This window comes from Rhinoderma darwinii, chromosome 1, assembly GCF_050947455.1.
Source record: "Rhinoderma darwinii isolate aRhiDar2 chromosome 1, aRhiDar2.hap1, whole genome shotgun sequence".
Lineage (NCBI taxonomy): Eukaryota > Metazoa > Chordata > Amphibia > Anura > Rhinodermatidae > Rhinoderma > Rhinoderma darwinii.
Window position 1 is genome coordinate 650,727,533 of NC_134687.1, and position 144,179 is coordinate 650,871,711.

A 144,179-nucleotide genomic window follows, 5' to 3' on the forward strand; every position below is an offset into this window, starting at 1 on the left:
TGTGCTTTTCCGCAGCGTGTCCGCCCTGTGTGAACATACCTTTGTAGTGACCATTGTCACTGATTGGGCTGTGCTGGGATCAGTTAGACCCAGAAGCAGCCTCCTCCTACTATCATCTCGGCAATCATGTGACCAGTCACATAACCACCGGGACCAATAGAGGCAGCGACCTCTATTCTATACACAGCACTGATTGAGCTATATATACGTGAGTACAGATAAGACAGAAGTTGTAAAAAACACTTTTGTCTTCTCTCCATGGTTTCTGGTAGTCCCTGACATCCAGCTGCCCAATCGCTCTGGCAGCAAGCTTAATAAATATATACACACAGTGGGCAGTTCTCAACCGGTTAAGCATCATTTTAGGAGTCAATTGAAATTAAAAACACATACATTTTGGTGATTGCCTTTATACTTTGTAATTTATTTGGTTCAACTATTACAAATCCCCTAATAATAACAGCTGAGAAGAAACATCCTCATTATAGTTCTATATTTTAAGGGGTTTTCCAGGGACACTAAATTTTTCGGGCTGGGCAGGGCACGAGCACTGAGGAATAGCATGAACACGAAGAAAATGGGGCGGGCATTGAGACGTAAGCAAAGAATTGAACGGGGCGCACATTAAGAAGTCTGTGGACCAATAGGATGCCTCAAAGCTGGGACATCTGATGTATACCTGGGTTTGAGGCATCCTATTGGTGCACAGCCTCCTCAATGCCAGCCCCATTCATTCTTTGCTTATGTCTCAATGCCAGCACCATTTACTTGGCATTCATGTTATTTCTCAGTGTTCGCCCCGATGGTATCTACAGTGATGATGAGGATTACATATATACAGGGATGATGGGGATTACACATATACAGGAACGATGGGGATTGTAGAAGCGATCTGAGGTGTGGTCACGTGATTCTGTGACCGTGCGAAGAGAAAGCTGGTGGGTGGGATAAAAAACTAACGGGGAATGAAGAACTAGTGGGGAGGGTGAATAGACAAATTGAAAGGGGAATAATAATTACTTAAAAAAAAGCTCTGTGTTGTTACGAGAGGAGACATAGGCTGCTGGTAAGAGTTATATGTCACCCTAGTGCTGGATTTTCCGCTACACCGCTCCTTACTGCTGTATAATATCCTCAATGCTGCTGCAGCTTCTAAGGATGTGCTACAGAGAGATAGTGGACCAGGATGATTCTCTGCTCTGTGTGTGCAGTGTATAGAAGACATGATAGTAGTTGGGCTCCATCCACTACATCAGGGAAAACTGAGAATTAAAGATAGAGCCTGCAGAGGGAAAACTGCTAATAGAATGCCATATACAAATCATATAATGCCAGAAATATGACAGATTATTCTGAGAAGTTGTCCAAAAATTCTGTACGCTTTAAGGGTCTTTAAGACTACATTCACATGAGCGTATCAGATCACTCGTGTGAAAAACGCGTGTGAATCTGGTCCGTTATGCATCAGTGTGCTTTGCGAGGGACATGCGTTATACTCGCACTCGCAAAGCACATCCGTTTTTAAAAATATATATTTTCAATTGAATTAATGTGTAAATCAAGCACAGCACACGGATGTGCATCCATGTGCTGTGCGTGATTTTCACGCACCCATTGACTTCAATGGGCCAGAGGTGAAAAACGCACCAATATAGGACATGCAGTGAGTATTATGCAACGGACACACGCTGCGTGAAAACTCCTGCATGTGTAAATGGCCCCATTGAAATCAATGGGTCAGTGTGCTGTGCGTGATTTTCACGCACAGCACACAAACTAGTTTTACGCTCGTTTGAATGAGCCCTAAGAAGTTTTCATAGTGGGTTTAAAGATGTTTTTGTTTTTTTGTTTTTATATTGGATTCTAAAAAAAACAGATCCATGATTATTAGGAAGCAACTATTTTAACCAGTTTAAATATAAAGATTCAGCAGGTAAAGTAATGGGTTAGGTGCCATTAACAAGTGTCTGGGCACCTCCACTGTATATTTATATCAAGGCAAACTTCATAAATACTTAGAAAACTTGAAGAAAAAGAAGCCATTACGCCACAGGTATAATAAGAAATTACAAATTTTATTGGGACATACAGTGAAGGAAATAAGTATTTGATCCCTTGCTGATTTTGTAAGTTTGCCCACTGTCAAAGTCATGAACAGTCTAGAATTTTTAGGCTAGGTTAATTTTACCAGTGAGAGATAGATTATATAAAAAAAAATAAAAAAAATCACATTGTCAAAATTATATATATTTATTTGCATTGTGCACAGAGAAATAAGTATTTGATCCCTTTGGCAAACAAGACTTAATACTTGGTGGCAAAACCCTTGTTGGCACGCACAGCAGTCAGACATTTTTAGTAGTTGATGATGAGGTTTGCACACATGTTAGATGGAATTTTGGCCCACTCCTCTTTGCAGATCATCTGTAAATCATTAAGATTTCGAGGCTGTCGCTTGGCAACTCGGATCTTCAGCTCCCTCCATAAGTTTTCGATGGGATTAAGGTCTGGAGACTGGCTAGGCCACTCCATGACCTTAATGTGCTTCTTTTTGAGCCACTCCTTTGTTGCCTTGGCTGTATGTTTCGGGTCATTGTCGTGCTGGAAGACCCAGCCACGAGCCATTTTTAATGTCCTGGTGGAGGGAAGGAGGTTGTCACTCAGGATTTGACAGTGCATGGCTCCATCCATTTCCCATTGATGCGGTGAAGTAGTCCTGTGCCCTTAGCAGAGAAACACCCCCAAAACATAATGTTTCCACCTCCATGCTTGACAGTGGGTACGGTGTTCTTTGGGTCATAGGCAGCATTTCTCTTCCTCCAAAAACGGCGAGTTGAGTTAATGCCAAAGAGCTCAATTTTAGTCTCATCTGACCACAGCACCTTCTCCCAATCACTCTCAGAATCATCCAGATGTTCATTTGCAAACTTCAGACGGGCCTGTACATGTGCCTTCTTGAGCAGGGGGACCTTGCGGGCACTGCAGGATTTTAATCCATTATGGCGTAATGTGTTACCAATGGTTTTCTTGGTGACTGTGGTCCCAGCTGCCTTGAGATCATTAACAAGTTCCTCCCGTGTAGTTTTCGGCTGAGCTTTCACCTTCCTCAGGATCAAGGATACCCCACGAGGTGAGATTTTGCATGGAGCCCCAGATCGATGTCGATTGACAGTCATTTTGTATGTCTTCCATTTTCTTACTATTGCACCAACAGTTGTCTCCTTCTCACGCAGTGTCTTAACTTATGGTTTTGTAGCCCATTCCAGCCTTGTGCAGGTCTATGATCTTGTCCCTGACATCCTTAGAAAGTTCTTTGGTCTTGCCCATGTTGTAGAGGTTAGAGTCAGACTGATTAATTGAGTCTGTGGACAGGAGTCTTTTATACAGGTGACCATTTAAGACAGCTGTCTTTAATGCAGGCACCAAGTTGATTTGGAGCGTGTAACTGGTCTGGAGGAGGCTGAACTCTTAATGGTTGGTAGGGGATCAAATACTTATTTCTCTGTGCACAATGCAAATAAATATATATAATTTTGACAATGTGATTTTCTTATGTTTTTTTTATATATAATCTATCTCTCACTGGTAAAATTAACCTAGCCTAAAAATTCTAGACTGTTCATGACTTTGACAGTGGGCAAACGTACAAAATCAGCAAGGGATCAAATACTTATTTCCTCCACTGTACAACACAAAATAACATGTATATAAAATTTAAGGGGATCTAAAAAAGAGCAGTGTGGATGGCTTCACTTGAAATAAGCTCTAAGATATCCTACAGCACAGAGTTCCTAGGCACTGGTGTGCATAACAATGACCAAATACTAAAGGAATAACTTCATGGTATGTGATAGACATAAAGACAGCCTATCAGTAATTATACAAGTGCAGATAAAGGGAAACATGGAGTACATCATAAGTTCATAGGTGCCCAAAATCAGACAGTTGCATAGCAGAAAATGCCATGATAAGAGATAGGTGAAAGAGAAGAGGTCAAAGTCAGGTCAACAGGCCAAAAGGAAGGTGTCCGGTGTCTAAAGCATGTATAGATCCAAAGGATTTTCTTTTAAACACACGTGGTTGTTATGGTACGCTTACCCATCGAGATGGATGTGTAGGTGGCCCCACACTGCGGCCCGAACTAGTAACGCCCCGACGCGCGTTTTGCCAATCTGGCTTCCTCAGGGGATAGTGTATTGTGACATGGCATTGTACAGCTTTATATATAGATGGATAGGTGGTGACAAAGTATATACAGGTGTGTGTTGTCTCCAGTTCCGGTCTACGGCGCATGCGCGGGAGTCCGGATTGAGCCGCGAGATCCCCGCTGTCTGTCGTCACGCCCGTACCGCGCATGCGCACCCCCAAGGACGCGTGTCCATGGAGACAAAGCAGGCGCTGCACGAGCGTGGAGACGAGAGAGAGCCAGGCACGGCTCCCAGACTCATCTGCGCATGCGCAACCCTGGGACGTGTAGGTGTTCAAAATAAGTATAACATAAAGGTCCGTTCTTGTGTCAAATTGTGAGTACGAGACTGATGAGTGTTCTATTACGTCCCCTGTCTAGGAAAATAAAGAGAAAGAAAAGAAAAAAAGAGAGAAAGAAAAACAAGAGAGGAGACAAAAAGGGGGGGGGGGACCAGGAAGAACCAGAAGAAAGAAGAACAGCGAAATGAAGGATAGTAATGTAAGTAAAAGTGCTGAGTAAAAAGTGACAAAGTAAAGATAATTAACAACAAATGAGATTATAACATATGTAGAATATATAATACATGGGTATTGTATTTAAGATCCAGAAATTATAGTAATAAACTGTGCATATATCAAGTATACAAGGTTACCAACCAAGAAAAAAATATAAATATATGTAAAGTGATTATCAAAAAAACTATACGAAACACATGTGGATAGGAAGATCATGATAAACATGAATCAAAGACGTAGGCAGATGAAAATACTGGCGATAAGTGACATACAAAAAGAATACATTAAAAGGTAAATAATGAATGAATATTACATTCATAAAAACGTGATGGAGAAGGAAAAATGATAGGTTACATCTCATTATGTGACAAGTAAAAGACCATTTGTAAAAAACGGACACAAAAGTAGCAGATCTAATAGGTTTCATCTCGTCCAAGGGGTTAGTCATTACATATGGAATATGTTTCAAAGATGTATTCAAAGGACAACAGATTAGGATCACCCAGCCACCTAAATATAACAATGCGACAACAGACAGGTGTTAGTAACAGCTAAAAACACTAAAAATTAAAAGGAATATTCATAAAAGAGAGAATTGACTCAATATATAAGGCAAATGTTCTAACATAGTATAGTGCCTTATATATTGAGTCAATTCTCTCTTTTATGAATATTCCCTTTAATTTTTAGTGTTTTTAGCTGTTACTAACGCCTGTCTTTTGTCGCATTGTTATATTTAGGTGGCTGGGTGATCCTAATCTGTTGTCCTTTGAATACATCTTTGAAACATATTCCATATGTAATGACTAACCCCTTGGACGAGATGAAACCTATTAGATCTGCTACTTTTGTGTCCGTTTTTTCCATTTTTTACAAATGGTCTTTTACTTGTCACATAATGAGATGTAACCTATCATTTTTCCTTCTCCATCACGTTTTTATGAATGTAATATTCATTCATTATTTACCTTTTAATGTATTCTTTTTGTATGTCACTTATCGCCAGTATTTTCATCTGCCTGCGTCTTTGATTCATGTTTATCATGATCTTCCTATCCACATGTGTTTCGTATAGTTTTTTTGATAATCACTTTACATATATTTATATTTTTATTTTTTTCTTGGTTGGTAACCTTGTATACTTGATATATGCACAGTCTATTACTATAATTTCTGGATCTTAAATACAATACCCATGTATTATATATTCTACATTTTTTACTCTTTACATATGTTATAATCTCATTTGTTGTTAATTATCTTTACTTTGTCACTTTTTACTCAGCACTTTTACTTACTTTACTATCCTTTATTCCGCTGTTCTTCTTTCTTCTGGTTCTTCCTGGTTCTCCCCCCCCTTTTTTTTCTCCTCTCTTGTTTTTCTTTCTCTCTTTTTTTCTTTTCTTTCTCTTTTTATTTTCCTGGACAGCTGGATGTAATATAACACTCATCAGTCTCGTACTCACAATTTGACACAAGAACGGACCTTTATGTTATACTTATTTTGAACACCTACACATCCCGGGGTTGCGCATGCGCAGATGAGTCTGGGAGCCGTGCCCGGCTCTCTGTCGTCTCCACGCTCGTGCAGCGCCTGCTTCGTCTCCATGGACACGCGTCCTTGGGAGCGCCCATGCGCGGTACGGGCGTGACGACAGACAGCGGGGATCTCGCGGCTCAATCCGGACTCCCGCGCATGCGCCGTAGACCGGAACTGGAGACAACACACACCTGTATATACTTTGTCACCACCTATCCATCTATATATAAAGCTGTACAATGCCATGTCACAATACACTATCCCCTGAGGAAGCCAGATTGGCGAAACGCGCGTCGGGGCGTTACTAGTTCGGGCCGCAGTGTGGGGCCACCTACACATCCATCTTGATGGGTAAGCTTGCCATAACAACCACGTGGGTTTAAAAGCAGATCCTTTTGATCTATACATGCTTTAGACACCGGACACCTTCCTTTTGGCCTGTTGACCTGACTTTGACCTCTTCTCTTTCACCTATCTCTTATGGCATTTTCTGCTATGCAACTGTCTGATTTTGGGCACCTATGAACTTATACCTATATGATGTACTCCATGTTTCCCTTTATCTGCACTTGCATAATTACTGATAGGTTGTCTTTATGTCTATCACATACCATGAAGTTATTCCTTTAGTATTTGGTCATTGTTATGCACACCAGTGCCTAGGAACTCTTTGCTGTAGGATATCTTAGAGCTTATTTCATGTGAAGCCATCCACACTGCTCTTTTTTAGATCCCCTTAAATTTTATATACATGTTATTTTGTGTTGTATGTCCCAATAAAATTTGTAATGTCGTATTTTAACCAGTTGCGGTCTGCCCATAGTCTATAAACGTCCTAGTTGTCCACACCTATCTCTGCAGTGTTTACCCCTCTATCACTCTTCCACTTCATCATAGTTAACTATATCAATTATTTTATTACACAATATCGTATATTCTGAGAAAAGCAAGACTAAATAAATATAGGTTGTCAGAGGAATAGAACAATTTACTATTAAATGGTCACATGGCTAAAACATGAATGGGGTCACTTCACTAGGTCCAACTTATTAGTACTTGATAGGACCCTCTTTCCCCTTAGAACAGCCTGAATTATTAGTGGAATGATATAACAATGTACCGGAAACCTTTATTACAGAGTCTGATTGATAACTTCACGCTGTCTATTCAACTGCATCCTAAAGATGTTCTATAAAATTGAGATCCGGTGACTGTGCAGCCATTAGGATATACAGACCTCATTATCACGTCCGTGAATTCAGCCTGAGATGTGTTCTTTGTCTCATGACACATTTTGTTAAATGTAGACTGTGGCCAATATTAGATTGTCAATAACCTTATTAAGTTAAGATTGTGTATGTCTTATTAGTATTTAAAGGGCCAAATGTGTTGGTAGAGAACAGGCTTCATTCCTAGACAAGGTTCTGCTTTTCAAAAAAAATGTTTTTTATCAAGTCAAGCTTTATGTAATAAAAGTGGAGGACTGGGTGTAATCCTGAATCCTGGACTTTGTCATGGATTTATTCAAAAGTGCTATACAAAGCGTTGTAAGGCTGGAATCATACATATCATTTTTGAGCTGAAGCCAGGAGTGGATTCAAAAGGCATGGCTTAAACTTCTTGCTTGATCCACTTCTGACTTTGGCTCAAAACACTGCATGTGTGTTTCCAGCCTAATATGAATGTTATACATTTGTCAACTTTTCTATTTTGAAACAAAATAACAAAACACATTTTTAATCCTAACAGAATATCCCAGTAAGAACTCTGAGGGAAACTTCAGGTTATTGCTAAATTATAAAGTAAAAGATGAAGATATCATCCAGCACTCTTCAGTAGAAAATCACAGTAAAGGCCTATCCTATAATTTCACTAATCATGAGGAACATTCTCCTGAGCAATCACAGATTTTTACCACAAGTACAGCTCAGAAAGGGGCTAAAAGGTTTGAATGTGGTAAACACTTCACAAAAATCTCAGGTCTTTTTACAATGAAAAGAATTCACACAGAGCAGAAGCCGTATCCATGTTCATTATGTGAGAAATGTTTTGCCGATAAATCACATTTTGTTAAACATGAGAGAATTCACACAGGGGAGAAGCCATATTTATGTTTAGAATGTGGAAAATGTTTTGCACGAAAATCAAATCTTGTTACACATGAGAGAATTCACACAGGAGAGAAGCCATATTCATGTTCAGAATGTAGGAAATGTTTTGCACGAAAATCAAATCTTGTTACACATGAGAGAATTCACACAGGAGAGAAGCCATATTCATGTTCGGAATGTGGGAAATGTTTTACAGAACAATCAAGTCTTTTTAAACATGAGAGAATTCACACAGGAGAGAAGCCATATTTCTGTTCAGAATGTGGGAAATGTTTTACAGATAAATCAAGTCTTGTTAAACATGAGAGAATTCACACGGGAGAGAAGCCATATTCATGTTCAGAATGTGGGAAATGTTTTACAGAAAAATCAAGTCTTGTTATCCATGAGAGAATTCACACAGGAGAGAAGCCATATTCATGTTCAGAATGTAGTAAATGTTTCACAGCTAAATCAAGTCTTATTGTACATAAGAGAAGTCACACAAGTGAGAAATTCTATTCGTGTTCTGAATGTAGGAAATTTTTTACTACTAAAGGCAAACTTAGGTCTCATCAGAGTAACCATACAGGGGAGAAGTCATTTTGATGTTCTGTATGTGGAAGATGTTTTACAAAGGAATTAAAGTTTGGAACTTCTCAGAGTAGAAACCATAATCTCGTTTAGAATGTGGGAAATGCTATAAGAGAAAAAATATATATTTTAAACACATTCGATTATTCACAGACGTTAAACAGCCAATAAGATTGTTTATTTTTTTTTGGGTGGAATTAGCCTGGATCTGCCAAACACCCAAATTATATTTACCTGATGTCAACTGTTACCGGGATCTGTGAAGGAAAAGTAATGTGGATATAAGGAAGAAAAGAAGAGCCTTGTTTAGGCCATGTTCACATCTGTGTCGAAGGCTCCGTTAGGGGCTTTTGACGCAGAACCAGACTGTTTTGCCAGAGTTTACCAGAGACAATAGCGTGGAATGCTGCGCTATTGTGTCCGGTGAAATCACTGACACCCCCACAGAAAGTCGACAGAACCCATTAAAGTCAATGAGTTCCGTCGGCAACCGGCAGTATCCGTTGTGCAATGGAACCGTTGGTTCCGTCATTCCCTTGTTATGCTCCCCTGACGGAGCAGAACATCGGAACACACCAACGCAGGTGTGAACCCAGCCTTACTTACAAAGCAGAGAAGCTGAATTCTCACCCTGAACCTTGCTTCTTATTACAGTATTCATAAATTCCCCCACACTGCAGGAGAATCCAGACTGACAGTAAGGGCAATGTAAACTTTTTGTTTTTAACACATGAACTTTTTTACTTTTGACTTTCATTAAAAGAGTATAAAAAGATGAAGGAATTGAACAAAAAAAAACGAACAAATTAACTTTGCAGTTGAATAAAATAAAAATTCACAAATCTTTTTTTTCATAGAAGGAAATGTCATAAGTGTATTTATCACTACCTTAAAGACCTAGAATTAGAATCCGGGGCGACGGCTCTGATATCACGCCCATATGTGGTGACAAATGCCCACACGATTTTTCTGATAATTACACAGTATTTACTGACTAAATCGTGTGCCCATTCATCACCTATGCCAGTATGGATGCGGCTGCCTCTCTGCCTGTTCTTACCCTCAGGGTAGATTTCTGAAACTAAATATCCTTTCATGCATCTTAGTGGGGTTATTTCTGCAGCATGCACATGGATTCTGAAATTACTATTCAGATGAGTGGCACAGCCGTAGACGTTCCTGAAACAAAACTGCTATTTGTGAAATGCAATCACACATGCAGTTTAGCTAAAAAAAAAAAAACGTATGAAAAACAGCACCTCAAAGCCAGAAGTGAATCCAGCCAGAAAGAAGAGTGTAAGTCCTTTGGCAAAAAAAAGCTGCATGTGTGATTCCAGCCTTAGAGAGGATCTATGAGGAACGTGTCTCATTTAAACCCCTGACGTTTGGTTTTCCCTTGTTAGTGAAATGTGTGGTGTCACCATGCCGATATCCAGAGCGCTCTGAGGCCTTCAGAAAGGTTATTAATGTCTATGATTCAGGAAAGGAAATATGTCCAGAAAACCATCTACATGGGGAGATTTCCGACAACTGCCAATTGGTCCAGGCCAGTCTGTCTCCGTAAGATTAGCCTGAGAGCAGAACACAAGATGTTGAGAGAAGTTTCTGAGAATCCCAGAATTTCTTTAAAGATCTACTGCAGATTTTGCCACTCTTGATGTCTATCATTGCAAAATTGCTGTGAAAATTAAAACTACACGGAGGTGTGCCAAAAGAAAACCTAAGTTATACAGAAAAACCATCAGGCCAAGACTATAGTTTGCTCGTGAACATCTATCAAAGAAGAATCAAAAAGTTATTTGTCCCCAGTACCAGAAGACCTGTTTAGCATAAATTATAGACCGCATTTCATCAGGAAAAAAACCTGTAATGACTTGAGATCATGGTGGAGGAAATGTTATCGTTTGGGACTTCTTAACTGCATCAGGACCTGGGCAGCTCCTCATCCTAGAATCCACTATGAATTCTACATTGGCAGCGGCTGTTTGAGTGTAATGTAAGACCGTCTGTCAGAAAGCTTTAAGTTCCGCTAAAAGTAGACTTTGGAAAAAGGCAATACCAGTAAACAGACCAAGGAATGGTCAAAAAAACTGAAATTGAGGGTTCTTGAATGGTCAAGTGAAAACCTACTTCTAAATCCCATTATAATGCTGGGGGGGGGGGGGGGGTGTCAAACTGGTTGTGCATTTTTCCCATGAAAGTGTAGGAAACAAATTCTCCCAAGTAAGAAACTAGTAGAACGTAAGGCCTCATTCACATTTGCATATTTTTGGCAGTATTTTACATCAATATTTGTAAGACAAAACTAGGAGTAGGTCCAAAACATGGAAGACATGCAGATCTTTCCATTATACTTTTCTATGTTTATGTTCCGCTTCCAGTTTTGGCTTACAAATACTGATGCAAAATACGGAAGTGTGAATGAGGCCTTATTTTAAAAAAAAACCTGCTGGAGGCTGGTTTTGCCAAAGGGACAGAACCAGGTATTTCAGCCATAGAAGGAGATGGCATATCTGTAAGGTGTTTTTTGTTTTTTTCTTTGTTCAATAAATTATTGCAAATTGAATTTATAATTTTTTTCTATCACCTTTTTATCTTTTTATACTGTATGAATGAAAATTAAATATTGATACACATGTCAGCATATGTAAAATGTTTTATAAATAATACATGGGGTGTCTTTACGTGACTGTAGCCTAAGACATAGACACGGCAGGCTCCATACTCATGTAATTTTTAACGATGAGATAATGATTGTGAGTAAGACTAAAGCAACATTAGGGTTTTACCTTACACATGAGAAAACATAGTTGTGTTGCCATCCACAGAGCAGGTTTTACATGAACTACCGTTCCTATCCTGACACAGCCACGCAATGATCTCCCATCATCTTACACTAAACCTTATGTGTAACGTTGTGTTGTTCGAATTTTATTTTTTAATAAAGTGATTGATTCTCACAATGTTTGTTATTGTTGTTCTCGGCGTTCGTTGAATTGGGTTATATCAATGTTTATAGAAAAGCGGCAAACGGCAATGTGGGAATACAGCAAAATAAAGGAGTATTCCCAACACAGGATGTGCCATAAAAGTCTGGTAGATGCAGGTCCCACCTCTGTTACACGCACCTATGTGGAAAATAGGGGTCTCCTGAACCTGCCTGATGAGTCTGCTGCTGCATCATGGTGTATACAATGGGCATATACTAAATCCATGTTCCTAAAAAAAACTCTTGCTTTAAGACAGCAGATCTAAAACTTTCCGGCTGAGGAAGTCTACAACCATGTCTTCTGATGTTTTTAGATGGGCTGAAGAGAGGGACATTCTTTTCTTGTTTCAGATGACATGAATAGTATTATCAGACCCACAAGTTGTTTCATATTTGCACAGGAATGTAGAGATTGTTAATTTTTTTTTGTCTACAGCCACAAGCAAAAAATAAATAGAAATTCCATACTGTAAATGTAAAGAGAATTGTCCAAAGATATCTTGACGCCACAAAGAATTAGAAAAAGGGCTAAAATCTTCTCATTCAGTTCCACGGGAAAAATAAAAAAAAGTAGTAATGTCTAAAAAATTAACTGAACAGCGCTACATAGGATGAGTACATTCAACTCATTCACAATAAAATCAGTGGGTGTGTGTCTTACCTTTAGCTGTACAACCATGTAGGTACAATGCTATATTAGAGCATGAATGTAATGAGGATGCTGCCGGTACCCCTTGTGTGCAATGCCCACCACGCTGGGACTTTTGGGAATCAGCAGACAACTGGACAGGATTCCATGTCCAAACAAAAGAGGCACCGAAACGTTTCTAAGTTTTAAAGCTTTATAGGATGTCTCAACAATACATTTCCAAGGTGCTTTGAACCCCTTCTTTAGGTCAGAGATATTGACACAACATGGCAATAATCAAACATTCAGGCTGGGTTCACACAGGACAGAAATTTTCCACTTTGGGTTTTTGTCGCAAATCTCTGGTGAATCCACAGAAAAATCCACAAGTGTCTTCTGCTGCGAATTCACCTTGCATTTCTACCCTTCCACATTGAAATAGGTCGAATATGCGACAAATCCGCTGGCCCTTAAGCCTTACAATAGACTGAAATTTCTGTTCTGTAGGTATCACTTTTCTGCACTCATCACAGGCAGGATTACTCTGACAGGTGACACCTATATATAGATAACACAGGCTCCACCATTCATAATAGACTGATCATTCCTGTTCTGTACAGATCACTTCTCAGCAGTCATCTCTGTATCATCATAGGCAGGATTACACTGACAGGTTACATATATATACAGGGTGGGCCATTTATATGGATACACCTAAATAAAATGGGAATGGTTGGTGATATTAACTTCCTGTTTGTGGCACATTAGTATATGGGAGGGGGGAAACTTTTCAAGCTGGGTGTTGACCATGGCGGCCATTTTGAAGTCGGACATTTTGTATCCAACTTTAGTTTTTTCAATGGGAAGAGGGTCATGTGACACATCAAACTTATCGAGAATTTCACAAGAAAAACAATGGTGTGCTTGGTTTTAACGTTACTTTATTCTTTCATGAGTTATTTACAAGTTTCTGACCACTTATAAAATGTGTTCAAAGTGCTGCCCATTGTGTTGGATTGTCAATGCAACCCTCTTCTCCCACTCTTCACACACTGATAGCAACACCGCAGAAGAAATGCTAGCACAGGCTTCCAGTATCCGTAGTTTCAGTTGCTGTACATCTCGTATCTTCACAGCATAGACAATTGCCTTCAGATGACCCCAAAGATAAAAGTCTAAGGGGGTCAGATCGGGAGACCTAGGGGGCCATTCAACTGGCCCACGACGACCAATCCACTTTCTGACCCCCTTAGACTTTTATCTTTGGGGTCATCTGAAGGCAATTGTCTATGCTGTGAATATACGAGATGTGCAGCAACTGAAACTATGGATACTGGAAGCCTGTGCTAGCATTTCTTCTGCGGTGTTGCGATCAGTGTGTGAAGAGTGGGAGAAGAGGGTTGCATTGACAATCCAACCCAATGGGCAGCACTTTGAACACATTTTATAAGTGGTCAGAAACTTGTAAATAACTCATGAAAGAATAAAGTAACGTTAAAACCAAGCACACCATTGTTTTTCTTGTGAAATTCTCGATAAGTTTGATGTGTCACATGACCCTCTTCCCATTGAAAAAACTAAAGTTGGATACAAAATGGCCGACTTCAAAATGGCCGCCATGGTCAGCACCCAGCTTGAAAAGTTTCCCCCCTCCCATATACTAATATGCCACAAACAGGAAGTTAATATCACCAACCATTCCCATTTTATTTAGGTGTATCCATATAAATGGCCCACCCTGTATATTAGAGCATGTATGTAATGAGGATACTGCTGGTACATATTGTGTGCAATGCCCACCTCACTGGGAATTTTGGGTATCAGCAGACAACTGGACGGAATTCCATGTCCAAAAAAAAGCGGCACATGTCTGGCGCAATCCTTGTCTGGATAAAAAAGAACGGAAACTTTTCTACATTTTAAAGCTTTATTTGATGACTCAACAATACTTCACATTTCCGGGTGCTTTGAACCCCTTCTTTAGTTCAGAGACATATACACAACGTGGTAGCCATCAAACATGTAGGCCGGATTCACACATGACATAAATGTTCCACTAGATTTTGGCACAAATCAGTGTTGAATCCACAAAAATATTCACGTGGACTTTGCTGTGGATTTACCTTTTACATTGAAATGGGTGAAATTCTCAATAAATCTGCCACAGAACGTGCATGGTCTGGATTTAAAAATCTGCAGCTTGCTCACGTTTCCATGTGGAAAATGTCTGCAGCATGTGGGGAACATTTGTAAAATCATATCCACTTCCCTGCTACTGTAATCCGCTGTGGATTTTACCTGCGCAAATCCGTCTCATATAGATTTATTCTTAAAGGGAATGTGTCATCAGAAAATGACCTATTGTTTCACTGGATAAATACCAATGGGAATTTTTTTGGGTTAGAACCTAACCTTTAATGTGAGATTTATTTCACTTTTTAGCAATTTAAGATAGTGATACAATTGTATCCATGAAGTTCGTTCACTAGTGCTTGCGCAATTTACATTGACATATGTAATAAATTCGGATAGGACAAGTATGCGTAATGATATTTAAATGGTTAATACCACCACACTCTAGTATTTATATTTTATTTTATTTTAGAATTTTCCTGGTTTTTATTATTTTTATATTTTTATATATTTTTTAAAATTATTATATTTATCCAGTGAAACACATATATTACTCCAGGGAAAAACCACGTATATTTATTATTGCACAGTGAATAAAGAAAATGACCTATTGTTTAAATCATATTTTTATGTTAAGTTAGTATTTTTTTGATTTTTAATGTTTTTTCGGTGTCATTATCTATACTAACAAATAATCCTAAAATCATGTAGTTTTCACGCTGTTGTTAAAGGGAATGTGTTGCCAGCAAAACATGATTTTTTTTTTTTCGTTAAACAATTAGTGTATAGGTGATTAAACATTGTTCTAATTTTTATTTTTTTTTTCACGAGTCAGGAAATATTATAAATTGGATTCAATTGGATTCTAATTTATAATATTTCCCATTGCTGGTCACTAGATGGAGCCATTCCCAAAATTGCAGCATTGCATGTGGTAAAGCAACCACATTGCTTTATGCTGCAAAATTGGGTAAAAAGCCCTCGCTCTAGTGAGCTCTCAGCAGCCCCCCCTCCTTTATCCTGGCTAGTGCCGGGAGAAACGAGGGGTTTGAACGGTCTAACCTCCTACACTGTGTGTCGCCATTTTTTGAGCTAACACACAGTGTAGAAGGTTTACATACAGTAGTAAACACACACTGAACACAAACATACATAGAAATCCCTTCCCTGCTCCAGTCGCCGCCGCTCCCTCCGGTCCATCCGCTCCGTCTGCTGCCGTTGCTCCATGTGCACAAGTCCGGAAGCCGCGACCGGAAATAGTAATCTTACTGTCCGGCCGCGACTTCCGGTCCACAGGAAAATGGCGCCGGACGGCGCGCATTTCAAATTGAACTGTGTGGGAGCGGCGCATGCGCCGTTCCCACACAGCGGCACACATGTTAGTGGATGGAACGGGCCCCGTTCGCAGTCCCTATGGGAATGGAGCTGCCGTATTCCATGTCTGTATGTGTCGTTAATCGACACATACAGAAATGGAAAAAAAAATGGCAGCCCCCATAGGGAAGAAAAAGTGTAAAAATAAGAAAAAGTAACACACAAACACACAAATTAATCCAAACGTTTTTAATAAAGCACTAACATCTTTAACATATTTAAAAAAAAATTGTGGTAACACTGTTCCTTTAAGGGTCATCAATTTAGGCAGGTCATCAACTGGACCTCGTTGTCTTCTTATCTGGTTTCAAAAGTGTGGGAGAGCTTGACGATGCATCGGAGAGAAACTACACACTTGACACCTTTAGTAAGTGCAATTAGATTCTCTAGTTTATTAGCAAACAATACATAGATTATATGTCATTAAAAGGGTTGTTGGCCATGTCTCCCCCTCCAATCACATAAGGGGGGCCATGGCCTTCAGTCTATCCAATCAATATTGACCGTGTCTCCTCCTCCTCTAAATCACAAGGGATTTTGTCCTGGAGTCATCAGAAAAGAACACGTATACATTATATCACATTATATCATCTTATATGACATGTTTTATTATAACTGTAATCATCATATTTTTAGCTATGTAAGCAGATTCATAGTCTGTCTAAGAAAAAGGAAGTATATTTTTAGCTTGCGGTGAGACATCTCAAAAGTTACAGTGTTACATAAGTCATCAATAGATTTAAGATTAGAGAACAAATATATAAAATGGATAATAAAGTCCAGGCTTCCATCTCAGACCCTCCTTTTTCTCATTCTTAAAACCTATTCACTGATCCCCAAGCTACTGTCCTCATCTGCTAGACCGGGTGAGGGGGGCTTCATTACTGCTTCTGCCCCTCCACCTAGGGCTCAGTGACAGGCTGCGTTCTCATAGGATATTGTTCATGGAAGGGTCTGGGCCTATGATGTATCACCTTATTAGTTCTCTTGCATAAAAATGTCATTAGCCATATTAACAAACCAAAACCTATATAGCCAAGAATAAAACAAAAAATTATTTGAAACACAGTTTGAAGTATACCCATCAGCCACCCTGCTTTTCCCTTAAACCAATTGGCTGGGTTTAAGAAAGAAAAGGTATTATCCCACCAGGAGTCTTTGTTAACTTCATGTTCTAATAGCCGCTTTTACCTGAAATCAGCTATTTTTGTTAGGCTAGCTTTGACATGGAGGTTGCCCGCAGGATCAATATAATGACAACAAGCGGGGCCCACAATCTGGCGCATTCCTCCTTGAGAGGCAGTTAAGTAATCAAGCACTTTGGTGTGTATATTAGCTACTACAATCAATTGCTTGGGCATTATATTGGTGCCATTGCGTAAGCTGAGTATCTCAAATATTTGTTGATCCAAATAGTCTGTAGACTCTACTAGTTTATCCCACATCTGCATTATCATAGGGTAGATAAATAGTGTACTCATGACTGCGTTAGCACTTCTCATATGTACAATATGGGGGCGCCCGTCTGCCCTTTTATACAATGTGTGTCTGGGCACGGCCTTAACATATACATTCTCATGTGGTATAATAAAAGTTGCAGGTGTTAGATAGGCTATTGTACATGTAGCCGTGAAGTTACTTGGGAGCCTGATGTTCACATACAATATACATATTTTTCAGTACCACTATGACTGACCCTTTAAACAAACTGGTCACCCACTTAGCCATCATAATACCTTCTAGTTGTAAAGGATCTGCCTGACACAGCTTCTGTGTCAACGCCCGTGGTTACTCACTCTGCACCTGCTCCTAAGTCTGGTCGAGTGAGCCCTTCTTCCACCAATCAGCCTGGGAGGCTGAGGAGTGGGAGAGCCTATCACAGCCTGGCCAGACGGAGCCAGCTCCCGCCCTCTGTCTATTTATACCTTCACTTCCTGCTCCTCCTTTGTCTGTGATTCTTTCAGTCTGTTTCCTGGCTCTGCTGCTGCTGCTTACTACTTGTCTTCTGCTTCATATTGACCCTGGCTTGACTGACTATTCTCCTGCTCTGCGTTTTGTACCTCGTCCACTCCTGGTTTGACTCGGCTCGTTCACTATTCTCCTGCTCTGCGTTTTGTACCTCGTTCACTCCTGGCTTGACTCGGCTCGTTCACTATTCTTGTTGCTCACGGGGTTGCCGTGGGCAACAGCCCCATTTCCCTTAGCTTCTGTGTACCCTTGTCTGTTTGTCTGTCGTGCACTTAGTGAGCGTAGGGACCGTCGCCCAGTTGTACGCCGTCGCTAAGGACGGGCCGTTGCAAGTAGGCAGGGACTGAGTGGCAGGTAGATTAGGGCTCACCTGTCTGTCTCCCTATCCCGCCATTACACTAGTGTTATTTCTAACATATAATTGCAAGGCCTCTAAGTAATTGTACAGTGGTATTTACACAGGGGGGCATCTCACCTAAAGTAGCATAAATTCCCACACACTGAGTATCGATGGAACTGGTTCCATTGCAATCCGTATAATTCATTAATGAGAAGGGTACTCCTTTAGATTTAATCTGAATGCAGCTGCAGGATGAGAAGCTCGGATAATAGGCAAGGTCCACTCGTTCAAATTTAAGGGGTGGGCCGCTCCTGTTAAATAACGTCTAAGGCTCTTCCATCCGAGCAGCTACGGGCAATGGTACGTTTTTTCCTGTTAGGGTGGTAATTACAGTATTATTATAAAATTCCCTTATTTAATCTAAAGTAAATGGATAGCGAGGTATGGCATGCTTTTGACATTGACAGGGCTGTGTGTGCAAATCTAACAATCAGTCGGGTTGATTTGCTCCCTCAGAGCATGATACAAAACCTGGTGATGTTTGATGAACTTATTGTCCCAATCGTCCTTGAGTACATCATTGAGGGTGCCCGCCAGTGGCAACATCATCAAAAGCGGGAGAAGTAGCGACATCTTTGACTTCTGGGTTTACAATCTTTTTGCAGTGACTGGAGTGGATCCAGGTGTCTTTGCCTTCGAGCTTGACTGAAGTTGCAGTGACCAGTTGCATTTGGTAAGGTTCGGTATATCTGGGCTCCAAAGCCTTCTCTGTGTGTCTTTTCAGTACAATCCAATCACCGGGCAGCAGTTGATGGGTACCTTCTAAGGAATTGGGGTCTGGAATAGAAGAATACACTTGTTTATGCAATTCAGTTAAATGCCTGTGTAGTTGGATAACATCGGCTCAAACTGTTGTTGCAACTGAAGTACAAACCCGTCTATGGGACTGACCCAAACAGTACTTCATAGGGGCTGAGTTTCAATTGCCCCCTAGGAGTGGTTCTAACAGAGAACAATGCCCTAGGTAGTCATTCAGTTCATGACAAACCTGAGGACTCCATGACTTTTTGTATTTTTAACTTCAAGGTTCCATTAGTCTTTCTACCTTATCACTACTTTGGGGGTGATATGGTGTACAGAATGCCTGTGTGATGCTGAGGCTAGTGAATATATGCCTTAGTACTTCTCCTGTGAATTGGGTTCCTCTGTCACTCTCAATTACTTCAGGGACCCCATATCGGCATACTACTTCACTGAGTATTTTCTAGCAGTGTTTTTATCTGTGGCTTTGGTTATTGGCCATACCTCAGGTCAGTTTGAAAACAAGTCCATACATACGAGGACCTAATTGTATACATCAGGACATATTCATATACACTAGGACATATACACTCACCTTGGGTAGCTGTATGTAGTCCACCTGCAGTCGCTGTAAGGGGTATTCAGGGCGAGGCATGCGCTTACTGGGTGTTTTTGTAATTTTACCGGGGTTGTGTCAGGCAACCCTCTACATGACGAGCAGATGCGCTCTGGAATCCAGGGGCAAACCAGTGATGTAACACTGTGCTACTCATGGCTCCATTTGAGTTGTGGACTGGGGAATGTGCTAGGGCGCACATCATTGGGAAAATACTACGTGGTAAGCACGTTTTACCCTTTACACGACATGGCTCTCCTTCGCCTCTGACAGCTCCTGAAACAATTTCAGTCCAGGGACCGGCGCTTGGGTCTAGAAGGCACACAGCAATTCCTCCGTGACTGAGCCCACTCCTTGGACTGCTAACACGGGGAGGGTGGCAGCTGCATTTGCTGCTTGGTCCGCCCGTGCATTCCCTTTTGCTTCAGGGGTCTCTAGTCTTTTGTGCGCTTGCACTTTAATTATGGCTAGCTCTGTAGGTAATGCTTTAGCCTCATTTAGTTGTTGTACTGCATCTGCATTTTTGATTGGTTTGCCTGCTGAAGTCAGAAAGCCTCTTGTTCGCCATATTGTGCCATAATCGTGTGCGACTCCAAAGGCGTACCTTGAGTTTGTATTGACATTTACCCTTTTACCTGTGCCAAACTTACATGCTTCTGCGAGTGCCATGAGTTCTGCCTCTTGGGCAGAGCTGCTGGAGGGCAGTGACTTTGGCAGCACTGTCTTACCTTCCTGGACTACTGCATACACGATGGTGAAATGTCCCGTCTGCTCATTCCAGTATCTGGATCCGTCTACAAAATACTAAACATCATAGTTAGTCAAAAGTACATCAGTGACACCTGGTAACCCTTGGGCTTCAAGTTGCATTAAACTGTGACAATCAGGCTCATGTTCCATATCAAACAAAACATTGTCATTTGCAAGTTCATACATTAAGAATCTGACATCCCCCCCTTCCCCATCTTTCGTGATCATACAGACTCTATAATATATGATTGTGATTTGGTTGCTATGGTAACACTGCTGTTTGTCTGCACTATTTGTCATACACACTGTATAATATATGATATAATGTATCTATGTGCTGATCATACAGATTCTATAATGTATGATTGTGATTGGTTGCTATGGTAACACCGCTGTTTGTCTGCACTATTTGTCATACATACTGTATAATATATGATATAATGTATCTATGTGCTGATCATACAGATTCTATAATGTATGATTGTGATTGGTTGCTATGGTAACACCGCTGTTTGTCTGCACTATTTGTCATACATACTGTATAATATATGATATAATGTATCTATGTGCTGATCATACAGATTCTATAATATATGATTGTGATTGGTTGCTATGGTAACACCGCTGCTTGTCTGCACTATTTGTCATACACACTGTATAATATATGATATAATGTATCTATGTGCTGATCATACAGATTCTATAATGTATGCTTGTGATTGGTTGCTATGGTAACAGCGCTGCTTGTCTGCACTATGTGTCATACACTGTATAATATATGATATAATGTATCTATGTGCTGATCATACAGATTATATAATATAAGATTGTGATTGGTTGCTATGGTAACACCGCTGTTTGTCTGCACTATGTGTCATACACACTGTATAATATATGATATAATGTATCTATGTGCCGATCATACAGATTCTATAATATATGACTGTGATTGGTTGCTATGGTAACACCGCTGCTCTATCTGCACTATTTGTCACACACACTGTATAATATATGATTGTGATTGGTCGCTATGGTAACATCGCTGTTGTCTGCACTATTTGTCATACACACTGTATAATATATGATATAATGTATCTATGTGCTGATCATACAGATTCTATAATATATGATTGTGATTGGTTGCTATGGTAACACCGCTGCTTGTCTGCACTATTTGTCATACACTGTATAATATATGATATAATGTATCTATGTGCTGATCATACAGATTCTATAATATGTGATTGTGATTGGTTGCTATGGTAACACGGCTGTTTGTCTGCACTATTTGTCATACACTGTATAATATATGATATAATGTATCTATGTGCTGATCATACAGATTCTATAATATATGACTGTGATTGGTTGCTATGGTAACACCGCTGCTTGTCTGCACTATGTGTCATACACACTGTATAATATATGATATAATGTATCTATGTGCTGATCATACAGATTCTATAATATATGATTGTGATTGGTTGCTATGGTAACACCGCTGTTTGTCTGCACTGTTTGTCATACACACTGTATAATATATGATATAATGTATCTATGTGCTGATCATACAGATTCTATAATATATGATTGTGATTGGTTGCTATGGTAACACCGCTGCTTGTCTGCACTATTTGTCATACACACTGTATAATATATGATATAATGTATCTATGTGCTGATCATACAGATTCTATAATATATGACTGTGATTGGTTGCTATGGTAACACGGCTGCTTGTCTGCACTATGTGTCATACACTGTATAATATATGATATAATGTATCTATGTGCTGATCATACAGATTCTATAATATATGATTGTGATTGGTTGCTATGGTAACACCGCTGTTTGTCTGCACTATTTGTCATACACTGTATAATATATGATATAATGTATCTATGTGCTGATCATACAGATTCTATAATATATGATTGTGATTGGTTGCTATGGTAACACCGCTGTTTGTCTGCACTATGTGTCACACACTGTATAATATATGATATAATGTATCTATGTGCTGATCATACAGATTCTATAATATGAGTGTGATTGGTTGCTATGGTAACACCGCTGCTTCTCTGCACTATTTGTCCTACACACTGTATAATATATGATATAATGTATCTGTGTGCTGATCATACAGATTCTATAATATATGATTGTGATTGGTTGCTATGGTAACACCGCTGCTTGTCTGCACTATGTGTCATACACTGTATAATATATGATATAATGTATCTGTGTGCTGATCATACAGATTCTATAATATATGATTGTGATTGGTTGCTATGGTAACACCGCTGTTTGTCTGCACTATTTGTCATACACTGTATAATATATGATATAATGTATCTATGTGCTGATCATACAGATTCTATAATATATGATTGTGATTGGTTGCTATGGTAACACTGCTGCTTGTCTGCACTATTTGTCATACACACTGTATAATATATCTTATAATGTATCTATGTGCTGATCATACAGATTCTATAATATATGATTGTGATTGGTTGCTATGGTAACACCGCTGTTTGTCTGCACTATTTGTCATACACTGTATAATATATGATATAATGTATCTATGTGCTGATCATACAGATTCTATAATATATGATTGTGATTGGTTGCTATGGTAACACCGCTGCTTGTCTGCACTATTTGTCATACACTGTATAATATATGATATAATGTATCTATGTGCTGATCATACAGATTCTATAATATATGATTGTGATTGGTTGCTATGGTAACACTGCTGCTTGTCTGCACTATTTGTCATACACACTGTATAATATATGATATAATGTATCTATGTGCCGATCATACAGATTCTATAATATATGATTGTGATTGGTTGCTATGGTAACATCGCTGTTGTCTGCACTATGTGTCATACACACTGTATAATATATGATATAATGTATCTATGTGCCGATCATACAGATTCTATAATATATGATTGTGATTGGTTGCTATGGTAACACCGCTGCTTGTCTGCACTATGTGTCATACACTGTATAATATATGATATAATGTATCTATGTGCCGATCATACAGATTCTATAATATATGATTGTGATTGGTTGCTATGGTAACACCGCTGCTTGTCTGCACTATTTGTCATACACTGTATAATATATGATATAATGTATCTATGTGCTGATCATACAGATTCTATAATATATGATAGTGATTGGTTGCTATGGTAACACCGCTGCTTGTCTGCACTATGTGTCATACACACTGTATAATATATGATATAATGTATCTATGTGCTGATCATACAGATTCTATAATATATGATTGTGATTGGTTGCTATGGTAACACCGCTGCTTGTCTGCACTATTTGTCATACATACTGTATAATATATGATATAATGTATCTATGTGCCGATCATACAGATTCTATAATATATGATTGTGATTGGTTGCTATGGTAACACCGCTGCTTGTCTGCGCTATGTGTCATACACTGTATAATATATGATATAATGTATCTATGTGCCGATCATACAGATTCTATAATATATGACTGTGATTGGTTGCTATGGTAACACCGCTGCTTGTCTGCACTATTTGTCATACACTGTATAATATATGATATAATGTATCTATGTGCTGATCATACAGATTCTATAATATATGATTGTGATTGGTTGCTATGGTAACACCGCTGCTTGTCTGCACTATGTGTCATACACACTGTATAATATATGATATAATGTATCTATGTGCTGATCATACAGATTCTATAATATATGACTGTGATTGGTTGCTATGGTAACACCGCTGCTTGTCTGCACTATGTGTCATACACACTGTATAATATATGACATAATGTATCTATGTGCTGATCATACAGATTCTATAATATATGATTGTGATTGGTCGCTATGGTAACACCGCTGTTTGTCTGCACTATTTGTCATACACACTGTATAATATATGATATAATGTATCTATGTGCTGATCATACAGATTCTATAATATATGGCTGTGATTGGTCGCTATGGTAACAGCGCTGCTTGTCTGCACTATTTGTCATACACTGTATAATATATGATATAATGTATCTATGTGCTGATCATACAGATTCTATAATATATGACTGTGATTGGTTGCTATGGTAACACGGCTGTTTGTCTGCACTATTTGTCATACACACTGTATAATATATGATATAATGTATCTATGTGCTGATCATACAGATTCTATAATATATGACTGTGATTGGTTGCTATGGTAACACCGCTGTTTGTCTGCACTATTTGTCATACACACTGTATAATATATGATATAATGTATCTATGTGCTGATCATACAGATTCTATAATATATGACTGTGATTGGTTGCTATGGTAACACCGCTGCTTGTCTGCACTATGTGTCATACACACTGTATAATATATGATATAATATATCTATGTGCTGATCATACAGATTCTATAATATATGATTGTGACATTATTACATATTAATAACATACAGCCCGTTATTCTACGCGGGAAATAATTCAGTAATTGTATAAAAGGCTGTATGTTTATATATGTAATAAACACCCTGTAAAGCTCTTGATGGGCACTATAGGGCCGCAATGTCCGCGACTATATTATATATATATATATATATATATATATATATATATATATATATATATATATATATATAACTTCTATACTACTGTGTCATGCTACAAGTGATGACATGGAGACAAGTGATAAATACGGCTCTGTTCACACCTGTGATGGCACCGGACATGACTTGTAATGGGGTCCGTTGGGTTCCATTGTGGTGTCCATCATTTTATTCTTGATAAATTTGGGGTATTTCATGCTGACCTAGTTCAGTTTACTCCTGGTGTATAAAACGCCAGTCCTAATAAATTCCCCTATGACTTCAGAAGGTGATGATCGAGTTACCTGTATTCTGCCATGGGTCTTCATCTTCTGATCTGAGCAGAAGATACACCGTTCAGCCAGAACGTTAAAACCACTGACAGGTGAAGTGAATAACATTGATGATGTGGTTATAATGGTGCCTGAAAAGGGGGGGGGGGGATATATTAGGAGCAAGTGAACAGAGAGTCCATGAAGTTGTTGTGTTGGAAGCAGGAAAAATGGGCAAGTGTAAGGACCTGAGCAACTTTAGCATGGACTAAATTGTGATGTCTAGACATCTGGGTCAGAGCATCTCCAAAACGTCCGGTCTTGTGGGGTGTTTCAGTATTTAGTACCTACCAAACGTGGTGCAATGAAGAACAACCGGTGAACCAGCGGCAAGACCATGGATGCTCAAGGATTATTAATACACATGGGGAGTGAAGGCTAGCCTGTCTGGTCCAATTCCACACAAGAGCTACTGTCACGGCGCGGGGTGTGGACGCACTGGGCCGTACCGCGTATCGGGGTAGCAGCTGGCCAACAAGGTACAAAACAATGTCTATAGTTCTGAATGGGTACCTGAGGCAATGTAGACAGTGGCAGAAGCACGACTTGACTTTCACAGCAGTTGACGCCGCGGATGCAGCGGGAAGACAAAACTTGGCTTTCACAGCAGGTGACACCGCGGATGCAGCGGAAAGACACAACTTGGCTTTCGCAGCAGGTGACGCCGCGGATGCAGCGGCAAGACACGACTTGACTTTCACAGCAGGTAACGATAGCAAGGGATACAGGGTACAGGCAGAAGGAACTGGTAACACTGGGAACTGGAAAACACTGGGAGACCTTTAGCAAGACAAACTAGGGTATACAACAACGCTCAGGCAAGGGCCCCTTATTATAATCCAGCAGCCATTTGGGCTGATAATTGATGTAAGTCAGCTGGACGTGTACTGGCGCTTTAAGGCCGTGCGGGCGCGCGCGCCCTGCGGGATACAGTCCGAGGACGCGGAAGAGAGTGCCGGCGTCTCCCTGGAGGGAGTACACGTCGAGAAGAGAGGCGTCCATGCTCGGGATCGTCAAGGGGTAAGTCAGAACGACGACCCTCGGCCATGGACGTAACAGCTACTGTAGCACAAATTGCTGAAAAGTTACTGCTGGCTATGATAGAAATGTGTCAGAACACACAGAGCATTGCTGCTTGCTGTGTAAGGAGCTGTGAAGCCATAGAGCAGTCGGAGTGCTAATGCGTACCGCTCTCCACCAACTAAAGCGCTTACACTGGGCACGTAAGCTTCACAACTGGACCATGGAGCAATGGAAGTAGGAGGCCTGGTCGGATGAATCATGTTTTTTTTTTACATCATGTAGACAGCCGGGAGCAGGTGTATCACTTACCTGGGGAAGAGATGGCACCAGGATGGACTATGAGAAGAAGACAAGCCGATGGAGGCAGTGTGATGCTCTGGGCAATGTTCTGCTGGGAAACCTTGGTTCCTGGCATGCGTGTGGATGTTACTTTGACACATCCAGTGGCGGATTAAGTAGATCTTAGGCCCTGGGCTGTTCCACAAACTTGGGCCCCCTTTCCTCCCCGCCACACTGCCGTGCCTATAGTGAACACCACCTTTATGTGCGAGCATTGACAAATGGGTGTTACGATTCCACTTATCAAGAGCTGTGTCCCTACATACTGACAATCTCCAACCATCGCCTACTGTATCACACTGTGTAGGACACATCCTCCTGACAATGGGAATGGTAACACACATTTGTCTATTAGTCCTGGGTACACAAAGACTTTATGTGGAATACAAGGATTTCGTACAACAAACATGTCAGGAGAGGGGACAGATGCTCTATAGATCCAGTGACTCACAAGTGACGTCTTCTCTGATGGAAGTCGTTCTCTTTTCTTCTCCATCGGACACAGACTGTTATGGCAACTTCACCTGATGAGACATATTTTCTCCTCGCTACTGCAGCCATTTCCAGCCTCTATATAAAGGGGTTTTCTGGGGACAGAATGGTTTTCATACTGATGACCTATCGATGTGCCCGGACAACCCCTTTTACTAAGACTAATAAATTAGAATACATACAGACACCAGACCTTCTAAACTATTGCAGTCCCCACACCAGACCCCTCTAAATAAATACAGACCCCAAAACAAGCACCCTAAATAAATAGACCCCAGAACAAGCCCCCTTCACTTCATACAGACCCCAGGCCTGACCTCCTAAACTAATAATGACCGAGACCTGACTCCCTGAACTAATACAGACCCCAGACCAGACCCCCTAAACTAATACACAACCCAGACCCCTAAATACACCACTATAGACCCCTAAACTAATACAGACACCAGACCAGCCCCCTTAATACAGACCCCATAAACTAATACAGATCCCAGACCTGGCTCTCTAAACTAATACAGAACCCAGACCCACTAAATACAGGCCCCTAAATAAAGACCGCTAAACTAATACCGACCCCAGACCAGGTCCCCTAAATACAGACCCCATAAACTAATATAGACCCCAGACCAAACCCCCTAAATATACAGACCCCAGACCAGACCCCTAAATATACACACCCCAGACCAAAACCCCTAAATACAGACCCCAGACCCCTGAATACAGACCCCTTAAAATAGTACAGATCCCCAGACCAGACCTCCTAAATACAGACCCCCAGACCAGACTCACAAAATACAGTCCCCGCACCCCCTAATCTAATACAGACCCCTTAGACTAACACACACAAGACCCCCTAAGTACAGACCGCAGACCCCTTAAACTAATACAGACCCCCTAAATACAGAACCCAGACCTGATCCCCATAACTAATAATGACCCCAGACCTGACTCCCTAATCTAATACAGACACCAGACCAGACCCCCTAAACTAATACACAACCCAGACTCCTAAATACAGACCCCTATATATGGACCCATAAACTAATACACACCAGACCAGGCACCCTAATTACAGACCCTATAAACTAATACAGACCCCCTAAATAGAGAACCCAGGCACATTAAACTAATAGACTCCCAGACCCTCTAAATACAGACCCCAGAACAGACCTCCTAAATACAGACCCCCAGACCAGATCCCCCAAATACAGACCCCCTTAAACTAATACAGACACATATACAAGACCCCTAAATACAGACCCCCTTAATACAGACTCCAGACCCCTTAAACTAATACAGACCCCAGACCATACCCCCTAAATACAGAACCCAGAACAGACCCCCTAAATACAGACCACTGAAACTTATACAGACCCCCTAAATACAGAACCCAGACCCCTTAAACTAATATAGACTCCCATATCCCCTAAATACAGACCCCTTAAACTAATACAGACCTCAGATCAGACCAGACCTCCTAAATACAGACCCCCAGACCAGACCTCCTAAATACAGATAACCAGAGAACCCAAATGCAGACCCCAGACCAGACCCCCTAAATACAGACCCCAGACCCCTTAAACTAATACAGACCCCAGACCACCTAAATACAGACACCAGACCCCCTAAATACCACCAGACCCCCTAATACAGACCCCAGAACCCTTAAACTAATACAAACCCCAGACCAGACCCCAGTCCCCTTAAACTAATACAGAACCCCTAAATACAGACCTCTTAAACTAACAGACCCCAGACCAGACCCCCTAAATACAGAACCAAGACCCCTTAAACTAAGACAGACTCCCAGACCCCCTAAATACAGACCCCTTAAACTAATACAGAGACCAAACCCCCTAAATAGAGACGCCAGACCCCTAAATACAGACCCCCTAAATCCAGAACCCAGACCCCTTAAACTAAGACAGACTCTCAGACCCCCTAAATACAGACCCCTTAAACTAACAGACCCAAGACCCCATAAATACAGACCCCAGACCCCTTAAACTAATACAGACCTACAGACCCCCTAAATACAGACCCCTTAAACTAACAGACCCCAGACCAGCTCCCCTAAATACAGACCCCAGACCCCTTAAACTAATACAGACCCCAGATCAAACCCCCTAAATATACAGACCCCAGACCAGACCCCCTAAATACAGACCCCTGAATACAGACTCATTAAAATAGTACAGACCCCCAGACCAGACCTCCTAAATACAGACCCCCAGACCAAACCCACTAAATACAGTCCCCACACCCCCTAATCTAATATAGCCCCCCAAAATACAGACCCCTTAGACTAACACACACAAGACCCCCTATATACAGACCGCAGACCCCTTAAACTAATACAGACCCCCTAAATACAGAACCCAGACCTGATCCCCTAAACTAATAATGACCCCAGACCTGACTCCCTAATCTAATACAGACACCAGACCAGACCCCCTAAACTAATACACAACCCAGACCCCTAAATACAGACCCATATTTATGGACCCATAAACTAATACAGACACCAGACCAGGCCCCCTAATTAAAGACCCTATAAACTAATACAGACCCCCTAAATAGAGAACCCAGGCGCATTAAACTAATACAGACTCCAAGTCCCCCTAAATACAGACACCAGACCTCCTAAATACAGACCCCCAGACCAGATCCCCCAAATACTGACCCATTAAACTAATACAGACCCATATATAAGACCTCCTAAGTACAGACCCCCTTAATACAGACTCCAGACCCCTCAAACTAATAAAGACCCCAGACCAGACCCCCTAAATACAGACCCCAGAACAGACCCCCTAAATACAGACCCCTTAAACTAATACAGACCCTAGACCTCCTAAATACAGATGACCAGACCCCCTAAATACAGACCCCAGACCAGACCCCCTAAACAAAGACCCCAGATCAGACCCCCTAAATACAGATCCCAGACCCCTTAAACTATTACAGACCCCTAAATACAGACCCCTTAAACTAACAGACCCCTTGACCAGCCCCCTAAATACAGACCCCCAGGCCAATAAGCGTTTTCTACTATTAGAGTGATTCTCTTATAACAATTATAACCCCACATGCTTCATCAATTTATTGTATGTCACCGAACATGATCATGATGATGATGATGATGATGATGATGATCTACTAACCATGATAAGCAGAATGCTAAAGCCTACAACAGGGGAATATATCCAGTTAGTGAGTTACAGTAAATAAAAGAAAGTTTGATTACTTTTGGTTACACTAATGTAGATATCTCCAATGTGATTAAGTCTTGGTGATTATAGAAAGCCTTGAACTTGTACTACATTGTTGGAGTTGAAGAAAGGGAATAATAATAACAATAATAATAATAATAATAATAATAATAATAATAAAATGTTGCCATTATATTCATCCTGTAGGCAACCTATGTGTTAAAGCTAGACTAACAAAAATAGCTGATTTCAGAGAAAAGTAGCTACAAGGAAAAGAGGTTAACAAAGCCTCCTGGTGGAATAAGACCTTTTCTTTCTTAAAATCCAGCTAATTGATTTCAAATAATAGCAGGATGACTGATGATTATACTTCAAACTGTGTTTCAAATTATTTTGTTTTCCATACTTGGCTATATCGGCTTTCATTTGTTAATATGGCTAATGAACTGAAGTGTAAGGTTGTGTAAAAAGACTGTTTTGTTGTGTTTTTTTATGTACCGTATCTAAGTTTTAAATAATTAAAATTATCTGTATACAGTCAGGTTTTAGCGTTACAAAAATAGCAGAAATTTCGTTTCCTTACAGCATTTTGGGGGCCGCTGCTGAATGCAGTGCATGAGCATGTTAGATGGAATGTAAAATGCTGCGGTCTCTCTCTCAATTGAAATATTTAACATGCATGGTCTGTATAAATGATAGATTGCTAAGTTATCAGGTAATAAACTCCCATTGTGTCTCCCTATAATTGCCGGTTTTTCTCTATCCTTCTGTCTCCGAATTGTTACTAATATTTTACATACAGAGGCAAACAATATGCCTGGACGGTGTTTCCCCAGGGTGCAACAAATTGCCCTGATATTGTCATCCGTGCAATGAAAGAGCTGTTGGATAAGTGGTCCACCAAACACTCCACCACTTGTCTATTGCAATATGTTGATGATTTGTGTTGTATCTCTGTTGACATATGTGCTTAGGAAACGGTCTCATTATTGTTGTAATTTTCCCATATAGGTTTCCCATATAGGTTTATCCATGACCACTCAGTCCCACACAACCATCACTATGCCTATGGTTGCAGACAAAGGAGGGGAAAGGGGGAATGCCAGACCCTTAAAGGCATGGTGTTGCCCTAAAAACATGTTTTTTTTTTAAAAATTAAACATTTAGTGTGTGGGTGATTAAACATTGTTCAAATTTTTTTTTTTTTTTTGCACGAGTCCAGGAAATATTATAAATTATTTCTAATTTATAATACTACCCATTTTTGGTCACTAGATGGAGCTGTTCCCAATGTTGCAGCATTGCAACATTGGGTTAAAAGCCCTCGCTCTAGTGAGCTCTCAGCATCCCCCCCTCCTTTATCCTGGCTAGTGCCGGGATAAACGAGGGGTTTGAAAGGTTTAACCTCCTACACTGTGTGTCGCCATTTTTTTAGGTAACCCACAGTGTAGTAGGTTTACATACAGTAGTAAACACACACAAACACTAACATACATTGAAATGTCTTACCTGCTCCTGCCGCCGCGGCTCCCTCCGGCCCGTCCGCTCCCTTTGCTGCCGCTGTTCCATGTGCACAAGTCCGGAAGCCGCGACCGGAAGTAGTAATATTACAGTCCGGCCGCGACTTCCGGTCCACAGGAAAATGGCGCCGGACGGCGCCAATTTCGAATAGGACTGTGTGGGAGCGGCGCATGCGCAGTTCCCACACAGACGCCGTACACGGACGTGAATGGGACGGGAGCCGTTCACAGTCCCTATGGGACTGTGGCTGCCGTACTCCATGTCTGTGTGTGTCGTTAATCGACACACACAGAAATGGAACAAAAAATGGCAGCCCCCATAGGGAAGAAAAAGTGTAAAAATAAGAAACAGTAAAACACAAACACACAAATGAATATAAACGTTTTTATTACAGCACTAACATCTTTAACATATAAAAAAATTATTTGCCATGACACTGTTCCTTTAATGTACAAACTTGCAAATGACAATGTCTTGTTTGATATGGAACATGGGCCTGATTGTCACAGTTTAATGCAACTTGACTCCCAAGGGTTACCAGGTGTCACTGATGTACCTTTGACTAACTATGATGTTCAGTATTTTGTAGACGGATCCAGATACTGGAATGAGCAGACAGGACATATCACCACCATGCAGTAGTCCAGGAAGGTAAGACAGTGCTGCAAATGTCACTGCCCTCAAGCAGCTCTGCCCAAAAGGCAGAACTCATGGCACTCGCAGGAGCATGTAAGTTGGGCACTGGGTGTAAAAGGGTGAACATCTATACAGACTTAAGGTACATCTTTAGAGTCGCACACGATTATGAGACAATATGGCAAGCAAGAGGCTCTCTGACTTCAGCAGACAAACCAATACAACACTGGTTTGCCCCTGGAGTTCAGAATGCAGCTGCTCGACATGTAGAGGGTTGCCAGACATGCGCCAGACACAACCCCGGTAAGATGACAAAAACACCCAGTAAGCACATGCCTCGCCCTGATTACCCCTTCCAGCGACTGCAGGTGGACTACATACAGCTATCCGAGTGAGGTGTATATGAATATGTCCTTGTATGTACTGACGTGTTTTCAAACTGGCCTGAGGCATGGCCAGTAACCAAAGCCACAGCAAAAAACACTGCTAAGAAAATACTCAGTGAAGTAGTATTCTGATATGGGGTCCCTGAAGTATCTGAGAATGACAGAGGAACCCACTTCACAGGAGAAGTACTAGGGCATATACTTACTAGCCTCTGTAACACATAGGCATTCCATACACCATATTACCAGAGAAGGTAAACATCTAGATAAAGGAAGAAAGTCAGCAATACCCCAAAACCTCTGACAAAAAGACAAATTATGTCCTTTTTGGGTATGATCAACTTCTGCAGAAGTTGGATAGCCAATTATGCTGCTATTACAGGACCATTAATGTGTTTGATTTATGGGGAACCCCTTGCAGCCCAGGATTCCATTGAATGGACTCCTGAAGCCGAGGAGGCATTTTTTCTCAGATAAAACAGGTTCTTGTAGGATCTTTAGTGCTTGGACTACCTGATTATTCAAAAACCCCTTTATTCAATCTGTAGATTGTAAAAATGGATACATGACTTCAGTGCTAACACAGGAGTATAGAGGAAAGGATAAACCTCTAGCTTACTACTCATCAGAACTTGACCCAGTAGCTAGAGCCTTACCTCCCCATTGTCGAAGAAACCCCTTTCCAGGTAGCACCTTTTGGGATGGGCGCTCTAATGGGTTCCCTCTGCTTTGTCAGGTGGTATTCCAATATGGTAATTGAAGTATCAGCAGTGCACCGGGAGATCAATAAAGACAATAGCAATCTGTTGTCTCAATCAATATACTCATTTATTATCAAGATACATAAGTTAATATACCCTCAGGGCGTACCCTCTAATCAGAGTGTTACCTTTCATGGAACAACCAATCATAACATTTTACATGTAGACTGAACATACTTCATAGGGTACCTTCCCACTGAGGTCACGTGATCTTTTTAACACCTGCAAATCCTGGCCTACAAACAATAGAAATGTAGGAGGTTTTCATAAGTGTATGTGATGATTTCATATATCTGTGTGAAATACTGAGATGAAGAGAATTAATTACAAATATGATGATTATTTCAGGTCTAGGCGTTCTGCCAGACTTCCATCTACCAGTATATTGAAGGCCACATGAAGAACACAATGAAATAACTTATTTCCTTGTGACTCAAGCAGAACCAGAAAGAGGTAATTACAAAATGGAGAATGCATATCTTCGTAATCCGGCATCCTGCTTGATAATTCATAATGTAATTTAATACAGAGAATATAATCAATTTGACCATCCATCACACCGTGTTCAATCAGTTGTAGCCGCCGCACAAACTATAAGAGCTTCCGCCACATTAGTGTTATTTATGATAGAAAGATGTACCACTTTAAATTCTTCAACCTTGATGCCTACTGCTAAGGATGGTGAACCACATGATTGCCTATCCTCCATAGCAGAAACAGTGGAACCAAGATCAGATCTTAAATATATTCCACTACCAAATAGTGATCTCATACTGTTTGTAGATGGATCTTGTAAGAACAAATATATCCTACCCAGCAACTTATTCAGATATGCAGTCATATTGAGCCATGGGACAAGCCATGTCTCAACAGGGGGGATGGTTGGTAGAAATCATATCTAAAGTGTTCACGGCATATGGATTTACTAACTAGTCTAAAAATTTTGTTTAACCTGTTTAACATGCGCTAAACATAATCCGCAGGGGAATGTAAGACCAAAGAGAGGACAGTTCTCAAGTCCACAATATCCATTCTAACATATTTTGTATGGTTTTAATTGGATTTTAGCTTCCTAAGATATTAGGTATATGTATAGGGATGTTAATTTGAATCTCAGAGTAGGTAAGAAAAAATTTGGTTTGAGACACTTGGCAGATAAAATATATGATATTTGCGAATATTTCTGTGACTAGGAGCTGTTACAGGTAATCAGCTCAGATCAAGGTACAAATCCAGCTGAAAAGAGTAACAAGTGTGACATAAAATGTACCCAGTAACTACATATTACCTATGTGCCCTGTCCAGAGGGACAGAGAAGTTTTTCTTATATAAAAGGTGTTTGATTGTTTGTTTGATTTGATGTATAGGACTTGTCAATGAACTGATGGGACCCAAACCTGAGGGGTGATACCATGAGACTAGTGATAGTATTATTTCATTAGTTGAGACCCTATTGTCTGAGGTTTATAATTATAATGTGTGTAAACATGCCACGGTATTGTGAATAACAACTTGAGGTATTTTATGTGGAGTTATGAGGTGAAGGTCACTGGTTGTTGTCACTCATAAGTAAGAAGTACATGGCAGCAATGAGAGCCCGGAGGTTATGCTACCTGGGTGTCTTTAGGTTTGAGATAGTTGCTGCCCACGACCTGTTATATCTGCAGGGGTAAAAGTTCCTTTAGGGCAGTAAGTGACAGTGCGACACAATTATGACCAATATGTACCATGGCAGGACAAGTTTGGATTATTGCCAATATTAGTAGGTTTAGCAGTAAAGAATGCTCATAATATAGAGAAAGTGGCCGACAGATTGGACACAGTTACAGATTATGTGTTTGATGTTTCGAATGCTGCCCAAGAGGCATTTGCCAAGTAGTTGGCCCAGCCTGTTGCCACTGTATAGACCTTTTTGGCATTATGCAGGACAAGTATGACAGTAGAGCAGGCTAAGAAAATAAAGTCTGTAAGGGGTATAAGCCCTCTTTTAAGTAACTGGCTTGGGTACAAAGTGTCCTCAAATAAACAAAAGGTGGTAAATGTGAAAGTGATTAAAATAATGTTTAAATGAATTCATTTTGTGCAGCAGCTATCTTGTCTGGAGACCCCATCTTGTTCTTATGTAGTGAATAAGAAAGACATTATTCCTAAAAGACAAGTGTATTAATGCTGATTTTGTGTATTATTAAAGTTAGTTATCTTTGACCTTGGTTCTCATGCGAAACTCAAAATATTGCTTAGTGATTATTGATGTATTTTCCAATTGGGTAGAAGTATTCCCCACAGCAAGCCCAGACGTTATCACAGTCGCTAAAGCATTGGTAAAGGAGATAATACCTAGGTTTGGGATACATGAGAAAATATACAGCGACAATGGGATACTAAAAAACAAACTCAAGAAAACAATGGAAGAAACTGGGAAGAATTGGGTATATTGTTTACCATTAGTAGTTTGACACCTTTTGAAATGATGTATGGTAGACCATTTGTAATACCGCATTTAAAACCATTCCCTAAGATGTACGAGGAGTCTGATTTTACACTTGCTGAATAGATGGCAAAAATGTTAACCAACAAGGAAGTTCCTATCTCTAATTGTTTTCCAGGTGACCATGTACCTGAACCTGAACAGCCAGGAAATTGTAGCCTGATCAAAGTTATAAAAAGAAGATACTGGTGTCATCTTCGTTGGGAAGGACCATATCAGCGCTGCTCTCTATCTCATACATGGCAATAGCTGAAGGACCTGTGATGACGTCACCACCACGTGACCGGGGCAGGAGGCTGTCAACATAATATCCTCTCCATACATCTCTGCCCTAAACTCCCGATACCTCCCCACACGTAATCTCCTGTCCACAACCTGTCGCCTCCGTATATCTATGCCCTATTCTCCCAATACCTCCCCATACGTAATCTCATGTTCACAACGTGTCCCCTGCGTACATCTCTGCCCTAATCTCCTGATATCTCCCCACACATAATCTCCGGTCCTTACAAGACCTTCTTTGCTCTCCTTTTATTGGTTCCCCACATCGTCGTCTAGAAGATTTCTCCCGTGCATCCCCCACACTCTGGACCTCTTTCATCCAACACATCAAATCTCCCCCACCATCCAATCCTTCACTAGTAACCTGAGCACCCCCTCTTCAGAAAAGCTTAAACCCTGAAATAACCAGTCGCCACTACTCCACCGGGTGACCAGCTTCTACCCTCACCCACTGCCTCCTTCTCTTGTAGAGACTATACGGGCAGGGTCTCCCTTCTTCTCTAGTAGAGTGCAGTCTACACAGGCAGGGTCTCTCTCCTTCTCTTGTAGAGTGCAGTCTACGCGTGCAAGGTCTCTCTCCTTATCTTGTAGAGTGTAATCTATGCGGGCAGGGTCTCTCCTCTTGTAGAGTGCAGGCTACGCGGGCAGGTTCCCATCTTCTCTTGTAGAGTGAGTCTACGCAGGCAGGGCCTCTCTCCTCTTGTAGAGTGCAGTCTACTCGGTGTAACGTCCCGTGTTCGCTGACCACGAACTCCTTCCATCCAGTCGACGTCCTTCTCTCCAGAGATGTCTGCACCTGCGGCCGTCCTATTCCACAGTGACCACCAGGGTGTGCTTGTGAGCTCAGTCCAGACTTGAGAAGCCAAAGTGCACGCATGTGGGAAATTGAGCTGATTGCTCCCAGAGCACCCTGGGCTATAAAAAGGTCCCAGCCCCATGCCTGAGCGTTGTTTGTCGTATCCTAGTTTGTCTTGCTACTGTCCGAGCTGCCACAGGTACCTTATACGAACTGTGAACTGCAACCTCTTGGCCAGCTGCCAGACCGCCAAGGCTGTACAGCCCAGTGGGTCCACGAACCCAATGTAACACGCGGGCAGGGTCTCTCTCCTTCTCTTGTAGAGTGCAGTCTACGCAGGCAGGGTCTCTCTCCTTCTAGACCAGTCTGTCAATTATTAATATTTATTAGGTCATTATGTACTTAACCCCTTTGGACACGCAGACAATTTTCATTTTTTCCTCCCTCCTTCCAAAAGCCAGAACATTTTTATTTTTCGGGTGACATAGCCGTATGAGAACACATCTTGTGTGGGACGTGATGTCATTTTTAAAGGGGTTTTTCTCATTCCCAATACATTATAGGGATAGTAAAGGGGTTTTCCACGATAGGACAACAGATCATCTATCCACCGGAGAGGTCATCAGTATATGATCGTTAGGGTCCGACACCCAGACCCGCACCGATCAGCTGCTCCGGCTGCTGGATGTTTTGAACGGTTTGCAGTAGCTGGAGCCGGCAGCAAATGTCTCCGACCACTACATAGCGGCTGTTCTGTAGAACTGCAGCTCTGCTCCTATTCACTGTTAGGCTGGGTTCACACGACCATGTTACGTCCGTAATGTACGGAACGTATTTCGGCCGGAAGACCCGGACCGAACACAGTGCAGGGAGCCGGGCTCCTAGCATCATAGTGATGTACGACGCTAGGAGTCCCTGCCTCTGCGTGGAACTACTGTCCCGTACTGTAATCATGATTACAGTATGAGACAGTTGTCCTGCAGCGAGGCAGGGACTCCTAGCATCGTACATCACTATGATGCTAGGAGCCCTGCACTGTGTTCGGTCCGGGTCTTCCGGCCGAACTACGTTCCGTACATTACGGACGTAACATGGTCGTGTGAACCCAGCCTCAGGGTATGTTCACAAAATGTTCAAAATACAGAGCCGTTTTCAAGGGAAAACTGCTCATGATTTTCAGACGTTTTTTAAGCCAGTCGCGATTTTTGCGTAGTTTTTCGTGGCGTTTTTTACGGCCATTTTTGGAGCTGTTTTCAGACAAACAGCAGTGTTACCATAGCAACCAATCACAATCATATTATAGAATCTGTATGATCAGCACATAGATACATTATATCATATATTATACAGTGTGTATGACAAATAGTGCAGACAAGCAGCGGTGTTACCATAGCAACCAATCACAATCATATTATAGAATTTGTATGATCAGCACATATATACATTATATCATATATTATAGAGCACGTATGACAAACAGTGCAGACAAAAGCGGTGTTACCATAGCGACCAATCACAATCCAGAAACGTTGGTTGCTATGGGCAACAGACTTTTTTGTCGGCACTCGTTTACAGGGAGATTCCCCAGAAATAGTGCAATGGAAAAAGTGGACAAGTTACCTGCAGAAACCAATCAGGACGCTGCTTTCATTTTCCAAGAGGCTGAGAAAACATAAGAGATGATTAGTTGTCATGGCGCCCAACGCTTTTCTCCTGCACTTCCCATGAGATATTTACGATGCTCCTGTATGTTACAGCAGTAAATGTGTCTATTTTATCATCATCAATCATCATCCTCATCACCATCATTAATATGGTTGTTATTATTATTATTATTATTATTATTATTATTATAACATACTTGGTCTAGGGTTGGCAAAAATGGGTAGGTGTTACTACAGCAACCAATCAGAATACAGCTTTCATGTCTTACACTGCACTGAAAACATGTAATCTGATTGGTTTCTACAGGCAACACAGACATTTTGTTTCCAACAATTCTCATGGGCCCCAGTGTGACATCACAATGCATCTGGGGTGATTTTTCATGGTTTGTGTTATTTACAGGTCGGCTCTGATCATCGTATTTTGATATTTGCAGAAGAATAGAAGCCGGAATATATTAATTTAGCTTCCCTGAACATTCGTAATACGAAGCCGCCGGCGCAGAAGGAGGAGCTCACACTTTTTTTTTTTTTTTTTATCAACAGACCCCAGGGCAGACTATCCCATTAATACAGATCCCAAACCAAACTACCCTTAACTGCAGACCCCAGACCAGACTATTATCTTACTATAGACCCCAGAGAAGACTCCCCTTAATAAAAACTTCAGACCAGACTACCCCTAAATACAGACCCAAGACAAAAATACTTATAAATACAGACCGCAGACCGGACTACCCCTAAATACAGACCGCAGTCCAGACTCCCCCTAAACAAAGACCACTGACCAGACTCCCCTAAATAAAGACCCCAAATCAGACTCCTCTAAATATAGGCTCCAAATCACACTCCCCCCAGTTCTCTGGCCGGGGATTCCATAGTGTAAAGCCCCTGACATCACTATTATATAACACAGCACAGTTATACAGGACAGCATATCCACAACCACTCACAGCCCTTAGTAACCAGCAGTCAGGGTGATACATATAGAACAGCCGATCTGGGGTCAAGAAGAAAATTTCCCCCTGTTATACTAATTGGCCAAACGTGTCCAGGGTTTTTGTCTTCTTCTGGATCAACAGCTTTAGGTATAGGGATGTCCTTCACATTAATAATATACATATAAAAATACATATAATAAAATGAATCTTCTTCCATATAACAAGTCTCCGGTGTCCTTATTTCTCAGCATGTGGTGCAGTTTAGTATCTAGCGGAGCTTTCAGGGCTTTGTCATATTGTTGTTTCATATATGTATCACTATTAAAAAAAACAATCATCTTTTATCATATCTGCTGCTGGCGCATTGATCGTGGCTGTTATCACATAATATTCAGCAACATAAAGGAGCCTATGAAAGCCTTTATCGCTGTGGGAAGCTGAGAGCGGCTGCACATTTTCCCTGCAGAGACCTATGTGATATTACACAATGTTCATTCACATTAATGGGGTTGTGCAGGAGTAGAAATACATGGCCGCTTTCATTAAAAAAACAGCGCCACACCTGTCCACAGGTTCAGTGTGGTATTGCATTAAAAAAAGGCCTTCACTTTAAGGGAGCTGAGCTGCAATACCAGACACAACCCATGGGCAAGTGTGGCACTATTTCTGGAAGAAAGCAGCCATGTTTTTCTATTTCTGGACAACCACTTTAATAGGTATCCGAGTACAGTAATACATGAATACATCAGGTCTTAGCAGTAACTCTCCACTCTAGCTCATAGAGGTGGGGTCCTGAGCAGGAGTTTTCACTCTATGATGTTCATATATCCTAATAGTAGATGTGAAAAGCGGTTGTCATCATGAGACGTGCCATTAGATAGGCCATTCGTGTAACGCATGGACCCCCCTCTATTGTAGCAGCACTCTCGTATGGTTAATAAATGGGGTTTCTGTGTGGAGGACTCCGCTCTATTTCCTCCGTATACCTTCATAGGGCACATGAATAGAGATGGTCTAAACAAGAAAACCCCTTTATGGGCTAAGAAAAGAACAGAGATAACTGTACATATGTTCATGGTCAGTAGCATACATACAGGAGAGGGGGCCCCATAGCAAAATACCAAAATGGGCCCACCATGATTGGGCCAGGTGCCAACTCATTTTTAGTTACCATATTAAGGAATTTTACGTTCCGGATCCTCATCTCTTGGCCAAAGTGGGGAAAGTCTACAAAGAGTGTCTCCCACTCTGGAGGACCAGGCACATTCATGTATTACACGGACAGTCCATTGTTATCAATGATAACTATGTAATGTTTTATTTACTGCTATGAGACTGCTAGCCGGAGGTCTCAGCAGTAGGACACCCTATGATTAGCTTAAAATCAAAAGGGACCCTGCTACCAAAAAAGGGACTATCCAAAGAAATAAACCCCTTTAAAGCAATTCTCCACTTTGTAACAAGTAGGGAATGTCCAAAGGTCCCGTGATCAATAATCTGATCACACGGTTTCCTCTTGATGAGACCCCCAGTGTTCAGCTGTAATCTGTTGGAGATGTATCCAGTTTGTGTTAATCATTTACAGAAAGTAAAAAAGAATATACTGCTGTTAAAAATAAAAACTCGCAGTTTTGAAGGGGCCGCAGCGCCCGTACCTGTGCTGCTTCCCTTCACTTCTTCTTGTTCACTGTGAATCTTCAACATGCATTTAGCGGTGATTCACAGGTATTGCAGCCTTTTCTCCCATTGAAGTGAATAGTGAATGCATCAGATTTCACTTTACGGAACCAATATTTAGTGGCATAACCATTGTTTCTGAGAACTGCTTGACATCTGTGTTTCATGGAGTCGAGCAACTTCTGGTCCCTCTGAATAGGTTTTCCAGCCCAGGTAGATTGGACGACATTCATCAGTTCTTCTGCATTTTGGGGTTTTGCCTTATAAACCGCATTTTTTATGTCACCCCACAAGTTCTCTATGGGATTGAGGTCAGGGCTGGGCTGGCCACTCCATTACCTCAATCCTATTTGTCTGTAACCAAGATGTTGTTCGCTTACTGCTGTGTTTTGGGTCATTGTCGTGTTGAAACATCCATTTCAAGGGTATTTCTTCTTTGCCATAGGGCAACACGATCTCAAGTATTTTGATATATTCAAACTGACCCATGATCCCTTATATGCAATAAATAGATCCAACACCATGGTATGAGAAACATCGCCATATCATGATTTTTGCACCACCATGCTTTACTGTCTTCACAGCATACTTTGGCTTGAATTCAGTGCTCAGGGTCGTCTGACATACTGTCTAGACTCAAAAAGAACAATTTTGCTTTCATCAGTCCACAAAATGTTGCGCCATTTCTCTTTGGGCCAATCAATGCGTTCCTTAGCAAATTTTAACCTATTCAGGACATCTTATTTTCAACAACGGGAATTTGCAGGGAATTCTTGCTGGTAACTTTGCTTCACTTAATCATCTTCTGATTGTAGCAGTATTCACTGGTAACTTCAGATCTTCATTGATCTTTCTGGAGGTGATCATTAGCTGAGCCTTTGGCATTTTGGCTATTCTTCGATCCATTCGAACAGTAGTTCCCCGCTTTCTTCCGCATCTTTCAGGTTTTGGTTGCTGCTTCAAGGCATTTGAGATCATTTTAGCTGAGCAGCCTATAATTTGCAGCACTACACTATATGTTTTTTCCTCTCCAATCAATTTTTTAATCAAAAGTAGGTTTTTCATCAGAACAATGTATGGAACTACCCATTTTCCCCAGTATTTCTGAAGGAAATGCACTATAACCAACATGTGCAACATTTGCCACCCTCCTACTTTATATAAGGGCCAAAATGGACACCTGTTATTACACAGAAAGGACTTCACTAATTTAACTCCTCACTGCTATTATTTTGAACAAGCCCCTTTCAATTAATGATTCAATTACGCAGAATGAGCGGCATGCATGTCCTAATTGTTGGTCTGTTTTTTTTTTCTACTACTCTACTACACTTACAAGTCAATTATTTGCTATGTAAAAAGATCACTCCTACCAAAACCATTGATTTATCAAGTAAATTAAGTTGGACTGTTATGATTTTTTAATACTACTGTAGGTGACTAATGGACATACGATTTAGCCAGTAAATACCGTGGTATTATCCGAAAAATCGTGTGTGCATTCGCCACCACATGTGAGCGTGAATTCAAGTGCCACCACTGATTCTAATTCTAGGTCTTTGAGGTAATGATAAATAAACTTATGACCTTTCCTTTTATGAAAAAAAATAAATCTGAATTTTTTCAATTGCAAAGTTTATTTGTTAGTTTTTTTTTAATGTTCAATTCCATAATTGTCATCTGTTTAAACGGTTTTAATTAAAGTCAAATATAAAAATGTCCATATTTGTTAAAAACAAAAAGCTTACATTGTCTTTACTGTCCGTCTGGATTCTTCTGCAGTGTGGGGGAATTTAGGAGTACAATAAAAAGAAGCAAGGTTCATGGTGAGAGTTCAGCTTCTCTGCTTTTATAAGTAAACAAGGCTCTTCTTTTCTTCCTTATATCCACAATCCTTTTCCTTTATGGATCCTAGCCATAGTTGACCTCAGGTAAATTGTGTTTTTGGCAGATTCAGGCTAATTTTACCCGAAAAATGAACACTCTAATTAGCTGTTTAAGGTCTGTGAATAACCTGATTTGTTTAAAATCTTTATTTTGCTCTTATAGCATTTCCCACATTCTAAACGAGAATATGCGAATTCTCTGCGGAGTTCGAAAATTAGATTTTTTTGTAAAACATCTTCCACATATAGAACATCAAAATGGCTTCTCCCCTGTGTGGATTCTCTGATGTGCCCTAAAATTGCCTTTAGAAGTAATAAATTTCCCACATTCTAAACATTAATATGGTTTCTCTTCCGTGTGACTTCTCTTATGTCTAACAAGATTTGATTTCCTTGTAAAACATTTCCCACATTCTGAACATGAATACGGTTTCTCTCCCGTGTGACTACTCACATGTTTAACAAGAGTTGATTTATCTGTAAAACATTTCCCACATTCTGAACATGAATATGGTTTTGCTCCTGTGTGAATTATCTTATGTCTAACAACACTTGATTTATCTGTAAAACATTTCCCACATTCTGAACATGAATATGAATTCTCTCCTGTGTGAATTCTCTGATGAATCTTGAGAATAGGTTTAGTAATGAAACATTTTCCACATTCTGAACATAAATACGGCTTCTCCCCTGTGTGACGTCTCAGATGAATCCTAAGTGTAGGTTTAGTAATGAAACATTTCCCACATTCTGAACAGGAATATGGCTTCTCTCCTGTGTGAATTCTCTCATGTCTAATAAGACTTGATTTATCTGTAAAACATTTCCCACATTCTGAACATGAATATGGTTTCTCTCCTGTGTGAATTCTCTCATGTCTAACAAGACTTGATTTATCTATAAAACATTTCCCACATTCTGAACAGGAATATGGTTTCTCTCCTGTGTGAATTCTCTCATGTGTAACAAGATGTGAGATTGTCGAAAAACATTCTCCACATTTTGAACATGAATACGGCTTCTCCCCTGCGTGAATTCTTTTGTGCTTAAAAAGACCTGAGATCTTTGTGAACTGTTTACCACATTGAAAACTTTTACTCCCATTCTGAGCTGTACTTGTGGTAACAATCTGTGATTGGTCAGAAGTTTCCTCATGATTAGGTGAATTATATGATAAATCCATACTGTGAAGCCCTGGATGTACATTAAGGGTAATGAAGTTTTCTCCTGAAGACTGCTGCATGTTATCTTCATCTTCTACTTTATTCCATTTCTTACTGGGATTTTCTGTTAGGATTAAAAATGTATTTGGCTTCAAAACAGAAAAGTTGACAAATTTATAACATTCATATTAGGCTGGAAACTCACATGCAGTGTTTTGAGACAAAGTTAGAAGTGGATTAAGCTGCAAGGAGAAGTTCAAGCCATGCACTGAGTCCACTCCTGGCTTCAGGTCAAAAACTATGGTGTTATTTCGGCCTTATAACCATTTGAATAATACTTTCAAATACATTGATATATTGATTTTTCTTTTGAAAAGCAGAACCTTCTGTGGCACTACCAACACATTTGGCCCTTCAATCAGGGGCATTGCTGGGGTCTTAAAAGATCAGGGGCACAAGACCCGAGACATAAGTTTACCCCCACCAAATTGTTTTAAATTATTTATCTACAAGACCAAGGCCCCTATTGCTACACCACTGGATAGAATTAGATGCATTGTCTCAGTAGACTTTGTCACATATGATAGGCTTAGATATAGGACGTAGGTCGCCGACATTGCGGCTTCAGCACTGGACCCAGGGAAGTTAGGATAATTGTTTTAATAACGTTTTACTATTTTTTTCTGTGTGTTTGTGTTTTTTTACAGGTTTGGTTGTTGGACTACTTCGGATTCGAGGACTACTTCAATGATGGTATTTTTTTATTCTCAATAAAATGGTTAACAAGGATGTGTTTTTTTCTTATTTCAATAAAATATTTTTTCTATGTCTTTAGGTATTTTTTAAAACTATTACTACCGCCTTAGTAATGGCCGCTCACTGATTGACAGTGTCCATAACTAAGGAGGGGCTTAAAATTGGCCAGTGAAAAGGCTAGCCCTAACCCCCACTATTACCCAGTACCCACCGCCACCAGGGGTGCCAGGAAGAGCTGGGTGCGGTCTAGTACCCGAGCATCTGTAGTGGCGGTCGGGAACTGGGGTGGCCGCAGGCTGGTATTATTAGGCTGGGAAAGCCCAAAAACAGTGGGCCTTTACACCCTGGTAATGCTAGCCTGCTGCTATTTTGTAGCTGGCTGGTTATGAAAAATAGGGGGACCCCACATGTTTTTTTTAATTTAACAAGATAATATGTCATAAGACAAAGAAAACATCTCAGGTTGAATTCACAAACATGACAATGAGGTCTGTATATTCGAATGGCTGCACAGTCACTGGATCTCAGTTTTATAGAACATTTTTAGGACGCAGCGGAATATACAAAGTGAGGTTATTAATCAGAATCTCTAATAAAGTTTTCCAGTACATTGTTATATCATTTCACTAAGAATTCAGGCTGCTCTAAGGGGAAAGAGGGTCCTATCAAGTACTAATAAGGTGAACCTAGAGAAGTGGCCTCATTCAAGTTTTAGCAATGTGACAATTTAATAGCAAGTTGTTCTATTCCTCTGCCAACTTATATTTATTTGGTCTTGTTTTCCTCAGAACATATAGGGCTTATCCTATATCCTTATATAGGATATTGTGTAATAAAATAAGTGATATATTTAACTCTGATGGAGTCGGAGAGGCACAGAGGAGAAAACTCTGCTGGATGTTTCAAAACATCGGATAGGTGTGAACCACGATGACGTTTATAGTCTATGAACAGCGTCTAACTGGTTGAAAATATGTCCTTCCTAATAATCATGGATCTGTTTTTTTTTAATCCAATAGAAAAACCCCACATCTTTAAACCCACTTTGAAAACTTCTTAAAAACCATTAAAGTGTGCCAAATTTTTAGATTACTTTTCTGAATAATCTGTCATATGTGTGTACAGGAAGAATAACACTGTTTCTGGCCATTATATGATATGTATATGGCATTCTATTAGCAGTTTTTCCTCTGCAGGCGATCTCTCTAATTCTTAGTTTTTAATGAGCTATTGATTGGAGCCTAACTGCTATCATGTCTTCTATACACTGCACACACAGAGCAGAGAACCAGCCTGGTCTACTATCTCTATGTAGCACACCCTTAGAAGTTGCAGCAGCAGGGAGCATATCATATAGCAGTAAGAGGAAGCGCACCGGAAAATCCAGCACTGGGGTGACACATAACTCTTAAGAGCAACCTATGTCTCATCTCTCTACTCCTGCTCCCCCTCTATTCTTCAAAGACTTCTATATGCAACAGCGTCTTTCATGTTACTCCTGCTCTCCCTATCCTCTCTAATGACTTCTATAAGCTGTTCCATGTGTCTCTCACCTAGTGTCACTAACAAAATTTGAATGGATAAAACAGCTACATTTTAACAGTAAGTAAATTACAAAAGTTGATATATATCAGGTATAGTAATAGATTTGCATAAGTTGTTTGAAAAGTTGGTCTCCATTTAAAGAAGATATGTTCCAAAATAGTTTTTTAGTGTACACTAGTGAAGAGGAAAATTCGATTTTAGCCGCCTGTTTTGCTATGTATTACATTCTTAGGTTACATAGGCAATCAGCCACATTCCAAGGTAGAGGGTAGACTACTCCAATAAGATTGATTAGTTAGAATTCGGACAGGACAAAGTTTGTTTCAATGAGACGAATATGAACCACATGTTTATTATGAGAAGACCACTAGAGATTTACGAGCTGTGCATGCATGTATGTGTCCAATGGGATAAAAGATATTGATGTTAGCCACCAAATCAGGGTAAGGATTTGATGTACAACTCAAAGTCTGAACGTATAAAAAAACATATAGGAGACCTCCCCCTCAGAGCATTTCATCTAAACTACTAGATGTGGTAATGCTCCCTGTTGGTCGTGAATAAATCTTATATTTACAGAAGACCATGTCTCTCGTGGTATTCTACAAAATTTCTTGGTGACCCCGACGTGATCCCAAAAACTCCAACTCTTCTTGGTGGCAGCGGGACCATTGGGAAAATCTCATCAATGCAGGCCTCCGCAAACTTACAGGTAAGCAGACACCTAGCTTTGCTAAAGTCTGTCTGCACCGCTTTTTCAATTAGTCACAACAGTTCAGTAAGTGGAGTGATTAGTATGGGTAAATTCTAATAAAACTCTCAGGAAAAGTAATGTTTATCAAGTAGGAACAAGAAGAATCTACAGTTTAGGTTTGCGTCACTGCTGGCTAGGGTCCTAGTCTAAAGCCCAGAAAAGACCCTATTGGTTTCGGACCAAATTTGAATTCAAACCAAAATAGGAAGGGTCCCCAGTTCAGGTTTAAATCACAATTGGCTGGGTAGTTTTCCTAGTTCAAAAGGCCCAGAAATTCTCTTTTTGGTTTTAGACTAAATTGGGAATATGGGAACCGGGCTCAGGTAGTGTTCTGCGGGCGGTGTGTTGTGAAAGCTTTGTGCGCAAAGGAGCCAAACATTGGGCAGAGTCTTTGTTCTGCTCTTGGGCGGAGTAATGAGCAATGTGGTACTGGCATCCAGTTTGTTAAAGCTTGTGCGTAAAGGGACGTTGGCAGCATCTTTGTAAAAGCCTATGTAAAATTTGTAGTTTGAAAATCTCTGCTGTACAGTGGACTTGGGGAATCCCATTAGGAATTGGTTGGTCTGGTTTTCCTTTTTTGTACTTAACATTCATTGTATTCGCCGAGTGGTTGAAACTCCACGTTTTGGTAAGCAGACAGACCTATATTGTGGTGCCATTAGGCTTTACTGTGAGCACTCTGGAATAGTAGAACCCCTGCGTTGTTACCTCAGCTTGTGTTAAGGTAAGGGGACATTCGCTGCGTAGTGAGGAGTGGCAGTAGGCTTTACTCTGCAAATGGCAAGTGGAGTCACAGAAAATAATCATAGTATTAACCAGTACAAACTAAGATTGATGCCCGGCAGAGCACCAATCATAAGGGATATCATAGGAGAAAAGAAAATCAGGTATTTAAAGTCAGCCTTTGGACATGATCGGATAACAACTAGGAAAGATGCACACGATGGGGCTTTGTTAAATCCCTATAAGACAGATATAACCTGATAGGAGAGATTTTGGGAAGATTACAGCTAGTACTATGGGTAAAGTGGAAAAACCTATTGTATACATTGAGAAAATTCAGAAAATATGGAGAGAGGAGGCAAGACAAAAATGGGATGAGACAGAAGGTGGGCATGTTTTAATTTGCTAAACAATTACTAAAAAGGGTTTTCCCGTAGAATTGCAGCGAAAGTTGAATCAAATAGCTGTATTGGAAAGTAAACCATGGCCAGAAATTCAGGCCCATATAGTACATTTCTGGAGACAGTTAGAGGAAGAGGAGGACAGAGAAAGAAGCAAAAACAGATGACACAGCTGCCTATTGTGGGAGCTGTTCGTGACATCCTCACAAACTAACAATAACTTCACCAATAATAATCTTACAATAAATACACCACATATACCCCACCTTATGGAACCACAATATTGGGGAAATCAAAGAGGTTGATTGCACACAAGGGGATGGGTAGAGGTCCTGGGGTGATAGGTCCACCTAGAACACAGTATTGGAACTGCGGCAGCATGGGCCACTTTTCCGGACACTGCCCAAAACATTTCCGGGCTCCTCCTCGGCAGACTTGTAGCCAGAATCGCACGAGAGGTTATCAACAAGATTTTTAGGGGTGCCCTGAGAAGATATCTGAGTTTTCAGTAGTAACTTCCACTCGTTCGTCCAGACAGGAACCAATGGTTACATTACTAGTGGAAGGTAAACCAGTTAGATTTTTTATTGATACAGGAGAAACATTTACCTCTATAGGCAAAGATGCCCCAATGTTCCCATTGTCAGCCCAAACTATTGAAACTCAAAGCTTCTCTGGGGAATTATCAACTACACCTTTCACCCAACCTGTACAGGTTACATTGGGTTACACTACGGTGACCGAACCAATATTGTTTGTCCCACACACCCCTATCAATCTTTTAGGCAGAGATTTGCTGACAAAACAGAATATGACAATATCTTGTACGGATAATGGTCTCGTATGTGAGGCTAGATCAGGAGCAGGCCAATGTATAATCATGGATCTGGATATTGAACTACATCTGTGTCCGATCTACCCTACAGCTCTATAGAAAGTGTTGGATATATGGATTACAGACAGCAAATATTGTGTGGTTCAGGTAAAAGATCAAGACTCCGTGCAGGAAATTCTGTTTAGACATCTTGATCACGAGATCTCAGTTGATCTCTACCTAGCAATTAAAGTAGCAAAAAAAAGGTATGATCCAGCACTTCATGAAGAAATCTCAAGACTTTATTGTATAAACATTAATAATCCACGCAGCACATAAAGACAAATGGCCAGGATAGGATGTCTATTCAAAATCCCTGCACTTCGCTAACGTTTGTTTGGTACTTACAGCAGAGCAAAGCGTAATCTCGCGAGATCACGCTGTAAATGACAGGTTACAGGGAGACTACACTTTTCTCTGCTGTAAGTACCAAACAAACGTTACCGACGTGCAGGGATTGTGAATAGACATCCCGTCCTGGCTGGAAGAAATGTCTATTCACTGTCTAAACACTTCAGTAACGTTAATAGGTCAGTATAAGGCAGCAAATAGCGAACAACGCAGACTAAATAAATGGAGAGAAGTGCATGACGCCGATTGGTCAGCGTCACACACTCCTCTGTACAACGCCCACTTGGTCTAAAGTAAAAACACGCCCACTTGGGCATTGAATAACTTATTAGCATAAAGCTAAAATCGCTCCTAACGTCTTGAAAATAGATAGTTTTCTAAATAAAAAGCACTGCTGTCACCTACATTATAGCGCCGATCTCCTTATATAGGCAATAGGGCACTTATAATGTGGTGAAAGAGCCTCTTTAAATAGGTAAGATTCTTGTGATCTGTGTAGATGATGATGCGATGAGTAGGCCCCTCCGGCAGGTGTTTCCACTCTTCCAAGGCCAACTTGACAGAGAGCAATTCTCGGTCCCCAATGGAGTACTTGCGTTCGGGGGGAGAAAAATCGCATGATACTGCCTTACCCTTGGTATTATTTTGAAACAGGAGTGCTCCAGCACCAATATAAGAAGAATGAACCGCCAAGGAAAATGTTGAGTCACATCAGGATGATGAAGAACAGAGGCATAAGTGGCGCAGAGGCGCTCTTGAGGTTGAAGAATGCCGACTCTGCCTCAGGGGACCAGTCCTTGGCGTTCATTCCCTTCTTGGTAAGGTCGGAGATAATAAGAATGAGATAAGAGACGAGAAATTTGGGATGAACGGACGATAGACATTAGCGAATCCAAGGAATTTTTGTATAGCTCGGAGACCTCGAGGACGTGGCCACTACAAGATGGACTTCACCTTTTCTGAATCCATTTTAAGACCACGCTCAGAAATAATATACCCTAGGAAGGGCAAGGATATTTTTTCAAATACGCACTTCGCGGGTTTCGCGTATAGGTTATTCCCCCTTCACCGCAACAAGACTTGGCGTACCTGCTTCCGATGCGTCATCAGATCAGGTGAGTAGATCAATATGTTGTCCAGATATACCACCCTACAGACATAGAGAAGATCATGAAAGATGTCATTTACAAATTCTCGGAATGCAGCTGAAGTTTTAAGAAATACTCGTAGTGACCGTCTCGGGTGTTAAATGCAGTTTTCCATTCGTCACCCTTGCGGATACGGATCAGGTTATAGGCTCCACGTAAATCCAGCTTAGTGAACACCTTGGCTCCACAAATCCTGTTAAATAGCTCAGAGATAAGCGGCAAGGGGTACTTGTTTTTGATCATGATTTAGGTAGTCAATGAATGGTCGAAGTGATCCATCCTTTTTCTCCACAAAGAAGAATCCAGCTCCGGCTGGCGAAGAAGACTTCCTGATGAACCCCTTCTCTAGGTTCTCCCTAACATAATCCGACATGGCCTAGGTTTCCGGCAAGGAGAGGAGAGAGGATAAACCCATCCACGAGGGTGAGAGGCTTCAGGAAGCAGCTCGATAGGACAGTCATAAGGACGATGAAGAGGAAGGATCTCTGCCACCTTTTTGCTAAAAACATCTGTGTAACCAGCATATTGTGGAGGTAGTCAAGAGAGACATTGAGGCAGAGGAGAGATGACATGTCAAACCGGAGGCAGACAGCGGTGACGGCATCGGGAATCCCCACTGGAGGACCTTTCCGGAATTCCAATCGAGGACCGGAGCGTGCTAGCGAAGCCATTTCAAAAAAAGCATGGGGGGTTTAATAGCTTTGGTTAGGACATAGAAAGTTATCGACTCAGAATGGAGGACACCTATCTGTAGGATCAGAGGCTTGGTGATAGACAGGATCCGGCAGAGGTTGTACATCCAAGAAAGCGACTGCCAGAGGTTTCTCCAGAGGAACAGTGGCTAAGTGGAGATGGTCTACAGTCCTACTGGATAAAGTTTGCAGCTGCTCCAGAATCCAAGTAGGGAGGCACAGAGTGTGATCCTTCACCGGTTACAATAGACACAGGAATAAAAAGTCTGGGAGAGAACTTAGTTGTAGAGGTAGATTCACCTAGAGTTGGCTCTCCAATCAAGCCTAGGTGCTAGAGATTTCCCGGTTTAAGAGGGCATTGGCGCACGAAATGCCCTTTGTGACCAGAGTATAGACACAACACAGTTGATCATATGCGCTGCCGTTCTTGGTCGGTCAGCCTGCGTCTGTCTACCTGCATAGGATCCTCCAGGGGTACAAAAGAAGAAGGTAGAAGTGGTCTTTGAAACTATGGTGCCGATAGATAAGATCTCTTCTCCCAGCAAACTTCCAAAGTATGCTCTTGGATCCTCATATCGATCCGGGTTGTGAGCATCCTTTATAAGTGCGGCTAGACCCTGACAGAATTTTGCCACTAGTCCCTCAATGCTAGCTCAACTGCCAATTTACAGAAGAGGATAGCGTACTCCCCTACATTAGATTCCCCTTGTCAGAGTCAGTAAAGGGGCTGCTGTAGACGATGTTCGACCCGGCTTATGAAACACTGTGCAGAAGGTTTCTGGAAATCATGGTAAATTAGAAGATTCCGGGCCCTCTCATTCCAAAATGGGTTCTGCTCACGGCAGGGCCTGGCCAGAGAGAAGAGAAATCACAAAAGCAACCTTGGCCTCATCAGGGAGGAAGAGATGAGCCTGTAATTTGAAGTGGATCTTACACTGATTTATGAAGCCTCTACAGGTCTTAGAACCCCATCGTAGCGAGGAGGTAGAGGCAGCGAAATTGCAGACCCAGAACAGGCAGGTGGATTGACAGGAGGTGGAGTAGGAGGAGCAGGAACGGGTGGAGAATCCAAACGGGCAGCTATGGAGTTAACAGCGAGTAGAAGCTGATCCTGTCGTTGTCGGAGTTTACGCATGTCTACTTGCAACAACTGGACCGCAGACTTGGGTTGACCAGCGAGATCCATGGCCTGAGCGTACTGTCACGATCATGGGTATGTGGACCCACTAGGCTGCTCCACCGTGCGAAGTAGTATCTGGCTAAACAAAAAGCCAGTGATAATCTTTTAAGACAAGTGTACCTAGATAGGAGATTTGGCAGACAATTGGTACAGATGGTAAACACGACTCAGAAACTAGACACTAGACTTTTCACTGGAACAAACACAAATACTGGATACGGAAACACAGGATACAACTAAGGGACCATTTGCTAAACGAACATGGGAAAACACAACAACGCTCAGGCAAGGAGGAAGAGGGCAGAGTACTTTTAAATGTCCCGGGTGCATTGAGATTGGATGGGGTTGATTTTCCTGGCAGCAGCCGAGGGTAGTATAGTGTACCGGCGTCTCAGAGGAAGGAATCACCGGCACAAGCTCGCGGGTTTGTGGTCGCAGTTATTGGTGGTTAAGTAATGCCTGCGGTCTGCCACCGCGGCCATTACAATAGTGAATATGTAGGCCTTATAAACTTTATAGGCCCTGTACAGACAAAATTGAAACCAGGCACCATCCTTCCCCGGATTAAACAATATCCTCTATCCAAAGAAGCAGAGGAGGGTATAGCCCCAATTATAAATCTGGAGGAGAGGTGTTATTTACCAGACTAGCAGTCCCTGTAACACCCCTATACTTCACGATGGGGAAATGGAGGACGGTGGAAGATTGGAGACCAATTAATCAGATAGTGGATGATGGATTTCCTGTAGTGCCAAACCCTGCCACGATTCTATCCAACATCCCACCTTCAGCTAAATACTTTTTAGTTATAGATCTCACTGGTGCCTTCTTCAGTATTCTTTTGCATCCGGTTGCATTTACTTTCCGGGGTAAACAATACACTAATACTAGACTTCCCATGTGGTATTGTGAATCTCCATCAGTTTTTAATAGGATTGTACTGATGGATTTTGCTAATTTACCCTTAAAGGGTACTTTGATCCAATATGTCGATGATCTGCTTTTATGTAATGATACCTTGGAAGAGTACAAGAAAAGACAGACTTTTGTTACCAATGAGCTTAGCTGAAAAAGGTCACAAGGTTAGTAAACAAAGGGTTCAATTATGCCGGACAGAAGTATTGTATCGCGGGCAAAAGCTTTCACATGGGGAAATGACCTGAACATCAGAAAGAATTCAAGCTGTACTAGACACCCTTACCACAAACTGTAAAAAGCTTGCAGCAATTTTTAGGCCTCAAAAATTATTGTCGACCTTGGATCTCTGATCATGCCTCTTTAACCGACCCTTTGTCCAAATTGTTACAAAATGCTCTTGCTGCAATCCGACAGTTAGCACGTGCTATTCAATTGCCAACTGTCTTAGCTGTAGTTAAAGAGGCTCTCTCACCAGATTTTGCAACCCCTTTCTCCTATTGCAGCAGATTGGCGCTGCAATGGAGATAAGAGTAACGTTTTGTTTTGTTTTTTAAACGAGCATTTTTGGCCAAGTTATGACCATTTTTATATTTATGTAAATGAGGCTTTCTAAAGTACAACTGGGCGTGTTTAAAGTAAAAGTACAACTGGGCGTGTATTGTGTTCGTTACATCGGGGCGTTTTTACTTCTTTTACTAGCTGGGCGTTGTGTATAGAAGTATCAGCCACTTCTCTAAACAACGCCCAGCTTCTGGCAGTGCAGACACAGCGTGTTCGAGAGATCACGCTGTGACGTCACTCACTTCCTGCCCCAGGTCCTGCATCGTGTCGGACGAGCGAGGACACATCGGCACCAGAGGCTACAGTTGATTCTGCAGCAGCATCAGCGTTTGCAGGTAAGTCGATGTAGCTACTTACCTGCAAACGCTGATGCTGCTGCAGAATCAACTGTAGCCTCTGGTGCCGATGTGTCCTCGCTCGTCCGACACGATGCAGGACCTGGGGCAGGAAGTGAGTGACGTCACAGCGTGATCTCTCGAGAACATGCTGTGTCTGTGCACTGCCAAAAGCTGGGCGTTGTTTAGAGAAGTGGCTGATACTTCTATACACAACGCCCAGCTAGTAAAAGAAGTAAAAACGCCCCGATGTAACGAACACAATACACGCCCAGTTGTACTTTTACTGTAAACACGCCCAGTTGTACTTTAGAAAGCCTCATTTACATAAATATAAAAATGGTCATAACTTGGCCAAAAATGCTCGTTTTAAAAAAAAACAAAAACTTTACTCTTATCTCCATTGCAGCGCCGATCTGCTGCAATAGGAGATAGGGGTTGCAAAATCTGGTGACAGAGCCTCTTTAAGTGCTCTGCACATACAGGGGGGAGAGATAGATCTAGAGCAAATATGCTGGCAGACGACTCTGCAAAGTAAGCAGCTTATATGTTAACGCCATAGCTCTGCAAATGTCATTGAAATCTGATGAAGATCTGTCTATTCAGATGGCGATAGAGGCACCAGTTGCTGAAAAAGAAATATGGAAGGATAGGACAAATAGACAAATTAACTGGAGTGTGTGATGGTATAAATGGTAAAGCAATTTTACCACAAAGTAGATTACAATACTGCTTGACAAAATTACATCTACCCACACGAGAGTAAGCAGTCATTGTACATTGCTATCTCAGACACCGGGTTTGACCCTGATTTAAGTGATTTAAAATGGGAAAACACAACAACGCTGAGGCAAGGAGGAAGAGGGCAGAGTCCTTTTTAAGGTCATTATCTCCATCAGTGCAGTATTTGTCAAACATATTTATCTCAACCTACGCAACAAGTTGTAAGGGCCAAAATTCCTAAGCCCAATGGCCCTTTTCAACATCTGCATATCGATTTTATTGACATGGGAGATATAATACAAACTTGCTGATATGTACTTGTGATAGTGTGCCCATAATTTAGATGGGTAGAGGCTTTTCCATGCATTTGTAAATTAGGAGGGCAAATTCAACCATATGAGATTACAGTAGAAAACGTTACAGTAAACTACACTAATTATCAACAAGCAAGTGAGGTTCCTATGTTAATGTCTGCATTTGGAGCCTCACAAGCTCCTATGTATATGTGTACAAATCAGACTCATCATGGCAATTGTGGGTATACAACCATGTTAGTGGTTATAGGTAATTATTTTTAAATTAATGGGGGGTTTCTTTATGCAAGTGGTTTGACTTGCGCAGGCTGACCGTTAGGAAAACGCCTGTTCCCTTAACACACCATGACTACTGTTCTAGCTTCTGGACGGTACTGTTTTACTTTGAGCCTCTCTCTTTTCTTTGCCTATCAGGTGTGGGGTTTGTATTTATACCTGGCTTCCTCCACCTGGTCTTTGTTTGTGACTTTCCTAGTCTTCTGGTGTTCTGATCAAGCTACTGACTTTCCCTGTACTTCTTGGAAACGGACCTCGGCTTGTCTCTCAGTTACCCCTTGTTTACAGAGTTTGATTATCTGCTCCCGGCTGGTTCTGACCTCTGCTGTACCCGATTTCATCTTGCACTGTTTTGGACTTTTTGTTTACCCACTGGCTGTCTGGTTATCCTGTTAAGGTTTGACTGCATTGCACCTCTTATCCAACACTGAACTCTGCTAAGACAACCTGGGTCCTATGCAGCAAAGACCATCCCATCTTGCGGTCGGCTCCAGCGAAAACCTTAGAGCAGCCTTAGAATGTCGATCAGAGTTGTGACGAATTTGAGGTTGCAGTTTTATTTGCATGCTCTCTCCAGGCAGTCTCCAGCAGCCTTTGGGGAATCGCTCAACTTGCAATTCCATAACACAGACTCACTTGAACTTCATTTCTAACACTAGTTTGGTGAATAGTAATGACAAATATGATGGAGAGAATATGTAACATCATTAACTTGAAGTGAAGATCCAGTAGAGAAAGGTCTCAAAGTCATGACAAAGAGGGAATTCAATGTTTGTTATTATAAGAACGGAAAGGGGCAAAAGTTAGGGAGGAATTCTCATTGTAAATGGTCTGGATATGAACATTATTTGAGTTTAGGAGCTGCTATAGTAATGGATGTGTACTGGCAATGTGGTAGTATGGCATATACCAGACTCCCTGGAGACTGGTCAGGTGTGTGCTCAATAATAACAGTAATCCACCCTTTGTTGGTAATCCCAAAACTTGTGTGGGTTCCAGGTAAAAATGTGTGAACAAAAAGAAGTCCGTATTTTGCACTGGGAAATGTCCCAGATGACCTTAAAAACTTTTCAAGAGCTGAACTTTTCTTTGTAAGTTGGTTGATTCCCAGATTACAAGTAGCAGCAAACATAAAATTGATACAGGAGAACAGGTATGAACTTTAAAAATTGATTAACATTATAGATAAAGCTTTGAATGCCGTCAAGGAAGAACTAAGAGGTCTGAGACGGACAGAGGCCCAGATACGATATGCTCTGGATATGATACTTGTATCCCAAGGAGGAGTCTGCGCAGTGATCGGAGACTCTTGCTGTACATTCACCCAGCTAATATTGACAAGCACAATGGGACTCTTGCTAAGGCTATTGATCACCTTCACTTCTTGGGAAAACAGATGGTTGATGAGACAGGGGTCACAGGTGACTGGTTTTTAGGGTGCTCTTTGAATCTACCTTCTTGGTTTCTGTCATTGCTCAAGACTGCTATGCTTGCGCCTCATTACTATTATGTTGTGTTGGACTGTTGTTATTTTCATGCTACCAGAAATGATTCTTCAAAGCCACTGTGAAGTGGGAACTTTGCTCACTTAACCCCTTAAGGACACAGCCTGTTTTGGCCTTCAGAACACAGCCAATTTTTTCAAATCTGACATGTTTCACTTTATGTGGTAATAACTTCGGAATGCTTTTACCTATCCAAGCGATTCTGAGATTGTTTACTCGTGACACATTGGACTTTATGTTACTGCCAAAATTGGCTCGATACATTAAGTATTTAATTGTGAAAAACACCAAAATTTAGCGAAAGATTGCAAAAATTTGAATATTTCTAAATTTATATGTATCTGCTTGTAAGACAGATAGTAATACCACACAAAATTGTTGCTAATTAACATCACCCATATGTCTACTTTAGATTGGCATTGTTTTTTGAACATCCTTTTATTTTTCTATGACATCACAAGGCTTAGAACTTTAGCAGCAATTTCTCACATTTTCAAGAAAATTTCAAAAGGCCATTTTTACAGGGGCCAGTTCAGTTGGGAAGTGGATTTTAGGGCCTTATATATTAGAAACCCTCGATGACTCACCCCATTTTAAAAACTTCACCCCTCAAAGTATTCAAAACAGCATTTAGAAAGTTTCTTAACCCTTTAGATGTTTCATAGGAATTAAGGCAAAGTAGATGTGAAGTTTTCAAATGTCTTTTTTTTTTTTTGCAGAAATTAATTTTTTATCCATTTTTTTTGTAACACAGAAAGTTTTACCAGAGAAACGCAACTCAATATCTATTGCCCAGATTCTGCAGTTTTTAGAAATACCCTACATGTGGCCCTAGTGCATTTATTGACTGAAGCACAGGCCTCAGAAACAAAGGAGCACCTAGAGGATTTTGGGGCCTCCTTTTTATTAGAAAATATTTTAGGCACCATGTCGGGTCTGAAAGGGTCTTGCGGCGCCAAAACAGTGGAAATCCCCCAAAAGTGACCCCATTTTGGAAACTATAACCCTTGAGGAAATTATCTAGGGGTATAGTGAACATTTTGACACCACAGGTTTTTTAGCAGAAATTATTGGAAGTAGGCCGTGAAAATGAAAATCTACATTCTTTCAAAGAAAATGTAGGTTTAGCTCATTTTTTCTAATTTCCACAAGGACTAAAAAGAGAAAATGCACCACTACTTTTGTAAAGCAATTTCTCCCGAGTAAAACAATACCCCATATGTGATCATAAAAGGCTGTTTGGACACACGGCAGGGCATAGAATCGAAAGAGCGCCATTTGGCTTTTGGAGCTCAAATTTAGCACGTTGCATTTGCAAAGCCCCTAAGGGACCAAAACAGTGAAAACACCAAAAAAGTGACTCCATTTAGGAAACTACACCCCTTGAAGAATCCATCTAGGGGTGTAGTGAGCATTTTGAACCCACAGGGGTTTCATAGATTTTATTAGAATTGGGCAGTGAAGATAAAAAAAAATCCTTTTTTTCCAATAAGACGTAGCTTTAGCTCTAAATTTTTCATTTTCTCAACAAATAAAGGAATAAAAGAACCCCAACATTTGTAAAGCAACTTCTCTGGAGTATGGCAATACCCCATTTGTGGTCATAAACTGCTGTTTGGGCACACGGCAAGGATCAGAACAGAAGGAGCGCCATTTGGCTTTTGGAGCAGAGATTTTGCTGGATTGGTTTCTTGACACCATGTCACTTTTGCAAAGCTCCTAAGGTACCAGTACAGTGGAAACTCTCCAAAAGTGACTCGATATACGAAACTACACCCCTTGAGGAATTCATCTAGGGGTGTAGTGAGCATTTTAACCCCACAGGTGTTTCATAGATTTTATTAGAATTGGGCAGTGAAAATAAAAAAAATCCTTTTTCTTCAATAAGACGTCGTTTTAGCTGAAAATGTTTCATTTTCTCAACAAATAAATGAAAAAAAGCACCCCAACACTTGTAAAGCAACTTCTCCTGTGTACGGCAATACCACATATGTGGTCATAAACTGCTGTTTGGGCACAGAGTAGGGCTCAGAAGAGAAGGAGTGCCATTTGGCTTTTGGAGTACAGATTTTGCTGGATTGGTTTCTGGGCACTATGTCGCATTTGCAAAGTCCCTGTGGGACCAAAACAGTGGATACCCCCCAGAAGTGACACCATTTTGGAAACCACACCCTCAAGGTATTCACCTAGGGGTGTAGTGAGCATATTAACCCCACAGGTGATTGGCAGAAATTAGTGTGCACTCGATGTTGCAGAGTGAAAATGGGATTTTTTCCATAGATATGCCAATATGTGGCGCCCAGCTTGTGCCACTGGAGACACACCCCAAAAATTGTTAAAAGGGTTCTCCCAGGTATGTCGATGCCATATATGTGGAAGTAAACTGCTGTTTGGGCACACTGTAGGGATCAGAAGGGAGGTAGCGCCATTTGGCTTTTGGAGCGTGGATTTTGCTTGTAGTAGTTTTGTTTGGAGTCTTACTGGTGTTTCCGTTTATAATGTGGCGGTACATGTAAGCCGGGCGGAGTATATAAGGGGCATAGTCAGGTGGTATAATAATGGGGTAAAAAAAAACAATAAAATAATCCATAGATGTGTGTTACGCTGTGACACAATCCTTTCTGCACAGGCCGATGTCGCACTAATAAATGGTCTTTACTTATTCCCCTTTTGGTCCACACTCGGGACCTTTGCAGTTTGAGGAATTTTGCTGGGAAGTGTTGTCCTGGTACAATACGGGCACCCTTCTAGCAGATATGTTTGGGCCCTCCCCTTCCTGGTTCCTTAATTTTAGGGGCTTTGATAATTCGCCACTTGAAACAGAATAAACGTTCCCCTCGGGCCGGCACAACTGCATATTTTTATTTCCTGGCTTATTGGAGCCTTAACTAATTTTATTTTTTCATAGACGTAGTGGTATGACGGCTGGTTTTTTTTCGGGATGAGCTGTAGTTTTTATTGGTACCATTTTGGGTACATGCGACTTTTTGATCACTTTTTATTTCAATTTTTGGAAGACAAAGTGACCAAAAAATAGCAATTATGTCAGTATTTTTTAGTTGTTTTTTTTACGGTTTTTTTTTACGTTCACTGTGCGGAATAAATAACATAATATTTTTATAGTTAAGGTCGTTACGGTCGCAGCGATACCAAATATGTATGGCTTTATTATTTTTTTCAATAATGACTTGATAAGGGAAAAAGGGCGATTGTGTTTTATTTTATTACTTGAAACTTTTATTGTATGTATTACAACTTTTATTTTTACTTTTTTTTTTTTACACACTTATTTAGTTCCACTGAGTCCAACTGTTTGTTTGATGTTCTAAAACATTGCACTACCTATGTAGTGCAATGTATTGGAACTGTCAGTTGTTCACTGACAGCAAGCCGATCAGGCTCCGCCTCTGGGCGGGGCCTAATCAGCTTACGTAATGGCAGACAGGAGACCATTGTTAGGTCTCCTGTTGCCATAGTAACAGTCGCCAGCCTTGCCATCGCATGGCAAGGCTGCCGATTTGCTACAAACCTCTAGGATGCAGCGATCACAATGGATCGCTGCATCGAAGGGGTTAATGCCAGGAATCGGAGCTAGCTCCGGTTCCTGGCGATAGATCGGTGTGTCCGCTGTAACATACAGCGGACACCCACTGCTGATGACGCCAGCTCAGCTTCTGAGCCGGAAGCTGAGCCGGCGCCATCTTGCCGATGGTACCGGAAGCCTCCTGGGCGCCGCCGACGACGGGGCATAGGAGGATTCCGTTACTGGCAGACCAGGAGGTAAGTATTAGCCCTCCGATCGCCTTTGCAGCCACCGGCAACCCAGCGATCACGTTGCTGGGGTGACGGTGGTTATAAACTCCTCACATGCTGCGATCTCTATTGAACGCAGCATGTGAGGGGTTAATTGGTCGGATCAGAGGCTAGCTCCGGTCCTGGACGATACCTCAGGGTGCCCGCTGTAACATACAGCTGTCATCCGGCGGTAATGTCGCTTGCTCAGCTCCTGAGCCAGCTCCATCTGTTTCACGTACAGTTACGTGGAATTGCGGTAAAACACCATCTCCCATCACGTAACTGTACGTGAAATTGCGGGAAGGGGTTAATGAGGAGGATATTATCAACTGAACGCAAGTATAATGAAGTTACAATTTGTGTTATGTGTACGTGTCAGTTGGTGTGAGTGTGTTGGGGATTCCAACAACAGGGGGGAATGAAGGGGAAAATTTGATTTTAGTCGACTGTTATGCTGTTCTCAGGTTACATAGGCAATTAGCCACATTCCAAGGTAGGGGGTAGACTACTCCAATAAGAATGATTAGATAGAATTTGGACAGGATCAAGGAGTTTGTTTCAGTGAGACTGATGTGAACCATTTGTTGATCATGAGAAGACCACTAGATGATCACGAGCTGTGCATGTATGTATGTGTCCAATGGGATAAATTTATTGATATTAGACACACAATCGGGGTAAGAATTTGATGTACAAATCAATGGATAAATGTGTAAAAGAAGGAGGGGCCCTCCACCTCTGTGAGCATTTCATTGAAACTGCTATATGTGGTAGTGCTGCCGGCTGATCGTGAATAAACATTTTCTTGAAGACTCGTTTCTCATGAGTGGTATTCTACAACAGGTGTAATGTTTCACAACTACATAATGATTGGGTCCAGTTTTTGCTGTGGGCAGTTTTCTTACAACAATTTGTGTCATGCGTCCACTAACGTCTCTCTATTTTTCTGGAATTATGGTTTTCACCCCAAGGCATCTTCATTTACTGGCAGTGTGGGTTTTGACATTCCATTGCTCAGACTGAGGATTAAGATGTTGAAGTCAGTGTGGAGTAAGGTCCATGAGGCTTTGGGCTCAGCTGCCCTTCGTCCTAAACGCAAGTTTGATCGCCACTGCAGGCCAGATAAGTTCAAAGTGAAAGATAGAGTGTGGTTGTCTACCAAAACCATCCTGTTAAGACAACCATGTGGCAAGTTGGGTCTAGATTTATTTGTCCTTTTAAAACAAATGAATCCAGTTTCCTTTGTGTTGGATTTACAACAAAGCATAAGAATATCCAGGACTTTTTATTGTTCTGTTTTTAAACCTGTGTCTACTTTCAGAAGGACGATCCGTAGAACTCCGCCTGTTTTGGTCCATGTTCAGCCTGAGTGTGTGGTCCAGAGGATCTTTGATACTAAGTGGTGATGTAGACAACTCCATTAGCTTGATGATTGGCGGGGCTATGGCCCAGAGGAAAAGTCCTGGGAATGGCTAGAAACATCCATGCTGATGGATTGATAAGAGCCTTTGATGCAGCCAATCCAGAGAAAACCAGGATTAAGGACTCATCAGCCCTCCTTGAAGGGGGTGGTAATGTTACGATTAGAAGCAGGACCGATGCGAATCAATGATTTCTGTTATCTCTGTGTTTGGGCGTTGTTCGACAATGCCTTTGCTCTGAGTGTGGATTTGGTCATCATTGGGCTTTGCCTGGTTAATCAGGGCAAAATACTTTTCTTGGCCCTATAGATACACTCTTCAGGTCTGATTACTCAGGTGCTGGTTATACTGTTTCTGGCATGTGCAATACTATCCAGATTCTAGTTGGTGACGTTGTTCTTGTCTATGTGTTTGTTAGTACTTTGAGATCTGTTGTTCCTGAGAGATCTAGTTTTTGTATAGTGGGTTCTACGTGTATCCTGGGATCAGTATATCCCTGATTTGTTTTCCTTTCTTGTGCGTTTGGTCTGCTGCCAAGCGGTTGTCTTTCGCTGCAGTGGGATATTATTCAGATAGGATCAATGAGTGCTGTTCATTCTTGTCCACTGTCTATTCATCTGATAACTGCTTTCATGCTATTCGTCTGCCATCCACTCCATTTATGCGTCTCCATCTTCTACTACCTTCAGTTCTGGGTTCCGCTTATCCACTGGTGAGTACTTGCGCCTTTTGTTTTTTTGTCAGCGTTGATGCGTGCTTCGCCCATGTGATTGTGATTGTCTGGTGTTGAGGTCTTGAGCACTACCAGCGGTGTAACAAGCTCTAAGTCAGAACCTTACCCTAAGGCCGGATTCACACGTGTTCAGTCTGGGATATACAGTCCAGAGTGGGCCGAGACTAGCTGCTTTGTCCTCTCCCATACACGGCACACAGAAAGAAGAGAGGATCGGGCTCCTCTCTCTCTCCCACATTCAGAAGCAGCATGGAGAACATTATATAGCAGAACTGAGCAGTATAGCTGTGAATCCAGCATTGGGGTGAGATATAGCATGAATAGAAGCGGCATCTGTGCATCTCTCTCTTTGCAGCAGCTCCTTCCTTCACCCTCTCCATAGACTTCTACGGTTCGTAGCTGTATCCTGATCTGTTAGTGTACAGACTCCTGTGTATGGATTTTATCAGTTAATTCAGAGAAGAAGTCAGAGAGGGATGATTAAAGGAGCCTGATAAGTGGAGGAATTTTTTTTTCTGTAATATGGTCAATGACAAAGTTTCTTATCTTCACTTATACTATTGATTTATGAGGTAAAAATGGAAATGAGAGTTGAATCTGGAGAAACCTATAAAGTCACTTTCTAAATTCATTATTACTTACCTCTGGTAACACCTCCTGGAATTTCCTCCTCCACTCCACTCTTACATGGTTGATCATTCCTCACCCGCTCTTCTTCTGCTTCATCTTTCGCTTTAATATTAGTCAGATCTGCCCCCTGATGTCACATATATAACAATTCAGTACACTACAGCAAAGATTGCAAAGAATCTAACTATCAACATTAGAAACCACAAAAATCTATGACCCCCAGGACCAAAAATCTCCACACTCCCATAGATCTGGTATAGGGCTCAGCTTCATCTACCTGATGATTCTCTGGGACATTGTGATTTTCCTCTGGACAGGCCTGGGAATACAGAGGACTGGGACATCTCTCTGGTGGATTTCTCCTACTGGATCCATCTGTAGGAAACACACAGTAACTGAATACATGACTACTGTATATCTGTCTATATATCAGACGCTTCTTTCTACAATTCCATGTTTATTTTTAGAACGTAAATTATAGTATTTGGGTCCTCACCAACTATGCTTGGGTCCTAGAACTTGGTAGTTCGTAGGCCTGATGTAGTCGATGGGCAAATGAGATCCAATTGCATCGCGGGGGAAAGACGGCTTTTTACTCCGCTATGATATTCAGAATACTCGCTTGAAAGAGGCAGGGCGCATCAGAATGCCCTGCTAGGCAAAAAAATGCCAAGGCGTCACCTGTTTATTAGCCCTTTAAGCACAGAGACATTTTTTGCCATAAGGACCAAGATAATTTTTTTGTCTTTGCCTCCTCACACTCCATCAGCCATAACTTTTTCTTTTTAAGGCTATACAGTAATGCTCACCAGAATCAGTTGTGCAGCAGGCACAACACTAGGATAAGTTAGTTTATGAAACCAAATAGGGTCTGTGACTGCTGCTCCACCCTGGAGGCCTCTAGCATCGGGTACAATTTACCTGAGGAAGAGCTCAGATCGACCTTGAAATGTGTTGCATGCTCATAATAATTATTTTTATACTTTACACAACGCTGACAGCGACAAATCTATTCCTGCTCTCTTCCGGTCGCTCCGGATGTCTTACATAGTTATTTGAAGCCTTGTTGTCTGAGGAATGAGTCGTATATTTTTTTCAGGAATAATTTTCGGTTAAACACATCCTCTCTCTTCCCCAGGTAAGTGATACACACGGACCCGGCCTGATGCGAGTCATCAGACCAGGTCAACTGCTATTGCTCCATGGTCCAGTTCTGATGCTTGTTGCCCATTGTAGGCAGGGCCGGCGTTAGGTGGGGCAAACTAGGAAATTGTCCAGGGCCCCCAACCTCTTAGGGCCCCTTGCCAACTATAGCAGTCACAGCGACTGCTATGGGGCCCGAGGCATGACATGCCAGGTGGCGTTGCTAGCACTCAATTATATCTGCGTCCTCAGGATGCTGATACAATTGAATACTATAGACTGAAGGCCACATTAGGCCTGCAGCCTATAAGGCGCTGCGAAGACTCCCTGCGCAGGCTGGCGTGATGACGTCACTGCGTCACACTGGCCTGCGCAAGTGTCACACCCGGAGGCTTTTTTTTTGGGCGAGGGGGCTGTGTGGCTCTATATACAAGGGGAGGGGAAGCTGTTTGGAACTTTATACAAGGGGGGCTGTGTGGCACTATATACAAAGGCGGGGGGCTGTGTGGCACTTTATACAAGGGACAGGGGCCGTGTGACACTATATACAAGGGAGGGGGTGCTGTGTGACACTATACAGTGGTCTCGGCCGGAAGGAGAAAAAAAAAGGGAAAGTGAACGAATAATCAGGGAAAACATTACCTGTAAGTCACTGAATATAAATGTGCTGTAATCACTTATATCGTCTGCAGAGCTTCTGTGTATAATTGGAATCTACCACTATCTGGTCACTACATGGTGGTAATATTGGTCTTTGTGTGAAGGTTTTTATTCAGTAAACAGTATGGGAGTATTATTCAGTCACTATGTGGTTATGGTGTGGTGGTATTATTCAGTAACAGTATGGGGGTATTATTCAGTCACTATGTGGTTATGGTGTGGCGGTATTATTTGGACCTTATATTGCATTATTATTGGTAATATTGGTCTTATAATAGTGAGTTGTGTTCAGTAACAGTATGCAGGTAATATGTAAAGGGTTTTGTCAGCCAATAATAATGGATGGCCTATTACTGACTTTAAAGAGGCCACAGACGGGTAGGAGGGGGGTGGGTAAGATTCATCCTTTTTGGCTCCAGCTCATCCAGAATGAGCGCATACCCGATCAATTGTTGATTTTTATAGAGGCTCATTCTGAAGGACCGTGCACTTGTGTGGGATACACTCAAGGTGTAATGATGGGGGTAGGGAAACGGACAAGTGAGCCCTAATCTATCCACCACTCTGTCCCTGCCTACTTGCAACGACCCGCCCTAGGCGACGGGGTACAACTGGGCGGCGGTCCCTACGCTCAGTAAGTGCACGAGACAAACAGACAAGGGAACACAAAGCTAAGGGAAATGGGGCAGTTGCCCACGGCAACACCGTGAGCAACAAGAGTGGTGAACGAGCCGAGTAAAAACAGGAGTGCACGAGGTACCAAATGCAGAGCAGGAGAGTAGTCAGTAAGCCGGGGTCAGTATGGAGCAGGATCAAATAGTCAGAAGCTGTAGCTGGGCCAGGAAACCACACAAGAAGAATCACAAGCAAAGGAGGAACAGGAAAGGCAGGTATAAATAGACAGTGGGCGGGAGCTAGCTCCGTCTGGCCAGGCTGCGATAGGCTCTCCCACTCCTAAGCCTGCCATCCTGAGTGGTGGAAGATGGAGTCAGTCTCAGAGACATAGACTCAGGTGCAGACTGATTACCTATGGGCGTACCCACAGAAGTTGTGCCTGGCAGATCCTTTACACAAGGCCTATTTGAGGGGGTGTCTCCGGTCTTCCATATCATATGTTAAATGCTCATCGGCCCTTCAGGAGGAGGACTTAGCTTACAGGTGGAGAGGACATTTGTGCTGGATCCATCACCGTCTAATAGGCATGCATGGTTAGACCTGGGTAGGCAGTATTTACAGCTATTGAAGGATACAATCTCACGTAGTTTGTTTTTTAGCAAGCAATCACATTTTGAGCTAGGTAATCAGTCAGTTAAGATTCTTGCTCATATAGTGAGAAATTGCTCTAGGTCTCCCCCTGTGCTTGGTATTGTCGGGCCCGATGATAGATTATGTACCTCCCCGGGGGACATTCTTGCGCAATTCACAGCATTTTATGATCAACTATATACCTCTCGGGTCGACTATGAGCTGGATGAGTTGGAGGCGTATTTGGATGGAATTGCTTATCCTACTTTGACATCTGAACAGGTGGGGATGTTGGATGCACCTTTCACTGTGGAGAAAATATTGGAAGGAATAGCGTCTATGTCTAAGGGGAAGGCCTCAGGGCCGGACGGGATCCCTCTTGAAGTTTATTCACAGTACGGGGAGTTGCTGGCTCCTCAACTGTTGGCCCTGTTTGAAAATAGCTTTGGGACTTCTGCTCTTCCGGATTCAATGTGTGACGCGACCATAGTTGTATTGTTAAAACCTGGGAAAAAGTCTGAGGAATGTGGTTCCTATAGGCCAATCTCGCTGTTAACAGTGGATTACAAAATATTGACCAAGTTGTTAGCTAACCGGTTATACACGGTGATCAAGGAGGTCATTCATCCAGATCAGTGTGGATTTATTCCAGGCAAATCCACCTCTGAAAATGTACGACGAGTGCAAGTTGATTGGGGGGAGCAACAGGACTGGGGCTTAGCTTCTCTGGATGCTGCCAAGGCTTTTGATTCAGTTGAATGGCCTTATTTACTAGCAGTGCTGCGCAGATTTGGATTTGGGGAGGGTTTCATTAAATGGATATCTCTGATGTATCGGTCTCCTAGAGCACAGGTGTTGGTGAACGGGGTACTGTCCCCTTCCTTCTGCCTCCATAGAGGCACGAGGCAGGGGTGCCCCCTTTCGCCACTACTTTTTGCTTTGGCCAGTGAACCTCTGGCTACTCGAATTAGACAAGATTTTGCGTATATGGGGATTAGAATAGGATCTAGAGAAGACCGTGTAGGTCTTTATGCTGACAACATGGCGCTATTTATGGCTAATCTTAATGCCACTCTCCCTAGGGCTATCTCCATTATCAATGACTTCGGGAGGTATTCTGGTTTATTGATTAATTGGCAAAAGTCGTATTTGATGCCCCTGAGACGGGACGATTGTGGGTGGGGATCTGACTTTTTTGGTTTAAGAGTAACCCCTGACTTCAAATACTTGGGAATTTCTATCGCTAGGGACAGTTCTCGATCATATGAGTTAAATGTTGCACCCTTGTTGACTTATCTTAGGGATAGACTGCAAGTGTGGAAAATTCTGCCTCTGTCGGTGGCAGGCCGCATTAACATACTAAAGATGATTGTTCTGCCCAAGTTTCTGTATGTTCTGGAGCATATGGATGTGATTGTGCCTAAACGCTTTTTCAAGATAGTTAACTCACTGTTTGCGCCGTTTGTATGGGGGGGGGGGGGAGATCTAAACTTAAACTATCTACTCTTCAGAGACCGAAGAATGAAGCAGGAGCTGCGTTACCGGATGTATTTTTGTATTATGTGGTGGGTCAGCTTCGATATCTGGTATCTTGGGTCTCCCCTCCTCCCACCCCCCCCCCCCTGACAACTAATGCTGAGTGTTATTTGGCTCGTGTCCTGGGATTGAAAACCTTGTGGCCGATACTGGAGCCACATGACTTTAGGCACCGTTCTTTGTTACCCTTGCATAGGTTAGCCAGACGTGTATGGAAACAATCTAAAGGACTAGTGGGAATTCAGGGGGCTGTAGCGGAAACTCCATTGTGGGATAATCCGAGCTTCTCCCATCTTTTCGGATTATTGGGGAAGAATTATTGGATTTCTAGAGATGTAAATACCCTGTTACAAATGCTTACAGTAGATAAGTCTGTCATGTCGGTGAGTGAGATTCGAGCGGCTTTTAATATACCTCATGGGGATGCGTTATACTGCATACAACTTCACCATGCTTTGGTCACACAATTTCCACCGAATTCCACTATTTTCTCTAGTTATGACCTGGTGGCACTTTTGGGTGCCCAATCCACGAGAGGATTTGTTTCTCAGATTTAGTCATATTTATTGAATGCTAAATTGCGGCTTGAACCCCTAGCGATCTAAGATAGATGGCGGGAACTAATTCCAAAACTGTCTGATGAGGATTGGAGGGAGGCTCAGAGGTCCCATTTGTTGGTGTCGCCTGCTGCTAATAATAAGCTGGTGCAACTACATATTATACATCAATGTTATTTAACGCCAATTCGATTACAGCGTATGGGATGGATGACATCCTCGCAATGCCACAGATGTGAGGAGGATAGGGCTGATTTTATACAAGAGTAGCAAAGAAATTGGGTCCAGCGCTGTGGGTAAGGTAAAATGGAAACGATTTCCAAGTTTAATGGTCCTGGTTGAAAAGGGGTCCAAATGTAAGGAGTCCTGGTGTGGAGAAAGTGGGGGAGTAATATCCTTGGAGCCTACGCGTTTCGGACGGCTTCAGCGTCCTTAGACTTGGCTGTAGTGTATTTTGAATAGAGCGCGCTGTCTAATTTATACTAGATCCGGTGAGACAGCTGGGTCTTGATTGCGTTCCAGGGTTAGTCGAACTCCTGGAACGCAAACCGGAAGTGATGGTGATTCAGTCGAGATGGGTTCAAAGTACTAGGTATCAGGTAAGTATTGTTATAGTAGGAGATAGATCGTTGGGGTCATTATACTTGTACTGAGTTTACCTGATAATTAGTGTGTTTAATGACAATGTGGGCGTGTGATGGAATCTAGTGCTTAACATTATGTCCGATGAGAAGTATTTTTTTTGCAGGTCTCGCAGTTATATGAGATACACGCCAGCAGTTGGAGGATCGGGGTTCAACACATCCCATCTCGGTGGGAAGATACGTTAGATTCTACGGTTGTGGTGAGTTATTAAAAATATATCTTATATTGCCATGTAAAATCTGGCATGTATGTAGTCATTGTTAGTGGTATAGGACTATCACTATGTATGACTGGTCGCTACTCACGGGAGATAATAGCCTAATTCGCAATAAATTGTATATGTTGGTGCGCTCGATTACACTACCAAGGATTGAAAGTCAGGGAGGGGGAAATATACAAGATCAATACGGGGAAGGAAGAGCAAGGCTAAGTGATGTGTGGGATAATGTACATGACAAATAGCATATGTTATGCATGTACGGAGATGGGGTATTAAAATAAGTATGTTGGAGAGGCTAAATTCTGGAACATAGAAATGTGTATTGCCCTATGGTTAGTTAGGTAGGAAGATTCTTGATGTATGAAGGAGTACAGTATGTATCTTTGCGTGATTGTTAAATTAAGTTAATATTGGAACATCAGCTCCTTTCTCAAGTTTAGGCCATCTGGGGATCTTGTTTTTAATCTGTAGATCCAGTAGGCCTCCCTTAGATGAGTTTTATGTTTTAAATCCCCTCCTCTTTTGGAGGGATGAATCTTCTCTATAGCATAGCAGCGTAGGGTTTTTATTGTTCTGTTGTGGTGTAGTATAAAATGTTTTGACGCATTAGAGACATTGAGGATATTTGCATTCCTCACGTAACTGAGGTGTTCCAAAATTCTAGTTTTCAGTTTCCGTTTGGTGCAACCTACATATTTCAGATGACATTCTGTGCATTCGATTATATAGATAACAGATTCAGTGTTGCAATTGATATAATTTTGGATGGTAAATGTATCTGGTTGGGTAGAATTGCTGAAGGTTTTGGTGGGATAGGCATAGGAGCAAACCTTGCAAGGGTGTTGACCACACCTGTAGAAACCCTTGGTTTCTAACCATGTTGTTTTTGTGTTTTCATTTGATGTAAAGAAGGACGGGGACAGGATGCTGCCTAAGGAAGGAGCTTTTCTAGCCACTATTCTGCATCCTCCAGCCAGGATGGATCGCATGCTGTCATCCTCCATCAGGATCGGTAAGTAGTTGTTGACTAAATTTTTAATTTGTGTGAACTGGTTACTCTGTTGGAGAATCAGTGTGGGCTTGTTGTCAGCCGAATGATTCTTTGGACCATTGTTGATGTTTGTGCTATGGTAACTGAGTAACTGAGTTCTAGGTTTTTTTGTCATGATGTCGCTTGCTCGGTTGAGTGACCATTGGGGGTAGCCTCGTGTTTTTAGTCTTGTTTTGATTTGTTCCTGTTCTATTTCGAACTGGCTAGTGGAGCTGCAGTTTCGTGCATCTCTCCCACTGGTATGGCCTTAATTGTTTGTCTTGAATGGTTGCTTTTGGCATGGAGAATACTGTTTGAGGATGTAGGTTTACGATGAGTTTGGGTAGATATAATTTGGCCTTCTTTGCCATGTAATTCTAAATCCAAGAATACAATGTTGGTGGTATCGTAGTTGTATGTAAATTTAAGATTGCATTGGTTATGGTTCAAGGCTTCTACAAAATTGGGGACGATGTTGATGTCCCCTTTCCAGATAAGCAAAATATCATCGATGTACCTTCCGTACCAATCTATACAGTGGCCATACAAGTTATCACTGGAGAAAATATGAGACTGTTCCCACGATGACATTACCAGGTTTGCTACTGATGGAGAGAACTTAGCTCCCATGGAAACGCCCTTGAGTTGGAGATAATATTTTGCATCAAATTGGAAGTAGTTGTTGGTCATCAGAAACATAAGTACTTCTAGAATATATTTTTGAAAATTTGTTTCATAGATGCTGTGTTTGGACAGATGATATTCAAGGGCGGCATAGGCTACTTTGTGGGGAATTGATGTATACAATGATACAACATCACATGTGAGCCATGTGTAATTCTTTTTCCAACGTTTGTTGTGTAGTAAATTCAGGACATTTTTTGTGTCACTTAGAAAGCCAGATGTTTTTTGCGCCAGTGGTTGCAATAGTGTATCGAGCCATTCAGACAGTCTTTCCAGAATTGACCCAATGCCTGAGACAATGGGTCTCATGGGAGGGGGATTGATTTGTTTATGGGTCTTTGGAAGCGCGTGGATGATGGGAGTAATGGGTTGTTCAATAAAGATGAAGTCCATCTGTTTCTGGTTGATGAAACCTCCCTGTTGTCCATCCTTGAGTAGTTTTTTCATATGATTTTGTATGTTTTCCATGGGGTTCTTGTCCAGTTTTTTGTAAGTTGTTTCATCGGATAACATGTCAATAATGGATTGTTTGTAGTCATGTTTGTTCATTACTGTGACACTGCCTCCTTTGTCTGACATTTTTATAGTTATCTCGTTATTAACATGCAGTGATTGGACTGCTTTTTTGAGACGAGTCGACATGTTAGATTTTTGGGGTTGAAGTTTCAGGCCATCTGCGAGATTTTGTAATTCTTTCTCGATGACGGTTTGGAACCGGTCCATTGACTCCGTTCATGAGCTGATGGGGTAGAACTTCGGATTAGAGGTCACAAAGTTAGAGGCTGTCGTTACTGTTTGGTTAGAGGTATCAGTGCGTAGGTGATCCAAACATGCTAAAGTTGTGAGTTCCTGGAAGGAAAAGTTGGTTTGGATTGGGTGTTGGTCCAGAGATGGTCCTTCAGTGTTGTTGGTTGTGATAGAGGAAGATGTCGCTGTAATGGTGTCCTCAGTGATTCTTCCTGTTGTGAGAAAATGTTTCTTAACAGTCAAATTGCGAATGAATTTGTTTATATCTAATAGTGTGTTGAAGAGATTGAAATTATTTTTGGGGGCAAAGTTGAGGCCCAATGATAGAACTTCATTTTGTTCTATGGTTAATGGAGTAGAAGATAAGTTGGTAACATTAGATTCTAATAGTGCTGGAATTTTCGGGGGCGGAGGCGGCGGTTTTGGTCTTGATTTGTTCGACTTGTGCTTCCTACCGCCCCTCCTTCCTCGTTTTTTGACTGGTAAATTGTATTTTCTGTTCTATGACTGGAATGGGAGCGTGTCCTCATATTCTCGTCTTCCGATAAACCTTCAGCGGAGTCCGCTTCCGTTGAGCTAAAACTTACTCTATTTGGTAGATCTCTATATTGTTTATAATGCTGATTTCGTTTCTTGAGAATGGGTCTTGGTCTTGTGTAATTTCTTTCTCTTTTATTCCAGTTGTATATTTCATTATGTGCATAATCTCTTGTGTCTCGCTGAAACTTGCTTTTTTTTGTTTCTGCTATAGAGTGATCCAGTTTATCGATGGCAGATGACGTCCGGGTGTGGAGAAGAGAGAAGGAAGGTGAGCTGGAGAAAACCTCTAATGATTTCTTGGTGTCTAGTACACGTTAGTATACTTGTTTCTAATTCAATCAATTTTAGTTCTTCCTGCTTGGTGATTAATTTCATCAGGCTGATGGAACACTGTGATAAGGTCTGGTTCCACTCCCTTTGAAAATCCTCTGTATATATGAAGGTGGGCCTTTTTCTCAATCGTAAGCCCCTTGGGATCATGTCCTTGGCAATGTAGTTCTTCAGGGTGGTAAGGTCCCACCAGATTTTAGCTTGTTGTGCTAGATGTTTCTCTAAGGTGTGGAAGAGATCCTCCATGTCCTGATTATTTTCAGTGGGGTTTTCATAGATGCCGAAAACTTTCTCTGCTAGTTCCGTTCGTGTTGACTGGGCTTCATATGCCATATGTGTGGTCTAATGCGTCACGTATGTTCTGAGCAACTCTCCAAGATAAATGTGCAAGTATAGGTGAATTAAAAACAATGCAGAATAGAAGAATAGCCAGCGTATTAATTAAAATAACCGGTATATGGTATCCGTTTCTTGTAAATTTCTTATTTAAGCAGACTTTTGATATAAATACACTTTGATGCACACCATTGGAGTATAGAATGTCATAAATATGACATTTCGATGGGACTCACTGTGGTTTCATATGGAACGTTTGGAAGGTGGGAGCCCGTAAGAGAACACAGCCGAGATTTGTAGTAGAAAAAAAACGTACTAACCGTAGGGCAATACACATTTCTATGTTCCAGAATTTAGCCTCTCCAACATACTTATTTTAATACCCCATCTCCGTACATGCATAACATATGCTATTTGTCATGTACATTATCCCACACATCACTTAGCCTTGCTCTTCCTTCCCCGTATTGATCTTGTATATTTCCCCCTCCCTGACTTTCAATCCTTGGTAGTGTAATCGAGCGCACCAACATATACAATTTATTGCGAATTAGGCTATTATCTCCCGTGAGTAGCGACCAGTCATACATAGTGATAGTCCTATACCACTAACAATTACTACATACATGCCAGATTTTACATGGCAATATAAGATATATTTTTAATAACTCACCACAACCGTAGAATCTAACGTATCTTCCCACCGAGATGGGATGTGTTGAACCCCGATCCTCCAACTGCTGGCGTGTATCTCATATAACTGCGAGACCTGCAAAAACAAATACTTATCATCGGACATAATGTTAAGCACTAGATTCCATCACACGCCCACATTGTCAAACACACTAATTATCAGGTAAACTCAGTACAAGTATAATGACACCAACGATCTATCTCCTACTATAACAATACTTACCTGATACCTAGTACTTTCAACCCATCTCGACTGAATCACCATCACTTCCGGTTTGCGTTCCAGGAGTTCGACTAACCCTGGAACGCAATCAAGACCCAGCTGTCTCACCGGATCTAGTATAAATTAGACCGCGCGCTCTATTCAAAATACACTACAGCCAAGTCTAAGGACGCTGAAGCCGTCCGAAACGTGTAGGCTCCGAGGATATTACTCCCCCACTTTCTCCACACCAGGACTCCTTACATTTGGACCCCTTTTTCATCCAGGACCATTAAACTTGGAAATCGTTTCCATTTTACCTTACCCACAGCGCTGGACCCAATTTCTTTGCTACTCTTGTTTCCTACATCGTGTGCCGACACGAGGATCCGGGCGCTATCAACGACACGTTCCATTGTGTCAGGTGAGCTGGAGGAACCCTCCCCACTTCCTTTTTTTTCTACTGCTGATTTTATACACTTAATGTGGGTCTGTCGGTGGATTCTCAGCTTTTGGGAGGATGTTGTAGCCTTATTAACGTTAGTATAGGGGAGGGAGGTACCTCGTATGCCCGAGGTGTGCTTGCTGGGATTGCTCTCGGAGGAGCAGTGGTCGGTACATGAGAGGATCTTTCTCAAGGAATAACTTTTTATGGCAAGGAATGACGGATAGGAAGTAGACGGTGGCGCAATGGCGTAAATTGATTAATGATAACCTTCCTTTTGAAAAAGTGGTATATAAACATCGTGGACGACCGGCTAAATTAACCTGATATGGGGTGGTTGGTGCTCATCGAATCTCGCTCACTGTACGGTCAAAGGTTTAACATATTCATTGACACATGCCGGGATCGGGAGTGGGTAGGGGGTGCTGGTGGGTGGCACACATTCACATGGCCATGTCTATCTGGACCTTTGGAGCAGGTGGTGGGTTCCTATCTGCGGGCAATTTGTAATGCATTCATCTGCAACATTTCTCTGATTGCCCATTTCATGATATATGTTTTATTTTATTTTTCCATATGGCTATGTGGTCTGCGTACCACTGACATGCCCAGTGTGCATATGTATGCTTGATTGTCATCATTTCTTATTGTATATGGACTGCTAGATGCATGTTATTATCCTGATGTATATGATCATTTTATCCTTAGGATAGGTCATCAATAGCTGATGGGTCGGGTAAGACTACCGGGACCCCTGCCGATCTGCTGTTTTGAAGGGGCCGCAGCGCTTGTACCAGTTCAGCTTTTCCTTCACTTCTTCTTGTTCACTGTGAATCTTCGACATGCATTTAGCGGTGATTCACACGTATTGCAGCCTTTTCTCCCATTGAAGTGAATAGTGAATGTTTCAGATTTCACTTTACTGAACTAATATTTTGTGGCATAACCATTGTTTCTGAGAACTGCTTGACATCTGTGTTGCATGGAGTGGAGCAACTTCTGGCCCCTCTGAACAGGTATTTAAGTCCAGGAAGATTGGACGATATTTGTCAGTTCTTCTGCATTTTTGAGCTTTGCCTCATAAACCGCGTTTTTGATGTCACCCCACAAGTTCTCTATGGGATTGAGGTCAGGGCATTGGGCTGGGCTGGCCACTCCATTACCTCAATCCTGTTTGTATGTAACCAAGATGTTGTTCGCTTACTGGTGTGTTTTGGGTGATTTTCGTGTTGAAACACTAATTTCAAGGGAATTTCTTCTTCGCAATAGCGAACTTGATCTCCTCAAGTATTTTGATATCTTCAAACTGATCCTTGATCCCTTAGGCTGGGTTCACATGAGAATGTTCGGTCCGTAAAATACGGACTGTATGTCGGACGCATTTCCCGGATCGAACACACTCCAGGGAGCCGGGCACCTAGCATCATAGTTATATATGATGCTAGTAGTCCCTGCCTCACTGCAGGAACACTGTCCCGTACTGTAATCATGTTTTCACTGTACACTGGTACACACTTTGCACCTTTGCAGTTTGGTGAATTTTTCTGGGAAAGTGTTGTCCTGGTATAATACGGAAGAAATGTTTGGGCGCTCCCCTTACTAGTTTCCAAATATTAGGGTCTTGATAGTCACCTCTCGAAACAGAAGAAATGTTTCCCCCGGACCTGCATATCTGAATAGGTTTTCATCCCTGGCTTACGGAAGCCATAACGTATGTATTTTTTCATAGACGTAGTGGTATGAGGGCTGTTTACTGGTACCATTTGTCTTTAGGCAAACTGATCAAAAAATAGCAATTCCTTTTTTTTTTTAACTGTTTGTTCACCGTTCTGTATAAATTATATGATAACATTATTCTGCGGGTCAGTACAATTATGGTGATACCAAATTTATATAGTTTTTGTTTTACTACATTTACATAATAAAAAAAAACAAAAACAAAAACAATAAAATAATTTTTCTGGGTCGTCAAATTCTGAGAGCCATAACTTTTTTGCTTTTCCATCGACGGAGCTGTGAGAAGGCTTATTTTTTGCCGGACGAGCTCTAGTCTTTATTGGTAATATTTTTAGGGACTTTTTGATCACTTTTTATTCTATTCTATTTTTTTGTGAGGCAAGGTGATCAAAATTCTCGGTTTTTTTATTTTTTATTATAGCGTTCACCGTGCGATATAGATGACATGTTAACTCTAGTCTGTGGGTCAATATAGAACATTTATATAGTTTTATACAAATTTTTGCACAATAAAATTACTTTTTTGTAAAAAGAATGTATTTTTTGTGTCGCCTTGTTCTCAGAACCATAACTTTTTAATTTTTCAGTCGGAGGAGCTGTATGCGGGCTGTTTTTTGCGGGACGAGCTCTAGTTTTTATAGGTATCATTTTTGAATACATGCGATCTTTCGAGCACTTTTTATTAACTTTTGTATTTAGTCCCACTAGGGGACTTGATGGCCTGTTATTTTAAACGCTATTCTAATATTTTGCAGTACCTATGTAGTGAAATGCATTAAAATGGTTAGTTTTACACAGACAGCAAGCCTACTAGGCTCCGCCTCTGGCATGGCGTAATAGGTCTCCATATAGGGCAGACCTGGAGGTTATTGTAGGCCTTTAGTTGCCATAGCAACCATCTGCCGATTGGCTACAAGCCACTTAAATACCGCGGTTGCTATTGACCACAGCATCTAAGGGGTTATTGATCGGAGCCAGCTCTAGTCCCTGCCGTTCCAGCAGGGTGTCGGATGTAATATACAGGTGAGCCCGCACCACTAGCTTGCCATAATTGTACGACAGTATGTGGCAACTCCCTGCTGCTCATACAGTTAAACATTTGTTAACTGCTTCTTGACATTTGTTGCATCTACAAACATGGTATAATTAATATGTAATATTCTGAAGTTATATTATACTTTTAAGGGTGTTTTCAGATGTTGCGATTGAGGTAAACATGAAACAGAAAAAAAAAACTGAAAAAAACATTTTGCTGTGGTTTTTGATACGGTTGTGATTTTTCCAGGTGAAATTGCAACCACATTGGAAACCAAAGAAAATCGAAGTAAAAACGCTAATGCGTTTTTTAATGTATTTTATTTTTTTTGGTGCAGTTTCAACCGCGATGTCTGTATACACCCTAACACTACATAGATCTATAAAGGCCTTGTTTTTTGTGTGATTCGTTTTTTTAAGGGTAGCATTTAACATTGATACAATAACTTTATTGCATTATTGGTATTCTCGTATTAAAAACAAAGTATGTGCATGTTCTCTACTGTTTACTGCAGTGATTCCCAACCGGGGTGCCATGATAACCCTCCAGGGGTGCCTTAACACTCTTATTCACTGCCACAAGAAGTGGAATCCCCGACGCTCTTGCCGGGGATTCTGCTCTTAGAGGGAGCCCCTGACGTCACTGTCCATATATAGACAGTGACGACAGGGGCTCTTCCTGATGCTCTGGCTGGTGGATTTGACTCCTAGAGGCAGCCCCAAGGGCGCGGTCTACAGGAGTAGGCGGTAGCGCTATCTACAGGGGGTGGCCCTATCTTCAAGGTGTGGCACAGTCTACATGGAAACTATATACAGGGGACACTGTGGCGAAACCTACATGGGCCTTGTGTGTGGCACTATCTACCTGGGAACTGTGGCACTATTTGAGGACTGCCACTAAGGGAGACTGCCTACTGTATGGGGGCAGCTTATAGGGACATTATACTGTATTATGGCAGCTATAGGGCCATTATACTGTATTATGGCAGCTATAGGGCCATTATGCTCTATTATGGCAGCTATAGGCACATTATACTGTTTTGGGGCAACTATAGGAACATTATACTGTAAGGGGCAGCTATAGGAACATTATACTGTATTGGGGCAGCTATAGGAACATTATACTGTATTGGGGCAGCTATAGGGCATTATACTGCATTGGGGCAGCTATAGGGCCATTATGCTGCATTATGGCAGCTATAGGGCCATTATACTGTATTGGGGAAGCTATAGGGTATTATACTGTATTGGAGGAGCTATAGGGCCATTATACTGTATTGGAGGAGCTATAGGGCCATTATACTGCATTGGGGAATCTATAGGGCCATTATACTGCATTGGGGAAGCTATAGGGCCATTATACTGCATTGGGGAAGCTATAGGGCCATTATGCTGTATTGGGGCAGCTATGGAGGCATTATACTGTATTGGGGCAGCTAGTTTACATTTTTATTTGTGCCAGTGAGGCAGCTATAAAGCCATTATGCTGTAAGGGGCATTATACTGTATGGGGCAGCTATAGGGGCATTATACTGTACGGGGCAGCTATAGGGGCATTATACTGTAAGGGGCAGCTATAGGGGCATTATACTGTATTGGGGCAGCTATAGGGGCATTCTACTGTAAGGGGCAAATATAGGGGCATTATACTGTATTGGGTCAGCTATAGGGCATTATACTGTATTGGGGCAGCTATAGGGCATTATACTGTATTGGGGCAGCTATAGGGCCATTATGCTGTATTGGGGCAGCTATAGGGCCATTATGCTGTATTGGGGCAGCTATGGGGCCATTATGCTGTATTGGGGCAGCTATGGGGCCATTATGCTGTATTGGGGCAGCTATAGGGCCATTATGCTGTATTGGGGCAGCTATAGGGCCATTATGCTGTATTGGGGCAGCTATAGGGCCATTATGCTGTATTGGGGCAGCTATAGGGCCATTATGCTGTATTGGGGCAGCTATAGGGCCATTATGCTGTATTGGGGCACCTATAGGGCCATTATGCTGTATTGGGGCACCTATAGGGCCATTATGCTGTATTGGGGCACCAATAGGGCATTATACTGTATTGGGGCAGCTATAGGGCATTATACTGTATTGGGGCAGCTATAGGGCATTATACTGTATTGGGGCAGCTATAGGGCCATTATACTGTATTGGGGCATTATACTGTACAGGGCAGCTATAGGGCATTATATACTCTATTGGGGGCAGCTATAGGGCCATTATGCTGTATTGGGGCAGCTATAGGGCATTATACTGTAAAGTATATACTGTAAAGCTCCAAAAGTTGTACATTACAGCCCACACATTTTAGAGCACCCCAAGTAAACCCATCTATAGGTGTGGTGCCCATACTCTGTTTCGTAGCCCGCACTTCACGGCAACAAACGGGATCGGAGAAATCTCGGATCCCCCTCGTTAAAAACCCCTTAGATGGCGTGGTCAATAGCGACCGCAGCATCTAAACCGTTAGAAAGAGGGGAGAGCACTTTGCCCCCTCCCACGCGATTGTGAGGTGCCAATGGTTGTCATGGCAGCCTAGGGAGACTAAAAAATAAAAAGGAAAACACAGTCAACCCCTTAAAGAGAACCTGTCATCTGCCCAAAAAACGGCAGCTAACAGCTCAAATTGCAGGTGCCTCACAGATTGACGCTTTTTATTTTTTTCTTCGTGCCCATACGTCATGGTGCAGGTGGAGAATTAAAGAGCGGGCTCACGCGCTGAGCCCACTCCATACGATGCGGGTGTCAACTGAGAATTACAGCTGACACCTGGGACTAACGGCCACGAACAGCGATCGCTGAAAAATTTATGTAACTATTTTAAACACTTTTATAAAATAAAACTACAGCGCTGGAATCGGAAGGATGCCAGGAATAAGGGGAGGTATATAGTTAAAGAAACAAAACCTTGACAGGTCCTCCTTAAGAAACCTCCCAATTCACTTTCTAGATTCATTATTACTGACCTGTGGTAACACCTCCTGGAATTTCCTCCTCCATTTCACTGTTACACGGTTGATCGTCCCTCACCCGCTCTTCTTCGTCCTCCACTTTAATATTAGTCAGATCTTCCCCCTGATTTCACATATGTAACAATTCAGTACAATACAGCAGAGAGTGCGAAGAATCTAACAGATCAACATAAGAAACCACCAAAATCTATGACCACATCTATGACCGCAGGACCAAAAAGCTCCATACCCCCCTATATAGATCTGGTATAGGACTCAGATTCATCTACCTGATGAGTCTCTAGGACATTGTGATTTTCCTTTTGACTGGGACATCTCCCTGGTGGTTTTCTCCTACTGGATCCATCTGTGAAACACAGTGATGGAATAGATTGTATACACGTGATGATGAGATGATGGGAGTAGTATCTAGGTGACCCTCAAAACAGGTTTTTCTTCACAACTAATGAACGTCCCCCCCCCCCCTCCTTACACTGCTGCTCAGCCATTAAATCCGTCTCCTCTTCTGCTTCATCTTTAATCTCAACCTTCATATCAATCAGATTTTCACCCTAAATAGAAACGAGGAAAAAAAATTATGTAAAATGAATTTGGGTTCAATTACTTTATAGTCATAATTTGATGAGACTTTAGCGCATCTACCTGATGATTCTCTGGGATATTGTGATTTTCCTCTGGACAGTCCTGGAAATTCAGAGGACTGGGAAATCTCTCTGGTGGATTTCTCCTACTGGATCCATCTGTAGGAAACACACAGTGGCTGAATACATGACTACTGTATATCTGTCTATATATCACACACTTCTCTCTACACTTCTATGTTTACTGTTCAGAGCCGAAAATGTTGAAGTCCTCACTACCTGGGCCGATGTTCCTGCACCTTGTAAGCCGCAGGCCTAAAGTAGACTGTGGCCTACCAGAGCGCATAGCGCGGCGCCAACGACTCCCTGCTCCACCATAGTATTTAACTGTATCTGCGTTCTGTGGATACACTTGAAAGTAGCGGGACACGGGGCGTCTCTATTTTAAGAGTTCCCTGCCAACCCCAAAAAAAGTATTAAGGTATCGCCTGCTTTTTAGCCTCTTAAAGGCTTTGTACACCTTTCAATTATTATTTATTAATATATATATATCGTCTTTAGGTGATTCTAAATCTTTTTTTTTTTTTTTCAGTTTCTACGATACAGCTGTTATGTCTCCTCTATACACAGAAGCTGGATCATTTACTATCAGCTGAATCCGTAAGCGAAGTGAACTGACGACTTGGCTGAGAGCGGCTCCTGTGTATCAATGTTCTTCACTTTAGATGTCAGCGTAATTAATGTGATACTGTGTGTTAGAGACACAGGACCCGCTCTCAGCCGAGTCGTCAGTTCACTTCACAATTGTCTTTAACCAATTACCGCCACAGCCAGTTTTGACTTGAGAGAGACGTTTCTCAAATCTGAGGTGTCACTTTAAGGGTATGTGTACACGGAGCGGATTAGCTGCAGATTTTTTGGCACGGATTTTGCAGAAAGTCTGCAGCGTATTACAATTGCAGAAGTGTCAAGGTGCATAAAAGAGACTTCTTTCCGGGGCGCTCCTGTGCTGGTGCTCAGATAAATTTGCAGTCGCTTTCAAAGAAAAGGAATTTCTTCACACAAGCGTATAAAAGCAAATACTAATGCAATGCGCTTCAGCCTCATACGGAGGTCTTCATCAGGTATCATGTATAACATCTCTTAAAATCTCTTTCTAATAAATTCCCCCGGCTTCATTGCTTAACGCCCTATTCAAGTGTAAGGGGTAAAAGTTCATTTTAAAATTTAGTTTGTATTGAACGGTTTCATTTTATTTTATATTTATGTCTTGATAATAAAAAGGAAATATTCACTTTGTGTTCACGATCTGTATCTGTGATTAGAAACTGATCAGTTGTTTGGTTTTGGTTCTGCACTTTTGTTTGTTCACTTTTTATTTTCCCACACCTACGTCATTATTGGTTTATTTTCCCATGCTTCTGATTGGCAATTGTTTCTCTCTCTTCTCGGATTGGCTGTTGCTCCATTTTAGCTTCCAATTGGATGTTACTTCCTTGTGTGAGCGATTGCCCAGATACCAGAGGGTGGACAGTACCTCGATGACCAGGGTAGATCAAAAAGACAGATTACCAATGTAGATGAAGTTTTTACATTTTTATTTCTATTTTTAGTTTTTATTTCCAGCTTTTTCTTTTCTTCTTTGCTTCTCTTTTGGATCTAAAATTGAAATCCTGGACTGCTGGTTAAAAAAACCGTTCTCTTCATTTTTTTTCTTTTTTGCTTCCCTTTATGATGTAAAATTCATGTCTCATTTTTCATTATTAAAGCGGAAGGCAAACAGTTAGGACCGGACTTGTGGACCTTCAGTGGTGACTTTTTCAAATTATTATTTCTTGTTATTTTTGAACGATTGAATGAGAGGAAAAAAAATTGGTTTAAACGGATTCTAGGTTTTCACTTAACCCGTTCGGACTTAAGGGTCTCGAATTTAAAAATCCAATAGGATTTGTGTTTATTTAAAACTGCGGACCTGTTCTCTATATTTGGGTCTATATATTCAATCGGTGACATTTTTAGATTTGTGGAGTTGGATTGGTGATGTTGTAATAAATGTCTTGATAAACGGTTTCAGAAAGCCATTTTTGGTGTTAAAGCGGTCCCCATTAAAGAGGCTCTGTCACCAGATTATAAGTGCCCTGTCTCCTACATAATCTGATCGGCGCTGTAATGTAGAGAACAGCAGTGGCTTTTATTTTGAAAAACGATCATTTTTGAGCAAGTTATGAGCAATTTTAGATTTATGCTAATGTCTTTCTCAATAGACAACTGGGCGTGTTTTTACTTTTTACCAACTGGGCGTTGTACAGAGGAGTGTATGACGCTGACCAATCAGGTGTTGTATTTTTAGAATTAGAGAGAAGTCATTTTAAAGAGGAATTCATAACCAAAACCCATTTTAAAGATGCGGATACTAATAGTTTTTCACATTTTAACAGTGCACACCCCATAAAGTGGACCAAAAATATTCCCCACAGTCAGTACAGAAGAATTAGGATAAATTGTTCTTCCACCAAGTCCTACATCAACCAATCAAAAATCTTAAATGAAAGATTTAAAGGAGAAGGGCAATGCGATAAATCTTACACAAAATGCCTATCAAAAAATCCGACCACTTCACAAGAATTACGTCTTAAAGAAAAGACACATCTGAGTATACCACAACGTAAAAGGGCAATAACTACTCAAGCAATTTTCTCACCCCCTATAATTCTAACAATACAAGTAGGAAGTATCTTAATAAACACTGGGGTGTCCTTCTAAGCGACCCAATCCTGAAGAAAATAATTCCTGAAAAACCAGGCATAGCAGTCCGACAGGGCAGAGCTATCAGAAATATATTGGCACCTAGCCGACTAAGAAAAAAGCCCACTGTTACAATTTCCAGATTTTTGTCCCCTTTTAGTGGGTATTTATAAATGCGGCAAAAAAAAACAACTGCCTCTGCTGTTTAAATATTAATAACGAAAAAAAGAGTGTGATGTCCAATGTGACTAAAGAGATCTCGATGATAAAATCCTTCATGAATTGCAGTTCCAACTTTGCTACATAGACACATATATATGTGTGTGAATGTAGAATCCAATACACAGGGAGAACCACACAAACCCTACGGTGCGGACTTCATGGTCATTGCTTGAACGCCAAAAATGGCTTTCGGAAAAACACTTTATTAAGACATTCGTTACATCATCACCGATCCAACTTCACAAATCTGAAAATGTCACCCATTAAATAAATAGACCCAAATATAGAGAACAGGTTCGCAGTTTTAAATAAACACAAATCCTATTGGATTTTAATTTTAGATCCAAAAGAGAAGCAAAAAAGAAAAGAAAAAGAGAAGCTGGAAAATAAAAAATAGAAATAAATGTAAAAACTTCATATACATTGATATTCCGTCTTTTTGATCAACCCTGGTCATCGAGGTACTGTCCACCCTCTGGTATCTGGGCAACCGCAAACTACACAAAAATACATAGAGGATTGTTTTAAAAAAAACAAAATGAATATTTCCTTTTTATTATCAAGACATAAATATAAAATAAAACTGTTCAATACAAATTACATTTTAAAACGCTCCCACAATGAAGTTTTACCCCTTACACTTGAATTGGGTATTTATTGGGGTGAGATTTTTAGTGATGTTATCGGCCTGATGAAGACCTCAGTATGAGGCTGATGTGCGTTGCATTAGTATTCGCTTTTATACGCTTGTGTGAAGAAATTCCTATTCTTTGAAAGCCGACTACAAATTTATCTGAGCACCAGCACAGGAGCGCCCCGGAAAGGAGTTTCTTTTATACACCTTGCCGTTTATTACCTGACTACGGGAGGACCTCCAGCATTGGAGCTACACACCCAGAGTCAACTCCGGAGGCCGGCACACTATGCCGACATCGGGGTCAGATTATACCCGACACGTTCTAAAGTGAAGCTGTGACGATGATCCTGAACAACTCCACCAGGAGAGTCCACCTAGATCCTGCACAACTCCACCAGGTGAGTCCACTTAGATCCTGCACAACTCCACCAGGTGAGTCCACCTAGATCCTGCACAACTCCACCAGGTGAGTCCACCTAGATCCTGCACAACTCCACCAGGTGAGTCCACCTAGATCCTGCACAACTCCACCAGGTGAGTCCACCTAGATCCTGCACAACTCCACCAGGTGAGTCCACCTAGATCCTGCACAACTCCACCAGGTGAGTCCACCTAGATCCTGCACAACTCCACCAGGTGAGTCCACCTAGATCCTGCACAACTCCACCAGGTGAGTCCACCTAGATCCTGCACAACTCCACCAGGTGAGTCCACCTAGATCCTGCACAACCCCACCAGGTGAGTCTACCTAGATCCTGCACAACCCCACCAGGTGAGTCTACCTAGATCCTGCACAACCCCACCAGGTGAGTCTACCTAGATCCTGCACAACTCCACCAGGTGAGTCCACCTAGATCCTGCACAACTCCACCAGGTGAGTCCACCTAGATCCTGCACAACTCCACCAGGTGAGTCCACCTAGATCCTGCACAACTCCACCAGGTGAGTCCACCTAGATCCTGCACAACTCCACCAGGTGAGTCCACCTAGATCCTGCACAACTCCACCAGGTGAGTTTACCTAGATCCTGCACAACTCCACCAGGTGAGTCCACCTAGATCCTGCACAACTCCACCAGGTGAGTCTACCTAGATCCTGCACAACCCCACCAGGTGAGTCTACCTAGATCCTGCACAACCCCACCAGGTGAGTCTACCTAGATCCTGCACATATATCGTACATATCCCTGAACATTATTACCTTAAAGGTGCGCCGTTTTCTTCTTTTTTGTTTTTTTTCTTAGAAGTAGCAGAAATCTGGATGAGATTTCAACACATCTCATCCACACACTGCGGAAAATACACGGAAAGGAAGTGCGGTGCAGATTCTCAATCTACAGCACGTCAATATCTCTTGTGAAAATCCTGCAGAATTTCTACACAGAAAATCCGGTCGGATATTCCGCAGTGTTTATGCCGTGTGTGGACGCAGCATAAGTGGGAATAAGATTTTACTTGTCCATGTCATTGTGAGATTGTTTTTTGGGAACACATTGTACTTTATGTTAGTGGTAAATTTTGCTCCATATATTCTGTGTTACATAGTAAATAAGGATGAAAAAAGACACAAGTCCATCAAGACCAACCTATAATCCGACCGCGTTGATCCAGAGGAAGACTGTGAAACTGATTAAAACAAAATGTTTAAATAACTCCATGTTACATAGACGACATCTTGTATGGTGGCGGCCATTTTGGATGTTGGAATCCATCTTGTGGCCTGAGGGAGCCATTTTAAGATTAATAACTTTTGATTGCTTTAAAAAGCGAATATATCTGTGAGCTTTGTCTGAAACAATTCTGTTATGTGTTCTGGGGTTGAATGTTTTCATTAGGCTTGTGTGATAAGGAGCTGATCATCCTCGAGTCTGGAAGCAATGACTACGTTTACCATAAGGGAGGGGGTCAGCCTGTCTTCTAGCCTTGGGGGAAGAGTTTAATATAAGGCAGGGGGTAGTCTGACTCCTAGCATCTATGACAAGGCATATTTTGGGAACTCCTAGTTTGACACTTTAGACGTCTTCTAAGCCTATGATTGGTTCAGGACAAAACATATTGTCATTATATGCTATTGGCTAAATTAAATCCAAATTCATATCACCTTGTGAATGATTGGCTGGAATCAAGGTGCTCTTACCTCGAAAGATATTATTGTGATGGTTGAATAAACGTCAGAAGGATTTTGAGCATACAAGCATGGTCTCTTGTGTCATCTTTTCTCTCAGAGATATATCACCTATGATTTGGAACTGAAAAACCCCCAGGATGTGGATGACAATTGTCTCATTAGGGGAAAACTCCTCCCCGACTCCAAATCTGGAAATCACAATCAATCCCCGGATCACCGTCCCATCTCCAGAATCTAGTACCCAGAACTTGTAATATTAACGAGAACCTCCGGTTATACGGACATTATATAGAAAACTCTTATACTGCCGGAGTGTGCCGATAATCGTCTTTCTACATGACTTGTATTATCAGGTTTACTTCTGACTACAGCACAGACTGCCCATAGTCCGCGCTGGCGGATGTCCACAACTCTGCATTAGGAGACAGAGCGTCCTGCCCGTCTCCGTGGCTCCCATATCCAGAGCGGCCGCCAGTGCAAACTACAGCCTGATCTCAGGTATCACACAAATATATATATACATCTCCGTCTCTTCTCACCTTGTGATGTGCGCAGCCGGTAGTTCTCCATCATGACCTCCTCGTACAGATCCTTGTGTCCTTCTAGATACTCCCACTCCTCCATGGAGAAATAGACAGTGACATCCTGACACCTTATAGGAACCTGACACACACAATGATACAGTCATCACCCAGACACCTCCAGTGCTGTTACTGTAGAATTTCCCAGCATTCCCAGCAGAGTCACCTCTCCAGTCAGCAGCTCAGTCATCTTGTAGATCAGTTCTAAGATCTTCTTCTCATGTATCCGGGAGTGAGGGGGAGGCTCTGTGATGGGACTACTGCTCCATCCTCCTGACTCATGGATGATGGGAGTCGTACAGTCACCCGATGTCTTCTTCACTATTGTGTACTCCTGGGTATGGAGAGAGACACTTAGAGAACTGAACACAGTATTCTCCCCTCAGTAGGAAGAGGGAGATTGTGACCCCGCTGTATAGAGTTCTAGTGACCCCACATCTGTAATACTGGAGACCTCACCTACAAAAAGACATTGAGAAAATAGAACGAGGCCAAAACTAAAAAGGAAATAATATTGGGGGGACTAGATGGACCATGTGCTCTCCTCCTGCCGTCATCTTCTATGTTTCTATACAGATGTCACCCTGATCCTCCTGGTTCCTGGTCATTCTCATTGCTCTACAACATTACTATTGCTGCATTGGTGACATGACACATAACTGCCCATATTGGTGGCTGATCTGCAGCTTTTCTGCTGGTGGCTTCTTGACGTCACTTGGAAGGTCTGGACGCTGTTATACAGGACACTGGATTCTTCCTATTACTTCCTATTATGTGTTGTCCCTTCCCTATGTGTGACTTGTTCTATAATGTAGAAAAGTTTACCTCTCCGCTCAACAGGTAGATGATCTCCAAGGTGAAGTCTAATATTCTTCTGCTCATCTCATTCCTGTCCTTGTCCATCCTTGGTGGGTCTTTCAGGAGAAGGAACGTTGTGGAGGAGAAGATGAGAAAACTGGAGGATCTAGTACTGCAGACGTCTTTATGAAGAAAGGAGAAGATGGAAATCATACAGGGGACAACATCATGTGTGACATGCAGAACCTCACTTATTGATCATTGAGAGAAACATCTTCTCAGAGCCGTCACCACATGGAATAAAGGGGTATTCCCAACACGGACATTTCTCCCCAGGATATGCCAGAAATGTCTGATAGATGCGGCTCCACCTCTGGGTGGCCTTGTTAGTTGGTTTCCGTAACTCCTATAGAAGTGAATGGAGAGACACAATCTGCTCAGGTCCTTCTGCTATATAATATGCTGCCAGCAGATCAGACGGGTGGTCAATGTGACAGATGCCCTTTATGAATTAATAGACCCCTAATATAAGTTTTTACAGATATTAGAAGTTACCTCAGAGATCCTGGATCTTCAGAGACATCTAAAATTCTTATTTATTACAGTATTCCCCTATTCCTTGTAGATTGTTTTACAGGATAGTAATTGTACTTCACTGTACCGTGTGACTGATACTTTGTTCACATCGGTTCATGTAAGGTTCCAGGAGTGGTGTGTATGTACGGAAGGTCCCGGCAGTCCAGCGTGTATATGCGGAAGGTCCCGGCAGTCCAGCGTATGTACGGAAGGTCCCGGCAGTCCAGCGTATGTACGGAAGGTCCCGGCAGTCCAGCGTATGCACGGAAGGTCCCGGCAGTGCAGTGTGTATGTACGGAAGGCCCCGGCCGCGCAGTGTGTATGTACGGAAGGTGTTGGCAGCGCAGTGTGTATGTAAGAAAGGTGACTGCATTGAAGTGTGAGCAAGCACCATGTATGGTGTGTGCAGGAGCTCATCATTATCTTATCACTTAGGCCAGGGGTCTCAAACTCGGCCGGGTAAGTGGGCCGCATATAGAAAAAATGGGAAGTTGACGGGCCACATTACATTCAAATTTGATACAATACAAAATTATTGTTAATCAATTAGTTATTTGAACTACTATAATACTACATTACTATAATAATACCGCTAGGTTTAAAATTTGAGATATTTCTCCACGTGCTTATTTCAACAATCCAGTTTTCCAGTTTAAGTGTCGCCAAATGCAGTCCGGCGGCTCAGTTAGCAGCGTTTGGCAGACACACGTCAAGATTGGGCAGCCCCTTTTTAGATAGTGCCGCAGTGCCCTCTGTGGATGCTGCCGCAGTGCCCTCTGTGGATGCTTATAGTACATGACGTTACAGTTGAGTTGTGAGTGCAGCTCTGGATGTGACTGGAGTAAAGTACATGATATAATAGTAGAGTTGTGAGTGCAGCCTGGGATTCCAGCTCTGCTCCTGACATCACTGTCCATATATGGACAGAGATGTCAGGGGCAACTCAAGAGCTGGAGTCCCAGGCAGAGCGCTAGTAGGCTCTTCCTGGGACTCCAGCTGTGCTCCTGACATCCATCACTGGGACTCATGCTCTGGGGAAGACCCTGACACACTGTCCATATATGGACAGCTATGTCAGGGAATTCCACAGTCCCGGAGCAGAGCCGATACTAGCGCTCTGCCCGGAACTCCGCTCTGGGGAAGACCCTGACACACTGTCCATATATGGGCAGCGATGTCAGGGAATTCCACAGAGTCCCGGAGCAGAGCCTGTACTAGCGCTCTGCCCGGGACTCCGGCTCTGGGGAAGCCCCAGACATCGCAGATGACAGCCCCAGGGGCCGCATGCGGCCCACGTGCTTGAGACCCCTGACTTAGGCCTCATTTACACGAACGTGATATACGTCCGTGCGACGCGCGTGCTTTTCACGCGGGTCGCACGGACCTATACAAGTCTATGGGGGCATGCAGACAGTCCGTGAGTTTTGCTCAGCGTGAGTGCGCTGAAAAAAACTCACGACATGTTCTAAATTTCTGCGTTTTTCGCGCATCACGCACCCATTGAATTCAATGGGTGCGTGAAAACCACGAAGGTCGCACGGAAGCACTTCCGTGCGAACTGCGTGACTCACGCAAGAGCTGTCAAACTCTGAATGTAAACAGAAAAGCACCACGTGCTTTTCTGCTTACAAACATCCAAACGGAGTGTCTTAGAGATGAGCGAACCCAGCAAAAAAGTTTCCGGTACGCGACGTCAGGAGACAGTCACTGTCCAGGGTGCTGAAAAAGTTAAACTGGTTCAGCACCCTGGACAGTGACTTCCGATCACAATATACATGAACGTGTAAAAAAAAAAAGAAGTTCTGACTTACCGATAACTCCCGGCTTCTTCCTCCAGTCTGACCTCCCGGGATGACAATTCAGTCCAAGTGACAGCTGCAGCCAATCACAGGCCAAGCACAGGCTGCAGCAAATCACAGGCTGCAGCGGTCACATGGACTGCCGCGTCATCCAGGGAGGTGGGGCCGGATGTCAAGAGAAGGACGCGTCACCAAGGCAACGGCCGGGAGACCGGACTGGAGGAAGTAGGACGTTCTTGGTAAGTATGAGCGTCTTTTTTTTATTCACAGGTTGGTGTATATTGTGTTCGGCATTCACTGTCGAGGGTGCTGAAAGAGTTACTGCCGATCAGTTAGCTCTTTCAGCACCCTGGACAGTGACGGGCGTCGACTAGCCTCATCTCTATGATGGCGGCTGCGCGAAAATCACGCAGCCGCACATCATACACTGATGACACACGCAGCTGTCAAGTGCCTTTTGCGCACGCAAAACGCTGCGTTTTCTTGCGTGCGCAAAACGCACACGCTCGTGTAAATGAGGCCTTAGGCTGTGTTCACATCACCGTCTGTATTCCGCTGAGGAGTTCCGTCTGAGGTTTCCGTCGGGTTAACCCCTCAGCGGAAAGGAGAAACCCCTCAGCTTCCTTTTCCTTCACCATTGAACTCAATGGTGACGGAAACCTAGCTAATTGTGAAAGGGTTGACGGAATCCACAGAGCAGTCAACTACGCTATTGGTTCCGTCAAGAACAACGGAACCCTGTCACAGCGGAGACATACGGAAACCATTAGCTAGGTTTCCATCACCAAGGATATCAATGGGGAGGGAAACGGAAGCTTACGTTTCCATTTGCCTTTCCGTTGAGGGGTTAACCCGAGGTATACCTCCGATGGAACCCCTCAACGGAAGGACAACGGTGATGTGAACAGGCCCTTAGCAGTCACATCTTGCACACAGACTTCTGGAAAGTGTGATTTCCGGTGATTGAGTGGAGTGAGGGGGTTTTATAGCTTGCCGCCGATCGCGCGGCCTGGCGGGCTTTGCGGGGCGAGATATAGATTTTGTGGGTGACATTTTGGGGCCTTTATATTCCATATGTTGGAGAATCGCGCCGACCAAAACCAGCGACGTTCACATTTTTATCATTTGGACTTTTACGGATGCGGCGATTACGTTACTAATTTTTACTGTTTACATCATTTTTTTATAAAAATGTATCACAATGTATGACAATGGTAACCGGTCGGCATCGCACAGTTTCTTCGGAGGACAGAGGAAGCCGCTATCTCTAACTGATCAGATGCCGCGGTCGCTATTAATCACGGCATCTGAGGGGTTAAACGGCCGGGATTGCGCTGTCTCTGATCTTGGCGGTTGCCGGCGGCTGTCAGTAGTCGTGCTCCTTCTAGTGTGACGGCGCACGTACAACATAATACTATAGATCTGATGTCACCAAGGGGTTAAACCCTCCTGTATTTCATATTTACAGCGCTTAAAAAAAATAATAATCACCAACACTGTGCCAGACAAAAACGCATCAAAACCGGACAGAAATGACCTCATGTAACCTTACCTTACTACTGCATCGTGGAAAATCTCCTGACTGATAACAGAGAGAGCACTAAACAACAGCGGTGACCAGAAGTCATGTACACCCGACCAGCGCTGCTACATTTCATACATCGGAACTACTGAAGGACCTGTGATGACGTCACCACCCTCTGACCGTCACAGACCTTTCACGCCGCTGGAGGGGCGGAGCTTACAAGTGGAGAGGAGGCATAACCCCGCCCCCTCAGGTCGCTTGATCATCAGCACTAAACACAGCAAAGGAACCCGCTCCCTCTAAGAGCCCCGCCCCCTCATATCACGTGATCATCATCACAAGTCCTTCGTCCACCACCGTTCTCCACTGATAAGCTCCTCCCGATCACGTGGTGGTGACGTCATCACAGGTCCTTCAGCTATTTCCGTGTATGAAGTATTTGTTTGTTTTCTATCAGTCTCGCGGTGCGAGGATTAGATTCTGCGGGACGAGTTGTAGATTTTCAGGGCGTCATATAAAGTATCACATAATCTCACTGCAACTGCAAAACTCCTATGTGGGGAAAATGGGGAAAATCTGTGATTCCTCCAATGTTTTCTGGGTTCTTTTTTACTGCGTTCACCGTGCGTTAAAAACGTCCTGATAATTTATTCTGCGGTCAATTTAATTACGGCGATACCAAATTCATATAGTTTTTCATGATGTGCGACATTTACCAAAAAAAAACAGCGTTTCAAAAAATTGCTTTTGTGTTGCCAAATTCTCAGCCAGAACTTTTTTTTATTTTCCCGTGGATGGAGCAAGGTCTCCCCAGTATCCGCCATGTATCAGGTTGTCAGGAGTCAGGTCTTCATTGTCTGGGGGGAAAATGTCTTCATTTTACTCTTCTCTGAGAGATAGGCCATAAATGTCTGATATATGGGGGTCCCACTTTTATGTGGAGAACGGGGGTCCCCCGACCCGCCTGGTGAGGTGATGACTATATCCAGGTGGAGAATGAATGGAGAGGTGACCACACATGTGCACGACTCTCTCCATTCACTTGTATAGGAGGTCCAGAAACAGCCGAGCACGGCCAGAGGTGGAGCCGCATCTATCAGACATTCCTGGCATATCCCGGGGAGAAATGTCCGTGTTGGGAATACCCCTTTATTCCATGTGGTGACGGCTCTGAGAAGATGTTTCTCTCAATGATTAATAAGTGAGGTTCTGTATGTCACACATGATGTTATCCCCTGTATGATTTCCATCTTCTCCTTTCTTCATAAAGACGTCTGCAGTACTAGATCCTCCAGTTCCTCCAGTTTTCTCATCTTCTCCTCCACAACGTTCCTTCTCCTGAAAGACTCACCAAGGATGGACAAGGACAGGAATGAGATGAGCAGAAGAATATTAGACTTCACCTTGGAGATCATCTACCTGTTGAGCGGAGAGGTAAACTTTACTACATTATAGAACAAGTCACACATGGGGAAGGGACAATACATAATAGGAAGAATCCAGTGTCCTGTATAACAGCGTCCAGACCTTCCAAGTGACGTCAAGAAGCCACCAGCAGAAAAGCTGAAGATCAGCCACCAGTATGGTCAGTTATGTGTCATGTCACCAATGCTGCAATAGTAATGTAGAGCAATGAGAATGACCAGGAACCAGGAGGATCAGGATGACCTCTATATAGAAACATAGAAGATGACGACAGGAGGAGAGCACATGGTCCATCTAGTCGCCCCCAATATTATTTCCTTTTTAGTTTTCTTCTTTTTTCTCAATGTCTTTTTGTAGGTGAGGTCTCCAGTATTACAGTTGTGGGGTAACTAGAGCACTATACAGCGGGGTCACAATCTCCCTCTTTCTACTGAGGGGGGATACTGTGTTCAGTTCTCTAAGTGTCTCTCTCCATACACAGGAGTACACAATAGTGAAGAAGACATCGGGTGACTGTACGAGTCCCATCATCCATGAGTCAGGAGGATGGAGCAGTAGTCCCATCACAGAGCCTCCCCCTCACTCCCGGATACCTGAGAAGAAGATCTTAGAACTGATCTACAAGATGACTGAGCTGCTGACTGGAGAGGTGACACTGCTGGGAATGCTGGGAAATTCTACAGTAACAGCACTGGAGGTGTCTGGGTGATGACTGTATCATTGTGTGTGTCAGGTTCCTATAAGGTGTCAGGATGTCACTGTCTATTTCTCCATGGAGGAGTGGGAGTATCTAGACCAGAGTTTCCCAACCTTTTCAGGCTCGAGGCCCCCCAGGAAAAAAAAAAATTCTCAGGGCACCCCTACCAAAAATTGTTTACAAAATGGCTAAAAACAAGCAGTACACTCTTAGGGTATGTTCACACAACGTTTTTTGTAAGGCAGAAACGAAAAATCTGCCTCCAAATTCATTTAGGAATTTTGAGGCAGATTTTGAATTGACATCGTTGTTTGACTTCATTTTTTTTTTTGCTGTGTTTTTTGCCCACATTTTTTTAAGCCGCTGAAGCGAATGCAAAAACCGCAGACAAAAAAAGCACCAAACGAGCGATGCAGGTTTTTTCTGCCTCCTATTAATTTCAATGGGATGTCAGGTGGAAACCACTCGAAGACCATCAGCCCCCCCCCACTCACAGTAAAATGACCATCAGCCCCCCCCCCACTCACAGTAAAATGACCATCAGCCCCCCCCCCACTCACAGTAAAATGACCATCAGCCCCCCCCACTCACAGTAAAATGACCATCAGCCCCCCACTCACAGTAATGACCATCAGCCCCCCCCCCACTCACAGTAATGACCATCAGCCCCCCCCCCACTCACAGTAAAATGACCATCAGCCCCCCCCCCACTCACAGTAAAATGACCATCAGCCCCCCCCACTCACAGTAAAATGACCATCAGCCCCCCACTCACAGTAATGACCATCAGCCCTCCCCCCACAGTAATGACCATCAGCCCCCCACTCACAGTAATGACCATCAGCCCCCCCCCCACAGTAATGAGCCTCAGCCCCCCCCCCCCGCTCACAGTAATGACCATCAGCCCCCCACTCACAGTAAAATGACCATCAGCCCCCCCCCACAGTAATGACCATCAGCCCCCCACTCACAGTAATGACCATCAGCCCCCCCACTCACAGTAATGACCATCAGCCCCCCCCCACAGTAATGACCATCAGCCCCCCCCCACAGTAATGACCATCAGCCCCCCACTCACAGTAATGACCCTCAGCCCCCCCCACAGTAATGACCATCAGCCCCCCCCACTCACAGTAATGACCACCAGCCCCCCCCCCACTCACAGTAATGAGCCTCAGCCCCCCCACTCACAGTAATGAGCCTCAACCCCCCCCCACTCACAGTAATGAGCCTCAGCCCCCCCCCACTCACAGTAATGACCATCAGCCCCCCCCCACTCACAGTAATGACCATCAGCCCCCCCACTCACAGTAATGACCATCAGCCCCCCCACTCACAGTAATGACCATCAGCCCCCCCCCCCCACTCACAGTAATGACCATCAGCCCCCCCCCACTCACAGTATAATGACCCCCCAGTAAGGTGACCATCACAGAGAGAAAGTGTGCTTACACCTGGGGAAGGAATAAATAAGGAGGTATAAGAACAACAACTCCCAGCATGTCCAGGCTATTATGTGATATCAATGGACATTACAGAGAGGAGCTATAAGAGGAGAGAACTACAACTCCCAGCATGTCCAGGCTGTTATTATGTGATATCAGAGGACATTACAGAGAAGAGGTATAAGAGGAGAGGACTACAACTCTCAGCATGTCCAGACTATTATGTGATATTAGAGGACATTACAGAGAAGAGGTATAAGAGGAGAGAACTACAACTCCCAGCATGTCCAGGCTGTTATTATGTGATATCAGAGGTCATTACAGGGAGGAGTATAAGAGGAGAGAACTACAACTCCCAGCATGTCCAGACTGTTATTATGTGATATCAGAGGACATTACAGGGAGGAGGTATAAGGAGAGAACTACAACTCCCAGTATGTCCAGGCTGTTATTATGTGATATCAGAGGACATTACAGAGAAGAGGTATAAGAGGAGAGGACTACAACTCTCAGCATGTCCAGACTATTATGTGATATTAGAGGACATTACAGAGAAGAGGTATAAGAGGAGAGAACTACAACTCCCAGCATGTCCAGGCTGTTATTATGTGATATCAGAGGTCATTACAGGGAGGAGTATAAGAGGAGAGAACTACAACTCCCAGCATGTCCAGACTGTTATTATGTGATATCAGAGGACATTACAGGGAGGAGGTATAAGAGGAGAGGACTACAACTCCCAGCATGTCCAGGCTGTTGTTATGTGATATCAGAGGACATTACAGGGAGGAGGTATAAGAGGAGAGAACTACAACTCCCAGCATGTCCAGGCTGTTATTATGTGATATCAGAGGACATTACAGGGAGGAGGTATAAGAGGAGAGAACTACAACTCCCAGCATGTACAGGCTGTTATGTGATATCAGAGGACATTACAGAGAAGAAGTATAAGAGAGAACTACAACTCTCAGCATGTCCAGACTGTTATTATGTGATATCAGAGGACATTACAGGGAGGAGGTATAAGAGAGAACTACAACTCCCAGCATGTCCAGACTGTTATTATGTGATATCAGAGGACATTACAGGGAGGAGGTATAAGAGGAGAGAACTACAACTCCCAGCATGTCCAGGCTGTTATTATGTGATATCAGAGGACATTACAGGGAGGAGGTATAAGAGGAGAGAACTACAACTCCCAGCATGTACAGGCTGTTATGTGATATCAGAGGACATTACAGAGAAGAAGTATAAGAGAGAACTACAACTCTCAGCATGTCCAGACTGTTATTATGTGATATCAGAGGACATTACAGGGAGGAGGTATAAGAGAACTACAACTTCCGTTATTCTGGCTACATTTCTCACACAACTGCTAACACTGTAAAGAAAAAAAATACTTACCCTGCCCACGTTAACGGCTCCTCTCCCTCTGTCCGGCTTCTAGAGGGAAGCGGTGGGCGGTACTCGTAACAGACATCCGCGCTTCACGTCTGCTACGAGGGCGGAGCTTGCAGCAAAAAAAAAATTTTTTTTTTCTGCAGTGGATGAGCTGAGTTCCCCCGCACCCCTGGACGGCTCTCGCGGTACCCCAGGGTGCCGCGGCACCTTGGTTGGGAACCACTGATCTAGAAGGACGCAAGGATCTGTACGAGGAGGTCATGGTGGAGAACTACCAGCCACGCACATCACAAGGTGAGATAAATATATATAACTTATATATTATAATTTTTTTGTTGAAGTGTTAATTTCGTCATGTGCAGTATATACAGACATGTGACTCCTGATCTCCGATCACACGTTCCTCGCTTTGCTGCAGTGCTGCACTAGGGGATGGTCACAGATTTGTTGTAGAAGTTTTTCTAACCACAATCCGATGAGTTGGACAATCACAGAAATTTCTGCCACCATTTCCCCATGTATGAACATAGTCTTATATCACCAGTGACTGATCTGCGCTGCTCTTATAATCCCTACAACATGAGGAGTGCAAAGTTCTACCATGTGGGAACAGAGGACATGACAGTCGTGCAGAGATATAACAAAGGGTTAAATATCTTCCTTGTAAGACACAATACACAGGGTCACTGGTACAGCTCACATTATACAGGGTCACTTTTCTTAGAACTTTTCATTGTTCTGTTCCTCTGTTATTCCTCCTAGAAATGTATGAATGATTTGACATCTAGGTGTTAACAGCCGGGGGCGTGTCCATACAGTCTGACAATGTCCAATCAGTGCTGACAATATCAGAAGTTGTAGGGACACGACTCTTTCACAAGGGGAATGGTAACACCCTTTTCTCAATTTAATCTTATATTTCCAGTAGGAATTACAGAGGAACGGCAAAACGCAGAGTTCTGAGAAAAGATGCTCCAGAATTGTTGATTCATGGGGAATACATGTATGTACTAAACCAGACGTGTGAGGAGAGCCAACAAGTCTGGATGAACTGGGGTTTGTAAGCCTAAAAAGTTTAAAGGTAATGTGTCGCTAGAAAATGTTAAATTTTTTTTTTTTTTTTAGTTAAACAGTTAGTGTATACATGATTAGACATTGTTCTAATTTTTTTCACAAGTCAGGAAATATTATAAATTAATTCTAATTTATAACATTTCCCTGTGCTGGTCACTAGAGGGAGCAATTCCCAAAATTGCAGCATTGGCATGTGGTAAAGCAACCTCATTGCTTTATGCTGCAAAATTTGAGAAGACACACTCGCTCTAGTGTCCTCACACAATCCCCCCTCCTTTATCCTGGCTAGAGCCAGGAAGAAATGAGGGGATTGAATGTTCAAACCTGCTGCACTGCACTGTGTGCCGCCATTTTTTGAGCGAATACACAGTGCAGTAGGCTTACATACAGTGGTTATATCACAAAACCTACATAAACATGACTTGCCTGCTCCTGCCGCCGCCGCTCCATCCGCTGCGTCCGCTCGCTCCGCACCTAGTCCTTGCTTCTGAACACGTCCGGAAGCCTCGACCGGAAGTAGTCATTTTACTGTCCGGCCGCGGCTTCCGGTCCACAAGACAATGGCGCCGGATAGCGCTCGGCCGAAGACCTTCCATTTGGACTGTGTGGGAGTGGTGCATGCGCCGCTCCCACACAGACCGCTTACACTATAGTGAATGGAACGGCTCCCGTTCGCATTCTCTATGGGGATGTATGTGCTGTATTCCATCACTGTATGTGTCGAAAATCAACACACACAGAGATGGAAAAAAAAATGACAGCCCCCATAGAGAAGTAAAAGAATGAAAAACGTAAAAAGTAAAACACAAACGCACAAATAAATAAAATGTATTTAAATATCAAACTAAAACCAATATTATATTAAAAAAAAAAAAATTTGTGACACATTGCCTTTAAACTTGATGGACTTAGACCTTGTTTACCCCACTAACAATGTAAAATGTCTCTCTCTGTCTATCCCGATCAGCCCTAACAGTAAAACCACCTTCCTAATATTGTGTAGGTCGCCCCCGTGCTGCCAAAACAGCTCTGACCCATTGAGATGTGGCATCTCCATGGTATCTGGCACACGTTAGCAGATCCTTCAAGTCATGTAAGTTGTGAGGTGTTGCCTCCATGGATTGGACTTGTTTTTCCAGCACATCCTACAGATCGATCAGATTGAGATCTGGGGTATTTGGAGCCAAGTCAACCCCTTTGGACCATTCCTGATCAATATTTGCAGTGTGGCGGGGGCATTATCCTGCTGGAAGAGGGCACTTCCATTAGGAATAACGCTGCCATAAGGGGGCACTTGTCTGCAGCAATGTTTAGGTAGGTGGTCCATGTCACATTTGCATGAATGCCAGGTCCAGCAGAACATTGGCCCGATGATCATACTGCCTCCACCTGCTTGTCTTCCCATAATGCATCCTGCTGCTGCCGTCGTACGGTACCTCTTCTGTGGGCTGGGACCAGATGAGCTCCCCATGCACATTAATGAGTCTTGGCCGTCAATCACCCTGTTGCCGGTACAACGATTCTCCTTCCTTGGAGCACTTTTGGTAGGTACGAACCTTTACATACTAGAAACACCCCACAAGACTGGCAGTTTTGGGGATATTCTCACTAATTTGGCCCCTGTCATTTTACACTTCTCCATGTTTCCAACATATTAAAGGGAATGTGTCACGAATTAAACCTTTTTTTTTTTTAAGTGTCGTTACTTATTGCTATTATATTTTTTAAGTTTTTTGCTGTATTTTTTTTCTTTCATATGGTGGAAAGTATTAAAAATTAAATAATAATTTGACATGTTTTCCTATGTTGGCCACCAGGGGGAGCACTTCCCAGAATTAGAGCTAGGTGAATAAGGCAAAGCAACCTGACTCACAGCTGCCGTAAATGTGGGAGGGAATCTCACCCCCCCCCCCCCTCCCACAAGCCAGGAAAAGGTGTCTTCAAATTGCTAAGCAGTTTCCGGCAGCCATATTGGGTGTGATTCTGCATCTGGCAGAAGTTATAGGAAACACCAAAAGGCTAAGGCTCTGTTCACACGCTTACTAAACAAAGGGAAAACAGCTCCTGATTTTCACCCATTTTTTAAATCAAACTCACGTTTTTTACGGCCGTTTTTGGAGCTGGTTTTCTATAAAGTCAATTAAAAACGGCTCCAAAAACGTCCCATGAAGTGATGTGCACTTCATTTTGGTGGGGCGTCTTTTTACGTGCCGTTTTTGGAAAAAGACCACGTAAAAAACGCCCTGTCGGAACAGAACACCGTATTTCCCATTGAAACCAACGATGTTATGATGTCGTACCCGCATTTTAGAGCTTTGAAAATTGTTGCAACTAAAAGCAAAACTACAATTTTGCTGCGATTTTTGTGAAGTCACGACATAATGCCAGGATTTCCTGCGATTCTCTGCAAAAGACAAATTTTGTTGCGTGATGTGACAACCCTGCATATGCAGCTTTTTAGTTCTTATTGAGGAATACTTGCAGCAAACATTAGACATCTAGGGCAAAGTGCACATGGAAGTCAGAGAAGTGCTGGGACTTCGGAAAATATCTTTAACAAAGCAGACAGAGATGTAAGCAGCTACTGCAAGGATTACATGAGAGTTCAGGCAGGCTATGAGTACAGGGAGCTTTAGCAGAGAGAGGCACCCCCATATTCTGCAGTCTGTCTACTCTTCTCTGTAACTAGAGACTGAATTTGCTGGAAAACCGAGGGTGACAAATGAAAGAAAAGGAGTCACCTAGTGGCAGTAACTTCATACACACTTTGCAAGGATAAAGCAGATTTTTTTTTTAAAATCAAATGGCAAAATTGCTAGATATCAGGTATACTATTAGATTATCTCAAGTTTTTAATGAAAAGTTATTGTCCATTTAAAGTGTTTTTCAGAGATTTATAAGGCTGGAATTAGGCATTCAATTTGTGTGGCAGTATTTGGTGCAGTTTTTTGAGTGGTGGTTTTGAAGGGAATGGCTCAAACGTCTCCATCCCGCTGGATCCATTTCTGACTGACTATAAAAAAAAAACTGAATACAGGCTAATATGTCATAAATGTGTCTACTTTGTGGTTTGAAGAATATAAAAATCACAAAATCCATTTTTAATCCTAACAGAAGATGCCAGTAAGAACTCTGAGGGAAACATCATGTTTTCGATAAATTATGAAGTAGAAGATGAAGATATTAAGCAGCAGACTTCAGGAGAATACCACATTGCCCTTAATGTACACCCAGGACTTCACTGTAAAGATTTATCATGTAATTCCCCTAATCATGAGGAACCTTCTCCTGACCAATCACAGATTGTTACCACAAGTACAGCTCAGAAAGAGAGTAAAAGGTTTCATCGTGGTAAAGAGTTTACAAATATCTCAGGTCTTTTTAAGCACAGAAGAATTCACACAGGGGAGAAGCCACATTCATGTTCAGAATGTGGGAAATGTTTTACACGTAAATAAAGCCTTATTACACATAAGAGAGGTCACACGGGTGAAGTCATTCATGTTCAGAATGTGTGAAGTGCTTTAGAGATAAAAACACGTCTAACATTACATGAGAGAATTCACACAGGAGAGAAGCCATTTTCATGTTCAGAATGTGGGAAATGTTTTACAGGTCTTGTTAGACATGAGAGAAGTCACACAGGAGAGAAGCTGTATTAATTTTCAGAATGTGGGAAATGCTTTTTACGAAAATTAAATCTTATTAAACATAAGAAAATTCATAGAGGGGAGAAGTAATTTTGTTCTATTTAAAAAAATGTTTTACATGGAAATAATTTTATTTAAACTCCTCAAAAAATTTGCATAAACAAAACTGTATTCTTGTTTGGAATGTGGGAAAAGCCATAGGAGCAAAAAAAGTTTTTGTAACTCATCTGGTTATTCAGACAATAAACCCTTGGCGACGCAGCCAATTATAGCCTTGTGAACACAGCCCCATTGTTTTTAAATCTGATGTGTCACTTTGAGATGAATTTAACCTTTCCTGAGATCTGCCGTGTAGATACAGCAATGTTGTAAAAACATTTCCACAAACCGCTGTACATGTATGATGGGGAGTCTGCATCATCACCAGTGGGTGTCAGCTGCACATTCCTGGCCAAAAGTTTTGAGTATGACACAAATTTTGGTTTTCACAAAATTTTCTGCTTCACTTTTTATAGCGCCAATTTGCATTAACTCTAGATTGTTATGAAGAGTGATCAGATGAATTTGTAATTAATTGTAATGTCATTCCTTGCCAGGAATATTAACTTAATCACACAAACCCAATTTCCACTGCAGTTCAGCTCTGCCACAAAATGACCTGCTAACATAATTTAATTGATGGTCTCATTAGCTCAGGGGAAAGTGTTCGGGGACAAGGTAGATGATATCACTGTGTCATGCTGATTGAATTATAGGAGAAGACTGGTTGCTTTAAAAGGGGGATGTTTGTTTTTTTAACATGTCCGTCTGCCCATTAAAGGGAATGTGTTGCCAGCAAAACATGTTTTTTTTTTAAGTAAACATTTAGTGTGTAGGTGATTAAACATTGTTCAAATTTTTTTTATTTTTTTCACGAGTCAGGAAATATTATAAATTAGATTCTAATTTATAATATTTCCCATTGCTGGTCACTAGATGGAGCTATTCCCAAATTTGCAGCATTGCATGTGGTAAAGCAACCACATTGCTTTTTGCTGCAAAATTGGGAAAAAAAGCACTCGCTCTAGTGAGCTCTGAGAATCCCCCCCTCCTTTATCCTGGCTAGTGCCGGGATAAACGAGGGGATTGAACGGTCTAACCTCCTACACTGTGTGTCGCCCTACATAGAAATCTCTTACCTGCTCCTGCCGCCGCGGCTCCCTCCGGCCCGTCCGCTCCCGCTGGTCCAAGTGCACAAGTCCGGAAGCCGCGACCGGAAGTAGTAATCTTACTGTCCGGCCGCGACTTCCAGTCCACAGGAAAATGGCGCCGGACGGCGCGCATTTCAAATTTGACTGTGTGGGAGCAGCGCATGCGCAGTTCCCACACAGACGGCGTACACAGAAGTGGATGGGACGGGACCCGTTCGCAGTCCCTATGGGACTGTGGCTGCCGTATTCCATGTCTGTATGTGTCGTTAATCGACACATACAGAAATGGAAGAAAAAATGGCAGCCCCCTTAGGGAAGAAAAAGTGAAAAAATAGAAAAAAGTAACACACAAATAAATAAAAACGTTTTTAATAAAACACTAACATTAAACTGACATGAATTTTTTTTTTGTGGTGACACTGTTCCTTTAAGGACAGTGGTGTGATGACGTAGGAACGTCTGCACGCATGCGAGTCTGTGCTCTCCCCGTGATCCTCCTCCATTCTGAACGCCGTAGGGGCCGTGCACTCCTAGTCTCCAGAGGCCACTGCAGAGGATCCTCGGGTGACCCCTGGAGTGTGTGGTAAACTATAAGGGTATGTTCACACGATAGCAGGCATTTACGGCTGAAATGACAGCCTGTTTTCAGAAGAAAACAGCTGCGTCGTTTCAGCCGTAAATGCTCCTCGTAATATACGAGGCGTCTGTGACGCTCGTATATCTTGAGCTGCTCTTCATTGAGTTCAATGAAGAACAGCTCAAATTACATTTCAAAGAAGTGCCCTGCACTTCTTTGCCGAGGCAGTCAATTTACGCGTCGTCGTTTGACAGCTGTCAAACGACAACGCGTAAATTACAGGTCGTCTGCACAATACGTCGGCAAACCCATTCCAATGAATGGGCAGATGTTTGCCGACGTATTGTAGCCCTATTTTCAGATGTAAAACGAGGCATAATACGCCTCGTTTACGCCTGAAAATAGGTAGTGTGAACCCAGCCTAAGCAGGATTGACCGCCCTGACCCTGATTTTGTCCTCTCCCTTTAAATGTATGTGGTGCCGGTCTGCTGTGATACCACAGATATCTTGGCTGCCCTGCTGTGATACTGCCGCTATTGTCTCTGTGCTGCTCCACCTGCACTGTACTGCTCCACCTATGATAGTACAACTGGCCTCCCTGTAGCTGGGAGATTAATCCATTTTAGGGAATGAGTTTGTGCAAATGCTCTTAGGAGCTCTGAAGTGCCCAAGAGTTTCCTGAACTTTTCACTTGACCACATTTGAGAAATAGATTGCTAAACCTAAAAGCGAGCCACTAGATAAGCTGTATATCTATATTTTATATATGCTAACCTGCTCTCATTAGGAAAAAGTTGGTGTACTTGTGATAAATCCTGGGACAAATGTACATTGAATTTGCATGAAGGTTATTTTTCTGCATGAAGTCCTTTATGTGCATAGTCTGCAATGGTCCGCAATAGCCGGTAACAGTGTGCAATAGTGATCTTGATCAAGCTTTTCAGCTCAGTGATTGGATGCTACAGATGACGGAATAAAAAATAAAAGCTGGGTAAAAATCTGTGATAAATCCAGGATAAATGTGCAATGAATCATCACGAAGTTAATACATGCATTAACAGGTTCCCGACAGCTGGCTGTGTTTTTACGGCCAGCGGTCAGGGTCTCTGAAGTCTGCCGTATAGACTAATTACGGCGGCACTTCAGAGACTGTGCACGCGCGATCGCGTGCACACAGCTCTGTGCCCTGGCTGTTGCTAACAGCCGTGGGCACAGTGTCAGGGGCCAATCTTTTGGTCCCTGAACATGTGATCGCTGTGACAACCAATCACAGCGATCACATGCATTTCTATGTAAAATACAGTGTGCACGCTGTTACCAACAGCTCTGGGCACTGTGCAGAGTATCAGAGACCAATCTGATGGTCCCGGAACATGTGATCGCTGTGATCACATTTTGTTTTATTTTGACATTTCTGGCAGCAAATCTCCTGCCTTTTTTCTTCTCCTCACACATTGTTTCAGTGTGAGGAGAAGAAGATACTTGAGAGAATTGCTGCCAGAATAATACTGTGGAAAAAAAATTGTTACACTGTAAAACATTTTATACACAAGGAAGAACAAGGAGTATAGAAGCCATATGATAAAAGAAACCTTTATTACATAAGTTATACACATAACACAGAAGAATTTAAAAAAAGGTACAGTTGGAAAGAGTGACTCTGTGAAATTTCCAATGCAGAAGGGCAGGCTCAGTTAATCAGGTATAAAGATACAGGAAAGTTACCATTAGCATGTGTGAACAGGGGCAAACATAGATACTAAAGAGCATGACATGATATAAATGTACAGGAATACAAAATAGAAACACAGTATAATGCATGTGCGAGTCTCTAAGTCGTATCCTATAGTAAGCAATGTAAGGCAGTCAACATTCAATCTCATGATTTGTAAAGTTTGCAAGTATAACCCAAATGCAAAAGGGTATCTTACCCATAATGAGGTGTACTTAGAGCCTGACGGACGTATGGAAAACCCCAATGCGCGTTTCGCAGTGTGCTTCCTCAAGGGGTATAAAGTGTCTGGTGCAGGGCAGCCTTAAATGCTGTAGAGAACAGGTGTATGCGATATCACCTGATCCAAGGAGAGTGCAGCGCATATCTCCCGCCGACAACCGGATGTGAGGCATGGCCCACTTCCAAGCCCCAGCGCCGTAGCGCATATCCAGGGTCCCCGACGCGTACAGGGACGCCGGACATGCGCAGTGCGCTACAAGGGCGGGAACGGGGCGTCAACACAGCGGTGACGAACGTTAGAGACGCGCTTCTCATTGGACGAGGGACAAAACGGAAAGGTAAGAGAATCCTATAGGTCAGTTTTATGTTCTGAGTGGATATCATATGTGTTGTGTCAGTTTACAATTCCATGAGAAACAGGGAGTGTATGCATACACGAATAGGAGTGAATGCATAAGTAATCGTGATCAAAGAAGAAATGACACATCGTACTCCCTTCACAGAAGAGATAGAGTGTCTTGAATATGTGGGTATACAGTGATTACCGCTGACTCAGTTACGAACATGTGAACACAAATTTTATACACAATGTGACAACAAGATAAGATTCACAAATAAAACTACATCATATTAATACCCTATAATTGTACAGGGTAAGTGAACAACAGGCATTTATGATTAGTGGGTAAGGCCGAATGTTTCCAATAGTAAATTGTACACATGGGGCCAACTAGAGAAATAGATAAAAAAGAAAGTGAGAAATACATTATCTCAATACATAAAATGGTGGAAAATACGCTATCATAAAAAGTAGAAACATGCCCTAAGAAAAGGGGACTATTATCAATACATCATAGAGCATAAGAAGGGATTGGTGACACTATACACAACAGATATTTCCTCTCCATCAATGCTTCGACCAGGATCCGGCTCTAGGTTTGGAATTCGCATCTAATAAAGACTGTCAGATTAAATAAGTACCTAAGTGACACAGTAAAAGACACATGTTAAAAATAAATTAAAAGCAAGAACAGAAGGTGGTAGGATACTTGAAGGAAATTTATAGAAAGGATGCAAAATTCAGTTGTTCATTAAGGCCATTTGGCACCATAGAACCCAGCTTCACAATCCACATACATTCTCTTTGGGCCAGAACCTTCTTCAAATCGCCCCCTCTGATGCCACAATGTATACGATCGATACCACGAATCATAAGGGATCTTGGGCTGCAACCATGACATTCTTTGAAATGTCTAGGCAATGTTTTTAGTTGTCTTAGGTCACTGATTTTCTTAGCTCCAATAATATCCCTGACGTGCTCCCTAGTGCGTATCCTCAACTGTCGGGATGTTAAGCCCACATAAATTTTTGGTCAGCCGCATAGGGCATAGTATACAACGTATGTAGTACTACAAGAGATATAGTCTCTGATTATAAATGTTTTACTGCCATCTGTTGTCTTAAAGTCATTAGCTCTGCTAATATTTGGACATGCGACACAGTCACCACACGGGTAACATCCAGTTATGGGTTCCCGTGCACCAAAAGGGTTGACAGTTTTGGGTACATAATGACTTTTGGTCAGGAGGTCCTTGAGATTTTTACTCCTCCTAGCTGTCATCATAGGTTTTAGCGATAGGCTCTTTGCTAGGGCTGGTTCTGACCTTAGAATGGGACAATGTTGTGCTAAAATAGACCTCATTTTATCCCATTGTTGTATGTCGTGATGAAACGAGTTTGGTTATCGACAGTGGGATGACTTTTGTTTTGTAAGAGCTCGAGGCGCAGAGTTCTTCTAGCCCTATTATAGCCTGATTTAATGAAGCGTGTGCTGTATCCTCTATCTGTGAATCTGGATTTTAGGTCATCTGACTGTCGCTCAAAGAGTCTATCGGTGGAGCAGATCCGCTTCATCCTGAGGAACTGCCCAACCGGGATGGCTCTGACAGTGGACCGAGTGTGAAAAGAGGTGGCATGCAGCAAAGAATTTACTGATGTGGGCTTCCGAAAGACATCAGTCTGAAGGAATCCATCACAATCAGTAAAGATTTGTATGTCCAAAAAATCTATTTGTTGTTTATGTGATTTATAGGTCAACTTAATATTGACAGAATTCAGATTCAATTGCCGCATGAATTCCACCAGTTCACACTCGGAACCCTGCCTTATAAAAAGGATGTCATCAATGTACCGAAGCCAGCACTGCACATGTTCAGCGGCCCGGGCGCCATCCCGAAGAAAAACCTGCCTCTCCCAAAGGCCGAGAAACAGGTTTGCATAGGATGGCGCGCAGGCCGCGCCCATGGCAGTGCCCCTGGTCTGTAAGTAGAAGTGATCTTTAAACACGAAGAAGTTATGAGTCAGGATATACTGAAGCAATTCCAGTATAAGATCACACATTTCGCCATCCCGGTTGCTGGTCCCCAGGTAAAAGCGAACCGCCTCCAAACCGTCACTATGTCGTATACATGTATACAGAGACTCAACGTCTGCCATAACGAGAAACATGTCAGACTCGATTTGAATACCATCTAACCTACCCAGGACTTCCGTCGTGTCTTTAATGTATGAGGGCAGATCGGCGACCAAAGGTTTAAGATAATAATCTATAAATTTACATATTGGGTCGCAGAGACCACCCATACCTGACACGATCGGACGTCCTGGGGGGTCCACAAGACTCTTGTGAACCTTAGGCAGAAAGTAAAGCGTTGGGATCTTAGGCTCATTGATCAGGAGTCCCTCATAGATTTTCTTTGGGATGAGTCCCTTATCCAGGGCCTTACTGAGAATATTGGTTAATTCTACAGAAAAAGAAAGCAACGGACTGTGAGTCAATTTGGCGTAAGTATGTTTATCACGTAATTGTCTCAGGGCTTCCCTTTCGTATTTAGCCATTGGCCAGACCACGATGTTCCCCCCCTTGTCTGCAGGTTTAATCACTACATCGTCCAGAAGTCGCAGTTCCCCCAAAGCTTTCCTCTGGGAGCCAGTTAAATTGTCTGCTCCTCTTGTAATGGACAGCTGCTTGAATTGATCCATAACTAATCTGGTAAAGATTTCAACCTCAGGGCATAAAGACAAGGGGGGGAACCTCGTGGACCTGGGTAGCACAGATGTCAGAAAGGCACCCATTACCTCAGATGTCTGTTCGCGTAAGAGATCCTCAAGAGCCTGGAGGGCCTCCCTTTCCATTTCGCTGGTGACTACCATCGTATCAGAACTCCTACTATGGAGTTTCTTTAGAATCAATTTACGCGAAAAGAGGTGTAGGTCCTTCAAAGCTGTGAAGAAATCAAAATGGTTGGTGGGTGAAAAAGTCAGCCCCTTACTGAGAACATCACATTGGGCATCAGAGAGGGCATGTGAGGATAGGTTAATTACCTCCAGGTTGTTTGCTGGTTTCTTGTCCTGCTGAGTATTTCGCATGTTCTTATGCTTGGCATGTCTGTCATAACGCCTCCTTGAGCCCAAGAAACCCTGACTATTCCCACTAGTGTCACTGTGGTTCATGTCTCTGGCTCTATGTGTTTCCTCACCTGATGCACGAGATGAGACTGATGATGATCTTGAGTGGGGGAGGGATCTAGATCTAGAACGGCCCCGTCTCATATGCCATCTATATACTCGATTAGATTGATAATCCGATAAGTCTCTCTGAAATTTCCCAGATTTGATCGTGCATATATCTTTCTCCCACTTAGAGTAATCCTTATCCAAATCTTCCTGTATTTTGGCCAGAACGTCATTGGAAAAATCTTTTTTCATAGTGGACTGAATCTCGTCTATATCTCTTTCCAATTCAATCAGTGTATTTGAATTGGATTGGACCAAAAGATACATGAAGCCCATTGAGCATGTGTTAGCTAGAGTTTCCCATTTATTTTTAAAGCTATCACTTTCCATATCAAAAGAGGGGAACACTTGTACTCTCAGCCCTCTGGGGATAAGGCCCTTCGAAATGTATTTAGTGAGGAAGGCCTTATTCCACCAAGTCCTAATTCTTTTATTTAGGAGGGACTTGAGTTTGGCTGTGAGCTCCCTACTATCACTACCACCAATTGTCGGAATTAAAACAGAGTCCTCATTGAATATTTGATTCAATTGTACGAGCCATGATGCGTCACGAGCTCTGAAATTCATGTTTTGCTGGGAGCCAGTTGCTGTGAAAAACACACAGAGTACAATATTATACACAAAAAGGGCTCCTCTTGCAAGTAGTATAAAGGGTTAGATGCTGTAAGCGTAAAGCATACTGCCAGAATAATCTATTAGGAGGGCACTCCTAGATAAGCATTTTATACACAAGGAAGAACAAGGAGTATAGAAGCCATATGATAAAAGAAACCTTTATTACATAAGTTATACACATAACACAGAAGAATTTTAAAAAAGGTACAGTTGGAAAGAGTGACTCTGTGAAATTTCCAATGCAGAAGGGCAGGCTCAGTTAATCAGGTATAAAGATACAGGAAAGTTACCATTAGCATGTGTGAACAGGGGCAAACATAGATACTAAAGAGCATGACATGATATAAATGTACGGGAATACAAAATAGAAACACAGTATAATGCATGTGCGAGTCTCTAAGTCGTATCCTATAGTAAGCAATGTAAGGCAGTCAACATTCAATCTCATGATTTATAAAGTTTGCAAGTATAACCCAAATGCAAAAGGGTATCTTACCCATAATGAGGTGTACTTAGAGCCTGACGGACGTATGGAAAACCCCAACGCGCGTTTCGCAGTGTGCTTCCTCAAGGGGTATAAAGTGTCTGGTGCAGGGCAGCCTTAAATGCTGTAGAGAACAGGTGTATGCGATATCACCTGATCCAAGGAGAGTGCAGCGCATATCTCCCGCCGACAACCGGATGTGAGGCATGCCCCACTTCCAAGCCCCAGCGCCGTAGCGCATATCCAGGGTCCCCGACGCGTACAGGGACCCCGGACATGCGCAGTGCGCTACAAGGGCGGGAACGGGGCGTCAACACAGCGGTGACGAACGGGAGAGACGCGCTTCTCATTGGACGAGGGACAAAACGGAAAGGTAAGAGAATCCTATAGGTCAGTTTTATGTTCTGATTGGATATCATATGTGTTGTGTCAGTTTACAATTCCATGAGAAACAGGGAGTGTATGCATACACGAATAGGAGTTATTTTTCTGCATGAAGTCCTTTATGTGCATAGTCTGCAATGGTCCGCAATAGCCGGTAACAGTGTGCAATAGTGATTTTCAGCTCAGTGATTGGATGCTACAGATGACGGAATAAAAAATAAAAGCTGGGTAAAAATCTGTGATAAATCCAGGATAAATGTGCAATGAATCATCACGAAGTTAATACATGCATTAACAGGTTCCCGACAGCTGGCTGTGTTTTTACGGCCAGCGGTCAGGGTCTCTGAAGTCCGCCGTATAGACTAATTACGACGGCACTTCAGAGACTGTGCACGCGCGATCGCGTGCACACAGCTCTGTGCCCTGGCTGTTGCTAACAGCCGTGGGCACAGTGTCAGGGGCCAATCTTTTGGTCCCTGAACATGTGATCGCTGTGACAACCAATCACAGCGATCACATGCATTTCTATGTAAAATACAGTGTGCACGCTGTTACCAACAGCTCTGGGCACTGTGCAGAGTATCAGAGACCAATCTGATAGTCCCGGAACATGTGATCGCTGCGATCACATTTTGTTTTATTTTGACATTTCTGGCAGCAAATCTCCTGCCTTTTTTCTTCTCCTCACACATTGTTTCAGTGTGAGGAGAAGAAGATACTTGAGAGAATTACTGCCAGAATAATACTGTGGAAAAAAAATTGTTACACTGTAAAACATTCTCTGTATAGATAGATTTCTATCTATCTATACAATCTATCCATCTATCTTTTTTTCTATCTATCTACCTTTCTATCTTTTATTATATTAGAATAGGTAGGTAGGGAATATACAATTTTATTTATATATATATATATATATATATATATATATATATATATATATATATATATACACACACACACACACACACCCACACCCGTTCAAAAGTTTAGGGTCACTTAGAAATTTCCTTATTTTTGAAAGAAAAGCACAGTTTTTTTCAATGAAGATAACATTAAATTAATCAGAAATACACTCTATACATTGTTAATGTGCTAAATGACTATTCTAGCTGCAAACGTCTGGTTTTTAATGCAATATCTACATAGGTGTATAGAGGCCCATTTCCAGCAACCATCACTCCAGTGTTCTAATGGTACATTGTGTTTGCTAACTGTGTTAGAAGGCTAATGGATGATTAGAAAACACTTGAAAACCATTGTGCAATTATGTTAGCACCGCTGTAAACAGTTTTGCTGTTTAGAGGAGCTATAAAACTGACCTTCCTTTGAGCTAGTTGAGAATCTGGAGCATTACATTTGTGGGTTCAATTAAACTCTCAAAATGGCTAGAAAAAGAGAGCCTTCATGTGAAACTCGACAGTCTATTCTTGTTCTTAGAAATGAAGGCTATTCCATGCGAGAAATTGCCAATTTCATCCTACAACAGGACAATGACCCAAAGCACACCTCCAAATAATGCAAGAACTATTTAGGGAAGAAGCCGGCAGCTGGTATTCTATCTGTAATGGAGTGGCCAGCGCAGTCACCAGATCTCAACCCCATAGAGCTGTTGTGGGAGCAGCTTGACCGTATGGTACGCAAGAAGTGCCCATCAAGCCAATCCAACTTGTGGGAGGGCCTTCTGGAAGCATGGGGTGAAATTTCTCCCGATTACCTCAGCAAATTAACAGCTCGAATGCCAAAGGTCTGCAATGCTGTAATTGCTGCAAATGGAATATTCTTTGACAAAAGCAAAGTTTGAAGGAGAAATTATTTCAAATAAAAATCATTATTTCTAACCTTGTCAATGTCTTGCCTATATTTTCTAGTCATTTTGCAACTCATTTGATAAATATAAGTGTGAGTTTTCATGGAAAACACAAAATTGTCCGGGTGACCCCAAACTTTTGAACGGTAGTGTACACTGTGGCACAAAAACACACACACTTACCTTCTCTGCTGGATTTCTCCCACAGGGGGTGGTGGTGGGCACACCTCAGTAATCTGACCTTTATTAGGACAGACTCCTACACCTGAAAGGGGTTGTCCACTTTTAATTAGTTTTATTAAATTTATTTATAGAATAGGACATCATACCGATTTTCTGATTATATACGTATTTAAAATTCGGATCACATGCCTATTTTATACCGGTGTTTTTGCCATTGTCTAAAAAAAATAAATGGTATAGCCCAAAGATTAGTCCATAGAAACGTACCCATAGGATAACTAAATGGACTAAAGATGGCGTCAGTCATGTGACGCACATCATGTCACCCCTGGTATTCAAGTAACACTGTCCAGGTATATAACAGGTGAATTATAGGTTATTGAGGAGCAGAAGTTATAAAGTATTTCTACCTACAGCGGCATCTCCTCATCATGTCTGTGAGGATCCGCTCTTAAATTCTTCTCCTGTCTCCTCTGTGTGTTGTGTTTTTTATAAATCTTTAACTTTATTAACATAACATCCCCCAGAGACAGGCAGCCATTTTATAAATCATTTAGAGGCAGTGACTACAGGCAGTGAAGTAGTTGTTCATCATTATTCCACCATTACTCCTATTCACTTATCCCATGGACGTGTCTTCTATGTGGCCCCAACACATGTATGTCGTGTAACCCTGCTGCTGACTGAATGCTAGGCGTCACATGATGTGTCTGGGGGGGTCACATGACTGACGCCATGTTTAGTAATATTCAGTTAGCCTGTGGATACATTACACAGGACTAATCTGTGGGCTATACCATTCTACTGTGACAGGGGCCTCATGCATTATTAGAAATGTGTGTGAACAGAATCTCTAATACATTTAGATTAGAAAACGGTATGATTTCCTATTCTACAAATAAATAAAATCTAGACAACCCCTTTAATTGCTGTGTTATTCTTTTCCAGTTGTCTTTCCATGTTCTCTATAGTCAGAATACATGTAAATAGTGATGGGACATGGGCAGTGGTATAAAGTTTGGGTCACATGTCTTTGGTTGAACACATATTCACAATATGGAAAGGACAAGACACTGCTGAGTGTCAGGATCTCCTGTTTACTAGACCGGCACTTTACCCAAATAATCCATAGCGTCTTATTTATGTCCTAATAAAGCTTCATTCTCTTCAACGTAACATAAACTGTATTCTTAATCTGGGGGCAAACTATTGGCTTCCCTTAGAAGACAACAAAACATGCATAGATAAATATATCATTTTTTCAACAGAATAAGTAGTGAAACGTCTTTATAATTTCTAATACAATTCCTGAGGTTTTTCCCGTTACTTGATCTTTTTGTTGGACAATGAACCTGTGACATGTAAACATTAATCTGACAAACATCACCGGAGACCAATATCAGAGGTAACGATCTATTTACTGGAACATCTTCACCATATGGAAAGGACAAGACACTGTTGAGACGTGAACTCAGGATCCTGTTTACTAGACCGGCGCTTTATCCAAGTCCCAGCTCCAATATAAAACCCTCCAGAAGTCACACCGTCTATCTAATAAAAGTCACTGTATTGCTGATTGTTGCTGCTGTTATAGTTATAAGTGTGACGCAGAACAATGTATAAAATTCTGGTGACTATTAGCAATTAGATATATGAAATAATGAGTGACGTCACGTCCTGTATCGGCAGGCAGCGGCACGTTAGCACCAGGATTTACATTTAAAGGGAAGGTGTCATGATTATTTTTTTTATAATATTGCTTTTAGTATGATATTAAAATAAATTCTACTTATTTTGTTTTTCTTACTTTTACTTCTCTATGGGGGCTGCCATTTTTTTTTTCATCTCTGTGTCGGTTAACGACACATACAGAGATGGAATACGGCACATACATCCCGATAGAGTATGCGAAAGGGAGCCATTCCATTCACTGCACCGTATGCCGTCTGTGTGAAGACGGCGCATGCGCCGCTCCCACACAGACCAAAACAAAGCTTGTTAGCAGAGTGAAATCCGGAGCCATTTTTATGTGAACCAGAAGCTGCTGCCGGACAGTCAGATGACTACTTTCCGGCCGCGGCTTCCGGCCATATGTTCAAGGTAGCGAAGACGCAAGGAATAGGAGCGGAGGCGGCAGGAGCAGGTAAGTTATGTTTGTGTATGTGATGTGTGTATTATGTTCGTGTTAAACTGTCTGATTACCACTGTATCTAATCCTCCTACACTGTGCATTCGCTCAGAAAATGGCAGCACAGTGTAGGAGGTTTGAAGATTCAACCCCCTCCTTCTCCTGGCACTAGCCAAAATAAGGGAGGGGGGATTCTGTGAGGACACTAGAGCGAGTGTGTCTACCCCAAATCTGCAGCATAAAGCAATGAGGTTGCTTTACCACATTGCCAATGCTGCAATTTTGGGAATTGCTCCCTCTAGTGACCAGCACATGGAAATGTTATAAATTAGAATCTAATTTATAATATTTCCGGACTTTAAAAAAAATTAAAACAATGTGTAATCACTTAAATAATAATTGTTTAACTAAAAAAAAAAAATTTCTAGCGACACATTCCTTTTAAAGTAAAATCTATTTAGGGGATAAAAAATGGTCATTCGGACACAGACTGAAGTATAACGGTACTGTATAAATGGTGGATGCAGAACAATATGACAATATTTGGTGCATTACGAGATATAGGAAACTAGAGTCCGGTGCCGGCGACATCTTTTGCACGAGACAATGAACTCTTTTGATCATGTCTATCATATTCATTGGCCAGTGGGCTCCTAGGGGGGTCATGGATGCAGTTTTGTGATTATTATGAACCTTCTCTCCGAGGTTTGATATGAATGTTGAAAATAAAGCATGTGCCGGCTTGAGTGCTTAGCTTTACTTCCCATAATACTGTTCAGTGGTTTCTTGTATACTTACTTTCTTATTGGATGGAGAGCACCAGTATGAGATTTTCTTAATATTATAAATCTGGAAAATGTCATCATCTGTCTCTTCTTGTGTTTTTTTTTTTCAATATCTACATCCTAACTGTAAATACATTGTATTGTCATCCAACATACTTGAGCCAATGTTTAGCAAAACTTAGTCCAGATTTCTTAGGACTCCACAATGAATAGTTTGTGTGGGAATCTCTGCTGTTCCCCTTTAAGAAGATGACCACGTGGGCAGGGGGTATAGCAGTTCCTCGTCAGCATAGTGTTGAGTGTCCACGCCTGTCACGCAGCCTCTGAAGGGGAGTCTTAGTTTTCTGTTTTTCCACTTCTAGTTTTTCTAATAAAAGTCATATGAAGCTACAATATTTGAGTCAGTTCCTCGATTTCAGGCATTTATCGAACTTTGTTTTTATTATCAAAACCCAAACGGATTTTGCTTTATTACGTTTTTCTATCTTTTTTCATTCTTATATTACAATAAAAGATATAACATATCAAATCAGACATATAAAATGCCCTAACACCCCGCCTCCAATACTAGTGGAGCTTAAATAAAAAAAAAATAATAATATAAAAAATATATATATATTTTTTTTATATATACACATACACACAATGGAAAAGCAGCAGAACTCACAATGCAATTCCAAGATGGTCTCAGGTGCAAGCAGGTAATCCCGATCCAGGGGATATAGATTAATATTGAAGAAAATCCCACAGGCAGCACTCCGTGTTAGTGAAAAAAATGTTAGTTTATTAAGCCAGCACAAGCTGCAACGTTTCCGTCCTGCTATAGGACCTTTATCAAGCATAGTGATACTATATATGGTTCACACATTGCTTGTGAGTGTCTCATTATAATGAGTAAATATTAAGACAGTATATATAAGAAAACCATACTGATATACATTCAAATACGACACTTTTAAAAAGATTTCTAGTGATCAGTTGCCAGTGTTGACAACAGTGAATACAAAATTACAAAAACATTATTAAAACATGCAAAATCTGTATGATTGTCATGAAATTGAAAATGCAACAATATGTGTGTGGGTGGAGAACATCCGACCACTCACCAATCCGGGCTAGTGTATGTAAATTTGTGAAAGGAGAGGCAGGTCTGTTCCACCTGTTGAATCCACAAGCTCATTAGAGTCCTCACCCTTCTACTGCGCATGCTCTCATAAAGAACAATGAAGACTGGAGTTGCATAGTAACAATTGACACTCAAGCCAGTTAGTGAGTTCCACACAGTAAGCAATACAGGAAGGAGAAATGAGGTGTGTCAACTCGCATCTGAATCTGCCAGACTGCAATCCAGGACTGGTATTTAAATTATGATGACCTAATATCTGAGACAGAACACTGTACAACATAACAGTGCTACATTTATGATATTAGTAGTCCCCTTGGGGTAAGAAACGGAACTCATATAATGTATCAAGATGGTCAAACAATTTTTATATAATTTTTATATATATACATCTGATTATGTACTACTGGACTTGCAGGATTAGTCGGGCAGATGTGGATGCGTATCATTATATCCCGGTACATGTAGAGCTGGTGAGTGGTCACGATGTTCCAATGGTTATCTGAAAAACATCAATAATTTATATAAATAAAACATTATTCAACAAGATTGCCACAATAAATATGAAATTTTTTGTTGTATAACATGTATCACATACAGCATGCTATTACTTGCATGCGTGTATAAAAACATTCAATAAGGAGGACACTGCATGGGCAACCAACATTGCAAAAGCCATGTGTTAATTAATTCAATCTCGCCACATTAAATTCGATATTAAGGCCCCTAGGATGTAAGGAACCCAATAAATGTATCCATTTAAAGAGGCTCTGTCACCAGATTTTGCAACCCCTATCTCCTATAGCAGCAGATCGGCGCTGCAATGGAGATAAGGGTATGTTCACACGCACTAATTACGGACGTAATTCGGGCATTTTTGCCCCGAATTACGTCCGAAAATAGCACCTCAATAGCGCTGACAAACATCTGCCCATTGAAAGCAATGGGCAGACGTTTGTCTGTTCACACGAGGCGTAATTTACGCGCCGCTGTCAAATGACGGCGCGTAAATAGACGCCCGCGTCAAAGAAGTGACCTGTCACTTCTTTGGCCGTAATTGGAGCCGTTATTCATTGACTCCAATGAATAGCAGCGCCAATTACGTCCGTAATGGATGCGGCGTTCAAGCGCCTGCACATGCCGTTACGGCTGAAATTATGGGGATGTTTTCAGGCTGAAACATCCCCGTAATTTCATCCGTTACGGACGCCCTCGTGTGAACATACCCTGAGAGTAACGTTTTTTGTTTTTTATAAAGTGAGCATTTTTGGCCAAGTTATGACCATTTTTATATTTATGTAAATGAGGCTTTCTAAAGTACAACTGGGCGTGTTTAAAGTAAAAGTACAACTGGGCGTGTATAGTGTTCGTTACATCGGGGCGTTTTTACTTCTTTTACTAGCTGGGCGTTGTGTATAGAAGTATCAGCCACTTCTCTTCACAACGCCCAGCTTCTGGCAGTGCAAAGACACAGCGTGTTCTCGAGAGATCACGCTGTGACGTCACTCACTTCCTGCCCCAGGTCCTGCATTGTGTCGGACCAGCGAGGACACATCGGCACCAGAGGCTACATTTGATTCTGCAGCAGCATCAGCGTTTGCAGGTAAATCGATGTAGCTATTTACCTGCAAACGCTGATGCTGCTGCAGAATCAACTGTAGCCTCTGGTGCCGATGTGTCCTCGCTCGTCCGACACGATGCAGGACCTGGGGCAGGAAGTGAGTGACGTCACACCGTAATCTCTCGAGAACACGCTGTAATGGCAGAAGGAGGTGAAGGGAAAGTGAGCCCTAATCTACCCACCGCCCTGTCCCTGCCTACTTGCAACGACCCGCCCTAGGCGACGGGGTACAACTGGGCGGCGGTCCCTACGCTGTCTAAGTGCACGGGAGAACAAACAGGGAACACGCAAGGGAAGGGGCAGTAGCCACGGAACGCCGCGAGGAAACGGAGCGGTGAATGAGTAGTCAGGACCAGGATGAAGTGGAGAATACCAAAGTGAGCACGGAGAAGGAAGCAAGCCAGGGGCAAAGCAAAAGCAAGCCAGGGGCAAAGCAAAGCAGGTTAAGCGGAACTGCAGCAAGGCAGAAGCACGGCAGAAGCAGGCTGGAGCAAGCAGCAGTGAGGCCAGGAATCCAGAAGAATTACAAGCACTGAGGAAGAGAACACGGCAGGTAATAAAGGACAGGGGGCGGAGCTAACTCCGACTGACCAGGCCGCGATAGGCTCTCCCACTCCTGATCCTGCCACCCTGGTTGGTGGGAGATGGTGTCAGTCGAACAGGTCTGGCCTCAGGTGTGGATTGATTAATCCCAGGAGTATACCTAGACGTAGTACCTGGCAGATCCCTAACAGTACTCCCCCTTTTATGAGGGGCCACCGGACCCTTACTAAGAGGACCCGGTTTAGTAGGGAAGAGAAGGTGGAACCTCCTGATCAATACCCCAGCGTGAACATCACGGGCAGGTACCCAAGTCCTCTCCTCCGGCCCGTATCCTCTCCAATGGACCAGGTACTGGAGGGAGCCCTGGACCATCCTACTGTCCATAATCTTGGCCACCTCGAATTCCACCCCCTCGGGTGAGAACGGGAACAGGAGGTATCCTCGAGGGGGACCAGGACGGGGAGCAGCGTTTAAGGAGGGAGGCATGGAAGACGTCATGTATGCGAAAGGATGGGGGCAGCTCCAGACGGAAGGATACAGGGTTGAGGACTTCAATGATCTTATAAGGTCCAATAAATGGGGGAGCAAACTTCCTGGACGGGACCTTAAGGCGCAAGTTCCTGGACGACAACCAGACCAAATCCCCGACGACAAACCGGGGGTTAGCAGAACGTCTACTATCCGCCTGAATCTTTTGTGCGCTCTGGGACGCCTCTAGGTTCTTCTGAACCTGGGCCCAGACAGTGCACAGTTCCCGATGAACATCCTCTACCTCAGGATTATTGGAACAACCAGGGGAAACGGAGGAGAACCTTGGGTTAAACCCGAAATTACAGAAAAACAGGGAAACCCCTGACGAGTTACTGACCCGGTTATTCAGGGAAAATTCAGCAAGGGGAAGGAATCAGACCCAATCGAATTGACAGTCAGAGATGAAACACCTTAAATATTGTTCCAGGGATTGGTTAGTCCTTTCCATTTGGCCATTAGTTTCGGGATGGAAGGCGGAGGAGAAGGACAGATCAATCTCCAACTTTTTACAAAAAGCTCTCCAAACTAAGGAAACAAATTGTACCCCTCTGTCAGAAACTATATTGACTGGGGCCACATGGAGACGCAGGATGTGTTTCACAAACAAAGAAGCTAACGTCTTGGCGTTAGGTAGCTTCTTAAGGGGCACAAAGTGGCACATCTTGCTGAAGCGGTCGACTACCACCCACACCACCGACTTGCCCTGAGATGGAGGCAAATCGGTGATAAAATCCATGGAGATATGGGTCCAAGGTCTCTGGGGAATGGGCAAGGAACGTAGTAGGCCCGCAGGTCGGGACCTAGGGGTTTTGGACCTAGCGCAAACCTCACAAGCGGCGACGTAAGCCCTAACGTCTTTAGGCAACCCAGGCCACCAATAGTTTCTGGTAATGAGGTGTTTGGTGCCCAAGATGCCAGGATGACCAGATAGAGCGGAGTCATGGTTTTCCCTGAGTACCCTTAGCCGGTATTGCAGGGGAACAAACAGTTTGTCCCCAGGGACGTTCCCGGGAGCTGCACCCTGATCAGCCGCGATATCAGAAGCTAAATCAGAATCCGTGGGAGAAACGATTATACCAGGGGGTAAAATACAAGCAGGATCCTTCTCGGAAGGAGGATTGGCCATGAAACTACGTGACAGAGCATCAGCCTTAATATTCTTGGACCCAGCCCTATAGGTAACCAAGAAATTAAATCTGGTAAAGAATAGTGCCCACCGAGCTTGTCTAGGATTAAGCCTCCGGGCCGATTCTAGGAAAACCAGATTCTTGTGATCCGTAAGGACCGTTACCTGGTGTCTGGCCCCCTCCAGGAAGTGCCGCCACTCTTCAAAAGCCCATTTAATGGCTAGAAGTTCGCGGTTGCCAATATCATAGTTACTCTCCGTGGGCAAAAACTTCCTAGAGAAGTAAGCACAGGGGCGGAGATGGGTGAGGGAGCTGGTACCCTGGGACAAGAAGGCCCCCACTCCCACCTCGGATGCGTCAACCTCCACAATAAATGGCTCCTCTTAGTTGGGCTGAATCAGCACGGGGGCCGAGATAAAGCACTTCTTGAGGATCTCAAAGGCCTGGACGGCCTCAAGGGGCCAATGGAGGACATCAGCACCCTTGCGAGTAAGGTCCGTAAGAGGCTTAGCGACGACCGAGAAGTTGGCAATAAATCTCCTGTAATAGTTGGCGAACCCTAAAAAACACTGTAACGCCTTAAGGGAGGCAGGTTGGACCCATTCCGCCACAGCCTGAACCTTGGCAGGGTCCATGCGGAATTCATGAGGAGTGAGGATTTGCCCTAAAAATGGTATCTCCTGTACCCCAAAGACACATTTTTCAGTCTTAGCAAACAGATTATTCTCCCGAAGGACCTGGAGCACCTTCCTGACATGCTCCACGTTGGAGGACCAGTCCTTGGAAAACACCATTATGTCATCAAGGTACACAACAAGAAAATTACCCAGGTAATCTCTCAGGATTTCATTAATAAAATTCTGGAAGATAGCAGGGGCATTACACAACCCAAAGGGCATGACCAGGTATTCGAAATGACCCTCGGGTGTGTTGAACGCAGTTTTCTACTCATCCCCCTCTTTGATGCGGATAAGGTTATATGCCCCCCGTAGATCGAACTTAGAAAACCATTGGGCTCCCTGAACCTGATTAAAAAGATCCGGGATCAAAGGAAGTGGGTACTGGTTCCTTACGGTGACCTTATTCAGGTTACGATAATCAATGCACGGCCTAAGACCACCATCCTTCTTCCCCACGAAGAAGAAGCCAGCACCTACAGGAGAAGTCGAGGGGCGAATGAAACCCTTGGCCAGGCATTCTTGGATATACACCCTCATAGCTTCATGTTCAGGACATGAAAGATTAAATATCCTACCCGTAGGAAGCTTGGCACCAGGCAACAAATCGATGGCGCAATCGTAATCTCTATGGGGGGGCAACACCTCGGAGGCCTCCTTAGAAAACACATCGGCGAAGTCCTGAACAAACTCAGGAAGCGTGTTTACCTCCTCCCGGGGAGAAATAGAGTTAACAGAAAGACATGACATAAGACATTCACTACCCCATTTGGTGAGATCCCCAGTATTCCAATCAAACGTGGGATTATGCAACTGCAACCAGGGAAGACCTAATACCAGATCAGACGATAATCCCTGCATCACCAGTACAGAGCACTGCTCCAAATGCATGGAGCCAACCAGGAGTTCAAAAACAGGAGTATGCTGAGTAAAATAACCATTAGCAAGGGGAGTTGAGTCGATACCTACTACAGGGATAGAATAAGGTAAATCAATAAAAGGCATCTTTAGAGACATAACAAATTCCACAGACATGATATTAGCAGATGAGCCAGAATCCACGAAAGCACTGCCCGTGGCAGACCGGCCAGCAAACGAGACCTGAAAGGGAAGCAAAATTTTATTGCGTTTCACATTAACGGGAAATACCTGTGCGCCCAAGTGACCTCCCCGATGATCACTTAGGCGCGGAAGTTTTCCGGCTTTTTATTCTTGCGCCTGGGACAGGTGTTCAGTAGATGCTTGTCGTCCCCACAGTAGAAGCAGAGACCATTCATTCTGCGAAACTCCCTACGTTGTCGAGGGGACATGGAGGCCCCGAGTTGCATAGGTACCTCCGAGTCCTCCGTGGAGGGGCGAGGAGACGGGACCTCGGGGGGGATCGCAGAAAAGTCAGAGGGGAGCACATTGAAGCGTTCAAGCTGACGTTCCCTGAGACGTCGGTCAAGTCGTACTGCTAGGGCCATAACCTGGTCAAGGGAGTCAGAAGAGGGGTAGCTAACCAGCAGATCCTTCAGGGCGTCAGATAATCCTAACCTAAACTGGCACCTTAGGGCCGGATCGTTCCACCGAGAAGCTACGCACCACTTTCTAAAATCAGAACAGTATTCCTCAACCGGTCTCCTACCCTGACGTAAGGTCACCAGCTGACTCTCGGCTAAAGCAGTCCTGTCAGTCTCGTCGTAAATGAGTCCGAGGGCAGAGAAAAAACGATCAATAGAGGAAAGTTCAGGGGCGTCAGGAGCCAAGGAGAAGGCCCACTCTTGGGGCCCTTCCTGGAGTCGGGATATGATACCCACCCGCTGGTTCTCGGAACCTGAGGAGTGGGGTTTTAGGCGGAAATACAGTCTGCAACTCTCCCGGAAGGAGAGAAACGTCTTACGGTCCCCTGAGAACCGGTCAGGTAACTTGAGGTCGGGTTCTAGAGGTGAGGTGAGGGGTACTACTAAAGCAGCGTCACCCTGGTTGACCCTCTGGGCCAGGGCCTGGACCTGTAGGGAGAGGCCCTGAATCTGCTGGGTCAGGGTCTCAAGGGGGTCCATGATAGCGTCAGCGTAGGAGAAATGGTAGACTAGGTAGGGGCTTGTAATTATGTAATGGCAGGAAGGAGGTGAAGGGAAAGTGAGCCCTAATCTACCCACCGCCCTGTCCCTGACTACTTGCAACGACCCGCCCTAGGCGACGGGGTACAACTGGGCGGCGGTCCCTACGCTGTCTAAGTGCACGGGAGAACAAACAGGGAACACGCAAGGGAAGGGGCAGTAGCCATGGAACGCCGTGAGGAAACGGAGCGGTGAATGAGTAGTCAGGACCAGGATGAAGTGGAGAATACCAAAGTGAGCACGGAGAAGGAAGCAAGCCAGGGGCAAAGCAAAGCAGGTTAAGCCGAACTGCAGGAAGGCAGAAGCACGGCAGAAGCAGGCAGGAGCAAGCAGCAGTGAGGCCAGGAATCCAGAAGAATTACAAGCACTGAGGAAGAGAACACGGCAGGTAATAAAGGACAGGGGGCGGAGCTAACTCCGACTGACCAGGCCGCGATAGGCTCTCCCACTCCTGAGCCTGCCACCCTGGTTGGTGGGAGATGGTGTCAGTCGAACAGGTCTGGCCTCAGGTGTGGATTGATTAATCCCAGGAGTATACCTAGACGTAGTACCTGGCAGATCCCTAACACACGCTGTGTGTCTGCACTGCCAGAAGCTGGGCGTTGTGAAGAGAAGTGGATGATACTTCTATTCACAATGCCCAGCTAGTAATAGAAGTAAAAACGCCCCGATGTAACGAACACAATACACGCCCAGTTGTACTTTTACTTTAAACACGCCCAGTTGTACTTTAGAAAGCCTCATTTACATAAATATAAAAATGGTCATAACTTGGCCAAAAATGCTCGTTTAAAAAAAAATAAAAACGTTACTCTTATCTCCATTGCAGCGCCGATCTGCTGCAATAGGAGATAGGGGTTGCAAAATCTGGTGACAGAGCCTCTTTAAGTTCACATTTATGTAAAAGTCTGTATCTATCTCCCCCTGTAAGGAATGGGAATGTGTTCAAGGATCATAAATTTCAAATCCTTCTCTGAGTGCCCTAAATCACAGAAGTGTTTTGCCACTGGCAAATCACGTCTCTTTTTGCGAATGGAGTGCCTATGGTTGTTAAAACGTATTTTAAAGTCGCAAGTGGTTTCACCCACATAAAGCAGTAAACAAGGACACCAAAGAACATATATAACCAACCCAGTATCACAAGTAAGAAATTGTTTGATTTTATGTTGTTTGTGGGTAACAGGATGCTCAAAAAAGTTTCCCTTGCACATGAACCGACAATTAACACAGTGCAGGCAAGGGAAATTGCCCATTTTTCTAGGTCTGAGGAATGTAAGCTACACGTATTGTCGATGATGGAGTCAAACTATATCAAACATTAGATCAGATGGTGGTTAATTTTTCACAAAGAGGTTATCCCAGGAAATTATTACGTACGTGTAGGGACAAGATTGCACCTTCTTCCAACGCTGGTACCTTCGCTGAAACAAAATCTTCCAAACAACATGAACATATCCCATTTGTTACCACATATAACGATTTAAGTGGAGAGGTGTCGAAAATTGACAATAAACATTGGGGCATTCCTCAGAGCTAAAAAATGGGCAATTCCCCTTGCCTTCACTGTGTTAATTGTCGGTTCATGTGCAAGGGAAACTTTTTTGAGCATCCTGTTACCCACAAACAACATAAAATCAAACAATTTCTTACTTGTGATACTGGGTGGGTTATATATGTTCTTTGGTGTCCTTGTTTACTGCTTTATGTGGGTGAAACCACTTGCGACTTTAAAATACGTTTTAACAACCATAGGCACTCCATTCGCAAAAAGAGACGTGATTTGCCAGTGGCAAAACACTTCTGTGATTTAGGGCACTCAGAGAAGGATTTGAAATTTATGATCCTTGAACACATTCCCATTCCTTACAGGGGGAGATAGGCACAGACTTTTACATAAATGTGAACTTAAATGGATACATTTATTGGGTTCCTTACATCCTAGGCGCCTTAATATCGAATTTAATGTGGCGAGATTGAATTAATTAACACATGGCTTTTGCAATGTTGGGTGCCCATGCAGTGTCCTCCTTATTGAATGTTTTTATACACGCATGCATGTAATAGCATGCGGTATGTGATACATGTTATACAACAAAAAATGTCATATTTATTGTGACAATCTTGTTGAATAATGTTTTATTTATATAAATTATTGATGTTTTTCAGATAACCATTGGAATATTGTGACCACTCACCAGCTCTACATGTACCGGGTAATAATGATACGCATCCACATCTGCCCGACTAATCCTGCAAGTCCAGTAGTACATAATCAGATGTATATATATAAAAATTATATAACAATTGTTTGACCATCTTGATACATTATATGAGTTCCGTTTCTTACCCCAAGGGGACTACTAATATCATAAATGTAGCACTGTTATGTTGTACAGTGTTCTGTCTCAGATATTAGGTCATCATAATTTAAATATCAGTCCTGGATTGCAGTCTGGCAGATTCAGATGCGAGTTGACACACCTCATTTCTCCTTCCTGTATTGCTTGCTGTGTGGAACTCACTAACTGGCTTGAGTGTCAATTGTTGCTATGCAACTGCAGTCTTCATTGTTCTTTATGAGAGCATGCACAGTAGAAGGGTGAGGACTCTAATGAGCTTGTGGATTCAACACGTGGAACAGACCTGCCTCTCCTTTCACGAATTTACATACACCAGCCCGGATTGGTGAGTGGTCGGATGTTCTCCACCCACACACATATTGTTGCATTTTCAATTTCATGACAATCATACAGATTTTGCATGTTTTAATAATGTTTTTGTATTCACTGTTGTCAACACTGGCAACTGATCACTAGAAATCTTTTTAAACGTGTCGGTTTTGAATGTATATCAGTATGGTTTTGTTATATATACTGTCTTAATATTTACTCATTATGCTAATGAGACACTCACTATATATGGTTCACACATTGCTTGTATCACTATGCTTGATAAAGGTCCTATAGCAGGATGGAAACATTGCAGCTCGTGCTGGCTTAATAAACTAACATTTTTTCACTAACACGGAGTGCTGTGGGGATTTTCTTCAATATATATATATATAGATAGATAGATAGATAGATAGATAGATAGATAGATAGATAGAGAACAAAGGAACGGCACCAGGACTTCGATGAAGATGAAAAATGGTTGCTTTATTCACCTCAAGTGTGATTCAAGACAGAACCTTTCTCAAGCTACCACATAATGCAAAGTGTCGAGTTTATATAGGAAGTACATACAATAATTGATCACAATCCAAGAGAAGAGGAAGCACTCCAATGTATTAGAAAAATCCAAAAAGTGCAGCACTTATAGCTTGTTTGTTCCTTACACTAATTGATCAATACTTATTACATGTATAATTAGTGACTACAAATACCAAATCTAGAAATTTTTACCCATCTACAGTCAGTGAGATGAATTGTACAAAATACACAATAACACACCATATGACAATTGAATCATACATACATATATATATATATATATATATATATATATATAGAAAAAAGCAGAGGATTGGAGCAGCACTGTGAACAAATGCCTGACTAGGCTGGTGCAAAGCTTCAAAAATAAAGGAGTGACCTCTCCTTATGTGTTAGATATCCAAAAAAGAGAACGTGAAGCAGCACTCAAATAAAGTTAATTTATTCATCCAACATGGGACCACAACGTTTCACCTCCTCTATGAAAATGCCTTCATAGAGGAGGTGAAACGTTGTGGTTCCATGTTGGATGAATAAATTCACTTTATTTGAGTGCTGCTTCACGTTCTCTTTTTTGGATATATATATATATATATACACTGTGAAGAACTGTAAAAGTGTATAATCAGCAATCAGGACATAATTGGAAAGGGGCAGAGGCCAATGAGTATACATACATAATTTCAGAATAGTACAGTACCGAATTGCAAATCTCCAAACTCGTGGCGTCCGCGCGCATCCACCGCGCTCCAAGATGGCGCCCAAACCAAAAGGTCGGCTGAATGGACCGCATCAGGTCATAGGAGAATCACCGCGCATGAGCACGACGGCGCTTGTGTTCCAGCAGTAACTATGACGATAATTCCCTGATTCTACATACATAATTCAGAGTGAGAGGTCAATCACTGCAAAGAAATGTCATACTCCATCGAAATCGGTGAAGCATGACATATATATCATAGCTAGGACCAAAGTGCTTGTAAAAATTACAAAACACAGTAGGGATAATCCCAAAAGGCAAAACTAATGAAGATAAAGATACATAACAGAAACTATGTCCCAAACCAGTTTGTCCATCCACACCATCAAATACAGTGGTGTGACAACAACTAGGAACAATATCAGCTCTAAATCTAGAGATTTCAATAGTACAAAATCCTAAAGAATTAAAGGGTTATATGTAAAGTCAATTACGCTGGTATGTATCATAACCTCATTGGTTGCCACATATACTTATTCAAGGAAATAAACCTCTCTATGCACAGCAATCATATTTCCTAATGATAAATAAGCATGTGTCCTCAAAATTTAGGAAAAGGGGCAGTGAAAAAGATGGAGATTGACATAATACCCCACTTTTTGGAGAATACCATACAAAGAAATCAACGGCCTCTGTCCCCTTGCAACTAACGTCCAATGTGCTTCACAATAAGTAAATATCTGTGGAAAAACTAGATTAAAAAAAACAAGTGATTAATCCACAAAATGTATGGATGAATTACATACAGGATATACCATAAAAATACACCTGGAAAAAAAAAGTAAATATAAGACTCAAATTCCTACATGTATATAAACTAACTATACTACAACGATCAGATACAAACCATAACCCCAGCCAGTGCTTGCTCAGTGAGCTCTACACCGCGTTCCAAATTATTATGCAAATGTTATTTTTCGCTGATTTTCCTAAATAGTCGATGCAAATGACAGTCAGTATAATCTTCAAGCCATCAACCGTTGGAGTATAATGCAAATTGTATTGAACAAATCTCCTAATGATAACAGATTTTTTTTAGAAGTAAAAAACTCAAAATGCACAGTTTCAAATTATTATGCAAAACAGAGATCAAAACATTTTAAAGGTTGTAAAGAGAACTAAAATGGTAATTTGTTGAATTTGCAGCATCAGGAGGTCATATTTACAGAAATCAAAAGCTCTTTCAATCAAAAAAAAACTTAACAGGCCAAGTTACATGTTAACATAGAACCCCTTCTTTGATATCACCTGCACAATTCTTGCATCCATTGAATTTGTTAGTATTTGGACAGTTTCTGCTTTAATATCTTTGTAGGATGTCAGAATAACCTCCCAGAGCTTCTGTTTTGATGTGAACTGCCTCCCACCCTCATAGATATTTTGCTTGAGGATGCTCCAAAGGTTCTCAATAGGGTTGAGGTCAGGGGAACATGGGGGCCACACCATGAGTTTCTCTCCTTTTATGCCCATAGCAGCCAATGACACAGAGGTATTCTTTGCAGCATGAGATGGTGCATTGTCATGCATGATGATAATTTTGCTACGGAAGGCACGGTTCTTCTTTTTGTACCACGAAGAAAGTGGTCAGTCATAAACTCTACGTACTTTGCTGAGGTCATTTTCACACCATCAGGGACCCTAAAGGGGCCTACCAGCTCTCTCCCAATGATTCCAGCCCAAAACATGACTTCGCCACCTCCTTGCTGGCGTCGCAGCCTTGTTTGGACATGGTGGCCATTCACCAACCATCCATCTGGACCATCCAGGGTTGCACGGCACTCATCAGTAAACAACATGGTTTGAAAATTAGTCATGTATTTCTGAGCCCGCTGCAACCGTTTCTGCTTGTGAGCATTGTTTAGGGGTGGCCGAATAATAGCTTTATGCACACTTGCAAACCTCTGGAGGATCCTACACCTTGAGGTTCGCGGGACTCCAGAGGCACCAGCGGCTTCAAATACCTGTTTGCTGCTTTGCAATGGCATTTTAGCAGCTGCTCTCCTAATCATATTAATTTGTCTGGCAGAAACCTTCCTCATTATGCCTTTATCTGAACGAACCCGTCTGTACTCTGAATCAGCCACAAATCTTTTCACAGTACGATGATCACGCTTAAGTTTTCTCGAAATATCCAATGTTTTCATACCTTGTCCAAGGTATTGCACTATTTCACGCTTTTCGGCAGCAGAGAGATCCTTTTTCTTTCCCATATTGCTTGAAATCTGTGGCCTGCTTAATAATGTGGAACGTCCTTCTTAAGTAGTTTTCCTTTGATTGGGCACACCTGGCAAATTAATTATCATAGGTGTCTGAGATTGATTACAATGATCCAAAGAGCCCTTAGGCTGAGTTCACACGACCTATTTTAAGACGTAAACGAGGCGTATTATGCCTCGTTTTACATCTGAAAATAGGGCTGCAATACGTCGGCAAACATCTGCCCATTCATTAGAATGGGTTTGCCGACGTACTGTGCAGACAACCTGTCATTTACGCGTCGTCGTTTGACAGCTGTCAAACGACGACGCGTAAAAATACAGCCTCGTCAAAAGAAGTGCAGGACACTTCTTTGGACGTTTTTGGAGCCGTTTTCTCATAGACTCCAATGAAAACAGCTCCAAAAACGGACGTAAAAAACGGCGCGAAAAACGCGAGTTGCTCAAAAAACGTCTGAAAATCAGGGGCTGTTTTCCCTTGAAAACAGCTCCGTATTTTCAGACGTTTTTGGTCACTACGTGTGCACATACCCTAAGGCTGCGTTCACACTACCTATTTTCAGGCGTAAACGAGGCGTATTATGCCTTGTTTTACGCCTGAAAATAGGGCTACAATACGTCGGCAAACATCTGCCCATTCATTTGAATGGGTTTGCCAACGTATTGTGCAGACGACCTGTAATTTACGCGTAAAGCTGTCAAACGACGACGCGTAAATGGACTGCCTCGGCAAAGAAGTGCAGGGCACTTCTTTGCCACGTAATTTGAGCTGTTCTTCATTGAACTCAATGAAGCACAGCTCAAGATTTACGAGCGTCTCAGACGGCTCGCAAAATGCGAGGAGCATTTACGTGTGAAACGAGGCAGCTGTTAACAGTCTGTCATTTCATACGTAAATGGCTCTCATCGTGTGAACATACCCTTAGACACAATACCATCCATGAGTTTCATTGAAAAACTAATAATTAAATGTTTATGACACTTAAATCCAATGTGCATAATAATTTGGAACACGGTGTAAACTCCTCTCCAGGTTTACAATGCTCCTAAGTGCTGCACGATAAATATTTAAATCCAATACCTGGGCTTCCAAATACACAACATACCGCATCTAGTGCACAGATATTCACCCTCAAACGGCTGTTCAAGGCACCAATACATGCACAAGACACACCTGGTAGCATTGTCCATGGAGCACAATTTTAAATGGGATAAACAGTATAGTAACACAAACAATTAATAGAACACACAACAATGCACAAAGAAAATTGACCAAACCATAATATTCGGCAAAATCGCACTTTACTAGTGGACTCTAGGAGGAATATTTATTTTATTCAATTAGAAAGTTACTTTGTTAGTTTTTTTTTCTTCAATTCCATCACCTTCATCTGTTTATACTGTTTTAATGAAAGTCAAATATAAAAATGTCCATATATGTTAAAATCTAAAAGTTTACATTGTCCTTACGGTCACTCTGGATTATCCTGCAGTGTGGGGGAATTTATGAATACAGTAATAAGAAGCGAGGTTCATGTTGACAATTCAGCTTCTCTGCTTTGTAAGTAAACAAGGCTCTTCTTTTCTTCCTTATGTCCACAATACTTTTCCTTCATAGATCCCGGCCACAGTTGATCTCAGGTAAATATAATTTGGGTGTTTGGCAGATCCAGGCTAATTCCACCCAAAAAAAAATCAAAACACTCTTATTGGCTATTTAACCCGTTAGTGACCGCCAATACGCCTTTTCACGGTCCCTGCTCTAACGGGTGAGATCAATATCAGTTTAATCCCTCACATGCGTCACTCAATAGCAAGCGCCGCATCCGAGTGGTTTTGGAGAGAGCGAGGGAGTACCCTCTCTCACTCCACCGGCATCCTGCACATGATCGCGAAGTGCCGGTGTCTTATATGGCAGCCAAGGGGCCTGATAAAGGCCCCCAGGTCTGCCTGTAGTGTATGCCTGCTAGGTCATGCCAGTGGCATAGCCTAGCAGATGCCTGTCCGTTTTACACGGACAGATACTAATACACTGCAATACTTCTGCTTCTACTTCGATAATAACTATAAAGTTATTACATTATTTAAGCCGCACGGTGAACGGCGTAAAAAATATAATAAAAAAACATGCAAAAAAAATCTATGTTTTCTGTGAATCCTGCCTTAAAAAAAATGTGATAAAAAGTGATTAAAAAGTCGCACGTACTACAAAATGGTACCAATAAAAACTACACGTTGTCCCGCAAAAAAAGCCCTCATACAACTGCATCGGCGAAAAAATAAAAAGTTATGGCTCTTCAAATATGGAGACACAAAAACAAATAATTTAAAAAAAAGTGTTTTTACTGTGTAAACTTAGTAAAACATACAAAATTTATATACATTTGGCATCATTGTAATCGTAACAACCCACTGAATAAAGTTATTGTGTTATTTATACCACACGGTAAACGGCATAAATTTGGGACGCAAAAAAGTGTGGCAAAATTGCTGTTTGTTTTTTTCTATCCCCCCAAAAAAAATTTGTATAATAGTTAATCAATAAATTCTATGTACCCCAAAATGGTGCTGTTGCAAAATACAACTTCTCCCACAAAAGACAAGACCTTATACAGCTATGTCGACTAAAATAAAAGTTATAGCTTTTTGAATGAGACGATGGAAAAACTTAAAAAATAGCTTGGTCATTTAGGGTATGTTTACACGGCCATAAACGGCAGAAAAATCGGAAGCAGAACGCCTCCAAACATCTGCCCATTTATTTAAACGGGAAAAACGGTGTTCTGCTCCGACAGGACATTTTTTTACGCGGCCGTTTTGAAAATCGGCTGCGTAAAAAAACGGCCGCGAAAAAGAAGTGCAGGTCTCTTCTTGGGACGTTTTTGGAGCCGTTTTTCATAGACTCTATTGAAAACCAGCTCCAAAAGAGGCCGTAAAAAACGCCTCGAAAAATGCTGCGAAAATCGCTAGTGGCTTAAAAAAATTCTAAAAAACAGGAGATATTTTCCCTTGAAAACTGCTCCGTATTTTCAGACGTGTTTGTGTATGAACATACCCGAAGGCCTAAAATAGGCTGGTCATTAAGGGGTTAAAGTCTGTGAATAAACTGATGTGTTTAAAATCTTTTTTTTCTTCCTTATATCCATAATACTTTTCCTTTATGGATCCCAGCCATAGTTGACCTCAGGTAAATTGAGTTTTTGACAGATCCAGGCTAATTTTACCCGAAAAATGAACACTCTAATTAGCTGTTTAAAGAGGCTCTGTCACCAGATTTTCAAACCCCTATCTCCTATTGCAGCAGATCGGCGCTGCAATGTAGATAACAGTAAAGTTTTGTTTTTTTCAAAAACGAGCATTTTTGGCCAAGTTATGACCATTTTTATATTTATGCAAATGAGCCTTTCTTAAGTACAACTGGGCGTGTTTAAAGTTATGTACAAGTGGGCGTGTATTGTGTTCGTTACATATGGGTGTGTTTACTTGTTTTTCTAGCTGGGCGTTGTGAATAGAAGTGTATGATGCTGACGAATCAGCATCATCCACTTCTATTCACAACGCCCAGCTTCTGGCAGTTGAGACACACATCGTGTCCTCGATCATCCGACGCGATGAAGTTCCTGTGGGAGGAAGTGAGTGACGTCACAGTTTGATCTCGCGAGGACACGCTGTGTGTCTGTGCACTGGCAGAAGGTGGGCGTTGTGAATAGAAGTGGATGATGCTGATTCGTCAGCATCATACACTTCCATTCACAACGCCCAGCTAGTAAAACAAGTAAAAACGCCCAGATGTACACACATAATACACGCCCACTTGGACATAACTTTAAACACGCCAAGTTGTACTTAAGAAAGGCTCATTTGCATAAATATAAAAATGGTCATAACTTGGCCAAAAATGCTCGTTTTTGAAAAAAAAACAAAAAAACGTTACTGTTATCTACATTGCAGCACCGATCTGCTGCAATAGGAGATAGGGGTTTGAAAATCTGGTGACAGAGCCTCTTTAAGGTCTATGAATAACCTGATTTGTTTAAAATCTTTATTTTGCTCTTATAGCATTTCCCACATTCTAAGCGAGATTATGGTTTCTACTCCATGTGAATTCTCTGCGGAGTTCTAAAATGTAAATTTCTTTATAAAACATCTTCCATATATAGAACATCAAAATGGCTTCTCCCCTGTGTGGTTTCTCCGATGAGCCCTAAGTTTGCCTTTAGTAGAAAAACATTTCCCACATTCTGAACACGAATATAATTTCTCTCCTGTATGAATTGCCGCATGTGTAACAAGACTTGATTTATATGGAAAACATTTCCCACATTCTGAACATGAATACGGCTTCACTCCCGTGTGAATTCTCTTATGTTTAACAAGATATGATTTAACTGTAAAACATTTCCCACATTCTAAACATGAATATGGCTTCTCTCCTGTGTGACTTCTCTCATGTGTGACAAGATATGGTTTAGCTGTAAAACATTTCCCACATTCTGAACATGAATACGGCTTCTCTCCTGTGTGAAGTCTCTCATGTGTTACAAGACTTGAATTTCCTGTAAAACATTTCCCGCATTCTGAACATGAATATGGCTTCTCTCCTGTGTGACTTCTCTCATGTGTAACAAGAGCTGATTTATTTGTAAAACATTTCCCACATTCTGAACATGAATATGGCTTCTCCCCTGTGTGACTTCTCTCATGTGTAACAAGAGATGATTTATCTGTAAAACATTTCCCACATTTTGAACATGAATACGGCTTCTCACCTGTGTGACGTCTCTTATGGATAACAAGACTTGATTTAAATGAAAAACATTTCCCACATTCTGAACATGAATACGGCTTGTCACCTGTGTGAATTCTCTCATGTGTAACAAGACCTGATTTATCTGTAAAACATTTCCCACATTCTGAACATGAATACGGCTTCTCTCCTGTGTGAATTCTCTCATGTCTAACAAGACTTGATTTATCTGTAAAACATTTTCCACATTCTGCACATGAATACGACTTCTCTCCTGTGTGAATTCTTCTGTTTGTTAAAAGACCTGAGCATTTTGTGAACTGTTTACCACAATGTAACCTTTTACTGCCTTTCTGAGCTGTACTTGTGGTAACAATCTGTGATTGGTTAGTGGAAGGTTCCTCATGATTAGTGAAATTATATAATAGATCTTTACTGTGAAGTCCTGGATGTGTATTAAGGGTAATGAGGTTTTCTCCTGAAGAGTGCTGGATGATATCTTTATCTTCTACTTTATAATTTAGCAATAACGTGAAGTTTCCCTCAGAGTTCTGACTGGGATTTTCTGTTAGGATTAAAAAAAAATTGTGATTTTGTTTCACAATAGAAAAGTTGACAAATATATAACATTCATATTAGGCTAGAAACACACATGCAGTGTTTTGAGCCAAAGCCAGAAGTGGATCAAGCAGGAGGGAGTTGTTTGCTGAACCTTGTCTAAACCTTTGCTAACACATTTGTCCCCGTTAACAACTTTGTGACCAGGGCTGACCTTAGTATAGATGGCGAAATTATCTTTTGGCTCCCCACCTCTATCATCCAAAAATGCACCATTAAAAAATTTAAGGACCTAAATAGTGCTCCCACATAGTATAATGCCCCTTTAGCGCCCCCTTTATATTATAACCCTTTCAAGGACACAGTATTTTGTCCTCTAATTGTGCCCACACAGTATTGTGCCCCCACACAGTATAATGTCCGCTTAGTGGCCTCCACACAGTATAATGCCCCCTCCCTTGGCTGCTACACACAGCCCCCCTTGTAGATAGTGCTTCACTGTAGATTGTGCCATACAGCCTCCCTGTAGACAGTGACATAATTACCCACTTCCCACTTGTAGACAGTGCCATACAGCCCCCCTCTCCCTGTAGGTCGGACGACACAGCCAATCAAGCAGGAAGATGTTTAAGCCAAGCATTTTGACTCCATTCCAGCCTTATAACGCTTTGTATAACACTTTAAAATAAATCCATGACAGTCCAGGATTCTGGTCTACACTCAGTCCTCCACTATTAATTTATTACATGAAGCTTGACTTAATAAAATTATTTTTTTGGAAAAGCAGAACCTTGTCTGGCAATGAAGCTTGTTCTTTGCCAACACATTTAGCCGTTTAAATACTAATAAGGCATGCACAATCCTAACTTAATATTGTTACAGTCTAATATTGCCCACAGTCTACATTTAACAAGATAATGTGTCATGTGACAAATCACAATTCTCAGGATGAATTCATAGACATGATAATGAGGTCTGCATATCCAAATGGTTGAACAGTCAACGGATCTTAATTTTATAGAACATCTGTGGGATGCAATGGAATAGACAGTGAGTGAAGATAATAATCAGAATCTGTAATAAAGGTTTCCAGTACATATTAATATCATTCCACTAAGAATTCAGGCTGCTCTAAGGGGAAAGAGGGTCCTATCAAGTACTGATAATGTGAAACTAATGAAATGAAGTGGCCTCATTCAAGTTTTAGTCATGTGACAATTTAATAGAAAATTGTTGTTCTATTCCTCTGCCAACCTATATTTATTTGGTCTTGTTTTTCTCAGGACATATAGGGCTTCGACATTGTGTAATAAAATATGTGATATATTTAACTCTGATGGAGTGGGAGAGTCGGAGAGGAGAAAACTCAGCTGGATGTTTTAAAAGGTCCTTGCAGAGATAGGTGTGGACCACCAGGACATTTATAATCTATGGGCAGTCAGCAACTGGTTAAAATAGGTGCTTCCTAATAATTATGGATCTGTTTTTTTTAATCCAATATAAAACACCCACATCTTTAAACCCACTTTGAGAACTTCTAAAAGACCCTTAAAGCGAACCTAATTTTAAGACGACTTTTCAGAATAATCTGTCATATGTGTGTACAGGAGGAATAACACTATTTCTGGCCATTACATGACTTGTATCTGGCATTCTTTTAGCAGATTTCCCTCAGCTGGCTCTATCTTTAATTCTCAGTTTTCCCTGAGGTAGTGGGTGGAGCTTAACTGTGATCATGTCTTCTATACACTGCACACAGAGCAGAGAGCCACCCTGGTCTACTATCTCTCTGTAGTGCACACTTAAAAGCTGCAGAAGCACGAAGCACATCATACAGCAGTACGGTGCAGTGTAGGGATGTCACGATACCAGAATTTGGACTTCGATACCGATACTTCGTGTAGTATTGCGATTTCGATACCAATTTGATACTTTGCCAACAGTAATAAAAAAACAAAAATTTCTTCCATTTTCTGATGTGAGGCGCGAGGTGTGATGATGAATTTAACCTCCATGTGCCTCACATTAATGGTAATTAACCCCATCATGTTTCTCAGTCATAATGGGTTAATATGTAAGGTACATGATGGGGTTAATTACTATTAATGTTAAGCACATGGAGGTTAAATTCATTACACCTTGTGCCCCACAATAAGTGATAGAAAGCAGTTTTTATTTTATTTTTTTACAGCGTACACATCATAAATGACGCAAAACAATTGTTGTGCATGTTATTACGGCCGCGCCAATACCGAATATGTGTATGTTTTATGTATTGAGACTTATTTTAATGTTTATTGTAAAAAAAGTGTATCTGTATTTTTTATTTATTTAACATTACTTTATGTTTTTACTTTATTTTTTAAACTTTAATGTACTGGCATATATCTATATTACAGTACATTAACCTGTGTACTGATAGTACGCAGGCAGTTGTTAGGACATACCTAAGTATGCCCTACCAGGAAATAAGGTAGAGCAACCCTGGGGTCCTTCAATGGACCCTGGGCTGTCTGCCCATATATGGTATGTCCCTCAATCGCGTCACAGGAATTCCCTGTGACGCGATCCAAGGGGCATCCCCCATTCTCATTTTCCCCTGAATGCTGCAGTCCGCTGTGATTGCAGCATTCACGGGAATAGCGGCGGAGATGACAGGTTTCTCTGATCTCTGCCGTTATAGAGCGGGGCTGCGGCTGTGTAATACAGTCATTGCCCCGCTCCTGACAGGAAGTGCGTGCGCGGTCAGCATGAGGTGATGCGGCCGGCGCTGCACTAATGAGCGGCGGTTGAGGCAATGAAGACAGAACATGGGGGTGTTTTACAGTGCGCCCGCCATGTTCTGTCTTCAATGCCGGCAATCATTAGTGCAGCGCCGGCCGCATCGCCTCATCCTGACCCCGCACACTTGTTATCAGGACTCAGGAGCGCGGCAATGACTGTATTACACAGCCGCAGCCCTGCTCTCATACATTCATGTGCTACAATACTGAGCTGTGCAGCCGCACAGCTAAGTATCGAAATACATGAAATAACGGTATCGAATCTTTTGGGGATGCAGAGTATTGAAACAGTATTGAAGTTTCGATGCATCGTGCATCCCTAGTTCAGTGTAGCGGAAAATCCAGCACAGAGGAGACATATAACTCTTACCAGCAGCCTATGTCTACCCTCTCTGCTTCTGCTCCCCCTCTCCTCTTCAAAGACCTTTATTGACAACATCATCTGTATCTTTGTGCTCCTGCTCTCTCCTTCTGCTTCTCCTTCCTTTCCCATAGACTTATATAAGCAGCAGCGTCCGTGTCTCTCTCACCTAGTGGCACTAACTTCACATAAAATTTTCATGGATAAAAAGGCTAAACTATAACAGTAAGTAAATGACAAAGTTGATATATATCAGAAATACTATTAGATTACCACAAGTTGTTTGAAAAGTTAGTGTACATTTAAAGAGGACATGATCCAAAAAGCTATTTAGTGTATAGCAGATTACAGCGAAGATCTGAGTGCTTGAAATTGCAGCCTAAGGTTGTACTACGGAAATATCCTGAAGACAACATGTCCCCTTGTGACTTGTGTGCAGAGTTGTCATGGGGACCTTGTGTGTTTTCTAATAGCTTCTCAATTCTTGTCCCAGCCTCATATTAAATATAGAATTATAATGAAGATCTTTCTTCTCAGCTGTTATTATTAGAAGATTTGTAATGGAAGAACCAAATAAATAACAAAGTACAAAGGAAATAACCAAAATCTATGTGTTTTTTCATTTCGATTGACTCCTAAAATGATGTTTAACCAGTTGAGGACTGCCCTCTGTGTACATATGCTGCAGATTTAAGTTTGCTGCCTGAGTGATTGATCAGCAAAATGTCGAGTGCCCGGCCGTCAGAGACTGCCAGGGACCCTGTAAAGAAGACACAAATTGTTTTTTTACCACTTGTCTTCTCTGTACTCACGTAAACAACGCTCAATGAGCGCTGCTGCCTCTATTGATCCTGATGGTCATGTGACTGGTCGGTAGTAGGAGGCTGCTGCTGTATCTAACTAGACCCAGCACAGCCCTATCAGTGACAATAGTCACTATAACAGGGCTGATCACCCCTGCTGTAAAGCAACAGTTACAGAGGAAAAGTATAGTGTAAAGAAATAAAATGAAATAATAAAAGTTCCCCAAATGTCGTTTCTGATGGAAAGGCCATAAAAATAAAAGTTAAAAAAACAAACAAAAATAAATGAAGAAAAAATGACACATAAACCCCTGCCCTAACGCATTGTCACCTACATGTATGTACAAAGCGTTAAAGGGAAGTACGGAGCGCGCTTACGGGCCGAGCACGCTCCATACTCAACGGGTGTCGGCTGTGTAAAACAGCCGACACCTTTCTGCAATGGGTGTAATCAAGGATCATTTGATTCCGCCTGTTTAGCCCCTTAGATGCCGCAGTCAATTGTGACTGCAGCATCTAAAGCATTAGAAAAAGGGGTCGGCCGGCTCAGAAAGCGCATCGGTCTTCCTGCAATGCGATTGCACGAAGATGATGGTTGTCATGGCAGCCTGGGGGCCTAATGAAGGCGCCCAGGTCTGCCATCTCTGCACTACCACGAAGTCCTGCCGGAGGCCTGTAAAAATAACGATATACTGCTATACATTAGTGTTGCCGTATACAGAGCAAGCGATCGCTAGTTCAAGTTCCCTGGGAGGGGGGGGGGGCGGCTAATGGAAAAAAACAAAAAGAAAAAAAATCAGTAAGAAAACATGAAAAATAAAACTAATAGTTACAAAAAACCAAAACCTTTTCCCACCTGTTCTCTAAAGTAATGTTGAAAAAAAATTGAAATTAACATAACTGGTTTTGCCACATCCGTAAAAATGTAAGTATTACAATATAATGTTATTTAACCCGCACATTGAACTTAGTACAAAAAAATAATAATAATAATTAAAGACGCCAGAATTGTTGTTTTTTTTTGTCACCTTAGTGCCCTCAAATTTTTTTATAGAAAGTGATAAAAAAAATTTGCATGTATCCCAGAATGGTATTAATAAAAACTACAGCTCGCCCCACAAAAAAATAAGCAATCACACCCCTCAATCAAGCACATTTTTTCCAATAAGATGTAGTTTTATCTCGAAATTGTTCATTTTCTTAACAAACAAAGGAGAAAAAGCCCCCAACATTTCTAAAGAAAATTCTCCAGAGTACGGAAACACCCCATATGTGCTCATAAACTGCTCCGAGGGGAAGGAGCACAGATTTTGATGGATTAGTTTCTGGGCGCCATGTTGCATTTGCAAAACACCTTTGGGACCAAAACAGTGGAAACCCCCTAAAAGTGACCCCACTTTGGAAACGACACCACTTAAGACGTTTATTAAGGGTTAGGGATGTCACAATACCAGAATTTGGACTTCGATACCGATACTTTGTGTAGTATTGCGATTTCGATACCAAAACGATACTTTGCCAACAGTAATAAAAAAATAATAATTCTTCCATTTTCTGATGTGAGGCACGAGGTGGTATTGAATTTTGAATGTGCCTCACATTAATAGTAATTAACCCCATCATGTTTCGCAGTCAAAATGGGTTAATGTGTGAGGTACATGATGGGGTTAATTACTATTAATGTGAGGCACATTGAGGTTAAATTCATCGCACCTCATGCCCCACAATAAGTGAAAGAAAGCAGTTTTATTTTTTTTACAGTGTACACATCATAAATTACTTAAAAAAATTGTTGCGAAGGTTATTACGGCCGCGCCAATACCGAATATGTGTATATTTTATGTATTGAGACTTATTTTAATATTTATTTAAAAATAGTGTATGTATTTTTTTTATTTAATATGTTTTTACTTTATTTTTAAACTTTAATGCACTGGCATATATCTATATGCCAGTACATTAGCCTGTGTACGAATAGTACACAGGCAGTTATTAGGACATACCTAAGTATGCCCTAACAACAGAAAATATGGTAAGACAGCCCTGGGGTCCTTCAATGGACCCTGGGCTGTCTGCCCATATATGGTCTGTTCCTCAATCGCGTCACAGGAATTCCCTGTGACGCGATCCAAAGGGCAACCCCCCTTCTCATTTTCCCCTGAATGCTGCAGTCAGCTTTGATCGCAGCATTCAGGGGAATAACGGCGGAGATAAGAGGTTTCTCTGATCTCCGCCGGCGGGGCTGCGGATGTGTAATACAGCATTACCCCGCTCCATTAAAGAGGCTCTGTCACCACATTATAAGTGGCCTATATTGTACATGATGTGATCGGCGCTATTAGGGGTGTAGAGCATTCTGACTCCACAGGTGTTTTCCTGAAATGAATGCGCTGAGGATGGTAAAAAGTGAAAATCTGTGAGGAGTACATCAGGGTATATGTAATATGTGAGGAGTACATCAGGGTATATGTAATCTGTGAGGAGTACATCAGGGTATATGTAATATGTGAGGAGTACATCAGGGTATATGTAATATGTGAGGAGTACTTTTTTTAACCTATTTTTTCACCTTAATGATCAGGATAGATAGTTCTACCTTGGGCCAAAACTGGATTGCCACTAAACTTCTAATTTCATTCCTCTTTATATCCCTGCTTCTGACCTTCGGCAGCTCCACATCGAGCGGGCGGGCTGATTTCATTCCCCCGCCCGCCTGGTGTGGTTATGCCGATGGAGGCGGTTCTGGGAGGAGGACTGTTTTGACATAAGACTACACGATAGGACGCTATCGTGGGTGGGCGGGATGTATCGCCGTCTGTCATTTGTGACCGAAGCTGAACACCTAACCACCCGATAGGAAACAGCTGTGATTTTACCGGTAAAACATCATTGAGGAAGGTATATCTAGGGGTAACTGGGGCATTTGGACATCAACCCCTGACGAAGCACCAGCGAAACGCGCGTTGGGTTAAGCAGAGGTCCCCCTCTTGGTCTTGATCTCCTATTTATCTTCTTATACGCAGGTGTAGGTATACTACTTTATATGTCGTTTTTACTTAGATTGTACCTTATATATATTCTCTATACTTATTTATGTGTTCATCTGTGCAAAGCGTACCATGCCTAGTACCTGCTCATTAATATGTACTTATGCACTTTAGCCATATATAGGTTGTGTCAGACCATTTTTACATCTGGGGGGCTACTCTGCTTTTACGTTCGGATTCCGTTTGTGTTCGAGGGTCCATGGCATTTTATTATGTCTAAGTGTTATACGTTGTCTCCAAGTGTATAATTGACTTTAATAAAGATTATTTGTATTTTTTCAAACACCTGGTCGTGACTTGTTTCTTGTTCTGGTTTATATGTAATCTGTGCGGAGTACATCAGGGTATATGTAATATGTGAGGAGTACATCAGGGTTTATGTAATATGTGAGGAGTACATCAGGGTATATGTAATATGTGAGGAGTATATCAGGGTATATGTAATCTGTGCAGAGAACATCAGGGTATATGTAATCTGTGAGGAGTACATCAGGGTATATGTAATATGTGAGGAGTACATCAGGGTATATGTAATATGTGAGGAGTACATCAGGGTATATGTAATATGTGAGGAGTACATCAGGATATATGTAATATGTGAGGAGTACATCAGGATATATGTAATATGTGAGGAGTACATCAGGGTATATGTAATATGTGAGGAGTACATCAGGGTATATGTAATATGTGAGGAGTACATCAGGGTATATGTAATATGTGAGGAGTACATCAGGGTATATGTAATCTGTGCGGAGTACATCATTGTATATGTAATCTGTGAGGAGTACATCAGTGTATATGTAATCTGTGAGGAGTACATCAGGGTATATGTAATCTGTGAGGAGTACATCAGGGTATATGTAATATGTGAGGAGTACATCAGGGTATATGTAATATGTAAGGAGTACATCAGGATATATGTAATATGTGAGGAGTACATCAGGGTATATGTAATATGTGAGGAGTACATCAGGGTATATGTAATATGTGCGGAGTACATCAGGGTATATGTAATATGTGAGGAGTACATCAGGATATATGTAAGCTGTGTAGAGTACATCAGGGTATATATAAGCTGTGCAGAGTACATCAGGGTATATGTAATGTGTGAGGAGTACATCAGGGTATATGTAATATGTGAGGAGTACATCAGGGTATATGTAATCTGTGAGGAGTAGATCAGGGTATATGTAATATGTGAGGAGTACATCAGGGTATATGTAATCTGTGAGGAGTACATCAGGATATATGTAATCTGTGAGGAGTAGATCAGGGTATATGTAATATGTGAGGAGTACATCAGGGTATATGTAATCTGTGAGGAGTACATCAGGGTATATGTAATATGTGAGGAGTACATCAGGGTATATGTAATATGTGAGGAGTACATCAGGATATATGTAATATGTGAGGAGTACATCAGGATATATGTAATATGTGAGGAGTACATCAGGGTATATGTAATATGTGAGGAGTACATCAGGGTATATGTAATATGTGAGGAGTACATCAGGGTATATGTAATATGTGAGGAGTACATCAGGGTATATGTAATATGTGAGGAGTACATCAGGGTATATGTAATCTGTGCGGAGTACATCAGTGTATATGTAATCTGTGAGGAGTACATCAGTGTATATGTAATCTGTGAGGAGTACATCAGGGTATATGTAATATGTGAGGAGTACATCAGGATATATGTAATATGTGAGGAGTACATCAGGGTATATGTAATATGTGAGGAGTACATCAGGGTATATGTAATATGTGCGGAGTACATAAGGGTATATGTAATATGTGAGGAGTACATCAGGATATATGTAAGCTGTGTAGAGTACATCAGGGTATATATA

The 144,179-nt window shown here is 42.1% G+C and overlaps 4 protein-coding genes across 5 annotated transcripts in view; 2 read left to right on the forward strand and 2 right to left on the reverse strand.

Moving 5' to 3' along the window:
* Positions 1-8,993, forward strand: part of LOC142699232 (uncharacterized) — a 23,871-nt gene extending 14,878 nt beyond the window's left edge. Inside the window, exon 3 of the mRNA XM_075848031.1 lies at positions 7,994-8,993. Within this exon, the coding sequence (XP_075704146.1) occupies positions 7,994-8,943 (950 nt within the window). The 3' untranslated portion in view covers positions 8,944-8,993. The remainder of the gene's footprint in view (positions 1-7,993) is intronic.
* A 34,348-nt stretch (positions 8,994-43,341) lies between these two features.
* Positions 43,342-93,002, reverse strand: LOC142661628 (uncharacterized). The gene is made up of 11 exons (XM_075839080.1): positions 92,767-93,002; positions 88,867-89,021; positions 88,208-88,375; positions 88,000-88,123; positions 81,791-81,888; positions 81,621-81,699; positions 81,418-81,494; positions 81,143-81,251; positions 64,660-64,757; positions 64,395-64,509; positions 43,342-44,871 (listed from the first exon to the last, which is right to left on the reverse strand). Exons 2-11 carry the CDS (start codon positions 88,942-88,944, stop codon positions 43,922-43,924), a joined length of 1,896 nt encoding a protein of 631 aa, XP_075695195.1. The 5' UTR covers positions 88,945-89,021; positions 92,767-93,002; the 3' UTR covers positions 43,342-43,921.
* Positions 93,003-93,896: 894 nt separating this feature from the next.
* On the forward strand, positions 93,897-102,505 carry LOC142675057 (uncharacterized). Of its 2 annotated transcripts, XR_012852127.1 has the most exons (5): positions 93,897-94,173; positions 94,646-94,813; positions 97,851-98,001; positions 98,633-98,788; positions 101,896-102,505. XR_012852127.1 is itself a non-coding variant. In XM_075847225.1 (4 exons), exons 3-4 carry the CDS (start codon positions 97,968-97,970, stop codon positions 102,237-102,239), a joined length of 378 nt encoding a protein of 125 aa, XP_075703340.1. In that variant the 5' UTR covers positions 93,902-94,173; positions 94,646-94,813; positions 97,851-97,967; the 3' UTR covers positions 102,240-102,505. The 2 variants fall into 2 exon arrangements, 1 of the variants encoding a protein (XP_075703340.1); XM_075847225.1 differs by lacking the exon at positions 98,633-98,788 and having other exon boundaries at positions 93,902-94,173.
* A 31,527-nt stretch (positions 102,506-134,032) lies between these two features.
* The window catches only part of LOC142699398 (uncharacterized), a 111,479-nt gene continuing 101,332 nt past the window's right edge, over positions 134,033-144,179 (reverse strand). The window contains exon 7 of the mRNA XM_075848038.1: positions 134,033-135,339. Coding sequence (XP_075704153.1) covers positions 134,192-135,339 — 1,148 coding nt within the window. The 3' untranslated portion in view covers positions 134,033-134,191. The remainder of the gene's footprint in view (positions 135,340-144,179) is intronic.

Bases quoted from the DNA above. Each gene is read 5' to 3' on its own strand.
- LOC142675057 (XM_075847225.1), top strand. From the start codon at position 97,968: ATGGTGGAGAACTACCAGCCACGCACATCACAAG. The intron at 98,002-101,895 runs GTGAGATAAATA...TAATCCTAACAG, and splicing joins CCAGCCACGCACATCACAAG to AAGATGCCAGTAAGAACTCT.
- LOC142661628 (XM_075839080.1), bottom strand. From the start codon at position 88,944: ATGGACAAGGACAGGAATGAGATGAGCAGAAGAATATTAGACTTCACC. The intron at 64,758-81,142 runs GTCAGTAATAAT...TGTTTCCTACAG, and splicing joins TCCAGGAGGTGTTACCACAG to ATGGATCCAGTAGGAGAAAT. The intron at 44,872-64,394 runs GTAAGTAATAAT...TAATCCTAACAG, and splicing joins TCCAGGAGGTGTTACCAGAG to AAAATCCCAGTAAGAAATGG.